The 129269-nt window shown below is 51.5% G+C and overlaps 3 protein-coding genes, 1 non-coding gene and 2 pseudogenes across 10 annotated transcripts in view; 4 read left to right on the forward strand and 2 right to left on the reverse strand.

The window, feature by feature from the left end:
* The first annotated feature begins 729 nt into the window (after positions 1–729).
* On the forward strand, positions 730–1696 carry LOC116535517 (annotated as a pseudogene). Its single transcript, XR_004262235.1, has one exon. The product of XR_004262235.1 is annotated as a 39S ribosomal protein L48, mitochondrial pseudogene (transcript).
* Positions 1697–16475: 14779 nt separating this feature from the next.
* LOC116535497 lies at positions 16476–28665 on the forward strand (annotated as a pseudogene).
* An 11731-nt stretch (positions 28666–40396) lies between these two features.
* RSPH14 (radial spoke head 14 homolog) lies at positions 40397–120841 on the reverse strand. The gene is made up of 7 exons (XM_032256610.1): positions 120693–120841; positions 119296–119546; positions 117628–117730; positions 112573–112691; positions 44405–44633; positions 42438–42574; positions 40397–40700 (listed from the first exon to the last, which is right to left on the reverse strand). Exons 2-7 carry the CDS (start codon positions 119492–119494, stop codon positions 40444–40446), a joined length of 1044 nt encoding a protein of 347 aa, XP_032112501.1. The 5' UTR covers positions 119495–119546; positions 120693–120841; the 3' UTR covers positions 40397–40443.
* GNAZ (G protein subunit alpha z) lies at positions 51058–104386 on the forward strand. Its single transcript, XM_032256609.1, has 3 exons — positions 51058–51291; positions 74867–76039; positions 102456–104386. Exons 2-3 carry the CDS (start codon positions 75317–75319, stop codon positions 102798–102800), a joined length of 1068 nt encoding a protein of 355 aa, XP_032112500.1. The 5' UTR covers positions 51058–51291; positions 74867–75316; the 3' UTR covers positions 102801–104386.
* LOC116535678 lies at positions 115148–115212 on the reverse strand. Its single transcript, XR_004262321.1, has one exon. It is a non-coding gene; the product is annotated as a U7 small nuclear RNA (small nuclear RNA).
* A 2114-nt stretch (positions 120842–122955) lies between the features above and the next one.
* RAB36 (RAB36, member RAS oncogene family) overlaps positions 122956–129269 on the forward strand; it is an 18595-nt gene continuing 12281 nt past the window's right edge. The window contains exons 1-5 of one of the 6 annotated variants that reach the window (XM_032256615.1): positions 123115–123190; positions 123365–123511; positions 123591–123662; positions 124273–124353; positions 127984–128075. In XM_032256615.1, the coding sequence (XP_032112506.1) occupies positions 124285–124353; positions 127984–128075 (161 nt within the window). In that variant the 5' untranslated portion in view covers positions 123115–123190; positions 123365–123511; positions 123591–123662; positions 124273–124284. Of the gene's footprint in view, positions 123191–123364; positions 123512–123590; positions 123663–124272; positions 124354–127983; positions 128076–129269 lie in introns of all 6 variants that reach the window. The other 5 variants (XM_032256616.1, XM_032256614.1, XM_032256612.1 and 2 more) reach the window with 5 other exon arrangements.

Here is a 129269-nt window from a genome sequence, read left to right on the forward strand (position 1 = left end):
CTTGACCACCTTGGGCACATGTTCTCAGGACCCTGGGGCTGTGTCACAGGTCATTAGTCACTCATACTTGGCTCAGAATAAATATCTTCAAATATTTTACAGAATCTGACTATTTTCATCAACAATAATTGGCATCCAACTTTGGGCCTCAGAGTCCCCAAAACAGTTGCCCAAAATCTGAAGCTAAGGTACCAGCAGCGGCCCACTGAAATATTGACTTAATGGAATTGCAAAAAGGTTTTAGTTTTAAAATTCCATAATCTCTTTCTTTTTAAAATTTCCAAGTTGATATCTGAAAAGTTCAACTTCTCCTGTACCTGTGCTGCTTCAATTCTTTCTTTCTTTAGAAGGCCTGGGATGGTAACTCTCCTTTAACTTTTGTCAGCTTCCGTGTTTGTGCCCCTGTAACTTTCTTTATTAATAGTCTAAAGAAAGGGGAGGATTTTTGAAAACAGGCAAATCTCATAGGATCTGCCACTGTCTGTGTGTCTGCTATGTCTACATGTTTATATTTGTCATGTGGAAGTGACATTTTGCTACCAAACAATGTAAAAGAGCTCTAGTCAATTGGCTTAAAGAGGCTGGGCATGGTGGCTGAGGCCTGTAATCCCAGCTCTTTGGGAGGCCAAGGCAGATGGATCACTTGAGGTCAGGAGTTCAAGACCAGCCTGGCCAACATGGTGAAATCCCATCTCTACTTAAACTACAAAAATCGGCTGCACTTGGTCAAGGCCGTTCTGTTAGTGTTTCCAGACGCCCAGGGAACGCGGCTGCGGGGGCGGATCTTCGGTTTGCACAGCTAGAGGCTGCACAGCAGCAAAGGATGGGCGGAACCTTGGAAAAGATGCTGTGCCTGAGGAACAATACCATTTTAAAGCAAGCCTTTTCTCTCTTAAGGTTTAGAACTTCAGGAGAGAAGCCCATCTATTCTGTAGGTGGCATTCTGCTAAGTACTAGTCAGCCCTACAAGACAAAACCCACCCATGGCATTGGAAAGTACAAGCACCTGATTAAAGCAGAAGAGCCCAAGAAGAAGAGGGGAAAAGTGGAAGTGAGACCCATTAATTTGGGGACAGATTATGAATATGGGGTTTTAAACATTCATCTGACTGCATATGACATGACCCAGGCAGAAGGTTATGCCCAGCATGTTCACAACCTCTGCAACTCTTTCTCCATTAAAGTCGAAGAAAGTTATGCGATACCAACCAAAACCTTAGAAGTGTTGCAGTTGCAGCACCAAGGCAGCAAAATGTTCCTGGACTCAGTGCTTACCATCCATGAGCGAGTGGTTCAGATCAGCGGTTTGAGTGCTACATTTGCAGAGATTTTCTTGGAAATAATCCAAAGCAATCTTCCTGAAGGAGTCAGATTGTTAGTGAAGGAGCACACTGAAGAAGACTTCAAGGGAAGATTCAAAGCTCGACCAGAACTGGAAGAACTATTGGCTAAGTTGAACTAGCTACTGTAGACCCTTTCATGCCAGCACTGGTCATATTGAGTGCCAAGGAGAAGAGCTTACTGGGTGGTCAGAGTTCATCAGGAGACCTGACCTTTAGATTTCATAAGTACCCATTCCCATAGCCAGTAATGCCCACACTCCTCTGTGGCATGGCTGTACTTGCCATTTGTTACCACTTACCTATGAGCTAACTCTTGTTATCCTCCATCTAATAAAAATCTGCTACTGATGTGTGAAAAAAAAAAAATCAGCCTGGTGTGGTGGCACATGTCTGCAGTCCCAGCTACTCAGGAGGCTGGGGCAAGGGAATCACTTGAACCTGAGAGGCAGAGGTTGCAGTGAGCCAAGATCATGCCACTGTACTCCAGCCTGAGCAACAGAGTGAGACTCCATCTAAAAAAAAAAAAAAAATTGGCTTAAAGAAAAGTAAGTGCTTATCAGACTAATAGAAGGTAGCTCAGATGCCTTACATGACTTTAGTAATCTTTGGTAAGATTAACTTGCTAAATTTAATCTCAAAATTGTCTCCAGTTCTTAAGAAACTTAAAGTCATATTATGTTAAATTAAGTAATCCTAGGTTTTCCACTAGGAATTTGGATTACTAAGAATTAGAATAGTTGAAGAGTAAGATGTGTTTTTGGTAAGGATATAAAAACATGAGGATATGGTTTTGCTAAAGAAAATGTATTTTTTTTTCTAGTTTAGAGACCATTTAAGGGTTGCTTTAAAATAAAAGAAAAAAATTTTTGTTGTTGTTGAGATGGAGCCTTGCTCTGTTGCCCAGAAGGCTGGAGTGCAGTGGCACGATCTCAGCTCACCGCAACCTCCACCTCCCGGGTTCAAGCGATTCTCCTGCCTCAGCCTCCCGAGTAGCTGGGATTCCAGGTGCACACCACCACATCTGACTAATTTTTGTATTCTTAGTAGACGTGGGGTTTCACCATGTTTGCCAAGCTGGTCTTGAACTCCTAACCTCTACCCACCTCTGCCTCCCAAAGTGCTGGGATTACAGGCTTGAGCTACCATGCACGGCCTAAAATAAAGACAAACTTATATAGATAAAACTAAATAGATACAGAGAAAAATAAATGAAAGGGTAAAGTATGGGAAAACTTTGACTTCTGGGTGGCCATGTGGTCACCCATCTTAAGGAGCTACAGCTGCGCTGCATTCAGTTACTAAAGGTAGAAGTTTCCAGTAGAATGTAACGATGGGTCATGCTCCCAGGAAGTTGGTTCGCTGGGAAATACAAGGAAATGTAAACAACATAAACATAAGAAATTACAAATAATAACCACAAAATAAGTGGCAGAATTTTAAAAAATAAAAATAAAGAAAATGCAAACTAATAAGGAAAAAGTACAATATTTAATCCCTTGGTTATTGTTATCTGCAATAGCTAAGATGAAAATAAAAGAGAGTGCGGGGTTGGGCCTTAAGACTGAACTAAGCTCAGACGTGGGCCTGTCTTAGCTCAGGCCACTAGCCTCAAAGTGAAAAGGGAAAGGTTCCCTTTTCCCCCCACACTCCTTCAGTGCCCCATTGCTCAAACCTCTGGAGGAGCATACAGATGGGCAGGCTGTGGGGCTCCCAGCCCACAGCAGTATCTAGGGGTGAATGTTTACAGCTGAAGCCCCAGTGGGCATGTGTTACAGGGTGCTCTTTTAGTTTGATGCCTATAGGCGGCTTGTGTTAACCAGCTCAACTAGACCCTCTACCTTGTTGCAAGGACAGAGGGCTTTCTGTATCCTGGGTTCTTCCCTTGGTGCACCAGAAGAATCGGATCACATGTGGGCTTGGCGAATGAGTGCAAAGTTTTATTGAGTGGAAGTAGCTCTCCACCGATGCGGGAGCCAGAAGGGAGATGGTTTTCCCCTGCTGCCACTCAGCAGCCCCAGCTCTCCTCCAACTGCTCTGGCTAAACTCCTCATTGTTCTGCTGGTCCATGGCCTACCAGCATGCCAGCACCTGCCAATGTGCTCTTCTGCCAGCCTGCTCCCTCCATGTCCTCTTGCCATCCAGCCGCTTGTGTCTTCTGCTGATGTGCTCTTCTCAATGTCTGGCTGCCTGTGTATGTGCCTGCTACAGTCTTGGGTTTTTATAGGCCCAGGATGCGGGCATGGCAGGCCAGGTGGTCTTGGGAAATGCAACATTTGTGTGCAAAGGCAGGAGTGCCTGTCCTCACCTAGGTCTGTGGGGGTTGGGTCCTAGCCAGGGACCACACCCTCCCCTACCCAGCACTTCCTTTCCCCACTTCCATACCATTTAAAGGGACCACGCTCTTCCCTTCGAAGCACCCCCTTTATCAAAAGTTACCCACAGATGGAAACATGAAGCCAGGGTGACAAAAGGTACCTCTGAGATATGTAATCACCAAGAAGGTAGTCAATGTAGGGGAAGAGCAAAACCAAATAACCACTAAAACAAGATACAGCATAAAGAAATTATTCCGTTTGGCAGATTGGTATCATCAGCTTCCTGAGAAACCTTTGCTAAAATGGACTGTAAGAATAACGACTTTAAGGTCAGTATCTTTAATTTTAAATGCTACAGAATGGAAGAGCAGCTCTGGGTTGATGCAGGACCCACAGCTCACTATTAAGCAATTGCTACTGAGTATATGTGATCCAAATGCCCAGGAGGTTATTCCTGAGCAAACGGCCAGCCTAGTGAACTGGATAAATGCCAAGGTAAGATCTGTTTATCCTGAAAAGGGCACTTCCTAACTCTCCCTATAAAATACCAAGTGGAGCACCACAGAGGAAACAGCTGATATGCTTCCTATACAAGCCATCTGGGACTGGTTTTATGATGACCAGGTTACTAACCCACTGAATATGGCTGTTACCCAGGTCATGGTAAATGCTGTCATTAAGGGAGTCCCTTCTACATGGACACCCCAGGTTGTAACCAGAAAGGGGTCCCAATCTAGACCCCAAGAGAGGGTTCTTAGGCCTCACACAAGGAAGAACTTGGGGCAAGTATATAAAGTGAAAGCAAGTTTATTAAGAAAGTAAAGAAACAAAAAAATGTCTACTCCATCATAGGCAGAGCAGCAGCATTAGCTGCTCAACTAATTATACTTATAGTTATGTTGGAAACAGATGCTCAGTGCCCCAAAGAAATATTAGCACTGAGTCAAAGGGTTTTTCAGCAATGCAATTTCTACTTCCTGGACTGCAGGAAGGGTACCCTCGCTAGCCATTTTGCCATGAGAGTACAATGACAAAGGAAAGCAGACGTATTTATTTCTTATACATTTGGGGTCGTCCTTACTGCTGTATCTGATCTCCGTTGGCTGGAGCTAGACCTCACAATCTAAACTAAAACCCAATTGGATAATAACTTAAAACTTTTCTAAAAAGGTAAAAGCATGGAGAGCTGGAACATGCCTGTGAGCACATCCAGCACAGACATCTTGGTTAAAGTTCAAGGACATAGAATGTACTATGTGCCTGTAAGCATGGCATGTTTAACAGCTACATAGAATAGGGCTTAACAGATTTATTAGCATACTTATGATTTATTCTTTAACAAAAAAGGAAACTTTAAAGAGGAACTTTTTTACTTCCCACAGTTATTTCTCAATTATATAAATAAAAGATGGATTATTCGTGAGTTTTCTGGGAAAGGGGTAAGCAATTCCTGGAACTGAGGGTTCCTTGCACTTTTAGACCATATAGAGTATCTTCCTGATGTTGCCATGGCATTTGTAAACAGTCGTGGCACTGGTGGGAGTATCTTTTAGCATTCTAATGTATTATAATTAGCATATAATGAGCAGTGAGGATAATCAGAGGTCACTTTTGTCTCCATCTTGGTTTTGGTGGGATTTGGTTGGCTTCTTTGCCACAACCTGTTTTATTAGCAAGGTCTTTGTGACCTGTATTTTGTGCTGACCTCCCATTTCATCCTATGACTTAGAATGCCTTAATCTTCTGGCTATGCAGCCCAGTAGGTCTCAGACTTTTTATTTATTTATTTATTTATTTATTTATTTATTTATTTTGAGCTGGAGTCCTGCTTGAGGCCGTAGTGCAATGGTGCAATCTCGGCTCACTGCAACCTCCACCTCCCAGGTTCAAGCAAGTCTCCCTGCCTCAGCCTCCCAAGTAGCTGGGATTACAGGTTCCCACCACCACACCCAGCTAATTTTTGTATTTTTTAGTAGAGACAAGGTTTTGCTGTCTTGGCCAGGCTGGTCTTGAACTCCTCACCTCAAGTGATCCACCCATCTCAGCCTCCTCAATTGCTGGAATTATAGGCGTGAGCCACTGCACCTGTTTGGTCTCAGCCTTATTTTACCCAGCCCCTATACAAGATGGAGTTGCTCTGGTTCAAATGCCTGACAAGGTGACATTACTTCTGCAGAACAAATTTGCTCTTCTTCATGGGTCTTGCAGATGCTAATAATACATTAGAGTTAAAAGAAAAATAGGGAAGGAAAATGGGAGTCGAAAGACTCATCCAAAAAGGGTAGAAATCTTTAGATGGTTACTAAGAAATGAAATAAATAGGCCAGGAGCAGTGGCTCATGCCTGAAATCCCAGCACTTTGGGAGGCTGAGGCAGGTGGATCACGAGGTCTGGAGATCGAGACTGTCCTGGCTAACACAGTGAAATCCTGTCTCTACTAAAAACACAAAAAATTAGCCAGGCATGGTGGCATGTGCCTGTAGTCCCAGCTAGTCAGGAGGCTGAGGGAGGAAAATCACTTGAACCCGGGATGCAGAGGTTGCAGTGAGCAAGACTGCACCACTGTACTCCAGCCTGGGCAACAGGGCGAGACTCCGTTTCAACAACAACAAAAAATTAGAAATAAGATGAAAACTGAAGGGGTTAAAACAAAGGTCTTTACAGCACTATCAAAGGTTGTAACAGCTTTGATAGTGGCTACTACAGCTTGACTATAATAGTCCTCCAAAGACAAACCAGGTTATAATTCCCTTCCTGATGTTTTTAGTTGATGCCCTAATGGAATCGGTTTCTTTTTCTGTTCTGACACACAAATTCTCTTCTGATTGTCAAATTATTGACTAAAGGGAGCCCCAGCTGGTCCCCAACATTAAAGCGCCCCATACCCAGTTTTTAGTTTTCTGCTTTCTGCATTTGCTCCAGATTGGAGAAATTTAAGAAAAATCAAAAGACACAGTTATAATGAGAGAGCTGACATTGCCTGGGGCAATGTTGAGGCAAATTAAGATAATGATTGACAAAAGGGCCTGAGTCCCTTCACCCAACCCCCGGCTGGAAACCCAAATTCTCTGTCGCCAGGGCAGATAAAATGGTCTGAGATAGAGAAGAAAAGTTCCCAGAACAAGAACATATAAATGTTGATAACATTATGAAATTTGAGATGTTTAAACATCATTTATGTAAAGTAGTTGTGACTCCTTTGCCTAAATGTCTTACGGAAATTGGTATTGTATTTGACTGGAGGATGTTTCCCCTACCTAGTACTAAAAATGTATAAATATATAAATCTGCCCTTTGAGAAATTTAATTGGACATGCTAAATGGGAACGAGTAGGATTTTCTGAGTCCATAGAATCCAGGGAAGAAGCTGGAGTGCTGGCCAGGGCCTATCCTCCACTTCATAGTCCTTTGTGGAGTATTTACCGGGGCTTATGGCAAAAGCCTGTGAGCACCTCCCAAAGACAACTACTGGGATTTGGACTGGAGAATTTCTACTTGAGGGGCATTTACTGCCTTGCTGCAAAATGTTACCTGAAGTTATCCCTGTACTAATGGAAATAATGGTGCCCAAAAGAGTTCCGTGAGATAACAGAAATGGTTTATGTAAGATCTTGCTTCCTGGAAAATGCAAGGAGAAGATATCTGCAAGCAGGGAGCCTCTTTTCTCCTTAGGATGAACACTGCATGAGAAGCTGCTAGATGCTACAGTGCTCAATAAATACCTCTTCCTTGACTGACAAAGAACTGCTTAGTTTGGGTATGGCAGTTCCTAGGTGAACAATTGACATCCTATCTGGAAGGCTGCTACTCTGATTGTAAAGTATACTTTCATGAACAGAATTTGCCTTTCTTGCTACCTGATTTCCCCTAAATTCAGTAACTATTCATGAGTATTCTTACTTTATGGCAATATAGTTATTTGCATAAGTCCAGTTAATAGGAGACATTGGTTATTTTACCAAGGCTTTGACTAACTAATATATTTTTAGGAGTTCCAGCAAAGCCAACTTGAAAAGAGCCTAGGTGGCCAATCAATTCTTGCTGAATTTTATGCAAATAATTAGGCCAATATAAGCCTAAAACTTACCTTACACACAAATTGGCCTTACTATGATTTCTCTTTAGTGGAAAAGAGGGTTAGAGAGAGAAAAATTATGTTTCAAAAGGAAAACTATTCACATACCTGTTACCAGATTCCAGCCCTGACCTTTGTTTCTGAGTGCAGATTAAATCATGAATTATTTCTTGGCTATAAGAGTGCTCTAAAGACAAACAAGGTTATGATTTTCCTTATGATGTTTTTAGTTGGCATTCTAATGGAATAGGCTTATTTTTCTGTTCTGACACACAAATTCTTTTTTGATGGTCAAATTATTGTTATTTAGTTCACATGGCTTTGCCTCTTCTGAGAAAGCCAGAATTATGGCATTCTGAAGGCTAGAGACAACTTGACAAAGCCTGTGAATTTCTCTCATTTGAAATCCCACTGGGCTGGATGTGTTTTTCATTGCCAATGCTCTGCTGCTAAAACTATAAAAGCACCCTTCCTCTAGTAGGCCCAGGGACAGTTTTGGAAAAGGTGTATGTGTGTGAGCTTGTAAGGGCTGGCTGGTTTTCAGGGACAGAATTAGTTCAGACCCTCCAAATCAAGAGTGGGCACACACTATCCCACACAAGAGGGGATACCTAACCAGCTGGTGAAATAAGAGACTTTGCCTCCTGGGTTATCATGTGGCATCTTTTAATCCATCCCAACCATAAAGAATTTTTTGCTTTCTGTAGAATTAAAAGAAAAAAATTACTGAGAGGATATAAAGATAGCTAAGTGACAAAGTCTCCTGGGTATAATACTTCTAGTTATAAGATTTATACAAATAGATGTATAAAAATTTTATCAGCCACTTAGGACTATAAACCCAAAAGTATCTGAAACAGGTCTCAATCAATTTACAAGTTTATTTGGCCAAGGTTAAGGACGTGTGCCTGAGAAACAGGTCTGTGTCTCTTTCCAAAGATGATTTTGAGAGCTTCAATATTTTTAAAGGAGAAAGGACAGATGTTGGAGAAAGAGGAAGACATTTTTTAAAGGTGTGGGTAGGTAACAAGCAAACAACTGTATTCTGAGTATTTGATCAATCATTCACATGTGAGAGAAGGGTAGAGGAATAGTTACCTGTGCATTCATCTAGCTCAGTGAATCTGCATTCTTACATAAGACAAAATAAACAAGGCAGAGGAAACAATAAGATATGCATTTGTCTCAGGTGAGTAGACGATGATTTTGAGTTCTGTCATTTGTCCCCTACCTATCAATAAGCTATCAATTTACATTGTCAGGGTGAAATTCAACAGAATTATTAAAGATCTTGGGGCCCACAAGGAATTTCCCAGGAGCAGATTGTGAGGATGTAACTTTTTAAAACTTTGTAGCTCTCTTATTTAGGAATTAAATGGGGGGCAGTTTGCTTGACACAATTTCAGCTTGACTTTTTCCTTTGGCTTAGTGACTTGGGGGTCCTGATTTAGTTTCCTTTCACAGAATAAACTACTAAAAAGACAGCAAAAAGCATCGCTGCACAACGAAAATCTCTAAATTCCTTGGTTTAAAAGGTTTTAACAATGCCTATGTTTTGTATAGCTAATTGCTACAAGTCTGTAACTGAAACCAAGATCATAGTAGCTCAATGCATAGAAGTTACAGATAAGTCAATTTTGTAATTTTGCCTTTGGCTTTTTGTTTGATGGCTTTTATTGCTTAAAGAATTTTAAGGGTTGATGAATGCCTGTCTCCACCTTTATTCCTGTCTGGCCTAGAACATTTAAATTGGCTATGTCTTTTAGCTCTAAGTCTCTTGGCTGTAGGAGTCCCACTTAGGGGCAGGATGGACCCTAGAATGGCGGAATAGCAGCCACACCACCCCCAGCAATGCTGGGGGACAAAATAAAAGTTTGGTGGCTTGGTGTTGCCTCTGGCAAATCTTGGCCAAAAGGAGGAGAATGTAAACAAAATAAAATTCTAAGCCCCCAACTGACTAATGGACATCCCTCTTAACCAAGAGCATTCCAAAGTAAACCTGAAAAATTAGTTCAGGCCATGGTGGGAAGTGGGGGTCAGACATGCTCCACTATACCCTCCTCCTTTTGGAATTTGGGCATAACTGGCCATCATTAACATTACAACAGAGATCTTAAAACTGACAATACAGACTTCCTATAACAATAAGACACCAAATTCCTGGCTGACTCTAGTATAGCATCACATGACAGATGGCAGGCCGTAAAATAAAGTATTTTAGCCCCAAACATGCTCCTTTGACATATTTTGAAATGGCCCTGCAGAGCTGTCTCTTCTGGGGGAAACCTACATTCTGTAGAGAATCCCCTTCCCTTGCCAGGCCTTTCCTCCAACCCACAAGAATTAACTAACAGTCTGGCACCCTTCAGGTCTGATAAGAGCTCTGAAGTCTTCATCTGCATGATAAAACCTTGGTCATCACAATCCCTTATTTTAACCCAGATATTCCTTTCTATTGATTCTAGGTCTTTAAGTAATAACTCTTTTAACCAATTGCCAATCAGGAAATCTTTAAATCCACCTATGACCTGGAATCCCCTCCACCTTCCCTGCTTTGAGTTGTCCCACCTTTTTGGACTAAACCAATGTACATCTTACTGTATAAGACCAAGCTGCGGCCCAACCACCTTGGCACACGTTCTCAGGATCTCCTAGGACTCTGTCACGAGCCATTGGTCACTTATATTTGGCTCAGAATTAATCTTTTCAAATACTTTACAGAGTTTGACCCTTTTCATCAACATCATGTTTTGCAAGAGAGTCACTGAGCAGGTGAGTGTTGTCACAGCCACCTTATGGACCAGGGTGAGAGGCTGCCCTCACACTGTAGTTGTATTTGCAAGTGTTGCCCTAGAAGGGTCTATTTCGCCTCATGGGTTTATACCCTGGCATCATTTGCTTTCTGAGACATGATTTTCTCCAGGCCAGGGTTGGTCCAAGCTCTTATTTGTTTTCCTCCCTTTGTAGTGTAATCCACTTTTAGCCATGCCATAGATTATGCAAAATTGCAAATGGTTCTCTTACACTTATTTAGCTGCAGAAAAATATTATTCTGTGGCCTTTGTGCATGGATGTGTCATGCTTAGAGATTTCATGCCCACAGGGGGATGCGTAGCACCAGGCTCCTTCCACCTTCCCTGCAGTGAGGAAGTAATTATTTAACCATCTCTTTCAGCCACACTTAACACCAAAGATCCCAACTAATGGCTCGATATTTTATCAATAAGACTGCAGGTGTAGCTTGTCAGACATTTTGTTTCTTTTTATTTTTGAGTCCTGTATTAAATCTTATTTCCCCTAACAGCAAAGCATAGCTGGGCATTGAAAAAGCACAGCACCGGAGGCTCTATGACCTGGTCCTGCCTGCCTCTCTGGCCTCACCCTCTGCATGCACAGCCCTAGGTCCCAGCCACTCCAAACAGCTCATAGTGCTGATTGCTGAATAGTCCTATACCTTCTCTGGCCTTTCTTCATTTGCAGAGACTATTTTCTTTGCCAGAAATATCTTTTTACTCCTCCACCTGGCTGGTGCTTCCACCCTTGTGTTCAGTCCTCTAAACCAAGCTGCCACTGCCCCCTGCTCCACCCAGCTCAGCAGGACTCAGCTTAGCACTATGCACGTGGAAGGAGAGCACTAGGCTGCAGGGATACCAGAGCTGTCTCTCTTTTCTCTCTGTGGGAAGGGCATGAGCAAGAGGGCAGGTGGTCATGGGACTCTGCCTCCCACCTGGGATGCCAACCTCAGGGTATTGGAACCTATCACCATAGAAAACTGGAGGATCCAGTCAGTGGCTCTCCTGCTACCCATGGTCTGAAGTTGCAGGCACATTACACATACTTTCCTGGATTAGAGAACTCTCCAGGCCATCTCTTCTGCCCTGCCTCAGAGAGCATGCTAATCTGGCTTCTGCTCAACTCCAGCAATGGTTCCTGTGGATGGATCCTCTGCCTAGCAACCAGATTTACCAATGGATAGGTGGCAGGGCAGAATGGAAAGAAACCAAAGATGGCTCCCAGATAATTTTTTACCTTGAGCAACCAGAGAGATGATGGTGCCATGCAGACAGATGAGGAAGACTGGGTTATTTTGGACACATTTAGAACTCAAGCTAGTTGGGGGAGCAAGGATGAAGATGGTTTGTCTCATCACCCATCTTCCTCCCAGGTGACCCCAGTGGGCTCCTTCTTTGGTAGGGTGCCTTCTGGGGGGCTGACTTGGGGGATGGTGATTGGCTTCTTTCGATTGAGAGTCAAGCAGGCCTACGGACCCTCGAGCTGCATGGAGAACAGCAAGAGCCCTTTGCTCATCTGCAGCTTACAGCACTGCCCCTACTTCATCTTGATGCTGCTCCTGGTCAGTCTCAGCACGCTAGGGACCTCCTTACTCACAGACCCAATTCCTGATAAACAAGTAACTGCTGCCAGGTAGGGTGCTTTGGGATGGACCCTGCAGTCCAAATGAGTCAATAGGGGAATTCCTGCTGGGAGCGGTAGCTCACACCTGTAATCCCAACACTTTGGGAGGCTGAGGTGGGAGGAGCACCTGAGGTCAGGAGTTTGAGACCAGTCTGACCAACATGGAGAAACCCTGTCTCTACTGAAAATACAAAATTAGCCAGGCATGGTGGCGTCTGCCTGTAATCCCAGCTACTCAGGAGGCTGAGGCAGGAGAATCACTTGAACTCAGGAGGCGAAGGTTTCAGTGAGCTGAGATAGCCTCATTGCACTCCAGCCTGGGCAACAAGAGCAAAATCTATCTAAAAAAAAAAAAAAATAGAATAGGGGAATTCCTGCATTCTGTTTGGAAAGGGGAGGGCTGGGGGTGGCACTGGGGTGAATTAGAAATAGGTGGGTAACCCTGGAAGGGCCCAGCTTAATGAAACAAAGCTGAACTCACCAAACACTCTGCAGTGATCTGTCAATTAGGTATTCATTTACACAGAGAAGTCTGTCTTTTAAAATGCAAATTTCCCTTGGCAGTATTAAGTTCACCAACGTCTGTGTGAATTAATGCAATCAGGACAATCCTAGCTGCCACCCACCAAGGGGAATTAAGCCAATGGCAAGGGGGAGGGGTGGTGTTGCTGGCAGCTGCCTAAGCCTTCTCTTCACAAGCCATTTCCTACCTCCCAGGAGGCAGGTGTCAGTCACCCCTGTTTTGAGTATTTATTACAAAGCCTGGGTTCAGAGAAATTAAGAAATTTGTCCAAGGTAACAAAACTACTAAGTGGCAGGCCTGGGCCCCAACCTGGCTCTAGAACTCATGCTGGCTGCACCAGCTTGTTACAGGTAGTTAGATAAGCGTGAACAAGGCGAGAGAGGGCTCTCCCCCTACCCGCTAGAAATGTCAGGTGATGGTTCAGCAGTTATCACATTGCCTCTCTAAAAATGACAATGCAGCAGCACCAGGGAGAGGCCATTTCTGATGCTCCACACCTGTTAACATCAAAATGTTAATTGAATGCAGGCACCAGGGAGAAGCAACATCCTGGGCATGCATGTTAAGAGACAAAAATGGTGAAGTATGGTCTTCTATGGGCAGAAAGCAAGCCTCAGATGGGCCCACATATAACTTCCTAAACACACTGCGCATGCTCAATTCCAAAGGGTAAGGAAAGCACTGGGCATGCGGAAAGCCCACCCTATGGGAAGAATTATGGGAAAGAGGCGAGCTTACAAAAGTCCTAGGATCATGGTTAAATGGGGCAGTTGATCTTCTCTCTTTCACATTCACATGTCCCCTTGGGTCTCTTCCAAGCACATCTTCCTTTCTTTCCCATTCTAAGGCCTTTTAAAATAAACTTCCACTCCTGCTCTGGAACTCGCCTCAGTCTCTTTTTCTGCTTTATGCCCCTCAATCAAATTCTTTCTTCTGAGAAGGCAAAGACTGAAATTGCTACTGTGGAAAGTAGAAAAGTTCCTTTTTAAAGTTTCCTTTCTTGTTAAAGAATAAGTGTGCTAATAACTTTAAGCCCTATCCTATGTAGCTGTTAGACATGCCATGTTTACAGGCACATGGTACATTATATGTCCTTGTACTTTCACCAAGATAATCGTGTTGGACATGTTCACAGGCATGTCCCAGCTCTCCATCGCTTTTACCAGTTGAGAAAAGTTTTAAGTTGTTAGCCAATCAAGTTTTAGTTTAGATTGTGAGGTCTGGCTCCAGCCAAGGAGATCAGACACAGCAGTAAGGATGACCCCAAAAGCGTAAGGGATAAAATTGTGTGTTTTCCTTTGTTTATTGTACTCTTATGGCATGATGGCTTGTGAGGGTACCCCTTCCTGCAGTCCAGAAAGTAAAAATTCCATTGCTGAAAGATCCTTTGTCTCAGTGCTAATTTTTCTTTGCAGCACCAAGCATCTATTTCTAACACTATGAACCCATATGTATAGGCCACCAGTCACTTAGGGCAACTCAGATCTCTTCCACCGGTAACAAAGTCACCTACTTTAACAACTTACCAGGACAGGGACTTGGCCCCAACAGAAAGCAGCAGGATGGAGGGTGCTGAGGGTTCAGCAAGTTTGGGGAGGAGCACAGAAGGAACTGGGAAGAAGACATGTACCTTTCTGCCAACTTTACCTGGGGTCTGAATGAGAACTGGCACTTGGAAGACTGCAAGCCTCAGGGTCTCCCGGCTCCATCGTGGGGATTTCCTCTCTGGCCACCCCACTTTTTCTGCTCAGCATTTTCCATTTGGTTTATTCCTCTCTTGCACACACAGCCTGTCTGGAAGAGGGACAAAGCACATGGGGAGAGGAGCCGGCTGCTCACACCCCATGTGATTGCCACCTGCATCAGTGACACACATGGGAGACTTCCCTGCTCCTGGCACTTATAAGAGATGGGGGTGGCTGACTCTCTTGTTCCTGTTGCTTAGGGTCTCCGTCCGTTGTGTCTGCATTATTTTCTGCTGTTCTCCTACTCTCAACTTCTTGATGTTGCTCACTTCTTGCTTAGCCACACATTTTTTGAGTGTTTCCCACCTGTCTGGCCCCAGAGAACACAAAGAAAGTAGCTGTTGAAATGGAAGGGGAGAGGAAGGTAAAAATGAGTGTTTATGGGTCGGTGACAACGTGCCGTGCCCTGGTCCACTATGCATGGCACCTCCGCTCACCACTGTGAGGGAAGGATGACTCTGTCCCCGACTTACACAAGCTCAGAAGCCCACAGGCACTGTGCAGCCCTCGGCCCCAGCTCTGCCAGTGACCTCATCCACAGGAAGCTGATTGTGTCCTTGGGAAGGCAAAATGTGCACATATGGCATCACCAGGAAGCAATTAAAGGCTAAGCTGAGTCTCTGTCAACAACCCAGCAGAATTTGAGTCCCAGCATCCTAGTCTGAGAGGTGGGGCTCAGGCTGGGGAGGCAGCACAGCCCAGCAGGGTTCTTAAACATCCCTGCTGTGGTTTAGCAGGAGAGAGTGTGGGGCAGAGCTTCAGATATCCTCTGCTGAGGCTGGGGTAACAGGTTCCAATGTATCTACTCTCCTACCTAACCCTTAAAACAAAACAAAACCACAACAATCAGCTGGGTTTTGTTACTTCTCTAAGTTCCCAGATATGTTTTTAGGAAGAGGGGAAAATAAACTACCAGAAGGGAAATAGAGTGCCCCCCTCAGGATCTGCAAAGGTGCAGTTGAACTCTGCCCTAGGCCCAGGTGCCGGCTCTCCTGCACTGAGCTAGCACTGTCTCCGATGTCCTCAGAGGGCTCTAGAATGAAAGCAGCTCTGGGGCTGCCCTGTCCTGCACATCCACATGACAGATTTTCCCCTAGAACCACCATCAGAAGTAGACCCCAGCGTGATGCGCGGTTGCTCCCCATATGAAGAGGTTCACATTCCTGCATCCTCAGACTGGGAAAGAGCCCTGAGCTCATTGCCTCCAACCCCCACCTCGCAGCTGAGGGACACTGAGCCCCAGACCAGTGTGTCATCCCTTGCGAAGATCACACACCACAGGGTACCAGAGCCAGAACAAACTCCAGGGTCCTGATTCCTACACTTTCCCATCCGTATTCTGTCTTTTGTTGGAGTCTAGACCCTGGTGACCAGCTATGGGCCAAGGCACTTTGTGGCCCTCGTGGCAGGGTCCCAGCTGGTGATGCACCCCTCCCCTTCCTCCATGGCTCCACCAGCTCTGTTGGAGTTTATGCAACAGCCAAGAGGAAATGGTAGGCCGGGACACAGAGACACAAAGGAGTAGAATCCCCATTCCCCCAGCACAGCCAGGTGAGAGGAGGTTCCAAAGCCCTGGGGGTTCCTGTGTGCAGTACTCAGCAATGCTTGGCCCCATGCTCTGCATCCACAGAAATGTCCTTCCAGGCAGAGGCCGGGCCATTCATTTTTCCTGAGACACCTCATGGGGTTGTTTGGGGCAGGTGGAGGTGACCGCACCCGTGGGAGAGCCAGGTGGAGCCATCTGGGCTGGCGGGACAGGCATGAGAGAGAACAGAAGATACACTGGTAGACCCTGGAGGTGCGTGTAAGGGAAACACAAGGGTTTCAAGGACCACTCCATGTGATGTGGAAGAGACAGCGCAGGGGCAGAAAAGCAGAAGTACTTTTGTTTCCTGGAAATGTTTTAGAGATGGGGAGGTGGTGAGGATCCACCGAGGGAAATGCTGATGGCTGAAGAAAGATGAGGCCTGACGACTGGTGGTGAGGTTCCTACACAAGGAAACCACGTCGTGCCCCACCAGAGCAACCTGGTGGTGTGCTGCCGGGGAGGGTGCGGGAATGGGGTCACAGAGCCTGTGCAGGGGCTCCTCAGAACGGGCACAGCTGATCTGTAAGGACCTGTCCAACACCAGTGAGGGTATGAGGGGCAGGGTTGGAGGAATGCAGCACCACATAGGTGGGGAAGTAGGTCTCGGGGAGAGTTAGGTTTCAGTCCAAGAAAGAAGACAGAGAATGTTCCAGGGAGAGGCTGCCCTGGGGTCTCCTGAGGGCTCAAAGGAAAGGTCCCAGAAGATGGGGTCAGAAAAGGAGTATTCAGGGCCATGGGGGTAGGGTGACCTGAGCTTCCTGCAGCCCCTGACGCAAACAGGGATAAAGGGCATAATGAGATTAGTCCTGAATCTGAGGCAGAGAGTGGTAAGGAGGCTGTGAGTTTGGGGGAGGGAGGGAATGGCCTGGCTGGGAGAAGGCTGGGTTCTAGGTTCCCTACAGTCCTGCCAAGGAAGGTCAGAGTCCAGAGAGCCAATGACTCCTTCCTGACACTTGCATAGAGAGGTGTACACCCAGCGAGGCGGGTGCTCTGTAGACTGCTGCTATGCAGGGGAGCAGCTTCTCCTGGGCATAGGACCCCAGGTACCTGCAAGATGCAGGGCTCCAGGCTGCCTTAGATGCCTGCTGATGGCTCTCCTCTGAGGGGCTGTAAACTGGCTCACTGGGTACCCACAGTGCACAAGGCACTTGTTCCCAGTATGATGTACCAGGAACTGCCAGAACTATGTGATAGGCATAATTCCTACCGCCATTTTAGAGCTAGGGAAACAGAGGCACTGAGCAGTTAATCAATTTGCCCCAGGTTCCATAGATAAACAGACAGTGTAGAGCTAGGGTCTCAACACAGGCAGGCTCCCTGCACAGTGTGGGCTCCAAGCCACTGGCTGTCCTGCTGCCACCATCCAGCCTTGGAGATTTTTTTTAAAAAAACCCTTAGCCAAATTAAATTTAACAGAGCTTAATTGAGCAAAGAATGATTTGTGAATCAGGCAGGCTCCTGAGCCAGATTAGGTTCAGAGAAAACTCCAGTGCAGCCACATGATGGAAGAAGATTTATGGGCAGAGAAAGGAAAGTGGCACAGAAACAGCTGGATTGGGTACAGCCCAGCATTTGCCTTATTTCAACATGGTTTGAAGAGCTGGCCCCCTTTGATGGGCCCACACTCAGTGATCCGCACAAGAGTAGGTTACAGTCTGTTTACACCCCCATTTAACTTATACCTCACTATGTACAGAGAACCTACTAGGACAAACGTAAAATATGTTAAGAGGAAGCTTTAGGCTAAATTTGATGTAACGGTTCTCCCCTTTTGGTCATGTTCTCAATTTTGATAGACTGACCAAAACTTTAGTCATTGATGTCACTATCACCATACACTTATTTGGATTCAAAATCTACGAAAATAGCAGAACACTGGATTTTGTAAGGTGAGAATAAGGGAATAAGGACATCAGGTTATTTTTTTTGTAAGGGTTAGAGGATACCTCCTTATGCTGGAATGTCCAGTTTACAGAAGAAAAACAAAATCTGGTCTGTTCTAGGATACATTTGTATCCCTAAAGTCTTAGTTTGATTATGTCACTTTTACCATAAGAGACTCCATTTTGGTTTGATCTGGTCTGTTGGGGTTAGTAGAGAAGCTCAGTCCAAAACAATGGCCTTTCATTATTTTGGTTAAGAATTCCTTCCTTTTGGTCAGATTCTTACATAGGTGAGAGAGTCACCAAAACTTAGGGCCTTATCACCACTCTCAGTTACCATCATTTTGGATTTCCAGTCTCAATGCATCATGCATAGGTTACAGTGTCCTCATGGTCACACATGTATTTGAGCTCGTCATTCCAGTTGGAAAGAGACCATTTGAAATTTTAGAGATGGCTGCAAGCAAACATTTTAAACTTTTGAGAGAATATAGCATACCAGGGAGACTACTATTATGACTATCAAGAGGATAATACACAGAGTTTGGAGTATACTCCTTATCCGGGTCCCCATAAACCAAACCACCTAAAATCAAATAGATCAAAGAATAAGCTAGGTAGAATCTACGCACATTAAACAAGCAGTCTGTTCATTAATCTCCTACAACTAAATCTCTATAATACCTGATTTATTTCTCCACAGGCAACAAGAAGTGCCAGCAACTGCAGAGATAATTCTCTGTTTAACCAGTAAATAATCTAGACAAATTCTGTTATTTAGCATCACTTTCACAGAGAATTTATTTATTTATTTAGACAGAGTCTTGCTCTGTCATCCAGACTGGAGTGCAGTGGTGTGATCTCAGCTCACTGCAACCGCCACCTCCCAGGTTCAAGCGATTCTCCTGCCTCAGCCTCCTGAATACCTGGGATTACAGGCACATGCCACCATGCCCATATGATTTTTTGTATTTTTTAGAAGAGGCAGGGTTTCACTACGTTGGCCAGGCTGGTCTCAAACTCCTGACCTCAGGTGGTCTGCCCGTCTCAGCCTCCCAAAGTGCTGGGATTATGGGGATGAGCCACTGCACCTGGCCTTCAAAAGAGAATTTAAGCCTGCTGTATAACCATAGCTTTTACAGTAGAATCTGCTATAGAGTCTATCACTGGGGATACATTTCTTTTTTTTTTTTTTTTTTTTTTTTTGAGATGGAGTTTCACTCTGTTGCCCAGGCTGGAGTGCAATGACACAATCTTAGCTCACTGCAACCTCCACCTCCTGGGTTCAAGAGATTCTCCTGCCTCAGCCTCCTGAGTAGCTGGGATTACAGGTGCACACCACCATACCCAACTAATTTTTTGTATTTTCAGTAGAGATGGAGTTTCACCATGTTGGCCAGGTTGGTCTTGAACTCCTGGCCTCAAGTGATCCACCTGCCTTGGAGCTCCCACAGTGTCACCATGGGTACATTTCTAATCATTGCCTCATTTACTCCAAACCATGAAAAAAGATACTCTTCATATAGAATTTTCTCTCATTTCTTCACCTAGAAGAATGAAGGATCATGGCAATGTTCCCTTTAGCATGTGATTCATTAATAGGTTAAGAGGAGTGACTCAGTGTTCTGTTTCTGCCTGCTTATGAGGCAACAAATGTGCCATTAAAATTTTTCACCTATATTGACCTTTTATCTTCCATCTATCAAGGCATAAGTTTGTCCATGTATAAGGCTGGTTGTAAAATTCTTCATTTAAAAGTATACCTTATGAGAGTACACAAAAGACCCCCTTTTTACTTCTATTGTTCACTGAGGCATAAGCAAGGAAAAAATAGAAAGATGAGAGTCTCATGCTAGCAGAGAAGTCTTGATTCATGATCTTGGAAAAAAAGCTGTCCATATCAAGGATGCCGTCTGCTTCTGGGGAGAAACTTCCCTGGTTAGCTTTACCTTAGGGTTTCCAATGGACGTACGGTTCCAAAAGTGTGGAGAGGACCCTTATGAGTTGTGAGATTTAAAAACCCAAGATTAAAAGTCTGGAAGTTTTGCTGCAGTGTGGATGGCAAGTGTAGTCTTTCTTTGATTTTCTCAGCAGATTCAATCTTCTCGTTCTAGGTTGTGAAGGTGTTGACTGTCCTCAGTCAGCGGACCATGAAAAGCTTTCTTTATCTGAACATACACTTTGGCATAATGACCTACTGTTATATCAGCCCTCTTGCATGCATGGGAAAGTTTTTAATACAACCAGAAAACATGCATAGGAAATTACAATGGAATACAATCCCTCTATAAACATTTAAATGACCCTCTAGGTAGCAAAAATGTACCTGAAGTTTTATCTTTCCAGGAATTTGGTTTGACACACCAAATATTGGTCATAAACTATTTTAGCAATTTAGAACAGTCACCACACACACACATATATATTTAATTTGAATCATTTTATCTCTTTCATAAGTCATGGAATGCAAAGCTTTTAATAACAAAAGCTTTAAGGACTCAGGAAAGATAAGATGGGCATCCAGGTTCTCCATGAGTCCACACTTAACATTGGACTTATGTCCTCTTTTATACTGGCTGTTTCTCCAATTTAGGTGCATAGCATTGATAACTGATAGGTATCATAGGTAATTTGATCAGGACCATGGAGTTCATTCGAACTGCATATCTAAACAATTCACTGATTTAGCATGAAAATCTGGCGAAGTAACTTCTTGGTATTCAATATTTTTCCTGCTGTGTAGCAGTTTTATAAACCAGTCAGTCTCTTTACTAAGAGTTCCAGGAATTCTTACCCAGTCCAGATGATTTGATCTTGAAGTTATTAGAAGCCTGTATTCAAGAGTGTTTGTCAGGGTCCTTTTCATCCTTTCATTAACCTCCTTAAAGACACCATACTCTAAGATTTTTGCCTGTTTGTGAAGTTTTCAGAAACTGCATCAGAATTAAGCAAGTAACTGTGGAAATAACTTTAAACGGTCACAGTTAAAGAGACAATTTACAAGGAAATTTGGCTATTTCTGTGGTTTATAATAATTTAATATGATAACCATAATTATGACTGATAGCATAAAATATATTAGAATTTTAGAAATGCCATATAATTTTAGAATATATATTAATAACGTAGTCACTAAACTATAACTTGTAGAAGGTTGAACGTTACTTCTTATTTGACAATGCCTCCCATATAATTTGACAAGTCAAATAATTCTGTGTGTTTTCTTTTGGGTGATTCAGGGGCCTTTTGTACCATCCCAAAGATAGAGGTAAAAAGTACTTAATTTGGAAGGTGAAATTTGATTTTGGGAAGCCTATAAAATATGTCAAAGATTTAAAACATGTAACCCAATAGGATCACAGGCTATCATAAAATAATAGTCAATTATTTAGCCAAAGTAATGATTAAAAGATTTTTTTAAATGTAAAACCTATACCCTTCAATAGAGGGGACTCAGTTTCCCAAACAATCAACAGACCTGAGAAAGACACGATGAGACAGAATCTGTCCCTTCTCTCTTTTTTTCCTTTTTGCCGTTTACTTAAAGATGAACATAAAGATTTTACTGGGTCTTATTAATACTATACAATATTTTTGTTCAACAGAGAAAGCCAAATTATAGTGTACTATCAATACTAAAGGTAATTTTAATAAAATCTGATCAATAAATTTATCAAATCTGTCATCTTTTAACTACACGAGATTTTCACACGACTTTTATGTTTTACATTTTCTCCCCAACTTTCTATGTTTATCTACTTTTATCTATTTTTTACTCCTTCAATTTGAAACCCTTAGTAACTTCAAACTAAACATTTTTAACAAACATATTTTTGTACCTTTATAACTTTCTTATCAAGGCATATCTTACTTTTGTTTAGATACTCTTCGTGTAGAATTTTTCTCTCATATCTAGTAGTTCTAATTACATATTCTAACTATAATTTTAACTCTTAGTAACCCTAATTTCTAGTGAAAACCGCAGAAAGTAATTTTAAACTGTTTTATAGTAGTATTTGTAGAAAAAAATTATAATTTTTTAAGAAAGATGGTTCTTCAAATTACTATTTATTAACAGATCTAAGTATGTTTGGCTTTTCTATACCATGTTAATAAAAAATGTCAAGGTATATAGACTTAAATTCATGTTTAATAATTTATATTTCAGTATTTTAAGTTATAAATGACTCGGACATTTTGTGATTATCTGTTACTTTAGCATAACATGACTTTTTTTTAATTACCAAAGAGAATTTTGAAACTATAACACAAGTACCCTCCCTAATTGTTGTAGGACTCTTAGTTCAGCTAAAGACGGGGGTCCTTGTCACATGGCCACAAAAAATTAGGCTCACAGATAATTTGAAGGGTGAGGAGGGCAGGGTTTATTGAATGAAAAGGAAAAAAGAGAAACAGGGATTCTCCACAAAGCCAGAGTTCTGCTGGTGTGCTTCCCACCTCACAAATTGAATCCCAGGAAGAGGAGGGGCCAGTCTCCTCCCCACTGAAAATGGCACGAACTTCTGTGGCACTCATAATGTCTTCCTCAAGTCATCTGGGGTCTCAAGTAACCATGTGGTACCCAGGAGGACTATGAAGGTCAGGACCTGTCTGAGTACTAAATTTATATACCAGGTGTAGAGGCCAGGACAGAAGACAGCTGCCTAGAGGACCCAACTATGCCTAGAGGATCCAACCCCTCCCAAAAATAGCCAGTAGGCAAGTAGGGAAAGCAGAGAAGAAGGGTCATATTTGGCATGATTCTGACTTGTAGCTGCTGGTCTCGGAACTGAGAAGGTGTCTCCAGACCTCATCATGGCCACCTGTTCACACCCCCAAATCCAAAGGCTCTAAACCAAAAAAAATGTAAGTTCACAGTCAAATCAAGCAGGTATCTAATTATATTAAATATTATCACATACACATAACACGTATAGACATACAAACACACAGAAGCAGATTTTATGACTTCCATAAAGGATTTTTATTTGCCAGCTTTCAAATAGTTTTCTGTTCCCTCATTCAGACTATCAGTCTTCCAGTTATCTGTTTCACTGCCCTAAGTAATTGTTAACCAGGCAACAAATTTGCATTTCTAAAGGTACAACTCTTATGTGAAACAAAAAAAAATTATATTTCATAAGCACAGAGCTAAGATTTTAGGCATAAATATTGTATCACTATTTGTCCAAGCCAAGGGAAAAAATGGTACATACGTGAAAGTTGATCAAGATAAAGTGGCCAGAAAAGGACCTTAAGCAAAGGCAAGACTTAATATGTAAATTTAAAACAATGGTAAGAGTTTCTAATGTACACAGGCAGACTGCCTTACAAATGGAGCTTTCCTTTATTGATGTAAACTTCTTTTACGAAAGGCTTTTAAGATTGCCACTTCAATTCCAGAAAGGTATATTTTAGTTCAGTTGGTGTTCTTTTTAACTTAGCTACCGTTTCTTAGCTAAAATTACTAAGTTCAGGGTGGAGCTTCTTCAGGAATAGGGCAAAGAGAGCATTCTCTATGCCTGGTCTTAGCATGAATACATCTGAAAAAGAAGCAAGGCTATTTTAACTGAGGAACACTTTATCTAGGAGAGCTTTCATTTCACCTTTGGGGCAGGATAGTAACTAAGCCAAAAGGTTAGCAGATTTAATTTTTCTTATCAATTAGTAACTTAGCTTTTTATGTGCCTTTTATAAAGTCTTTAAATAAAAATACTGAAATCTTTTTAGAAGCTTTGCATATCAACGGACACCCCTAGATGACACTAATTTGGGAGGCTTCATTTTCAAATGAACTTCCTCAAGTGCAGTGCTGTTCATTTAGAACATTTCACTGTAACTTTAAATTATCTTTAGTATGTTTTTGCCATTTCTGTACGCCTTTGCTGCTTCTAGGGCCTAATATTGATATACATGTTAACTGGAAGGTACTCAGTTCTTTAGAAATTAAGGACCCCATTTTTACCTCAAATATTGACTTTGGCTCTCAGAATCCTTCAAGCAACTCTGCCAGTGATCTGTTTCCATACTTAAGTGTACAAGAAAAAAGAAACAAAGGGAGTAGAAAACACAAAAATTCCTGTGAATTTCCAAAAGCCAAAGTTTACACCCCCTGCAATATTGCCATCTGCTACTAGTTTCTTTCTGACCCAGGCAGACAAAAGAGGCCCCTAACTGTATCCAAGCCAGTTAATTATCAGATACAATCCATTTGTAGACCCAATTCAGTTTCTGTCAGAACTTCCAAACCCGGTATCGATCAAAAATGTGCTCAAACAAACTCAGAGAGCTCAAAATACAAATCTGTGGAACTTCAGAATCTGAGGGAGAGCTTACCAAGATCCCCAGTTGTTGTGAGAGAGCAATGGAAACAATAGGCCCAATGGGTACTTGCTTGCTCACTTGGTACTTCTGGGGATTACTAGAAGTTCTATCTCAGATCCCACTTCTGACACCATCTGTTAAAAAGAAACCCTTAGCCAAATTAAATTTAACAGAGTTTATGGTTTTTTCCCCAAGGATCAATGCAGACAGGAGACAGGACTAGATACCAGCTTTCATTCAAATGGACAAGAGCAATGTTTGGAGTCTCACATCATAAACTTTTGCTCCAGAACTACTGCAGGAATAATTCAGGAAACCAAGAGAACCCACAAACCCCCAGAAAGAAGTCAATTGCTCCTGCAGGACCCAGGAGACATCCCTATTACTGTGACTGCCCAAACTGTGGGAGTGAGAAAGGGAGATTATCTGCCCCTGCACACACATGGTCACTGGGGAACCTGAAGGTCTAGATCACAGGAGAAGATTCTGATAATACCTGGAGTAGAGTCAATTTAGGGAGTCGAGTGGGGCATGGTGGCTCACGCCTATAATCCCAGCACTTTGGGAGGCCGAGGCAGGTGGATCACAAGGTCAAGAGGTTGAGACCATCCTGGTCAACATGGTGAAACCCCTTCTCTACTAAAAATACAAAAATTAGCTGGGTGGCGCACACCTGTAGTCCCAGCTACTCGGGAGGCTGAGGCAGGGTAATTGCTTGCACCTCGGTGGCAGAGGTTGCAGTGAGCCGAGATCGCGCCATTGCACTCCAGCCTGGGTAACAAGAACGAAACTCTGTCTCAAAAAAATAAAATAAAATAAAATAAAATAGAGAGCTGAGTGAAATACAGGGGTAAGGGGGGCAGCAGGAAAAGCCCTGTGGGCTCTCTGGGTTCCCAGGGAAGCAATCTCTGACTTTTCTCACAGGGCTACCTGGGGAGGGCTGCCAGAGGAACTGGGAAAAGGGCACGGGGAGAAGGAAACCTCCAGCTGAACTTTGTAGTAATTCCAACCAAACAAGAAGTCTCCTGGCCAGAACTCAGGAGAGAGCATGAATCCAGTGTGCAGGCTCCACAGGCAGGGAAGCATGAAAGCCTTACCTGCCTTCGCAGCTGGGAGGCTGGTAGCCTGGGGCAAGTTCTCGGCCCTGTTCATAGACTGCCTGGAAACAGACTTAGTGCTGTTGTAGGGTAGGGCATGGTAGGAGTGAGACCAGTCTTCTGAGTTTCATGGGAGCTGGATAAGGCCTGTGACTTCCAGCTTTCCCCTACTTCCCTGACAGCCTGCACGACACAGCAGAGGCAGCCATAATTCTCCTAGGAACATAACTCCATCGACCTGGGAACCTCACCCCTATCCCCCACAGCAGCCACAGCAAGACCTGCCCAAGGACAGTCTGAGCTCACACATGCCTAGTCCTGCCCCCACCTGATGGTCCTTCCCTACCCACCCTGCTAGCTGAAAACAAAGGGCATATACTCTTTGAGTTCTAAGGCCCCACCCACCACCTGATCCTCCCCATACTACCACAGCTGATGCTCTCTTAAAAGCGCCACCTCCCAGTAATAGGCCAACCAGCACAAAAATAGTGCATTCAATAACCAAAACTAAGGACCCTCACAGAGTCCATCTCATCCACTGCCACCTCCACCAGAGCAGGTGCTGGTATCAACAATGAGAGACCCACAGATGCTTCACATCACAGAACTCTACACAGACAACCCCCAGTACTAGACTGGAGCTTGGTAGGCCTGTTGGGTGGCTAGATCCTGAAGAGAGACAAGAATCACTACTGTGCAGCTCTCAGGAAGTCACATCCACAGGAAAAGAGGGAGAGTACTACGTCAAGGGAACACTGTGGGACAAAAAACTGAACAACAGCCTTGAGCCCTAGACCTTCCCTCTGACACAGCCTACCCAAATGTGAAGGAATCAGAAAACAAACTCTGGTAATATGACAAAACAAGTTCTTTAACACCCCCAAAAAAATCACACTACCTCACAAGTACTAGATCCAAATCAAGAAGAAATCCCCAGTCTACCTGAAAAAGGTATCAGTGAAACTAAGCTTCACAAATGAAGAAAAGACAGTCTTTTTCAGACAAACAAATGCTGAGAGAATTTGCCACTACCAAGCCAGTACTACAAGAACTGCTAAAAGGAGCTCTAAATCTTGAAACAAATCCTGGGAACACATCAAAATAAAACCCATTTAAAGCATAAGTCTCATAGGACCTACAAAACAAAAATACAAATAAAAAACCAAAAACAAACAAACAAAAACCAAGGTATGCAGGCAACAAATAGCATGATGAATGGAATAGTACCTCACATCTCAATATTAATGTTGGATTTAAATGGCCTAAATGCTCCACTTAAAAGACACAGAATCACAGAATGGGTAAGAATTCACAAACTATCTGTGGCTTTCAAGAGGCTCACCTAACACGTAAGGATTCATATAAACTTAAGGTAAAGGGGTGGAAAAAGACAGTCCATGCAAATGGACACCAAAAGCAAGCAGGAGTAGCTATTCTCATCTCAGACAAAACAAACTTTACTTTTTTTATTTATTTTACCTTAAGTTCTGGGGTACATGTGCAGATTGTGCAGGTTTGTTACATAGGTATACACGTACCATGGTGGTGGTTTGCTACATCTATCACCCCATCATCTACATTAGGTATTTCTCCTAATGCTATCCTTCCCCAAAACCCCCATGCCCTGCTATTACTCCCCTAGCCCCCCACCCTCCCAGGCCCTGGTGTGTGATGTTCCCCTCCCTGTGTCTGTGTGTTCTCATTGTTCAACACCCATTTACGAGTGAGAACATGTGGTGTTTGGTTTTCTGTTCTGTATCAGTTTGCTGAGAATGATGGTTTCCAGTTTCATCCATGTCCCTGCAAAGGACATGGATTCATCCTTTTTTATGGCTGCATAGTATCCAGTCTATCATTAAGGGGCATTTGGGTTGGTTCCAAGTCTTTGCTATTGTAAACAGTGCCACAATAAACATACGTGTGCATGTGTCTTTATAATAAAATGATTTATAATCCTATGGGTATATACCCAGTAATGGTATTGCTGGGTCAAATGGTATTTCTATTTCTAGATCCTTCAGGAATCACCACACTGTCTTCCACAATGGTTGAATTAATTTACACTCACACCAACAATGTAAAAGCATTCCTATTTCTCCACATTCTCTCCAGCATCTGTTGTCTCCTGATTTTTTAATGATCGCCATTCTAACTGGCGTGAGGTGGTATCTCAATGTGGTTTTGATTTGCATTTCTCTAATGACCAGTGATGATGAGCTTTTTTTCATATGTTCAAAACAAACTTTAAAGCAACAGCAGTTTAAAAAGACAAAGAGAGGCTGCGTGGTGTCGGCTTGTGGGTCTCAGAGACCCGAAAATTAAGAGCATTTTTACGCCCCAGGGGCCACTCGTGGCGGCTCTACGGCCATCACCATACCACAGAACGAATATATTGAATTACCTCATAAACGCTATGGATACCGTTTGGATTACCATGAGAAAAAGAGAAAGAAGGAAAGTTGAGAGGCTCATGAACGTTCGAAGGTGGCAAAGAAAATGATTGGTCTGAAAGCTAAGCTTTACCACAAACACGCAACGCTGAGAAAATACAAATGAAAAAGACTATCAAGATGCATGAAAAGAGAAACACCAAACAAAAGAATGATGAGAAGACTCCACAGGGAGAAGTACCTGCCTATCTGCTGGACAGAGTAGGACAATCTCGAGCTAAAGTACTTCCCAATATGATTAAACAGAAATGAAAAGAGAAGGCGGGAAAATGGGAAGTCCCTCTGCCTAAAGTCCGTGCCCAGGGAGAAACAGAAGTATTAAAAGTTATTCAAACAGGAAAGAGAAAGACGAAGGCATGGAAGAGGATGGTTACTAAAGTATGCTTTGTTGGAGATGGCTTTATAAGAAAACCACCTAAATATGAAAGATTCATAAAGCCAATGGGCTTGAGTTTCAAGAAAGCCCATGTGACACATCCTGAACTGAAAGCCAGCTTTTGCCTACCAATACTTGGTGTAAAGAAGATCCCTCATCCCCATTGTATACAACTTTGGGTGTTATTACCAAAGGTACTGTCATTGAGGTAAATGTGAGCGAATTGGGCCTTGTGACGCAAGGAGGCAAAGTTATTTGGGGAAAGTATGCCCAGGTTACGAACAATCCTGAAAATGATGGATGCATAAATGCAATCTTACTGGTTTGACAGCAATTTAATATATAATTAGAGGACCACACACCAATTGGAAAAACTGCCATTACTGTACTGTTTCTGAATACTACCAAACAGCCATACGTGTCTGCAATCAAGAGATTTATTGTAAACATTAAAATGGTCCCGTTGTATAAATGGTCTTTATTTTGAAATCTACTTAGACCCCCATGTTAATAAAACTGATTGAAAAAAATCAAATATGCAAATATTCTACTTCATCAATATCTGCATTTATGAGTGGGTATTCAGCAATACAGATTTCGCATTTCCTGGAGAACCACCAGTGTCAGTTGAAAATGCCTTTCAAAAAGGTTAATGCACCCTTAATTATGTGTGAACATTTAACTGAAGTATCTTCCACTTCACTAATCGTAAAAAAAAATGTAGCAATACATGATGTTAAGTTTATAGTGTTTACACTGAAAGTATGTGAGAAGACACACTAAAAGTTCAGAACTCTCAGAGAAATCTTTTCACCTGTGAAATCCTTAATTTCTGAGTACTGCTGGCAAAGGTCTAGTGAATTCATATTCTAAACCTTTGTCTCATTTACCATGTTATGTATCTACTTGGCACTATTTTCTACTTGAATCATGAAAATAAAAAAAATATTAAAATCTTTGTTCTTTCTTAGCATTTTCCGTATTCTAAAGAATATATTTATACTTTCAGAATGGTATTAACAATTAGTTTAAGTAACTCCAGCGAACTTTTAAAAGGAAAAGAAGACTGCACTGATTGTCTGAGGAGAAATTTATTTGCAGTTACTTAGATGATGTAAAAAGGTAAGGTTTTAGGGTTGTAACTTAGTGAAAGCACTGTTGTGATATGTTGTGGCTGTAAATTACATTAATTTATAATCACCAAAAAAAAAAAAAGACAAAGACATTATATAATGATAAAAGGCCTTGTTCAACAGGAAAATATCACATATATATGCACCTAACACTGGAACTCCCAAATTTGTGAAACAATTACTACTAGACCTAAGAAATGAGACAGACAGCAACACAATAATAGTGGGAGATTTCAGTACTCCACTAACAGCACTAGAAAGTTCATCAAGACAGAAAATCAACAAAGAAACAATGGATTTAAACTATACTCTGGAACAAATGGACTTAACAGATTACAGAACATTTTACCCAACAACTGCAGAATATACATACTATTCATCAGCACATAAAACTTTCTTCAAGATAAACCATATGATAGGCAGCAAAACAAGCGTCAATAGAGTTAAGAAAATTGAAATTATATCAAGCACTCTCTCAGACCACAGTGGAATAAAACTGGAAATCAACTCCAAAAGGAACCTTCAAAACCATGCAAATACATGGAAATTAAATAACCTGCCCTTGAATGATCATTGGGCCAGCAATGAAACCAATGTGGAAATTAAAAAATTCTTTGAACTAAGTGACAACAGTGAACAACCTATCAAAACATCCAGGATACAGCAAAGGCAGTGCTAAGAGGAAAGTTCATAGCCCTAAATGCCTATATCAAAAAATCTGAAAGAGAACAAACAAGACAGTCTAAGCTCATACCACAAGGAACTAGAGAAACAAGAACAAACCAAACCCAAACCCAGCAGAAGAAAGGAAATAGCCAAGATCAGAGCAGAACTAAATAAAATTGAAACAAAAATATACAAAAGATAAATTAAACAAAAATCTGGTTCTTAGAAAAGATAAATAAAATTGATAGACCATTAGCAAGATTAACCAAAAAAGAAGAGAGAATATCCAAATAAGCTCAATTAGAAATGAAATGGGAGATATTACAACTGATACCACAGAAATACGAAAAGTCATTCAAAGCTAGTATGAACACCTTTACATGCATAAGCTAGAAAACCTAGAGGAGATGGATAAATTTATGGAATGACACAACCCTCCTAGCTTAAATCAGGAAGAATTAGATAGCATGAGCAGACCAGTAACAACTGGCAAGACTGAAATGGTAACAAAAAAAGTTACCAACCAAAAAAAGTCTAGGACCAGATGAATTCACAGTTGAATTTTATTAGACATTCAAAGAAGAATTGGTACCATCCTATTGACACTATTCCACAAGATAGATAAAGAGGGAATCCTCCCTAAATCATTCTATGAAGCCACTATCACCCTAATAACAAAACCAGGAAAGAACGTAACAAAAAAAGAAAACTACAGGCCAACATCCCTGATGAACATAGATGCAAAAATCCTTAACAAAATACTAGCTGACTGAATCCAACAGCATATCAAAAAGATAATCCACCATGACCAAGTGGGCTTCATACCAGGGATGCAGGGATGGTTTAACAGACACAAGTCAATAAATGTGACCACATAAACAGAATTAAAAACAAAAATCACATGGTCACCTCAATAGATGCAGAAAAAGCATTGAACAAAATCTAGTATCCCTTTGTGATTAAAACTCAGCAAAATCGGCATGCAAGGGACATACCTCAATGTAATAAAAGCCATCTATTACAAACCCACAGCCAGCATAATACTGAATGGGGTTGAAAACATTCCCTCTGAGAACTGGAACAAGACAAGGATGCCCACTCTCACCATGTCTCTTCAATATAGTACTGGAAGTCCTAGCCAGAGCAATCAGGCAAGAGAAAGAAATAAAGGGCATCCAAATCAGTACAGAGGAAGTGAAACTGTCACTGTTTGCTGATGATATGACTGCATACCTAGAAAACCTAAAGACTCCTCCAAAAAGCTCCTAGAACTGAAAAAAAGAATTCAGCAAAGTTTCTGATACAAAATTAATGTGCACAAATCAGCAACTCACCTATACACCAACAGTGACCAAGCTGAGAATCAAATCAAGAACTGAACCCATTTTACAACAACTGAAAAAAATTAAATACTTAGGAATATACCTAACCAAGGACATGAAAGACCTCTACAAGGAAAACTACAAAACACTGCTGAAAGAAATCACAGAAAACACAAATAAATGGAAACACATTCTATACTCATGGATGGGTAGAATCAATATTGTGATAATGACCATACTGCCAAAAGCAATCTACAAATTCAATGAAATTCCCACCAAAATACCACCATCATTCTTCACAGAACTAGAAAAAACAATCCTAAGACTCATATGAAACCAACAAAGAGCCCACATAGCCAAAGCAAGACTAAGCAAAAAAAAAAAACAAATCTTGAGGCATCACATTACCTAATTCCAAACTATACTATAAGGTCATAGTCACCAAAACTGCATAGCAGTGGTATAAAAGTCTGCACATAGACTAATACAACATAATAGAGAACCCAGAAATAAATCCACATACTTAACAGTCAACTGATCTTTAACAAAGCAAACAAATACATAAAGTGGGGAAAGGACACCCTATTCAACAAATGGTGCTGGGATAATTGGCAAGCCACATGTAGGAGAATGAAACTAGATCCTCATCTCTCACCTTATACAAAGATCAACTCAAGATGGATCAAGGACTTAAATCTAAGACCTGCAGCTATAAAAATTCTAGAAGATAAAATTAGAAAATCCCTTCTAGACTTTGGCTTAGGCAAGGATTTCACAACCAAGAACCCAAAAGCAAATGCAATAAAAACAAAGATAAAAACCTGGCACTTAATTAAACTAAAGCGCTTTTGTCTGGCAAAAGAACGGTCAGCAGACTAAACAGACAACTCAGAGTGGAAGAAAATCTTCACAATCCCGACAAAGAACCAGTATCCAGAATCTACAACAAACTCAAACAAATTAGCAAGAAAAAGCAAATAATCCCATCAAAAAGTGAGCTAAGAACATGAATAGAAAATTCTCAAAAGAAGATATACAAATGGCCAAGAAACATATGAAAAATGTGCTCAACATCATTAATGATCAGGGAAATGCAAATCAAAACCACAATGCAATACCATCTTATTCCTGCAAGAATGTCCACAATCAAAAAATCAAAAAATAATAGAAGTTGTTGTGGATGTGGTGAACAGGGAACACTTCTACACTGCTGGTGGGAATGTAAACTAGTACAACCACTATGGAAAACAGTGTGGTGATTCCTTATAGAACTAAAAGTAAAGCTACCATTTGATCCAGCAATCCCACTACTGAGTATGTATCCAAAGGAAAATCAACCACTATACGAAAAAGGTACTTGCACATGCATGTTTACAGCAGCAAAATTCGCAACTGCAAAAATGTATAACCAACACAAATGCCCAACAATCAATGAGTGGATAAACTGTGGGACATATATACAATGGAATACTACTCAGCCATAAAACGGAATGAATTAATGGCATTCACAGCAACATGGGTGAAACTGTAGGCTATTATTCTAAGTGAAGTAACTCAGGAATGGAAAGCCAAAATTGTATGTTCTCACTCATAAGTGGGAGCTAAGCTATCAGGATACAAAGGCATAAGAATGACACAATGGACTTTGGGGACTCTGGAGGAAAGAAAGGGTGGCAAGGGGATGAGGGATAAAAGACCACAAATTGAGGGTAGTATATACTGTTCAGGCGATGGGTGCACCAAAATCTCCCAAATCACCACTAAAGAACTTACTCATGTAACCAAACACCATCTGTTCCCCAGGAACCTATGGAAATTAAAAAATTAAAAATGAATTTAAGACACAAATTAAATGTAACAGTTTAATTGAGCAAAGAACAATTCATGAATCGGGCAGCCTCCTGAGCCAGAATAGGCTGAGAGACTCCAGTACAACCACATGGTGGAAGAAGACTTACGGACAGAAAAAAGAAAGTGGCATACAAAAAACAAAAGTGCGGTAAAGAAATGGCCAGGTTGTGTACAGCCTAGCATTTGCCTTATTTGAACATGGTTTGAACAACTGGTCCCCTTTAATTGGCCAAAACTCAGCGATTGGCACAAGAGTAGGTTACAGTCTGTTTACACCTCCATTTAGGTTATAGTTCATCATGTACAGAGAAACTTTTAGGACAACCTTAAAATATGTAAGGAGGCAACTTTAGGTTAAACTTTATTTAACTGTGGTTTGGGATGGCATTTGTGCCTTTGGACTGTAGGGTTGAATGACCAGCTGCTTTTTCCAGACTGGCTCCCAGACCTCTTAGGTCTCAGAAGCTGATAATGATATAATTAATGGGCATTTGAAAATAGAGGCAAGGGTGTGGTGCTCAGAACTTCTCAGTCCCAGCATAGGCTGTGTTCCTGGCCCTTCCCTTGTAACAGCGGCTCCTCTGTCCCTGGCCGATGAGTCCCCTCATTTCTGCTTCCTCCTCAGCCTCTGCTGAGGGGTGGCAACCCAGGAGACACTGGCATGGAGGCTGCCCAGAGGGATGACATCAGAAGACATCACAGTGCACACTGCTGGAAGCCTGCTCTGACTGAAAACAGGGTCATCCTGTCATCCAAGAGGGAACTAGTCCCAGGAGCTGACCATGGTGCTAAGCCAAGTGAGCAGGCCCCAAAGGACAAGCCAGCATGTGCTGCATGGACATCTGGGTGATGTTCAAGCCCCTCAGTTAGGTGTTTCCCCTCGTTTGGCCTAGAGAAGTGAATGGCAACCCTCTCGTGATTCCTAGGCTCTCCTGGACAGCATCAAGTGTGCCTTCGAGGGCCCCAGGACAGCCTTACTGTGGGTCAAGCAGTGAAGCTGAGAGTTGCCTCAAGAAGGCACTCCCCAAGAGGTTGCCAAAGAGAATGGTATCTATTTTCATGACACAAAGGGAAGGCTTCTTCTGTCCTCCAAAGAGCAGTGATGGGGACATGCTCAGAGGATCAGTGACCATATGCCCTAGACCTATAGGGACAGAGAAGGGTGATCAATTACTGCAGCATCCCAGAAAGGGCCATGGTCTTGTACCACCACCTCCACCAGCCAGTTGAAGGAATCTGGGTGTGCTGAGGTCAGTTCTTTCATATTAGGAGCAAGCCCATGGGTCTTCACACGACCCATGGAGGCTGAGATGTCAGTCCCTACAAAGGCTTCCCTCCTGTGCCGTGGCCTGCCCACCTCCTGACCTTTGCCTATTCCCTCTGTTCTAGATGTAGGCAAGGAGACCAAGAGCTGCATCTGGGTGATCTGGGACATGTTCTATGGGCTGAAGACAGGAGGGCCCCAAAGTGGCCCTAGCAAAGGCAACTGAGGAGGTAGAGCATGTTGACATGTTGTAAGGTGCATGGATGCTAGCCCTGGAAGAGGCAGCTGAGAAGTAGAGGCTGCTGAGAAGACGGAAGGTACAGAGCGGGGCAACATGTCAGAGAACCCCTAGTGGAGGAGAGTTATGAGCATCTCCAAGATCAACCTGATCATGCTCAAGGTCCTCGGCCTCATCTACTTTGCCTGAAGCAGCTGGGCTGGGGCCGTCCAGGAGGAGGCAGAGCTGCTGCTTCTCCAGGCTCCCTCATCATGACCAGGGACAAAGTGTTTCCTACTGGGAGACCTACGGGCCTAGGGCCAAAGATTACATTAATAACAGTGCTCCCTTGGTATCATGCATTAAGGGCTACCAGCCACAGTGCACACATGCCATGCGGCAGGACAGAGCAAAGTCCATTCGCCATTACAGAAAGTATGCAAATGAGAACATCTGTTCCTTTACAAAATGAGTCATTTTCTCCAAATGGCTCCACTGCATAAACACTTTCACTTTAAATTTAATTTTGGCTTTTCATCTCTATATATATTTGGAATTTTTGCTTGTGTTTACTTCACTCTCACCAATTCTTTCATGTACCCAACTTCCATTGCTCAGTTCTCTCTTTATTTTCCAAGGTATGGCCCAGCTGGCCAAGATGTCAAGTTGTGAAGCCCCACCCAACGCCTGCAGGGAAAGCTCACCTATAGGTGCTGCCCAGCACTGATGACCACACAGGCCATGGGGCAACAGGTGCCAGGGATGGAAGCTTTGGCCCCTGCCTGAACCTCAGTGGGACTGAGGTAGGCTCTGCCACCACAGGACAGGCCTCCCACCACTCAGCTCTGTTTAGCTTTTGCTGTGCTGCATCCCTTGTGGACAGGTTAAGAGGAAACTCCCTCCAGGCCAGCTCTCCCCAGTCACACTCACAGCCTGCCTGGCATTGGGACATTATAGGGAGTTGGGCCCATAGGTTAGATCTAGTTGAGCTATCAGACAAAGGCCACTCCTGAGCTGTGCTTCCATAGGGTTTCCCTAAACCTCTCCTTCACCTTTCTTCTTCCCAGTCCAAAATAAATGATTTGTGTCTTTAGGAAAAGTTCCAGGTTGCTTGAAGTTATTTCATCATGAGAATCACACTCGGAATGTATATTCACATGACCTGCCCTCATCCTTTCTCTAATCCTTCAGCTGACATTTTTGAGTGACTAATATGTGCCAGCCACCATGTTGAGCTCCAAACAAACAACCTTGAACAAAGCACATGGGAACTTCTCGCCAAAGTGTATGATATATGGTGGAAAACAAGCAATCACATCAATAGCCAGCATTTCATGTGTACTGCTATTTTCAGGCCCAGGGTAAGTGCACTCTCATATTCAAGCCACAGAACCACCCTTGTGGAGGATAAGAATTAGACGTATTTCACAGAGTTGTAAACTGAGACTTGGCAAGGGAACCTAGCAAACAGGAGGGGCACAAGGCCTACAACAGCCCTATCTGACACTCAGTTCACACACTGGCCCATCATGCAGTGTGTGCACTGCAAGAGTGCCCAGCAGAAAGCTCCATCTAGCCTCAAAGTCAGGTAAAGGGAGGATCAGTTGGCTGGATAACAGAAGGGAAATGTGTGAAAAGACATGAGGCAAGAGTACAAGGCATGTTTGAGGATGCTGAAATATGGCATGTGCATGGAGAACAGTGGAATGGAGACAGTTAGAGGCCTGACCAGCAGGCCTTATATGCTTTGGGGACCTATGTCCCTGGAAGCATAGGCAAGGAAGTGATAGGATCAGATTTGCTTCCTGCTGCTGGGAAGATAAAAGTAAGACAGGAACATCCACTACGACACTGCTAGAGCAAAGCAGGCAAGTTGGTGGCAGAAAGGTAAAGAGATGGAGACCTTTGGAGGGAGGGCCGGGGGTGACTCTCTGGCTGGAGCAGGTGAATGAAGGGGGAACTAATTCCAGAGACAGGATACACTGGAGAAAGTACAGATATGGGGAAAAGACAAACTCGTTTCCAACATGCAGAGTTTGAGCTGCATGAAGATGTTTATTGCCATCTTGACAATATTAAGTCTTCTAATCCATGAACATGGGATGTCTTTCCATATATTTAAGTCTTTAACATTTTTCAACACTGTTTTATTTTCAGTGCACAAATTTTGCACTCCTTTTGCTAAATTTATTACTGAGTATTTTATTCTTGATGTAATTGTAAATGAAACTGTTTTCTCAATTTTGTTTTTGGATGGTTTATAGCTAGTATATGTATTTTTTATTTTTATTTTTTATTTTTTTTATTTATTTTTTTTTGAGACGGAGTTTCGCTCTTGTTACCCAGGCTGGAGTGCAATGGCGCGATCTCGGCTCACCACAACCTCCGCCTCCTGGGTTCAAGCAATTCTCCTGCCTCAGCCTCCTGAGTAGCTGGGACTACAGGCGTGCGCCACCATGCCCAGCTAATTTTTGTATTTTTAGTAGAGACGGGGTTTCACCATGTTGACCAGGATGGTCTTGATCTCTTGACCTCGTGATCCACCCGCCTCGGCCTCCCAAAGTGCTGGGATTACAAGCGTGAGCCACCGTGCCCGGCCATGTATTTTTTAAATAAATTTTTTTGTATATTGTATATTGATACAATTAATATACATTTTTGTACATTGATCTTGTACCCTGCAACCATGTTGAACTTGTTCATTAGTTCTAATAATTTTTAAGTGCACTTCCTTGGGAGTTTTCTTATACAAAATCAGGTAATTAATTTTTGTATACAGATCTTGTATCATGCAACCATGTTGAACTTGTTCATTAGTTACAATCATTTTTAAGTGTACTTCCTTAGGAGTTTTCTTATACAAAATTATGTAATTAATTTTGTATATTGATCTTGTATCCTGCAACCATGTTGAACTTGTTCATTAGTTCTAATCATTTTTAAGTGTACTTCCTTGGGAATTTTCACATACAAAATCATGTAATTTGTGAATAGAGAGAGTTTGCCCTTACTTCTTTCCAAGCTGTATGCTCTTAATTTTTTTTTTTTCTAACTGCCTAACTAGAACCTCCAGTACAATGCTGAATAGAGGTGTCTTGTTTTTGATATTGTGGGAGAACAATCAGGTTTTGCTATGAATATAATGTCAGCTGAATTTTTGCAGGTGTTCTTTACCATGTTGAGGAAACTACCCTTTATTCCTAGTTTACTGAGAGTTTGTTTTTCATCATGAATAGGTGTTAAACTTTGTGGAATGCTTTTTTTTGCCTCTATTAAGATGACCACGTGAATTTTGTCCTTTATTCTATCTATATGTTATATTATGTTGATTGATTTTCATATGCTAAACCAACCTTGCATTCCTGGGGTAAATCCCGGTTGGTCGTGTTGTATAGTAAATGCTTTTTATATATTGCTGGATTTGTTTTACTAATATTTTGTTGTGTTTTTGTCTCTATAATCATAACAAACATTGGTCTGCAGTTTTCTTTTCTTGTGATATCTTTAAGTGGTTTTTGTTTGGCTGGAGTGCAGTGGTATGACCTCAGGTCACTGAAGCCTTGACCTCCCATGCTCAGGTGATTCTTCTGCCTCAGCCTCCCAAGTAGCTGGGACTACAGGTACGCACCTCTACACCAGGCTAATTTTTGTATTTTTGTCGAGACACTGGGATGACAGGCATGAGCCACCATGCCCAATTGATATCTTTGGTTTTGGTATCAGGGTATTACACTCATAGAATGAATTCGGAGATATTCCCTTTTCTATTTTTTGTAACAGTTTGTGAAAGATTGGTATTAATTTTTGCCGGGAGACATTTAAGGTAGATATTAAGTTGGACATAAGAATCCAGAACTCAGGAAAGAGGCTGTGGCTGGAGACCCAGATCTGGGGGAGATGGGGGAGAGAGAGTAAGCCTAGCCCAGAAGAGAACCTGGTAGAGGAGCCTCAAAGCCAGGCGGATGAGATTGTGCAGGGTAAGTGGGAGAAGAGAGGGCCTAGAACAGAGGCATGAGAAGCATCAGCACCACTGGGCATGTAAAGAAAGAAGGTTCTACAGAGGAGACCAAGAACACAGGATCTTGTGGCAGGGATTTTGGTGATCTTAGCCAGAGCCTGTGGTAGGGGTAGAGCCAGCCTGCTGTGTGTTAAGGCAGGACTGGGACCTGAGGAAATGGAGCCTCTCAGGCCTCTGTTTTTTGAAGGAGAAAAGGTTTCCTTTTAGGGGGCCTTTTTAAAAGTTTTAGTTTGAGACAGAGTCTCACTCTGTCACCCAGGCTGGAGCACAGTGGCATGATCTTAGCTTACTGCAACGTCTGTCTCCTGGGTTCAAGTGATTCTCATGCCTCAGTCTCCCAAGTAGCTGGGAACACAGGCATGCACCACCACATCCAGCTAATTTTTGTATTTTTTGTAGAGATGGGGTTTTGTCACGTTGGCCAAGCTGGTCTTGAACTCCTGGCCTCGAGTGATCTGCCCACCTCAGCCTCCCAAAGTGCTGGGATTACAGGAACGAGCCACTGCACCCAGCCCTTTTAGAAGCGCCTTTTTTGAGAATGGGGATGAACCTGAAACCCCAGCTGGGCCCAGCTTCCACAACAAGAGGCCCTACTTGGATTCATCCTGTGATTCCAGGGACAATAAATTTCTCTGTGTTTCTTCTGGTAAAGTGAGGGCCCCTGGGGCTCATTGAAAGGACTGTAAGAAGGGGTTCCCTTTGAGATTCTGGTTTTGCTGTAAGGTTTATTCTGGGAGGAGTGGGCACATCACAGGAAATATGACTGTCAAGGGGTGATATGAATGAGGGAAACCTTCGAGACAGGGAGCCTCAGAAAGCTCCTGGGGAAAGAGTAAGGCTCTAGCTCAACCCCAGAAAAAAGAGACCAACCCGGAAGCTGAGTTTTGCTACAGCAGCTCCTCCAACAGAGGCCAGGACAGCCTGCTTCTCTCCACAAATGAGGAGAACCATTGCCTCACCAGACCATGCATAGAGGAGTAGGGGGAGATTAAGGAGCTTCTCCTGGTCATTCCCCAGCTTCAGCCCTGCGCCCCAGAGCCCCTGCAGCTGGGCTCCTCCCTTCTCCTCCTCTCAGCCCACCTTTCTGTCCTTGCCTAAGCCCCCAGCCTCCTTGTCACCTTCACTGCAGGGAAGAGCACAGATGAAGGCATAGGCAGAAGGCTCACCAGAGGGCTGCCCTGAGGGCCACATACACCCAAGGGAGAGGGGATCTGGGTGGCATGGGCTTCAGGCCAGCCTGGAGGCTGCTTGGGTGACCTTGCTTTGGAGAAGAATGCAGCTGTTTGGGGTAAGATCTTAACGAGAAAACCAGAACCTACCCCTGTCCTGAGCACTCATTCCTGAGGGAGCCTCTTATGACTGAGTCACCCTTTCCATGAAGAACCTGCATCGGGTTTCTCCTATCACCTTCCTTCCCATCACCCAGGGCGGGGAAGGGGCAGACCTGGCTGAGCAGGGCCACACCCAGCCACATCCCAGGGGTCAGTTACTCCATCTTTGGAAACCTGGGTGATGGCTGGTGCATCTGGGTTCCCTCCTTCCCCCAGCCGAAGTCCCCGCCCCGAGCCTTGTCCCTGGAGGGCTCAGCCCTGCTCTCTACCTTCTCGGGGGACTCTCGGCCCCAGCAGAAAGCACAACTCCAAGGCCACCTGCCACCCGTCCCCAGCACTGAGTTCAGCCTGTGCCACCCAGGACCCAGTGCTTCTGGGCCTGGCATTTCCCCTTTGGCAAGAGAGTGAGAGAAGATGTGACTGTGCTCCAGGAACAGAAAGTGCCATTTGGATACCAGATAAAGAGAATGAGTGCATTTATTCACACACAGAGGCAGATGAGGGGCTCAGGGTTTGAACTCGATGACACTGACAGCAATCCGGGCCGCCCGCTGTAAGGCTTCGGCCATGTGAGGCTTTTCATGAGGCTCCACCTCCATGGCACGGAAGGTGGGCACGTGCACCTGCAGGACCTTGCGGCCCTCGGGAGCCTCCGCCAGCATGGTGAGGGCCTTGGTGGCATTCAGGCGCGCTACGGTCATGGGGGAGTGCAGCAGCTCCAGAAGCGGGCCAATGGCTTCTGCCTCCAGGGCCGCATACTTCCCTGCAGACCACCAACACAGGGCATTCCTAACAGCCCAAGGGGCCCTCTTCTCACCCTGTCTCACCCTATCATTCTCCTGACGCTCCTCCTTGTGCAGTCTCAAGGGATTTATGCCTGGTTTATGCCCCACCAACATGCTCTCACCCTCATGGCTCTTGCACCCTCACTGAGTCCAGCCTGGGCCTGGCCCCTTCATCTCCTGCCTTTCCAGCCCCAACTGGCTCCTCTCCATCCATCCTTGTTCCTGCCCAGGAGTTCAAATGCAGCCTGGGCAACATAATGAGATTTCATCTCTGCAAAAATTTAAAAATTAGCCGGATGTGGTGACAGGTGCCTATAGTCTCAGCTACTCAGGAGGTTGAGGTGGGAGGATCATTAGAGCCTGGGAGTTGGAGGCTACAGTGATCATGACATTGCACTCCAACCTGAGTGACACAATGAGACTCTGACTCTTAAAAAAAGGAAACCCAATAGTTCATTTATGTTGCCAATATTTCTTATATACCTACTCTGCACAAAACACACATGGTTCCCTGGAGATGCCCTCCACAGCCCTTCACTGCCCCTTCCTGCTGTCCTTGCCGGCCCTACCCTCCTGCAGTGCCCAGCAGACTCTCCCCTTTGCTGGTGGAACCTCTCAGCCTGGGCTCTGCCAACTCCCATTGTCCTTGGGGTTGATCCCAAGCCCTTCCCAGAGGAGGCCTGTCCCGTGTGTGTGCCCCACCCATGCTGAACTTCTCCTCCACATCCTTCATCACTGCCTCCCAGGGCCTGACATATGGCAGGGGCTCCGGGACCCTTAGCTGGAGTGCCAGCTTGGGAATAAATGGCCTCGCCCCCCTGGGTCCCAGCATTTTGTGTCTTGAGCCCCGTGGCCCTCCAAGCACTCCTGCAGGAAGGCTGGACCAAGAAGGACACTGGGCTGAGGCTGCCCCAAGATAAACATGCATGGGGGGCCCCCACTACCATGCAGTCAGCATCCTGACTACACCAGTAAAAGAAGGGACTGCAGACTCCAAGAAGGCCCCAACCTCTCCCCATCTGCATGCCTCAAGCAGCATTAGGGTCAGGTGTGGGAGGCTGATTGCAAATCCAAGCCCAGATGATCCTTCATGGAACTCAAAGGAAGCACAGGGCCCCAAGCTGGTGGGTGCGTGGGGGCCAGAAGGAAAGTCAGATGCTTTCAGGGGTCCTGGGAGTGCCATGCCCCAGACTGCCAGGTGTGGAATAGTCCAGGGTTCTTCCGTTAGCCCAGGGTTGTGTGACTCAGAGGAAAGCCTGACTGGCTGAGAGTCCCTCGGGGAGATAATTCTGTATTTGCCCCTTCCCCCAGTTTAAGAAGAATAATTATGATGAATAAACACCATAGAGTCAAAGCCTCCAGATTTGCTTAGGCCTCAGGATAACAGAATCATGAATGGCAAACTAATCAACCCCTGAATCACAGCTCACAAGGGGCCTGGGTAGGAGGTGGGAATTCCAGGCCCAGGGAACAGACTGGTGTGAAGGCACAGAGGTCCGACTGTGAGTGACTGATTAGGGGCCACTGTGCTGAGGAGAAGAGGGAGGGCTGAGCCTTGGACCAAACCTTGAAAGGACATCAGTGATAGGCCAAGGGGAGGGTTTTTTGCAAAGTGTAGGGCTTGGGGGACAATACCCAGCCCCGAGCACAGAAAGTTCATTATGGCTGCTGGCCTGTTGGAGTCTCCTTCCCTGCGGCACCCCCCACCACCTCACCTTCAGTGATCACCGTGGCGAACATCAAGGCCCCAGCAGCGTTAGACCTCACATGCTCCACCGGGTCTTTCAGTAAATGCACCAGGATGGGGATGACGTCAAACTGACACACCTGTTTCTTGCCCACACGAGATATGCTGGATCAGAGAGGGAACAGAGGGGCTCTGCTTGGAAGGAAGAAGCGGGGCACGGCCCAGGAGTGCCCCAGGGAGACACAGAAGAATTGTGTTGGGAATACCCCAGGTGGTCATGGTGGGGATGCTGGAGTGCAGAGGAGCACTGGTGTGAAGGCCAGGGGTGACAAGGCCTCATTCTGAGCCAGCACACAGAAAAGAAACAGGGCATGTTCTCCGTGGCCCCAAATGGGGAAGAGCAAGACCCAGGGGCGTCAACCACAGGGAGACTCATGTTGACTCTGCCTAAAAGCCAGAGCTGCCAGTGATGGGCCAAGCTGCCCCCAACAGCAGTGACTGCTGGGCACTAGGCAACTGCAGCTGAGGACTCAGACCAGGTGACCTTTAGGCCACTTACTCTGGATTAAATGCAGTTGTAGAAAGGAGGGTGATGGACTCCCCAAAACATTCCTGTGAGGGGGTCAATTCTGTCCCCTAAAGAGGAAGGGCTCCCTGGGCTAGGAAACACTATTCATAATCCCCGCAGGAGTGTCACAGTGCAAAGACCCGTGTCACTTAATCAACCTTTCCCAAATGTAGCCACCAAAGAACACTCATTTTTGTAGAACTCTTAATGACCTCAAAGACACAGGTGTTCCCTGGGAACACAGATTGGGAAATGGGGTTGGCCAGCCATGAGCTGTGACGTTGGGAGGCTGTGGAGCTTTCAGGACAGTGGGCCTCAACCCTGATGCCCATGATCAAAGATGCAGAGTCCTGGGCCCCACATGCAGGGATTCCCTGATTCATTCACACAGCCAAGCTGGGTTTCTCCAGCTCAGTGCTCTTTTGGGCCAGATAATTCTCAACCGGGTGCCAAAGCTCCCCCACTGCAAACCCTGGTCTAGAGCAGCAAACAGAGGAAAGCCCTGTCCTCAGGAGCTCCCCTTAGGGATGACACACAAAGTAACAGCAGGGATGGTGGTCACAGTGGACAAAGAAGGACGGGGATGGCGGGGAGGTTGCAGTTTCAGACAGAGAGCTTTCTCCTGGAAAGCTACTCTCTTGGTTCCACAGAAAGGGGACCTCTGAGCAGACCTAAGAATGATGGGGCTGGGATGGAGCCTGGGAATCTGCATTTTCACAGACCTCCTGGGGGTCAGGGTGAGGGCCACACTTGCAGAAATAATGGCCTGGGCCTCTAGAGAGACTCTCAGAAGAAGAGTAGCCAGGATTTAGGGAAGGCAAGAGGCCGCCACTAAAGAGACATAGTCACAGCTAAGGCAGGGACTCTGGCAATCAGTGGCCAGCCCGTCGTCATGAAGAGGGGCCCAGTGTGGGAACACATACTGCACCCCGCCCCTGCAGCTTTGAGGCTTTGTGTTCAGTTTACAGGCCAGGAGGTGGACCATGATACTGTGTGACCTGGGGTGAGAGACAAGACCCTGCCTCCGTTCCCTCACCTGTGAAGGGAGACATCGCCTCCCTGGAGGATTGCCTAAATGTGAGGTTTGCAGACAATGCCTGGCACAAAGGAGCCACTCAGAGACCACTGGGTGTCATGATCATCACCAGTGCTTCTCCTGTCCTGCCCTTCCTCATGGGGAGGGAGTGCCCAATCATCTGGCTTTGTCTAGGCTGAGAGGTTTCCTGGGACACAGGACCCTCCCAGGTCAACAGGATGGTAGTCACCCTAGGGGGGAAGGTCATCCTCCCTCCCAGCTCCTTCCTGCCCCCAGCCACAAGCAGGCAAGAGGAAGCAGGCCCAGGGTGGCCACCCTTGAGCCCTGGAGCAGCCCAGCTCCAGTGCTTTTTCCCAGCCTTGGCAGAAACCCAGCTTAGGCCAGGCCTCACCTGACATTAAGGAGCGCACGGGCAGCCTTGCTTCGGATGTTCTCATTGGTGCTGATGAGCTTCTGCTTCAGGATGGGCACCACGTTGCTGTTCAGCGCCTCGGTGGCATCTTCCCGCAGGCAGAGGACCAGAGTGTCTAGGATGAGCTCCTGGAACTCCTCCTCCGCTTCCCCCTGCAGCTTCCGTACCAGCGGGAAGATCAGACCTTTGCTGATGATCTCTTCAGCCCCTACAGGACAGGAAAGGATGCTGAGGGTAGGCCAGCCATCTACCTACCCATGCCAGTTGGCCTACAGGGCTCAGGGAGGGTCTTGCAGAGCCAGTGAGTGGGTTTGACAAAAGGACTTGCAAGTGACACACACACACGCACGCACGCACGCACGCACGCACGCGCCCCGCCTGGCCAGGGGTCAGGTGGCTGCATTGACAGCCACATCAGGGCCTGAGGGTGGAGGCGCAGAGGATCCAGGAAGGCCAGTCTTTGGTCACCAGTGTCTCAGGGGGCATCCCCCAGGGCAGGCACACAGCGGCCCAAGAGGCAGCAGGCACCCCTCAGAGAGCCGGCAGCTCACTCCTGTGGGGCCCAGGCAAACCAGGAGACCTCCACTCTTCCCTCCCCCTGCCCCAGAGTTGGGGAGCCAGCCAAGCACCCCCTTCCCATCCACCAAAATATTTCGAAGCTGCTGGAGACCCCACACTAGTCTGACTGGACCTTGAGACGAGCTTGAGTTCGACTCTGAGACGGACACCTAGAGTGTCTCACACACAAAAAGGAGCTGTGCCCCAAGTAAAGGTGTTGGGAAGCCAGGGGCTCTGGCCAAGGAGTCTTGAAGGGACCTGGGGCTCTGTGGGAAGGGGGCTCCACATGTCACAGCTGGGGTGCAGGTACTGGAAGAAGCACAGTAAGGCAGGACTCCCCCATAAACAAGCCCCACCTGACTCCTCCCTTCCCTCCTGAGAAATGTCAGCAAGCGGCTGCCTAGAGAACCCAGAACCCAGCCACAAGTGGCATCCCAAGGAGCCCAGGACAGTGGGCAGAACAGCCCTCCTGAGTCTCTGAGATAAGGAGCACAGAGAATGTGTGCAGAGTGCCCTTCCCTACAGCACATGGCTGCCCTCACCACTGCCCTACAGCCGGGCCTCTCCCCAGACTCCCTGCAGCCCACTGCCCACTGCAAAGCCACCTACAGGCTCTAGGAAGGTGGCCACCAGCAGACACCTCTTTCTTCCACCCTCCCCAGCTAAACCCTCCAATTTACATTTACTCTAGAGAGAGAAATAAACAGGTTAATTAGCCTAAAGGTCTCTAAGTGCCAATTAGTACCAGGGACTTCCTCTTTGAAGACATCACCCCAGTCTTCTTCCCTCACTCCCTGAGGACATCAAACGGCAGGTGCCCAGGGTGATGGTGTAGAGAGGCGGAGCAGGGTGCTGAGTGGCTCTTACTACCCCCATGTCTCATAATGTCCAGCAGCTCCCAGTGCCTCATCCCCCAGGTCCCCTGGTGTCCGGTGGCTCCCAGTGCCCCTGGCCAGCTTCTCACTGGGGTGTCAGATGGAGCAGCTAGCTCTGCCTCATTTGTTCCCTGGGCTCCGATTCCCCAGGAAAAGCGGGTTCCTGTTACTTCTAGTGTGTTGGGCTTTTTTATTTAACACACACAGATTTCAAAAAAAGCCTAGGTCTTATTCTAAACATATCCTTTCCAAGCTGTGTGACTGTGGATGAGTTACTTAACCTCTCTGAGCCTAGTTTGCTTATCACTTAAATGAGCCTACCTGGCAGGGGGTTATGGATGAAAATGTGTTCCACATGCCATGGATTTCCTCATCCATATAAGGGTCTGTCCCTGTGTGCCCAGAACATGTGGGCCTAGGGTGGCAAGAATCTCCTGAATTTCACCAACACTGAGTCCCAGCTACAAGCAAGGGCCTGCAGGGGGTTGAGGGGTGGGATACAAGACAAATGCTGCAGTTCGAACCCCGCAAAGCCTGTCAGTGCAGAGCCCCCACCGCCTCTCCTAGGGGTCGGATCCTTTCTCTCGCTCAGCTTCCTGCTTTGCCCAGGCCACATACCCGGCCTCCTGCTCCCACTCTGCTTCCCCCTCAGGTTCTGCCCTTGGTCTCCCTACCCATTCCCGGCTATGAAGCCAACTAGTGGTGACCTGGACCGCCCTCTTCCAGCTCACAGCAGGGAGGTGACAATTTGACCTTCTCCGAATTTTGCTGGCAGATGGATGGTCAAGGTTCTGGGACGGGGACACCTGAGCAAAGACCTGGGGGTGAGGAAGTTGTTAATTTTCAAATCAGGGCTAGACTGTGGCCTCATTTGCAACTATCTGAGCTTCCCAGGAAATCCCTGGGACAGGTGTCGCTGCTGGAGCTGCTGGCTGAGTGGGGGGCACAGCTGGGGGAGGGATAGAGAGCTGAGGTCAGAAAAGTCAACATTCAAGGTGATCACCTCCATTGCCCACCTCTCCTTGATGAGGAAAGTGAGGGCCAGAGAGGCAACTTGAATACCCAAGGTCACACAGCAGATGGTGGCAAAGCCAAGCAGGGCCCTCAGCTCCTTGGGTTTTCTCAGTCATTTGTCTTGGACTTCTGCTCCTAGAAATGCTCAGCATGGGGACTGGGGTTCGTTTCGAGACAGAGGGAGAAGATTAAAAATAAAACGCGTGCCGGGTGTGCCTTTCTGCTCGTTCACTTTGCTTCTTTTCAGCTAAAAGAAGAGTCTCGGGCCTGGCTATTTATAACTAACCCAGATCTGCGATGGTTTGCTCAAATGGGGGTGGGGCACGCAGACCCCAGGGAAACAATCTGGGAAACCCACCCAATTGGGCGGCAGCCTGAGAGTTAGCTGGGGGTGGGGGTAGTTGCGGGGGTGGTAGAACAGGTGGGGCACAGAAAACCAGCCAGGATGGGGTGGCACCAGAGCAGGCCAGGCTCTGGGCCATCCATGGTTTAGAGACAAGCAACACATGCCCACCCCACCCCCGGGAAGTGGGAAAACTAGTGGAAGAGTCAGCTGGGGACAGGTCATTATAGAACAGGTTGACATGCGTGTAGACCAGGAATTCCAAGGTCCTAGGGGCTCTGGAGGTGCACAAACAGAGGCCCCAGGGAAGCTGGGTCTCATGGAGGTGGAGGAGAGTCCAGAACAGCAGGGGAACAAAGGTGTGTGTTTGGGCTGGCCTGGCTGATATGTAGGAGTTCAGTGCTTGATGAGTCAAAGAGATCTATTGCGATTAAGGGGTCACGAATGCCTACGGCATGGAGCTCCAGTGATGGGGGTTGGGTCATTTGCTTTGTGGCAGGCTGTGGGGGTGGGTGCTGGCACTGATACCATATTGAGGGGCCACTCCTCAGCCAGCTGTGCTTGCTGGGTTGGGGAAGTGCTGAGTGGGCTGTCACCATGGCCCCCTTCCTCTGGCTACTACAAAGCCCCAGCTGTTGTCTCCCAGCCAATGGGGGCTCAGGACGGTATCTGCACCCAGGTGCTGGTCACAGCCACACCCTTCCTTTCCTGCCAGGGGACTGCACATCCACATATGGCATCTGGGGCCCGCCTTGCCACAGGTGACCCACCTGTCCAGCTTCAGCCTTTCGTGTCCCTGTGCCCTGAACTCATGGCCCACTGATGCCCACTGGGCCTGCCTTTGCTCCAAGGGGTGCTTCTCTGTTCTCAGCTTTCTCGGCTTCCCAGTAGCTGCGAGCATGATTAACAGCTTCTTCCTTCTCTTCCTGTGGCTCTGCTGCTCTCCATTCTGTGGTTCCTGATCACCTCTCCAACTGCTCCTCCATCTTCTTGGTAAGCATCACCTCTTCCTCCAGTGGTCCCCGCCCTCTCCCCTTCTCTCATCTCCCTGGGCCCTGATAATGCCCCGCCACTGTCTCCCAACATGCTCTTGGTCTCCCTGCCGTCTCACAGCCACAGTGGACCCTACACTGAACTTGGCCTCACAGACTGACTTCTGTGCTCACTCCCATTTCCTATGGACTAACTGATGTTTTTGTTATTTGATTATAGGACAACTCACATTGTCTGTGGGAGCATGCCTACTGTAAATAGAAAAAAAAACTTCTCTTCTTTCTCAAATTTAAAACACTAAAGTTAAAACTCTCTAGTGGTTCTTAGGCCAACATCCCCAATCTACTGTCCCTAGCTGGCATCTGTGCATGGGCACTGGCACCAGCCACACTGGTCTTCTCTGGTTTCTTTTTTTTTTGAGACCGAGTCTTGCTCTGTCGCCAAGCTGGAGTGCAGTGGCGCAATTTCGGCTCACTGCAACCTCCACATCCTGGGTTCAAGCAATTCTTCAGCCTCAGCCTCCCAAGTAGCTGGGACCACAGGCATGTGCCACCATGCCCAGCTACTTTTTGTATTTTTAGTAGAGACGGGGTTTCACCATGTTGGCCAGGATGGTCTCGATCTCTTGACCTCGTGATCCGCCCACCTTGGCCTCCCAAAGTGCTGGGATTACAGGCGTGCGCCACCACGCCTGGCCCTTTTCTGGGTTCTTCCTGGCCTCACGCTCCTTCACGTCCTGCACCCTCCCTGCCTTGGAACTCACTTCTCTCCCACCCTATGTCACTGGCCATTTCCACTCCTACTATGGCCTCATTCCAAGTATCTCTTCCTTTGGGAAGCTGGCCCAATGCCCAATGCTCCCCCACTCCACATGCCCCCAGAGCCCCAGTGGGTCTCCTCAGATAGCCTCACATGACTGTAATGACCAATCCTTGTTTCTCTTCTGCCCCTGCGCTACAGGCAGAGAGTCTGCCAGAAAAGGGGCAGTCTGAATCCTAGAACTGTGTCTACAACATACCCTGGTGAAGGAGGCTATCTGTGACTGCCGTGTGAATACAATACTGGTTTGATGCCAGGTGAGATGCCCCTCTCTTACTTTGAGGTGGTCACCAGGGTCAAGTGAGGGAGGTAGCAGCCAGCCCCAGTGGACCTCTCCACAGGCTAGCCCCTATGCCTGGACCACTGGAAAAGGGCTATCCCACTCTTGCATGTGGGCTTACCCCTGCAAACAACTCAGCTCTGACCCCCTGACTGCAGTGGAAGCAGCCTCTGGCTAACCTAAGACATGCTAATGTGTATTTCCTATGTGCGTTAACCCTCAGAATCATCCTCTGACTGCAGTCTGTTGCATCCCCTTTTGACAGAAGACGAAACGGAGGCTCAGGCAGGTAGCACAGCTGCTGGTCTCTGTGTGGTCCTCCTGGGGAGACGTCCAGCCTGACACAGCCTGGTGATGCGGAGGGCAAGCACAAAGAGAAGCCCCTAAGCCATGGGCTGAATTCCCTTGGTCCTCGCTGGCCACCTCCAGCGAGCGCTAGGTTTGCCTCCATGATGCAAATATATGTCCTGCTCCTGAAAGTTTAGGCAGCACCTTCACAGGTGGTCCACAACACTGCGGGTACGTAATGCAATGTTTCCTCACAGCAGAGGAAACATTCCCAGAGAGGTTATGGAATGATGCTGAGATGCCACAGTGTCCAGCTCGCAAAGCCAGGCACATGCCCCTGCCTCTCCCCTACAGAGCTGGGATGGAGGGACCACTCTATCGACCTCTGCTGTGGTCAGTTCCAGGGCTTCTGCTCAAAGAATGGCATGATCCACATAAACTGACCACAAAGGTGTAAGGTGATAAGGAAGGTGTTAGCTGGGAAGGCATCTGCACTTTGCCAGGGATGCTCTAGGATACACAAAGCTTCAGGTTACAAAGAGGAAGGCAGAGAGCAGCGTTCATGTCTTGGCCCTCTGGCTTCAGAGTCTTTTAAGCATGGAACTGAGGGGCTCCTGGCCCTGAGGTCCACAGATAGGCTCTGAAATTGAAAGAAGAATTTTGCAGCCTGGGTTCAGCTGCATTTTGCTGAGGGTCTGATGCGTTCTACGAGCTTCCCAAAGGCGCCAATGGCCTTAACTGAACTGGCTCCCTCCCGCTTGTCTGGGCTGGGGGCCAGCTCCTGGGCCCTTCTCCCTCCCTTCCCTCCCAAGGCCACCTTTCCGTGGGCTAGGCTTGCCAGGGACGCCAAAGAGCCCCTGCACGCTGTAGGGGGAGAGAAGCAGAGATGACTGACGCCCCCTCCCATCGCTGCACAAACCTCACCGGTGTAAATCTTTAGGGTTTGCATAGGCCTTTCGCGCGTTCGGGGAAGGAGCGACAATCCAGGGAAGCAGGTGCCACTAGCTCCACTTTACAAACAGAAAGGCTGGGAGAGGTCAGTCAGCTGCCCAAGGACGCAGAGCTCACAAGAGGCCGAGCTGGGTTTGAACCCGAGGAGAGAGAAGGTGAGCCGGGACTGGCTGCGGTAAAAGAGGTCAGGGCCAAGGCTGCCCTCAGTCTGAGGTGGCACCGCTGGCTCGGCTACCAGGCCTCAGGGCAGCGGAGTCTCTGGGACGCCGGCGCGGGGAGCGCGTGCGGGATTGCGGCGCGCGCGGAGCCGCGACCCCGCCCCCGTCCATCCCCATTGGGCTGCTGGCCCGTCCGTCAGCCGCCTTTGCCCAATGGACAGAGGGCCAGCGCTCGTGGCGGGGCGGAGGGGCCCGGCGCGTGGTGCCCGGCGGGCGCGCGGCACCCCCGGCCCGCGGTTGGCCTAGCAACGGGCTGCGCTCGCGACTCCGCCCCCTGCCGGCGGCGGCGCGGCGCGGGGCGGGCGGACCCGCGGGCGGGCGGCGGGCTGCGGGCGGCGCGGGAGGGCGGGCGGAGGGAGCCAGGCCGGCCGGAGCGTGTGCGCCGCCCGCGGTCCGGTCACGTCCCCGCGTGGGCGCCGCCGCCCGCGTCGTACGGAACGAGGGCGCCTCGGCCCCGCGCTCGCCGCCCCGCCCCGCCCCGCCCTGCCCTGAGCAGCTCGGCAGATGCTAGGTGCCGCGGCCCGGAGGTGAGTGAGCTGACTCGCGGCCGGGCGCGCGCCGCAGAGCCTCAGGGGTCGGGGGCACGGCCGGGGCGTCCACCTCGCCCCTACTCGGGACTTCTCCCAGGCCTTTGTGCCCCGGATCCGCCGGGGCGCAGCGTCAGGGATGCCCGGCAGGGATGGGGGACAGCAAGGGCGGGGACGTCTGCGAGGTGGGCAGGGGGCGGCCTCCGGTCGGGCAGGTGCTGGGAGAGGGTGGCGCCGCCAAGCCGAGGACCCCGCGGGAGGGGGCAGCTGCGGGCCCGGGAGGGTGGACAGAGGGCGCCGGGGATGCTGCGCGGGGCCGCCGGGCGCCCCCGAGCAGCGGCTGGTGCGGAGCCCGGGCGGGCCGGGCGACCTGCGGGAGCGGCGCTGAGGCGGGTCTCCCTAGGGGGGATCAGGGAGGGGCGGCCGGAGCCGACGCAGGGCCTTGCCCTAAACCTAGGCAAGGGCCCCAGAGGCCTGGGCCCGAGGACCGGGGCCCGGAGACAGACGGCTCGCAGTTCTCGGTCACTGCTCTTGCAGCGAGCAGGTTCCTCAGGCATTTAGAGCAAGAGATGAGTATCGACTCACTGCTATTGTAATGTGTTCCTGGCTCAATATTTTTTCCCTTAAAAGGCGGTGGGGGTGTTTGGGGGAGGGGAGTGAGGGCCTCAGGGCTGGCGCTCCATATCCTGCGGGCGATCCGAGGGGCTCTGCCTTTAGGGCGGTGCTGAGCCTTTCTGAGTGATGATGGCAGGATTCGGCCTAGGCCGAGAATTAGGGCTCCTGTTACTGAGACAAGAGGATGATGCCAAGCAAGACCAGCGTTCCCCGGAGTCCGTGTTGGGGTTGAGGGACCCACCTGGTAGAAAGGACTGTGTTGCTTGGGGCGACAGCTGAGCCCCCGACCGGCTCCTTTCTGCCCAAGTGATTTCACTGCCCTGGGGATTGAGCTTTCTGGAGAAGGCTCCTTGGCCAAATTCAATTAAACAAATATTTACTGAGTGCTCACTCCCCCAGGGCCTGGTGCTGGGGTGTACCGGGTGGGAGTGAACTGGGTCTGCCCTCCCAGGACTCATTCCCCACCCCATAGGGGAAGACATCTCCACTCGGTCAAACCCAACCTTAGTGCAGGTACAGAGAGGTGCCCTGGGCTGGGGATCAGGCAAGCCTGTGGGCAATATGACATTTGAACTGGAGCTTGAAGGACATGGGCACAGCTAGGGTGGACATTGAGGGCAGAGAGGAGAAAGGGTCGAGGCACTTGGGCAGTTATATCTGATGGGAGCACTGGACATGCCTGGGGAGGAGTAGGAGGTATGGCGGGAAAGTCTGGTGGGGGCTGCATGGGGCTAAGGGAGCTGGGAAGTAGAATGACCCCACTGCTTGCTAGCTGTGGCTGTGGTGGAGACCACAGCTTCCTCATCTGTAAAAGTGAAGCAGTTCCATGACCCCATGAGCTGGGGTGAGCCTGGGGAAAAGCTAGCTTTAAAGACTGGGGAAGGATCCTTGAAGCCTGGGACTGCACTTCCAGGCACTTCTCCCTTGGGCACAGCCAGGGCATTGGGTAGCCACCCGGAGTTGCCTGTTTCTGGGGATGATGCTTAGCTGGTGCCTCTGTGCCTCTGGGCTGTGGACGTCTGAAAGCAGTAATCGCAGCAGCCTGGGAGCATCCATCTAGGGGGTACAGTGGGGGTGTGGATGGCCTGGCAGTGCTTGGATATAATATGCACCTTGAGCAAGCCTCATTCTTTAGGAATGAGGAGATGCTGGCATCTGGTTTAAAAGTCTTCCTGTGTGTTCCTCTAACAGACGTTGATTTTCTGAGACAGGAGGTGAATAAGACATAATTTCTCCCCCTCAGAAGCTGGTGTCACTTTCTGCCCTCGGTCTGCTCCCTCATTTCTGGGGATGTTTTTGCTCTCCCTCTGAAGGGGCTGCTCGTTACTCATCTTTGTAGTGTGCCTACCCTCCCTGCCGAACACACATTTGGCTTTGGCCAAGGCCCAGGTTGGTGCAGCGAGAACAGGGCCTGCCCTCATGGGGTGTGCGGTCTGTGCTGAGCAGGGTGAGCTGCTGTGCTCTGTGCCTGTCAGCTGGACTGTTGCAGGGGCCTGGCATGGGACTGTGAGTTTGGGACACAGGGAATGGATTCCTCCCTCTGTCCCCAGCCTCTCAGGCCTTTTGTTTCCTAGAGTCTCAGGAGGAAAAGTGCTTCAGTCTGGACCTCAGGAGCTTCTAGGACAGTTCTAGGAATTTGCAGGTAACTGGATGGACTTGACAAGGCTGCCCAGTACCCCTGCAGAGAGGCCGGTGGGACAGGAATGCTGAATATAGCAATTTAGGAATGCTGAATTTAGTCATCTTGTGTGTGAACACACGTGTGCGGCCTCTTTCCTGGAGGCAACGAAGGCAGCCCTGTGCTATCTGTCCCACACTTGCCTCAGAAGACTTAAGTTGGTGTGTGGCGGCAAAGGCGCTCTCGCTGCTGCTCACCATGGCCCATGTGCAGGAGCACTGGAGGAGGCAGGTCAGCATGCTGCTCTCCCGAGCTCTCCAGGAAGGAAACCTGGGGTAGCCAAGCTTCTGAGCACCTGTGAGCACTGTGCTTGGCTGGAAGGAGCACAAAGCAAAATGGACAGAGGCGTCCGCGCAGATGCCAAGGGTCAGCCCCAGGCAAAAACCCAGAGCAGAGGCTGTGCTGCTGCCTGGGCAGAATGGGGAGTGACATGGGAGCACCCAGACTCTTGTGGTCCCATGGTGGTGAGGTGCGAATTCCAGTCCAGGCGGCAGAAGACCTGGGGTCAGGCCCTGGCCCCAACACCCTAGGTCCAGCCCTTTTTTCTCTGAGCCTCATTGTCCTCATCCATACCCAAAGCCAAGAGTGCCCTGCCCTGTCCCCACACTAGGCCCCAGCCCCACCCCATGCATTTGGCTCCTTCGTGCGAACACCAGCAAGGGAGGCTTTTCACAGGAGTGAACCAGCAGGGACCGCTTGACAGATCCTGGAGCACGTAGGAGACATGAGCCCTCTGGACTGAGCCCGAGGAGCAGAACTTCACACGATTCATCCATTCATTTGTTCAGCCAACATTTACCAGTGCCTGCTGCATGCCAGGCACTGTGTCAAGTGCAGGGGTACAGCAGGGACATGGCATCCACTCACAGCACTCACACCAGACGGGCAGGGACTGACAGTAACACGTGTGTAACTGAGTGCCACACTGGAGAACACTAAAGCAGAAGGTGGAGGGCAAGGGATGGGGGTGGGGAGGGCGGACGCAGTGCGTTGGAGAAGTGCTGGGTGAGTGGTGTGGCTGAGCAGGGGAGGGACAGCAGGTGCAAAGGCACTGAGCAGACACTCCCTGGCCCCTGGAGGCCCTACCAGAGTGGCTGGCACCCAGTGTAGGGGCGTGGGTGGGGTCTCAGGGCCAGGTCCTGCCGGACTCAGCAGGCTCCAAGGAGACAGGAAGACCTTGGCAGGGTTGGAGCAGAGAAGAGACTGGAGCTAATTTACACCTTGAAAAGATCTCTCTGCTGAGGTGGGAGAATAGGCTAAGATGGGGCAAGACTGGGGGCTATCAGGGCCCATTGCAACATTCTGGGCAGAGAGGCTACTGACTCAGGGGTGGGACCTCAGGAGGCCCTGAGAAATGCAGGTGGGAGATTTGTTTTTAAAAGCTGCACCTTTTAAAGGACAGCTGCAGCTTTGGTCTGAGCCAGTAGAAGGACAGAGCTGGTATTGGCTGAGAAGCAAGATGCAGAAAGACCCATTCTTGAGAGGTGGGGAATTAGGAGGTGGCTCTGAGACCTAGGGAGCCATCGATGGGCACATGTGGCCAGAGGGAGAGTGAGGCTGGAGGTGGCAACCTGGAGCCCTTGGCACTGAGGTGTGTGGGAGGCCAGGGACCACGTGAGGTCACTTAGGGTTCAAGGGTAGATAGGATCAGAAGAGGCCGAGCTGGGCCCCAGGGCCTCCACTGTGGGGAGGATGAGTTGAGAAGCATCCAGAAAGAGAGACTAAGGATTGGCAAGCAAGTAAGGTGGAAGCACAGTCACAGTGGTGGCTCGGGGGGCTGGAAAAGGGTGGGTCTCAGAGGGCAGGTTCCCTGTGTCAAGCAGGCAGGGCATGCCCAGGGACTGAGCAATGCAGGCACAACTGGCCACATGATTTTTGGGGCCCCCTGTTTGAAAATGATTAAGGGCCTGACATGATGGCCCACACCTGTAATCCTACATTCTGGGAGACTGAGGTAGGAGGATCACTTGAAGCCAGGAGTTTGAGACCAGCCTGAGCAACATAGTAAGACCCTGTCTCTACAAAAGTAAAACTAAAATTATGCAGTTTGAAACAGTGACAGCAGAACATTAAAACCATATGGATGCCCAAGTGAGTGCCCAGGAAGCTGGCTGGTCACGGGGACCTAGAGGATAATACTGGGGCTGTGGTGGCCCCTGTGGAGATGGAAGGCCTGGAGGGTGGGCTGCAACCTGCCCGCTGCCCACTCCCCACAACATTTCTCCTCCCTTGCCGGAATGGGCGGCTGTGTTGCGTTGGGTTCTCAGGGCCACTGGAGTCAGTCAGGCTCGGCCTGTGAGTTTCACCTTGGCCCCTTGGCCCAGGGAGCCCAAAGTGACTGTGTTGCTTCTTGCCTCTTGGTCTGTGAACCCTCAGCAGCCCCTGGCCCCTGACCCCTGGCGCCGTGGGCAAGAGGCAGCAGGAGGCACACCTCGAGGTTGAGGTCCAGATGGTCCCATCGGCAGGCCCTGGACCAGCACGGCCACAGCTTCACACAGCAGTGGCTTCTTTGCATTCATCTCTTTTCCAAAGGAACCTGCCACATCACAGAGTTTTGAGTTATTTGCTTCTAAATTAAGGTATAACTCTCTTTTAGAGACGTCCCTGGAGAATCCATCAAAAAGTGCTAAGAAGCAAGACTGTTAAAAGCCACAGTGCAGGGAGGGGCCTTACAAATAGTGTCAAGCCCGGGGGTGTTCCTTCTAGCAGCCTCCAACCAGAAACACACCCTGTCCCCAAGGGCTCAACCAGCCTTCTCGTGGCCATGGGGGCCGCGGTCAGAGCAAGCCTTTCAGGAGAACCCTGGCCCCTGGGATGGAGAGCTGCCAGGACAGGGATCCCTGAACCCCTTCCTGAGGTCTGCCTTGTGAGTCATGGAGGACAAGGTCCTCTGAGGTGTGGACAGTAGGCCTCATGTGCCCAGTGCCTTAGTAGGTCTAGACAGCCCCACGTCAGGGCAGCATGGCCCTTTCACCCTGGTTGGTCATAGGAAGGGTGGCTGAGGAGGACCAGCAGGGCAGGCTGTACTGGGGGCTGACATGGCAATGAGGGCTGGCTCTTGGGCTGTGGCCCCTGCTCCAGACAGGGCTGGTGGGGCCTCTAACTAGGACAGCACCATGTTCCTGACCACGTTTCCTGTGCCCCTTCCTGCTGCTATTTTTTCCCCCTTAGCACTCACCACAGCATGACCTGCTCCCTGTTTGATTCATTCGTCATGTGTGTTTATGTATGCTCCACGAGGGCAGGGACGTTGCTGAGTCACCATTGAGAACCGGCGCCCAGGGAATCACTGTGGAGGGAGTGGGCATTTGCAGACAGGCACACCTGAGTGGCCCTGTCCAGCCCCTTTTGCCCTGGGGCTGGTCTGTACGCTCTCATGCTGCAGAACTCCTGCTCCAGCTCAACCCTCTGCTCCTAAGAGGTTGTGCTTTTGGGTCCCCAGAGATGTGTCTTTGGGCCTCAGGTCTGGCCACCAAACAAAAATGACCCTCAGGTGAATGCTACCAGCTGGGCCCCGTCAGGCCCAACTGTGGGTCATTCTCAAGCCAGAGGCAGGTGGACAGATGCCTTGGGCTGATGTCAGGCCCTCAGTGATGCGTTGTGACTCTGTAGGGCCTTGGTCAGACACAGGGATTCACGGGTGATGACCTGCAGAGGCATGTCTGTAGAAAACTGTCCTAAGGGGGTGAGCCAAGACCCTGATGATGTAAAGGAACAAGGTGATGGTACAGTGGCCTTTCCAGGTGGCCCCGATGCCCCAAGGTCAGGGAGTAGCCTCTCAGGCCAGCAGAGGAAGTCAGGGCAAGGGACGGCACCAGGCCTGGGTGGAAGTCCAACTCTGCCTGTGATGGTGACCCTGTGAATGCTTTCCACTCTCTGGGCCTTGGTTTCCTTGCCTTTGAGCTGGAAGCTCTGGGCTGGGTCAAGGGTACAGATAGTTTCCTTTCTTATCTCAACTCTGAAGTGGCTGCCTAAAGCACACTGTGCTAAAGAGGATTCTAAGGCTGTGCTGCAGCCCAGAGGGAAAGAGCCATGGCTGATTAGTGATGTCTGCAGCAGGCACGGGAGGCAGGATTTAGACGAGCTTGCCAGTGACTGGCGAACCTCACCACTGTGTCCCCCTCCTAACTAGCAGCTTTAACCCACCCTGTCTCTCCTTACATACACTTTCCTTAGGGACACCAGTGTTGACCCCTTATTGGGAAGGACTGGCCTCCCTCTTCCTGAGTCCCATGAGCAGCGCAGGTCATTGTTTGCTGACTGTTTCTTCTCTCATTTGATGCTCAACTCCCTGCAGTGACCTCAGGATCCAACCCCATGCTTGGTCCATGGCAACCTCTTTCTGTACACTGAATGAATGACTGAGTAAGTGAATGAGTGGCGGAGAGTCAACCGCTCTACAAGGCCAGGAGCCTTCTCTTGGGTGTACACCTGGTGCTGATCTGTTCCAGCAGGGAGCCCCTAAAAGCCTTCCTGGAATTGGGAGGCTGGATGACCACGGAAACAAGGTGCTAAACTGTGTGGTTTCAGCTCCAGGTGTTGCAAGAGTAGGGTCAGCAAGGGAGGAGGGGGCAAGGTGACCAAGGAGGGCTAAGGCATGTGTCCCAGGCTGTGTGTCTGTGGGGCCCAGCTGTCCTGTCTGACGTTGGCTATGGAACAGCTTACCAGGCTTCCCCAGGGGTGAAGATGGGAAAACCTTCCAAGCTGCCAAGAGGGGCCTTCTGAAGACCCTGGCACACCCTGACCCCCATGAACTGGTGCTACCCCACCTCTGCTCTTCTTGTACCCCCACACTAGTGTGACTGTAGCCCTACTCCTAACTGTGGCTAGGCCAGGGGAGGAGCAACTCCACCATAAGGGCTTGGCGCCTCCTCCTGCCTAACTCTGCATGGCATGTCCTCTCCACTCTGGCCTTAGCTGCCCCAGCTGCATGTGGCCTCAGGCCAGCCCCACCCACCCCTCTTGCTTCCTGTGGGGTAGCTACCAGGACCCCTGCTGGTGAAGGCGGGTACGGGTGGCCCGTCCCCGAGCTGGGCTTTCCTCCAGCGTGGTCACCCCCTCACCCGCTCCGTTACCTCTGATATGCTGTGCAAACATATTTCTCGATAAAATGCTGGGAAGAAAAATAATTAGAGTGTTGCCTCCATTATCCAATTTCTGATTAATCAAACTCTCTTTGTCCTCGGCCAAAATCTATTCATTTCCCTTAAACACTGGGCCAGTGCCAGGCATTGATTTCCTCTATGATAACGCCACGCATGCAAGCACAGACGTGCCCAGACTGGCCCCACCCCATGGCTGGAACTCAGAGGCACTGGTGAGGCTGCCCTTGTCCCCCCAACACTGCCCACCTCCCCAGGGATCCTCCTGACCACACTGACAACCCCGTCTCTGCTGTGGCTCCCAGAGTGCTTGACCTCAGTCTCCAGTGTGTTCGTCTTGCCACACTGGCTATTCTGGGGCTCTCCCTCCTCCCAGGATGGCGTGGAGTGGATAGAAGAGGTGTGGAGGGTGTGGCCACTGCAGTCCTCAGGGACCACAGTGGATGGCTGCAGCCCCAGGCTCTGGGTGGGCCAGGGTTTGGAGAATTATCCCTATCACTGGCACAGGAGGAAAGCGGAGGGTGAGGGCCAGGTCTTCTAAGAGGGCTGAGGGACCATGCAGTGGATGTGTGGGGTGGGAGCACACTTGCAGGGGCAGCAACAGAAGCCCAGCCCCAAATGGCTTACAAGATGAGGGGACATTCTGGCTCCTGGGCCTGAAGGCTCAATAGTGGGACAGCATCAGGATCGGCCAAGTCCAGGTGGGAGGGGGCTGTACATGTACCCATGTCCACCCAGGGAAGGCCACGGGCTTTTCCAGAAGACCTCCCAGAAGTCCCTGACTATCCCCTCCATGAGCCATGTTGACAGATCTCTCACTCAGTCACTACAAGGGACTGAGATTGATTTATTGGCACCTGCTTGCTGCCAGGTCCATGTATCCCAGGCACATGGGACACATCAGTGAACGAACAGACCAACAGCCCCTGCCCCATGGCACAGTGGGAAAGAGGGGCTCGATAAACACTCTAAGTAAGTTATACAATATGCTAAAAAGGGACCGTGATTAGGGCAAGGCAGCACATGTGGTGTGGCTGTGTGAGAGTATGGGGGTCATTTTCCATTGTAAACAGGATGGGCAGGGAGGCCTCCCAAGGAGGGGACATCTGAGCTATTGGATGAGGAGGGGGCGTGGACGGCCACTTGGCTTTCTGGACAAAGAGCTTTCTAGAGAAAGGAACAGCCAGTGCAGAGGCCCTGAGTTAAGAGTGAGGGATAGCGCTGGAGAGGCAGCTAAAGGCAGCATGGCAGGGCGGTGGGGGAGAGCATGAGGGTGGGAGTCAGAGAGGCCGGGCATTGCCAAGCCCTGGTCCCCTGGCGGGACTTTGACTTGGGGTCTGCCCTGTGGTTGGCAAGCATGAGAAGGTGTCAAGCACAAGTGAGACACACACTGCCACGTTTTTACAAGGATCCCCCAGCTATTGGTGAAGCTCAGGGTAGAGGGGGCTGGGGACAGACAGCAAGACCAAAGAAGTCTTACTGCTACAAAACAAATGAGAGGCTGGGGCTGTCTGGAGGGAGTGAGTGCTGGAATTCTGGACAGAGTCAATGCAATTGAGGGTTCCCCTGAAGCCAGCTGGGCCTAGCCACAACCTGAAGTGCCAGCCTCGGTTCTGAAGGAAAGGGACCCAGGGAAGGCATGCTGGCCATGTAGTGGTCATGATGCCCCTAAGTCCCCTGTATAGGAGATGGGGTGGTGGGATGCCACACATTGAGGCAGGGGGCAGGAGGCTGCAGGGCCTCAGAGACCCAGAAGGTGAAATCGGATTCTCCACTCAAGTGAGGGGTCTGGTGGAGTCAGCAGTTTCCTTCCCTGGGGAAACGGGGGGGTACTGCTGTCTCCAAGGCAGCAACCTCTTAGATTTGGCTCTTAATAAAGGCCCCCACTCTTCTCTGCTGTCATAGCCACCCTCCCCTCCATAGGCAGAACCTTTGCATGTTTGTTTATTTATTTACTCCTGGCCCAGAGAAATATCTGGCTTGATTTCCTCCTGAGTCAGTGTTCCTCAGGTGACACTATCACCCCTTGTCTGGTCAGCTATGGTGGCTGTGGGCCAAAAGGCAGGACAGGTGGCTGAGCGTGTCAAGAGCCAGGATGGCACAGGGTTACATAGAAGGGCCTCCCTGGTCATCTCATTTCCCCTTCCTTTAGCAGAAGGACACTGGGAGGCCCAGCCAGGGCGGAGCCTGGGGTTGTCTGCAGGGTGGGGACACTGAACACTAACCCCAGTCCTTCCTCCCGTCTGCTTAGACTATGGCTTCAGGATAGGCAGAGAGCTTTGAGGAGGCAAAGAAAGGAGGGCCTGCTTCTAAGGGGAGACTCACTGCAGATCTGCAGGTGCCAGGCTCACAGCTGGGTTGTGGCTGGGCCCAGCCGACCTCAGGGGAACCCTCATTTGCCTTGACTCTGTTCAGGTTGTGAGGAGAGTGTGGGTAAGCCAACCTAGTGGCCTGGGCCAACCAGTGGTTGGTTACTGTGGAGTGCTTGCAAAGGGCCCACAAACACAGAGTCACATGTCCCCAAGCCACGAATCAGTGATGTCTTGCATGTGCACGTGCTATCATTTTTCAGACATTGCAAAAGCTATTGTGATAAATGCAGAGTCATTTACAAGCCTTGCAGAAATCTTGGCATACAAAACCCTTTTTACCTCTGTCATCAGCACTCACTGGATTAATGGGTGCTCTCCCTTCTCACTGTAAAGCATGCTGGCCTGTGTCAGTGCAGGGTGGGCCCTCCAGGGAGTGGGCATTCTCTAGAACCCCCTTGCCCTTCCGCATGCATCCCTTTGAGTCTGTTGTGATTGTCCAAAACCTGTTTTTGCCGGTTACACTCATTGTAATCACAGCCTGGAATACTGTGTCACCTGATGGGCTGTGACTGTATGGAGGGCTTCTGTGGAAATTAAAGTGGATGCTTTGTAAAGCCTCAATGAAAGTCATGGATAGGTTTGGTGTGGGCAAGACAATTACGAGTTTGGGGACAGGGAGTCATAACAGCCTCAAGTTCAGATTCCAGTTACTTTGCCACCTCACTTGTGTTGGAAAAAGTAAACGAGGTGTCATGCAAGGTGTGCTATGATTCAAGCAAGAAGTAGCATCACCCCAGAACCTGCCACAGTACTTCAGGAAGAGTTTGTCTGTAAAAGTTGAGAGACATATGAATGTATGTTTATCTGAGTTAAGTGAAAATAAACTACGTGTGTCATTTTTTAGGACTCCCTGCTTTAATTCATTTTTCATTAGATCAACTAGCCAGCAGTCTCAGGTTTGATTGCAACTTTTGGCCATCAACAGTTATTAGAAATATATAGGCCAGGTGCGGTGGCTCACACTTATAATCCCAACACTTTGGGAAGGCGAGGCAGGTGTATTACTTGAGGTCAGGAATTTGAGACCAGACTGGCCAATATGGTGAAACCCTGTCCCTACTAAAAATACAAAAATTAGCCAGGCGTAGTGGTGGACACCTGTAATCCCAGTTACTTGGGAGACTGAGGCAAGAGAATCACTTGAATCCAGCAGATGGAAGTTGCAGTAAGCCAAGATCGCGCCTCTGCACTCCAGCCTGGGTGACAGAGCGAGACTCTGTCTCAAAAAAAAACACCCAGAAATATATGTGTAATAATGTTGGAATCTGCAGGTTGGTCTTTTTCGTTGTGTCTGTTTATTTTTGTTTTGCATGGGGAGGATTATTCCATAATACTTGGAAAGGCTGTAAACCAGGAGTCTACAACAGAGCCAAGGCCATAGGGGCTGAGTGTGGGGAGGGGGCTGCTTGATGACACTGCAGAGCTCCCATGGCAGGCCAGCCTGGAAGCCCTTCTTTCCCCAGGAGTAGGATTCACAAGGCCCTTGGAGCCCCAGCTCACCCAAGTGGGAGAATCCAGGACAACCTGCAGGGAAGTGTGGGGTTTTCTAGTACAAGGGGACATGGGGAGTGGGCCCGAGGACTAGGAAATGCTGGTTTCACAGAGCCGAGGCTAGCTGGGCTCTCAGCCTGGGGTGTGCAGAGTCCACACTGTCTTCCCCCAACCTTCCCCCCAGAAGCTCCCATTTTAATTCAGCAAGGTATGAAGTGGTCAACATCATGTTAAGGTGGGGCATGAGCTGGGTGGGATGGGAGAGGCAGGCGGGAGACTGGGAGACAGGAGGCTTCAGGGAAGGTGAGAGACTGAGAGAGGAGGGTGGGCAGAAGCTTCAGGAAGAGGACTCTTCACACAGCCAGAAGGAATTGGAAACCACACCAGAGGAGGGGTCCTTAGGGGCTAGCCTAAGGAGAGAGGCAGGTGTGATGTACGTTTGAGAAATATTTGTGGAAAGCAGTAGCAAGAAGCCTGTGGGAGGCCTGGGGTATTGGGGGTGGTGAGGGAAGGTAGACCCAGGTGGAGGGGTCCCAGGGGAATCCAGTAGAGCTGGGCCACAGAGTCCCAGGAAAATCACAGGCTCCCAAAGCAGGCCATGGAACAGCAGCGATCTCAGGTCCTAAGGCCTGTGGACTGCAGAGTGACCCCTTTGCAGGCTGCTGGGAAAGGTCATTTTAGGTAACACTCAAAAGGGAGTGCTGGGGAAGCTTCCGAGCTCTGTACAAATATTTTTTGGTGTTCCTCCATCTACCCATCCATCTGTTCTGCGAATCTTTCACAGAGCACCTGCTTCGGGGGAAGCAGAGCTGGTGCCTGGGGGAGGGAGGGCAGAGCAGGAGCCCAGACCAACCTGCAGTGGGGACCTTGGGGAAACCACACACAAGCCATTGGAGGCGAAGGTGGGAGGAGGGGGTGTGGCCAGGTGTGGCCAGGGAAAGCGCCTGCAGGAGGAGCTGGCAGCCCTGAGGCCGAGAAGGGGCTGGTTTGTGGGGCATCCCTTCCATTTCTTCCCCAAAGGAGGTCCAGTCCCACTGCCGAACCACCGCCACACCACAGCTGTTCAAGTCATGTGGTCCAGGTGGCAGGCCCAGACTGAGGCCACTGGGGCTCCAGGGATCCTGATGCTGCCATAGTCAGGGGTCCTCATGGGGAAGGAGGTTCTTCCTGAGCTTCACAGGGGTGTGTTTTCAGCTAGGTGGGGTGGAACAGGGCACTGTGGGCGTGGTGGGTGGGAGATGCAGCCAGAGAGGCAGGAACCTTGGTTCTTGTGAAGCTAACAAGGAGGGAAGGATGGGCTAGGCAGGCCGTCTCTCCCCAGAGGACAGCCACTGGGAGGGTAGCTTGTCCCTGCCCCATGTCCAGTGTCACTGGCATTAAGGCAAGTTGGGGTTTTTATCTCCTCCGGAAGATGTGGCTTTTTAGTCCAAAAATACAGGCAGTCCCCAACTTAGGATGGTTTGACCTACAGTTTTTTGACTTATGGTGCAAAAGCAATAAACATGGAGTAGAAGCCTTACTTTGAGTACTCATACAACCATTCTGTTTTTCCCTGTCAGTTCAGTATTCAGTAAATTCTGTAAGATATGGGTTAGATTCTTTTGTCTAACTGCAGGCTAATATAAGTATTCTGAGCACATTTAAGGTAGGCTAGGCTAAGCTATGAGGTTCAACAGGTTGGTGGGAGTCGATGCATTTTCACCTTATGATGACTTTATCAGGACATAACCCCCTCAAGGAGCATCTGTAGGTGTTGTATCAAAAGCCGTAAACTAGGCCGGGCGCGGTGGCTCACGCCTATAATCCCAGCACTTTGGAAGGCCGAGGCGGGTGGATCACGAGGTCAAGAGATCGAGACCATCCTGGTCAACACGGTGAAACCCCGTCTCTACTAAAAATACAAAACATTAGCTGGGCATGGTGGCACGTGCCTGTAATCCCAGCTACTCAGGAGGCTGAGGCAGGAGAATTGCCTGAACCCAGGAGGCGGAGGTTGCGGTGAGCCGAGATCGTGCCATTGCACTCCAGCCTGGGTAACAAGAGCAAAACTCCATCTCAAAAGAAAAAAAAAAAAAAAAAAGCCGTAAACTATCAGGCCTTACTGCAGACAGCCATGCTGGCCAGGATGAAGCAGCATGGGGAAGCCCTGGTGTCCTGGGTATAAGTATATCCATGCTCATTTTTGTGTTCATCCCCGCCTGGACCTGAGCACCTGCACTTTGTGGCCCTGCCTTGAACGATGCTGCAATGCAGCCTGAGAACCACAGCCCCACCCTTCACCACCCCAAGGCCCAGTGGGAAGCTGGACAGGAAGCTATTCAGTGGGGATGCCACAGACAGTGTCATGCTGTGAAGGCAGGGAAGGCAGGTCCCTGGTCTCCCAGATGAGTGTGGGCGCGGACACCAACCCCGGCTCACTTGCCACAGGACACGCTGTCTGCGGTTTTGTGGTCACCCTACCATCGCATGTCCAGGTGGTATCGCATGTCCAGGTGCTGTTGCACACTGGAGGGTGTGATGTAGAAGTGCTGCTCCAGGAGGTCGTACCAACCCCCATCCTGTCCTGGGTCCCCTGGGGCCACCTGCCCCTAGGTGGGGAGCCTCATCTAGAGCGCTTGAATTTTCTGGGAGCAGCTCTCAGGCTGGGAACCCTTACCTCAGAGAGGTGGACATGGTTTCCAAGCAGCTTCTCCCCAAGCTAAGTCCATCTGCTGCATCTGAGGGGTGAGCTCTGGGAATCACCCGCCCCTTGGTGTCCTCAGCGATTCCTCACTGCTGCCATTCTACATTTTTCTCTGTGCCCACTTCTCCATGGTGCTGAGCTTTATCTGAAATGGCCTGGCTGCCTTTCATGCTCACCATCTCCCCAGCTAGAATATGAGCTCCTTGGCACATAGACTCAACTTGTTCCCCACCATGTCCCCCTGTCCCTGAGCTGGGCCACACACAGCAGAGCTCAATTCCGGGAGAGCAAAGTATTGATCGGGGCGGGTTGAGTGACTGATCGGTTGCCCATACAGATCTGAGAGTGGAGGGCCTCAGGCCTGGGCACATGTGCTGGCTGATTTAGAAGCAACGGGAAAAGCAGTGGAGGATGCTCTGCTGAGCAGGCAAGTGGGACTGAGCCGGGGAGAGGGTGACTCACTTTGCTGAGATGAGAAATGGGCTCTGGCCTGAGGACAAGTGGTTTGGTGTTTACACCACAGCCCAAACAGCCCCCATCCGTTCACCACCAGCACCAGCACCTCCGTCCTGGTTGTCCCAGCAGAGAGGACGTCTGGCCCCGGTTCCCCATGCACCCCACCTGTGTCCCCAGGAGGCGGTGGGGACAGAGCAGGGGGCTGCGACACCACCAAATCCTAGGAGGTGGCCTAAAGCCATAGCTGTAGGTGGCACTAACTCTTCCCAGAGGAAGGTAATCCTTTTTTATTTCTCTCAGTCCTTCTCCTTCAAGGAGAAAATACCAGTTTGGTGCCAACGTGGCTCTCGCACCCTCCAGCAGGTGCGAATCCCCACTGTTTCAGCAACAGCCAGCACCCTTGCCTGGTCCCTTGGCAGGGTCCCCCCACTGGCTATGGGCAGAAGTGGTTCCTCTACTCTGTTTTGTATTTAGATTACTTCTGTCTGGTGAGTGACCCTGGCTTTCCACTGAAAGTAGGACTAAGAAGTTGTTTTGAAGTACATTTTTTAAAGTAAAAAAGGTAGTCAATTTAAAGAAAAATATTGAATAAAAACAGCAAGTGATACCCAGGTGTGGCCAGGTTAGGCAGACTGCAGTTCTGTGGTGCTTGGGGGTTGGAGGGCTTGGTGGGAGCTAAGGCCTGCGGACTCCCAGCCAGGCCACCCTGAGGAAATTACCTCCATCTTTGCACTTTGGTTTCTACAGCCATAAAGCCGAGGCCACCTCCCAGCCCTGCTTTTACTGTGAGATGACATGTGTAAGTAAAGCAGCCCAGCAGTGGCAGCAGATGGGTGGCATGGAGGTGCAGCTGTCTCCTGTGCATCTCCAACCACGGCCTTTGGGCCTAGGTTCCCTGGGTGCCTTCCTCTCCTCCCAGTGGCCTCAGTGGCCCAAGGAGGGGCACTATAGATGAGTAAAGCACAGCAGAGCCACGGCTGGGACCTAGCATCCCCTCCCAAGCCCCACCATGCCCAGCTTCCCTGAGACAGACCCTCCCCGGGGCCCAGCCCGCAGTTGCCCCTGACTGCCCATGAAGATGTGTGGAAATGGTTCTGTGAAGAGTCTGTGGGGACACTGGACCATGACCAGACCACTGGAGAGAGGGGAGCACAGTCATGGGGCTGCAGCATCTGCGGAGCCCACTTCCCATTGAGTGGGGGCCAGGTTGACAGGAGGGAAGGAAGTTGGACAGAAGAGCTGGGCACCACAGAGGCCACCTAGCTCCTCAGCGACCACAGAGAGCTGCCACTGAGGAGACCCCCGCAGGTCCAGGCCAGCCTGGGAAACTCACGAGGGGACGCATGGCTTGGGCAGGACAGGGAGTGTGCAGCTTGTCAGCTGAAAGCAAACGCAGCTCAGATAAGCCAGGCGTAAAAGAGCAATGGAAAGTGCTTCCTCATTCAGCCAGGAGGAAACCTGGTAATCTGCAGTGGCCACAGGCACAGGCTTTTCCAGACCTTGGTTTCTAAAATAGCATCATGGTGGGAGGTAATGTGGGGAAGCAGGCTTCAGAGTTGGGGGCAGCACCCACTCTTTAAGAGATGATAGGATGAGCATGGTGTCTCACACCTGTAACTCCAACACTTTGGGAGGCTGAGACAGGAGGATTGCTTGAGCCCAGGAGCTTGAGACCAGGCTGAACAACATAATGAGACCCTGTTTCTACAAAAAATAAAAAATTAGCTGGGCATGGTGTCATGTGCCTGTAGTCCCGTCTAATTGAGAGGCTGAGGTGGGAGGATCACTTGAGCCTGGGGGGTTGAGGCTGCAGTGAACCGTGATGGTGCACTGCAGCTGGGTGACAGAGTGAGACTCTGAAGATAGAAATGCCACAGTCAAGCTCGTAACCACCCAAGGGGTTCACCTTGCCCGCTGCCTCGACAGTGCCAATGCATCAAGACAGGAATTGCAATAGAGAAAGAGTAATTCATGAAGAGCCGGCTGTGCAGGAGACCGGAGTTTTATTATTACTCAAATCAGTCTCCTAGAGCATTCAGGGAGCAGAGTTTTTAAGGATAACTTGGTGGGTAGAGAGAAGCCAGTGAGCCAGGAGTGCTGATTGGTCAAGGAAGAAATAGGGAGTCGGAGCTGTCTTCTTGTGCCCAGTCAGCTCCTGGGTGGAGGTACACATCAGATGGGCCAGTTTATCGATCTGGGTGGGGCCAGCTGATCCATCAAGTACAGGGTCTGCAAAATACCTCAAGCACTAATCTTAGGAGCAGTTTAGGGAGGGTCAGAATCTGGTAACCTTTAGTTGCATGACTCCTAAACCGTAATTTCTAATCTTACGGCTAATGTTAGTCCTACAAAGGCAATCTAGTCCCCAGGCAAGAAGGACGTCTGCTTTGGGAAAGGACTGTTACCGTCTTTGTTTAAACTATAAATGAAGTTTCTCCCAAAGTTAGTTCAACCTATGCCCAGGAATGAACAAGGATTGCTTGGAGGTTAGACTCAAGATGGAGTCAGTTAAGTTAGATCTCTTTCACTATCTCAGTCATAATTTTGCAAAGGCAGTTTCAAGCCTGGCCCACAGGTTCTCACACTCACACAGCAATTTGAGTGATCTGAATTGTATGAACCATCTGCATGCCCAAGATATGGGTTCAGGGTACCCCAGTCCATCTCCTCCTTCTGGTCCCTGCATGCTCTGAGCTGTGGGCTGGCTTGGGGCTGGAGCCTTCCCCACTCTGCCGCACATCCTTGCGTGAGGAAGGGCTGTGGTCACAGGCATTGGTGAGCATGGAGATCTGTCACTGCGCTGGCCTCCTCCCTCCCACCCCCAGGTCACTACAGACCAGCCACTGGGTGCCAAGGTGGAGCTGGCAGGTACAGGGGCCGCTGCTGCCAGGACAGAAGGTGTCTCAGCAAACGGGTGGGGTGGGTGTGAGGCAGTGCTGAGTCATAGCCCTGCTTGGGGCATGCTGGGCAGCTCAGCCTCCATGGGGGACTCCAGGACAGGGCAAGTGGCAGGTAGGCGCAGGCAGCCCCAGAGTCAGCTCTAGTGGGGTGGAAAGGCCCAGTTGGTCTAAAGTGGGTTCCATGACTCCTGCTGCCACCCCAAGCCTGGGATAGTGAACACCACTGGTCCCCACGCTGAGGCTGGGGAGGACTGGGAGTCCATCGGGCACTGGGGCTGTCTGTGCCCTTGTTCTGCCTTGCTGGTCCTGTGGCCTGGGCTGCCTGCTACCTCTTGGGGTCCTAGTTCCTGTTACCAGCAGAGGTGGCCATCTAAGTGGCCTCTATTGAGCCTCAGGCAAGACTGCCGGGCCTCTCCCCCAGTCACAGCCTGGGTACAGTTCCATCTCCTCAGCAAGCCTAAACTACTTCTCTGGGTGCAGGGTCTGTGTGTTGAACCGTCACTTTATCTTGGCTCACCCTTTCCCGTGGCCCAGGCCCTGCATGGGGCAGGCTTTCCTGGGAGGTGAGGAGGGAGGGAGGCAGGTAAGTTAGGGACCTAGAGAGTGAGGGGCTGGGCTGCTGTCTCTGAGGAAGTGGGGCACAATGATGAGGGAGCCTGTCTATAAGCTGATAAGTCTTCCCACCCCTGGCTTAGCCGGCTTGGGCAGTGACACCTTTGATGACCTTGGCTGTGGGCTGTCTTCTGCCTCGGCGGGGGGGACAGACTCCGTGCTGTGCTGGCTGTTGTGGAAGGGGCCTCAAGTGAGGCTTTGGGGAGAGCCTGGAGGTTAGGGCAGGGCAGGCTGGCTCCCATGGCCTGGGTGCAGGTGTGGGTGCTATGTTACCTGAGCTCTGTGCCCAGCAGCGGGCTGAGCCTCCAGGGATTGCGCCTGGGGAGGGAGGTGGCTCCTAGAGTGGAGGGCATCCAAGATGCAAAGGTCCTAAGAAAGGGAGCACTTTCCCACCATGACTATGTCTCCACCTTGGCTCAGGGCTGTCACTCCACATCTGTTACAGAAACAGACTTGAGAGGGCCGCATCTGGAAGAAGGGTCATGAGGGCAGGCCGGGCCTGCTGGGTGGTGGGTAGGAAGGGAGAGTCTTGAAGGGAAGTCCATGCTTGGGCCGAAGAGTCTATCCTGAAACCACAGGACAGACTGTCCTGAAACCATCTCAGCAGAGGCTTCCTGAGTGGGCTCAGGGTTTGGGACTGTACCTTAGCAACCTTTGGGTAGGTGAGTCAGGGACCAGGATGGAGCTCTTTTTCAGAGCCTAAGGCCAAGAGGAGCTAGTTTCCTGAGGCTGCTGGGGAAGAGGCAGGCAGCTGCAGACTCTGGCCTGAGCACAGCCTACCAGGGCTTCTTGGCCTCTGGGTACCTGCATGTCGGATCTAGTGCCTGGCCCTGTGTCATACTAAGTCCTAAGCAACCTTCCAGTGAATTTGACACACTCTTCATGCCACAAACACCACACATCTGCTGGGGCAGGGGCTGGGGGCTGGATGCTAGCTGGTGTTCACTGATACAGTCCACTCATCTGAACAGAGCCCTGGCCATAGGCACAGCAGGGTCCTGTACCACAGGGACAGCTGACAGCCCCCCTTTCCCAGTACCTGCCACTTTCCCCTGCTCTCCAAGAGCAGCCTGTGCTTCAGCCTGCTGGCTGGACCCTGGAGTTCCCTGATCGTCTCCCTGCTCCACTCAGCCACCACTTCATCACCAGGCACTGTGCACTGTGCAGCTCACACATCTTGCAGAGTTCATCACTGCATCCATGTCCCCCAGCCCTCACCTACATCGCTCCCCTTTTATCACCTGGATGTTTGCATCCAGGAGTCTCCTCTGGTCTGGCTTCAGCCCAGCAGCCAGAGGGATGCTGGTCACACAGGGCAGATCACGGTACTCCTCACCCAAACCCAGGCTGGCTCCTGACTCACAGTGACTTCCTACCCTCTTGGCACCAGCCACACGGCCTCCTTCCTGTCCCTCAGACTGGTCAGACATGTTCCCACTTCAGGGCCTTTGCACCGGTGGTTCCCTCATTCCTCATGCCTGCTTGCCTCCCTCCTTTACCACCCATACTTGCCTCTCACCTGTCAGGAGGCCAGCCCCACCCACCTTTGCAGACTTGGAGCCCGCATGTGCCACCCCCAACCCTGGCCACCTGGAGCTCCATTTCCACTGTAGCGCTGGGCATCTTCTGTCATTCGCTGTTTATCTGCAGTCTATAGTCAGACTCCTGCCCTCCTACCTGAGCAAAAATAGGTAATGGATCTTCATCTGCCTCAGTCAGCAGCTCCAGCCCAAGTGCCAGGCTCAAAGCCATAGTTCAGCAAGTAAGTGTGGGATGCTGGAGAGCCCCTGACCCATCTTCCCTCTGCCCCAGTCACTTTAGCCTAGCTCCACACCACAGCTGGTTCCTCCTCTCCAGGGCATCTCTGCTCCCAGGATGCCACATGCAACCATATGCAGATGCTCACAGGCACCAGCACACGTGCAGCTGCATACACGCACAGCCACATGCAGACAGGGGCATGGACCTGTACACACCCACAGATGTATACATGGGCCTGCTCACAGACACATACATGTAGCTGTGTGTGCATATGAACAGACACATGCACACACTGGCATACAAGCAACCAGACACGATGCATCCGTGCACGTGCGCACTTACAGACACACAGGGAACTATGCATTCACGCACACACACCGTAATGGACCTGCACACAGGCACCACTTACTGCCACAAACATGCAGATACACACATGGCTTAAAACCTTTCAGTGACTTCCCTCTTCAGTGAAGACCAAAGGCTCAGCTGGACTTCTGGTGAGCCCTGCCCCTTCCAAGGTCTTGCCTGGTACCTCTCTCCTCTCCCTTGGTCCAGCCACTCTGACCTTCCTTCAGTTCCCCTGTCACCCATGTTTTGTCTTGCCCATCCCTAACACACACCCCCACACACCACAGGACCTTAGAGCATGTTACTCCTTTGCCTGGCACACTCTTTCCCTGGCCCATCCCGTTGGTATTTCTAGCCATGCCCAGGAGCACTGTGGTGGCGGATCTTGGGTGTTGGGTAACCCATGAGTAGTTTCTGGGCCAGGGAACAATGTGGTTATCCATTCTTGGCCTTTGTCTCTGGGCTAGCCATCATCAGGTTCCATCCTGGGACTCGGGGAGTCCTAGCATGTCTGGTAAAGCCCAGGTTAGACTCAGAGAGGGCTGGCTAGAGCCTTGTGTAAGAGCCAAGAAGCCAAGCCTCAGAATTAGTGGGACTGTCATAAGGTCCCATTTGGACCACAGCCAGGCTCCCATTCCAAGACCTCCTTGCATCTATGTACAGCCCTGTCCCGTGCATGGTGCCCCTGCAGGGGACACTCACACCCCCAAACATGACAGAGCCCCACAGAGCTGCAGGGAGGATTCTGGGCAGGGCCTTCTGCTTGTTTGGTTCAGGCAATCTGAAAGATGAAGGTCCTCAAGCAGGGGACCTGCCCTTGGTTGTGACTGTTTGTCACTGCCCCATGCAGACGACAGACTTGACCCTGACACACGTGGTTACTACCTGGCCTCAATGTCCCCTTTTCATCCCTCATTGCCCTGTCGTTGCTGGTGCACACTGATCAAAGACTGCACGGGCTGCCTTTGGCTCCAGGCTTCCAGACAACAGCAGTTCAGGGCCCAGGCTGCCAGCCTAGTGTCCCCAACCTGCTTTTCCTGATTTTCCAGCCTTGGAGCCATGGAGTGCATACATTCCAAAGCACAAATCATACATCCTTGGACAGAGCAGCTTCTCTGCCCACCACTGGGACAGAAGGCCAGGGGGGTGTCTGGCCATACCTTAGATCTTCAAATGCTATATTGAGAAGAACAGTCTTGACAACAGAGGACATCTCCTGCCTTCTGAAAGGAGCATGTGGGCTTCCTGCTGGAATGACGGCGCTGGCAGGGAGGACCCTAGGTGCCCAGAAAGTGGGCTGAGGGCTTTGGACACCTTTCCACACCTGAGGGACTGTCAGGTTGTCAGCAGGGACAAGGGAGCAGCCACAGGGTCCCCATCCTCCATGCACTGATGGTTTGTGTGCATATTACACATTATTATGTGTCATCTTTAAGCAGGTGTTCTGCCCACTGTGTGCCGGAGTAGGAGGGTCATTTCAAGGCTTCCATTCTCAGATGTAATTTTCAGCCTCGTTGGGATTGGGCTGAGTGACTGTTCAATCACTGCCCTCTTGGCAGAGACTTTTCTAGGACATTCCCTGGTGCACCTCTCATCAGTGGCTGTCCGGTGAAGCAGGAAAGTTCCTCAGCGTCTCCAGTGATTCCTTCCCTCCCTCCTTCCATCCACCAAACAGTGCTTACTGAACGCCCACTGTGCACCAGGCACTGCTTTGTTCCCAGTGGGAAGCGAGGCCACAACGGACCCTCCTTGCCCATACTCTGGCTTGGGGTGGAGGCGACGGCAGGACACAAGATCATGTAGGTCACACGTTAGCTGAGGGCTGCTATGGAGGAGGATGGGGGCAAGGTGATGCTCACAGTGACAAGCACAGAGGGGCAGTGACTGCTCCTGGCTGTCGTTCTCTGAGCACCAGGCTTATGCTAGACGCTTTACTTGTCACAGATACCTGTGGCCAGTGAGGGACAGGCTCTAAGATGGGAGTGAGTCCCCAGAAGCCATACAACCTGGGAGAGGCAAGCAAGGCATGAAGGATGAGACCACCGTGAGAGTGGTGGGGCAATGTCAGGGTTTGACCAAGGGAGAGAGGCAGCATTAGAGCCTCTGGCTGTCAGAGGCTGGTGGGGATAGGGAGCAGGTATGAAAGGCCACTGCCACTACCAGGAGAGACCAGAACCTCTGCCCAGGGAGAGGACAGCCCACCAGGGGCCTGCTTCAGAGCAGGATCATCAGGACTAGTGGTCAAGGTTTATGAGGGGCAAGGGACAGTGAGGGGCATGAATGGCAGCTAGGAGGATCAAGTGCCATTTGCTGAGGGTTTGACAGGTTGAGTTTCAGATGCTGGTCACACCCAGGAGTTGGGGGTGGGGCCTTAGATGTTGGGGTCTGTCTGCCTCAGGCCACCAGGGGCCTGTCATGGAGTTGATGGGTGGCATTAGAGGAGTGAATTCTGTCTATGGCAGGATGGGAGGCTGTGTGGGTCTTTAGACAGGGACAGAGGTCAGGGGAAGGAGCAAGAGGGGTGCCTGTGAGCTGGGTGAGGCTAAGCATCACCCTGGGCCCACAGCCAGGGGCAGAAGCGTGAGCTTTGGGCTGCCCCTTGTGTGGTGAGGCCTGGCCCAAGCACCCGGCAAAGTCACAGAAGCATCCTAGGGTGTGCCCCTCCCTGCTGGCAGGAAAGGTGGGTGAGGACACGGAGGCCCTGAATCTCGGGGTTGATGAAAGATTCTGCCTGGGACTGTGGGGCCTCTAGGCTACCCTGCCTTGCCCTGGTCTCAGTAATTACAACTACCCTTAGGAGCTACTGTGACATCTCCTGCTCTCCCAGGTGGATTTCACCACAGTGCCACATGCAGGTCCCAGCTCCCTGGTCTCAGCCCAAGCCCCCCTCTACCTCCTTCTGCGAGAGTGAAGCCACCCCTGCCCACTCTGCTTGGGCACTTCATGGTGCTCCTGCAGCCTGCTGCCTCCACCTTGCTCTGGTCCCTGCCCATCTGCTGGCTCCTGGGCTGGCCCAGCAGAGTATTCTCTAGGGAAGGCAGGGGCCAGGCCTCCCTTCTGGTGCTTGTCCTCTCTGTGATCAGCAGTGACCCAGCTTCTGCAGGGTGGTGAGAGTCAGGGAGGCACTCAGTTATCCTAGGGCTGGGCCAAGGCCTGGACACTCGTGTGAAGCAGGGCAAGGCTGAGCTCCATCAGTGCTCTCTGGGAGGAGGGCCCCACGGGCATCACAGCAGGGCGACCTTATTGAATCCTAACTGGATGTGGCAGAAGTGAGTCCAGCATGGGGGCTGGGTGGGCAGAGGCCTCACACACACCCTCCTCTACCTCATGCACCTGGCTTCAGATAGACGGGCCAGGCAGCAGCAGGCATATGTGTATACCGTGGTGTGGACACACCCTGCAGCGCCCCATGGAGGAGAGGGGGTTGGATGGATTGTTCCCAGCTCCTTTTCTGAGGCCAGTCTCTGCTACTCTGTTTTCAGAAGAGCTCCCTTTCCCTGTCCAGCCTGAGGTGGGGCTGCGGGGAGGAGGCTCACGCTTTTCTCTGTGTTTGGCAGGTGAAGGGCTGGATGCACAGTGGGAGCCAGAGGCGGGGGGCTGCAGGGAGCACACCAGCGACCAGCCCTCCAACTCTCCAGCCACTCAGCAGCATCGCCACAGCAACCGGCAACCAGACGGCAGCAGCCGAGGCAGACACAAGCGGACGGCTTCCCACCGTCGGCCGAGGACAGGGAATGACTACGGCAAATCAGGCCACTTTGCTGACTAGGGAGGTGGAGTGTCACTAGTGGGGAGGGGCGGCCACCGCCCGCTGAACGGAGCGCCATGCCGGCTGGAGAAGAGGCGCTGGGGCAGGGGCTGCAGTGTGGCTCGGCCTCACCCCCCTGCTGGTACTGAGCATCTCCAGGGCAGCTGGGCTCTCATCTGCCTGGTCTCAGCATCCCCTGTGGCAAGAGGGAGAGGCACCCTGTCCTGTGCTCCTTGTCTGGGCCCGCTGCTGCCAGACCATGGGATGTCGGCAAAGCTCAGAGGAAAAAGAAGCAGCCCGGCGGTCCCGGAGAATTGACCGCCACCTGCGCTCGGAGAGCCAGCGGCAGCGCCGCGAGATCAAGCTGCTCCTGCTGGGCACTAGCAACTCAGGCAAGAGCACCATTGTCAAACAGATGAAGATCATCCACAGCGGTGGCTTCAACCTGGAGGCCTGCAAGGAGTATAAGCCTCTCATCATCTACAACGCCATCGACTCGCTGACCCGCATCATCCGGGCCCTGGCTGCCCTCAGGATCGACTTCCACAACCCCGACCGCGCCTACGACGCTGTGCAACTCTTCGCACTCACAGGCCCCGCCGAGAGCAAGGGCGAGATCACACCCGAGCTGCTGGGCGTCATGCGGAGGCTCTGGGCAGACCCAGGCGCACAGGCCTGCTTCAGCCGCTCCAGCGAGTACCACCTGGAGGACAACGCGGCCTACTACCTGAACGACCTGGAGCGCATCGCCGCAGCTGACTACATCCCCACTGTCGAGGACATCCTACGCTCCCGGGACATGACCACGGGCATCGTGGAGAACAAGTTCACCTTCAAGGAGCTCACCTTCAAGATGGTGGATGTAGGTGGGCAGAGGTCAGAGCGCAAAAAGTGGATCCACTGCTTCGAGGGCGTCACGGCCATTATCTTCTGCGTGGAGCTCAGTGGCTATGACCTGAAACTCTACGAGGATAACCAGACAGTAAGTAGGGCCTGGGGTTTTCCTCTGCTTGTTCCTGCTGTCATGGGTTCCCAGAAGCAAGAGGATTTGCAGGGTCTGGCAGAGTCTGCAGCCAGAAAGGGAACCAGGCACAGGCCCAGCCCTGCTGCACGATAACTGAGGCGGCTCCAGCAAGGTGGGCGAAGAGGGAACAGTGTGTGGAGTGCAGGTGTCAGGTCCCATGCCTGAAGTATCAGGTGTGCAGGCCGCAGGGAAAGAGAGTATGAGGCTCTGCCAAGCATCCGGGGTCAGTCCATCTGATAGTTTGGCAAATCCATGAAGCTCCTGCCAGCACCAGTCTCCTTTTAGCATGTAGGTCCGGGAACAACAGCCACTCCTACAACCCCATCTTGAGCCTGACAGTCTGCCAGAGATGGGGTTAAGAGCTGTTTAGAAGGTAGAATCCCAGGTCCTGGTGGAGAGGGGATGACGTAGAAGCAGGTATTGGGATTCTTTCATAGTGGCATGGGTGCAGCCCAAGGGGGACTTGGGCCAAGTGCCAGGCAGTGGGGGCTTGAGAGTGGAGTTGCTAGAGAGGGTGGGGAGCTGGGCAGAGCAGGGGGGCAGTGTGCACAGGCCCAACCAAGACAAGGGGGTCCAGCACATGAGGAGGGGCCACAGCCAGGAGTGTCAGTGGTGGAGGCCATGGCAGACAATGGAGGGGCTGTCTTGCTCAGCAGGACGCCCTGAGCACAGATTTCAAGTCTGCCCTTGAGAGAGAGCGAGGCCTTTGACCCTGGGGATGGGGGAGTGGGGGCAAACAAGGAGTCGTGAAGTGGTGGGTACCCTGGAGCTGGCTGGGGGAGGGTGATACTGGGAGAAGAGGGCCCAGCCTCCCCACTTGGGAGCACTGGCCTCCGAGGTCACTCCTTCCTGCACCCAGTCCTAAGGCAAGCTTCAGAGGTCTTTGGGTTCATCCTAGAGCAACAATGGTTCTGGCTTTGGACCTGTGCCCCAGCCAGGGAACCTGGAGAGCTCCATGCTGTGGCCACAGTGCTAGGAGCCTAAGTGTCCTAGCAGAGAGGCTCTTTGGCTTTCATCAGGCAGCTAGGGAGGGAGACTTGCCTCCCTCCCCTTCTCACATCAGAGGTCTCCCTGCAACTGTGCCTAGGTGTTGATGGTGCGTCTGGGGGGAACAGATGATGGGCGGGCTGCAGGCAGGTGTATGCACAGGCGGCTGTATCCACCCTGCTCCCAGTGTGTATATCTGTATGATCTCCAGGGTTCTGGCCCCTTACCCTGTGGCTGCCCTCAGTTCTGCCCCATGTGTGATTCTGGTCAAAGGGGACATCCCAGCAGATGAGTGAGGTCAGGCTCCCTTGATGAGGCATGGCTGTAGGCAGAGGGCCTGGGGCTGACAAGCTGCAAGGCAAAGTGAGGTGCTCAGGATGGACCCCTGGGACGGTGCCATGGTGGGTCTGCCGGCCACCCTGCAGCTGCCGGTCACGTGGGCTTGCACCACTAGCCCTTTAAACTTCTGCCCACTTCTGCTGTGTACTGAGGCTGCTGAGATCTCATTGCTGTGAGGCCTTCCTGACTTGGATCTGGTGGCTCCTTCATCTATCAACTCAGTGGCAGGTGTGGCAAATTCCCCAGGCACCAGGCCTGGCTCCCAGATGCATCCTTTAACAGGCCGTGCCCACAAGTGTGCTGAACCCAGGAGGCAGGATACCTGGGCCTTGAGTTGGCTCCATGTTTCATGGATGGCTTTGGCTGTCACCTTTGCGTTCTGAACTTGTCTGTGAGGAGATGGCCCTCACAGATGGGCCCAAAGCTAGGCCTTTGCCTTCCCACAGCCCTCTCGGCTCTGCCTGGCCCGTGCCTACCACCTTGCTGCCTCTCTCTCCTGTCCTCCTGCTCCAGCCGTGGTCAGCTTGTTTTGCTCCAGCAATACTGCTCTGTCCAGCCTTAAGCTTATAACCATCCTGATCCCTGCCTCTCATCCCCCTGCCCTTATCCTTTAGGTCTCATCTCAAGTGACACCTCCTGGGAGGCCTTTTCTGACCTAGCCTGGCAGCTGCACCCCCCTCCATCAAGTGATGTGTGAGCAAGCTCCTCAGGGCAGGCCCTGGAAGTGCCGGGTGGCCCCTGTGGGGCCTCACATCTCTAGCCTTCCCTCTTCTGGGCCTGTCCCTGGGGAGAGCCATGGTGAGCGGCCATGGGCAGGGACAGCAGCCACTGGTCTGGCCTCAGGGATCTCTCTGAGGTTCCAGTTATTCAGGGTGTTTTCTGAAGAGAGGGGCTAGCAGCCAGGCTGGCACACCCACCACCATCACCCTGGTTTCTGCAGGCCTGGGGAAGTGGCTGTGCACCAGAAAAGGAAATTCTTGATGAGAAACCCAAGCGAGGCTGGAAATTCACTGGATTCCAAATGATTCTGACCTTTCTTGCTCTACCAGTAATATCTGGAAATGGAGAAAAAACAGGCTGCTGAGGAAAGACAATCCCCTCCCGCGATGCCTCCCGCTGGCTGGGCTGGCCCAGAGGTGGGCTGGCCCCCAGGGTGGTGCCAGCAGTGAGGACAGCTCTCCTCCAGCCAGGCGAGGGTCAGGGCAGGGCTGACACAGCGGCTAGCACAGGGCTGCCACTCTCTGCCGTCTCCTTTTGGAATGTGCTGAATTGTCCTCCCTGGGCCCTGTCAAAGGCAAGGCAGCCAAGAACAGGCCATGCTCATTTTCACAAAAGCCGAATGAACCTTGGGGCCCAGTGCCAGGGCTCTGGACACAGCTCCTCATAGCTTTCCTTCCATGCTTAGCTCCCAAGGCCTCATCTTCCTGATGCTGGCAGTGCCTCCCCGCCCCCATGCCTGGCGAAGGAGCCACAGCCCCCCGGCCCACCCGCTGGCTTCTGCGTCAGCACGTTGCCAAGGAGAACGTCAGCATCTCTGGGCTCCCGGGTGTGAGGGCTGCAGTGAGTGCAGGGCACCACCTCAGAGCAGGGAAGGCAGATTTCGGGGTGCCTGTAAAGCATAGCAGTGAGCCATACAGGGAGCCACGCCCCCTCCGTGGCCATGGTTCCACCCTCATCCAGAGGAATTGGCGGACCCTTGCTCTGACCAGGGCCGAGACTTGCAGGCCAATGCCCCAGCGCCCCCAACCCCACCACCCAGCTGGGGCTTCCTCAGGCAGCACGGGAGGCCTGAACACAGCCCAGCAACGCAAGGGGGTTTTTCCGGTGCACCTGTCCCCTGAATGATCTTGTGGGATAGCAGCACCTGTTATTTTTGTCACAGTTCGAGGCACTGAGGCTCAAGCACACGGCTGGCACTGACAGGCCCCCACCCGCCAAGTCCACAAAGACAGCTCCTGAGAGGCCATGTGTCACAGGACCCATCATGGTCCCCTCATTTGGCCAGGGCCGTGGCAGAGGTTCTGCCCCTCCTCTTTAGTACATTCACACAAGGGTCAGTCAACAAAGATGGTCACTCTGCTGCCCAAAGGAAAGGCAAAGTGGAGAAGCTGGCACCTACTAGCCATGCGGAGGGACAGACACAGGTGGCTATGACCAGCAGAGCCCAGGTCTTCACTCAGCCCCACTGGAGGTCCCTGGGTTGAGGGGTAGGTGGGCACTTGCTGCCCAACCTCTGCCCTTGCAGATCAGCTAATGGACTCTGCCGGCTGCCTAATGGTGTGGGATCCTTCAGAAGGCACAGATTAAAAGTCTGGTTGTAAAGTGTCAAATGTCCTCATGTGGAAACCCACAGGGAGCTGACTGCCTATTTCCCGATGGAGCTGTCAGCATTCCCAGCCCTGTGGCGAATCTGCTATGTGCCTATGATGGGCCTGCTGTGTGGGCACAAGGCTCAGGTGGGGGCCAGATATGAGGTGAGCCCAACTCTCCCAGCAGCACAGGGAACTAGGGGACAAGGAGGAGGCAGTCACACCAGCGCAGCCACAGCTTCAATTCTGTAAACTTCATGCTGCCAGGGATACCTGCCCTGTGTTTCTAGAGCTGACTGGCAGCTGTTCCCAGCACTGGCCCCATTGTGCTTTCATCTAGGACTCATGGTGGTCACTTGGGCCCCACAGGCAGGCTGGGTCACAGCAAGGTGCACCGTGGGAGTCCTGGTGTCTCTGCCACTTATCTGAGAGACAGCCGGTCAACATGTTATCAGTGAGGGTACCCAGCGGACAAGGGATGTAAGAACATGCCTTTTGTGAGGCAAGTTCTGCAAGTGCTTCAGCAGCCAGCCTCCAGGCGTGTGGCCTCTGCCCAGCCCTGGATAATGGTCCCCTGTCCTGTGGCCGTTGGCTTCCTGCAGAACCCCTCCCTACTCCAGGACAGGTCAGCAGCCCCAGCGCACCATGAGGGTAGGTCCACACCCACCCCCATAGCCTGTGCTATGAGCAGAGGGCCTGGCACACAGTGGGTGCTCTGCAGACTTTATGGAGCAGGCAGGAGACAGTAGGCTTGGGAAGAGCTGGGCCCTGGCTTCTGGGTGCAGAGCAGCTGGGGCCCTCGGCCCTTCCCAAGGAGACCCGGTGGGTGCTGGTCCATAACAGGAGTGTGCTCAGTGCCCTGAGGAGCGGCTGCCAAGGCCGTCCTGTGAACACAGCATGTTCCTGCCACCCTAGCACTATGAATTATCATTTAGCCCAAAAAAGGAGCTCGTTTTAGTGCCTTTAAAAATGGAGTTTTAACGTTAGTGCCGTAAAATGATGTGTTGTGGGTGAAACAAGGTATTTTCCATAAGACAGGCTTGCACCTATTGTTGACAGATCTGGTTATATTTGTCCAAAGAGGGAATTACAAATGGGCAATAGCCAGATACCCTCTCCCCACCATACGAGGATTTAGAGTTAGAAGGGACTTTACATATCCTTTAGTGTTCTTAACCAGCCAGCTTTGCAGATGGGGAAACAGAGGCTCAGAGAGGTTCCATCACACACTCCAGGGCTGAAACTCTGACTCTCAGGGAGGATCCTAGCACTGGCCCCTGGGAATTCCAGCAGCCTCCTCTTCCCCCTACTGGTCCCACATCCTGTGGGTGCTGGGGTGCTCCAGGAAGGGCCTTGGGGGTAGACTGGGTTCCACCCTGGGGCTGCTGTATAGCCAGCCTCCCCTCAGGAGAGTGGAGGGCAGTGACACCTGGGCTCGGGAGAGGTGAGTGGCTGTACAGGTTGGTACTCCCCTCCTCCCCTTGTCTCCTGGCCCAGTCAGTGGCAGGACCTTAGGGAGCCCTAGCAGAACATGGCCTCACTCTGCCTCTTGTCCCTGACCTGGTCAAGGGCATAGCTCTAAGCCAGAAGGCCTGCCGCCCTTTTCCCAACACACACGGGTCTCCCAAGCAGCTCCTTCTGATCTTGCAATGTGCTGGCCACATGCAGTTTGTCTGCATCGTCCTCAAGTTATCATGACTCTGGAATAGCAGAGACCTCCTGACCAGAGCCAGAGGCAGGGCTGGACTGGCACACTGGGCTCCCAAGGACCGGACGGCCCCTGTGGCAGTGCACCTTGAGAGGCTCCACAGAGGTGGGAGACAGAGAAGACCAAGCCCACAGCAGTGCCCTGATGGCACCTCCCCATGGCAGGCATGGAATTGGGAGCAGGGCTCAGCTGGCCACACGATCTCCCCAGCCAGCATCCCCCTCTAAGGTTGTCCTGGTTTCCTCTCTATGGCTTGTTATCCTTCCCAGCACTGGAATGATGGGGCCAGCCTCAAGAGGGCCAGGCACACACCCATAGCTGGACCACCGATGGCCTAGAGGCCCCGCCAACACTTGTGAACAGCTCTCGCCATCCCCTCAGCACTGACTCTCCCCATCCAAGTTCCCTTGCCTCATTGCCCGGCAGTCTTCTTAGCCTTAACAGGGGCTGTGGCCACCTCAGTAGGCTTTGAGCTGCTCTGAGCCTGTGGCCAGTGCTGAGTGAACGATGGGTATCTGTTCAACGAGGGTCCTGGGCTTTATGCGTGACCTCATGGGGTGCTGGCTTAGGCCCAAGATGGGAGAGGGATGAGCAGGGAGGGGTGGAGAAGGCAGCAGGTCCTGGCACCTATCTGAGGCCCTTGCTAGCACTTCAGTCCTTGGGTTAGCTCCTTCCTTCCTCTGCTCCCAGGGAGGATGCAGCCACGAGGCCCCTGTCAACAGCAGGTCCTGTCACACTGGGAGCTTCCAAGGGTGGGGCCATTTCTTAGCCAGCCTTGTGCAGTGGCTCCTTGCCCTGGGGAGGTCCTTGGTCAGAGGTCAGCTGCAAGGCAGAAGGAGGCAGGGCCCTGGGCTTTAGCCTCATCTGCTTGGGCTGCCCCCACACCTGCTCTGCTTACATGGCCTTTTCCTTTGGCCCCCAACTCATCCTTGTAAACCTGGTGGCTCTGTGGTTCAGTGCATCAGCATCCCTCCAAGATGGTTACCTCCTGTTGTCTCACTAGAGGCCGTTCCCAGGGCACAAGCTGTCACTGAACACGGCAGGGCAGCAGCCAGGACACCAGCCCCATAACTCCATCTCTTCCACCATGATGACATTGCCAGGTGCCTTGGTAGAACCTACATGGGATGTCCCTGATGTTCCTCAGATCTCTCAGGAAAGTGATTCTGCCACAACAGGTGGTCAGCCAGCCTGGGCTCTGCCGGGGCCTCCTTTATGGGCAGGTAGGGGTCAGTCTCTTGCCCTAGTGCTGATAAGCCTGGAGGGAGGAGGGAGGAGAGCAAGTGAGCTCTCGGCACCGTGCAGGGAAGGGCTGCCCCCTGCAGAGGAGAGTGCTGAGACCCAGGGCTAGTGGTGGCAGAGCCTCCCTCTGTGCATGCCAGGGCAGTGAGGGGCTGGAGCTGGCCCATACTGGCTCATGAGAGGTAATTTTTCAGTTTCTAAGATGTTTGTGAGGTGTTTGACATCAAATTTGTGGTTTCACATCAGCCAGGTGGGATTAGTAATAGCCCAAGGAATTGGCAAATGCTACAAAACAGTTTTTTTCCTCCCCAGCCCCGCCTGCATGCCAGTTGTTAGACCTTTACCAGGACACCACAGCCAATGACTCCCAAGCCTGGCAGGGAGTCTCCAGCCAGTCTCAGTCACTGGTGTATAGCCAGATTGATCTGCTGCTGCCATCTTACTGAAGAGCCGGACAGTGTCCTTGCCTCTCATTCCCCCTCTCGGCTTCCCCAGTGACTCACAGCTCTGACCCTGTGGCCACATGGTTTGTGTCTGTTCATGTTTACCCCACTGGAGAAAGGGAATTTGCCAGAGCAGCAACTCACTTGTCCTGCCCTCCTTCCCGCTCTTCCTCAGTAGATTTAGGAGAACCCTAGTCCACAGAGAGCAACCTTGGATTGGCTAACATGAGACCACCTGCTCAAGCTGGGGGTCATCCAATGTTCTCCATCTGAGAGAGAACAAGCCCTGTGACATCCATGCAGGAAGCAGTCCTTGTACACCTAGCATGTGTGGGCCCTGGGCCTGACAAACTCAGTCTACTGACAGAAGCAGTCCTATCCCTTCCTCCCCCGAGGTCAGCTGGGGATGGCATCAAGCAGCCCCTGGAGGACCTGTGTAGTCAGGGCCGGCCTCAGGCTGGCTTCCCCGGTACCCACTAATGCTGGCCGCATGCTCACTGTGATTGGCCCTGAGCCTGCCCTAAGAAATAGTTGTCCGGGTCCAGAGAAGCCAGGGGGCCTCCTCGTCTCCAAAGACCAACTTTGCAGGAGAGAAGGGGGCCTGTACATTGGGAGCAGGGCCTGGGCAGATTGGGATGAACGTGGGCATGGTGATCTGATCTGGACCTTGCAGAATTCAATCAAGGCTGTGGGGAGCAGTGAGGACAGCCGACAAAGGCAGGACTGAGGGGCCTGTGGGGGGTGGCATGGGGAGCATAGTGCCCTGCGGCAGGGGCGATGGAGGACCAAGCGGCGTAAGGTCCAAGTGGGCGGGGCAAGATCCCAAGTGCAATGTCCAATCCCCAGTGTGGCCCCAGGTGGGTGTTGCTGCCTGAGCGCCCTGTGATGACAGAGCCAGGGTTTAGCCCCAGGTCCGTGTCCCTCCCTGCTCTGCCTCGTGATCAGGCTGGAGGCTCACGATGATTCCCTCTCTGTTCTAAGACCTTCAGGGCAGAGCTGCTTCCCACCGCACATCCCCTCAACCTGCATCCGCTAGGCCTGCCCAGGCCAACGGGTAATTAATTTCCTGAGCGCATTAGCTCTGCTCGATACACACACATGAGAACAGCTCTGGGTTTTAAGACATAGATTATTATTGTTTCAAAGGATTTGTATAATCCAAGAACTGAAAAACAATTTTCCATTATCTAGAACAGACTCCAAGGTGGAGGCTGAGAGTGCTGGGGGCCTTGCTGACTTGGGGAGTTCCCAGGAACCAGTATAGATGGGGGATCTGCCACTCAGGGGAGTCCCGTCACCAGCCGTGAATAACACAAGAGCACAGTAAGGACAGGGTCTGGCAGCAAGGCTCTGGGCTGAGGACAGGGAGCGGCAGCGAGGCTCTGGGCTGAGGACGGGGTCTGGCAGCAAGGCTCTGTGCCAACCAGATGCATAGCCCTCTTCACCTGAGGCTCCACAGGTTCAGTCTAGTTTCTGGAGGGACTGGAATGCCAGCTAGGGGGCATGGCCCTGGGCATCTCAGGGGGGACACCCAGTGTTGGCCAGGTCAGAGTGAAAGGTGCCTCTTCTCCCTACACATGGCTTCCGTCTGGACAAGCTCAGGCCAGCCTAGGAGCCTGGCTGCAGCTCGCCCTAATCCCTGCTTCATCACATCTCGTGGTGGACATGTCCTCAGCTCATGTACTTTCTCTAATTTCATTAATAATGAAACCAGAATCAGCTGGGGGCCCTGGGCCTTGTGTCCTAAGGTCCCCAGCTCAGGTGGGCCAGGGCCAGGGCCACAGCCTCGCACACCTTTTCCTGGCCTATGGCAACCACAGGAGAAGCACAGCAGCATCCTGACCAAGGGGCCCCGGAGCCTCCAGGGCAGCTCGGCCCAGCGGGAGGAGCGACTATGGGCAAGTCCCTGCCCCACAGGGCCACCCAGCTCAAGCAGTAACAACCCAAATATGTTTTTTTAAAGGATGAATATTTTTGAAAAACATCTTTTTGGCCTCAGGCAGAGGTTCCCCACTGGGATCTCTCCCCCTCCTCCTAGTTTCTCACGTCCCTCCCAGGAAACAGCCTGAGCCTGCTGCAGAAAGGCTCACAAGCCCTGGCGCCTACAGGTATGGGTCTGAGGCTACAGTGCCAGTGGCCAGGAGAGCAGAGTGCATCCACCTGGCCGAACAAAGCAAAGGCGAACCAGGCAAGGGTGTCAGGCTTGGGTTCCTGGGCATCCTCTGGAGCTGAAACTAGGAGGGGTTTCTCACACTGTGGCTTCTTCCCATGGTGATGGCATGCAAGCCCCTGGCCAGGCCTGTGTCTGTGTTGACAGCTTCCAGTCTACAACACACCTGTGTCTGGCTATTTGTTAATTTCCCTTCAGCGACTGACACTGGCTGGTGGGAAGGAAGGGGGCCAGTTTACTTAAAAGCAGCAAGATTTAACACAAAAACAAATAGGAAACAGTTATCAGCTGAAACAGAAATGGATGGGGCCTTTGGAAGAAGCCAGTCCTCCCAGTTGGACAGGAGAGTATATAGGGTCAAGGTGAGAGCAGGTGGGAACCAGGTGCTGAGGGTGCCATGGCCTCCCTTGCTGGGTCGGTGTGAAACCAGGGAGCAGGACAAAGGAGCTCCAGGCCCTTTCAGAGCAAGTGCTGCCAACATCTTGGAATTTTCTTTCCCAGGACTAGGAGTCTTTGAGCATTGTTACATCACCAGCTCTGGTCATGTGATACCTGCCACATATCACACTTACCCTAAGGCTCTGACTCCTCAGCAACTTTGGCCAACACCTGTGGGAATATGGAGGGTCCCATTTAGACCTAAGACCCTGCAAGTCACTGATGGTTTAGATCTGGCGAGAACAAAAAGGCAAAACAGAGTGACATGAGGATGAGGCGGGTGGTGCATTGGGCCTGTGCTAGGGAACAGCACCCACCCACCTGCAGGGCTGGACAGGGGCGCCAACATCCTGGAAGCTGCACATAGACTTCTGGGAGAGCCCTGCCCACTGGCTGAAGCCCAGCTGAGGCATGAGAAAGTGCTCTGGGTACAGCACCGTCTCCAACTCACACTGGGCCCTGGCACTATGGGTGGGGCACTGGCCTGACTGTGGCCATGTAGACTGCCCAGGTGGAGGTTGGCCCAGCAGCACAGCTCCAAGGCTCCCATCCCTCCCCTGGCTATTGAGGAGTTAAGGCAGTTCTGGAAGTACTCTGAACCTCAGGCTGTGGGATAGCATGTGTGTGCTGGCTGACAGCAGAATCATGGAAAGGGAAGGGCCGGAGATGTGAGCAGTTGTCAGAGCCTGGCCCAGGGTGTGCTGCTGCACAGCGTGCACAACCTCTAAGCCTCCCAGGCTGAAGGGGATCCCCACCACACAGACGAGGAAACTCAGGTTTCAGTAAAAATTGTCCCTGTGGCAAAGCGGGGGGCCTTCTGACCTGGAGGTCCCGCCGCTGCCCAGAAGAATGGGCTGGGCTGGGCTGTGAAGCAGCCCTGTGCTGGGGAACACTGGCCACCCACCTTGCCATTACTGTGGGTCACCCCACCCCCTCATGCTGCACACATAGGAAAACCAGGGAGGGCAGACAAGACTGCCCAGGCAAGGTGGCAAGGCTGAACTGCAGGAGGTTGGGAGCAGCTCATTCCACTGTTTCTGGCAGGTTCAGAGCCAGGGCTTTTCAGGCCATTAGAGTCTGAGCTAGGGCTTTAGCGGCAGCCTGTTATCTTGTTTAAACAGCCCTTGCTGTTTGAAGTGGCAAGCTTGGCTGGTGCTGTTACTATGAGCATTACAATTGTCACCGGGCATAGTTGCAGGGAGGAGGGGGCCGCCGGCAAGCCGCGGCTCTGACTTCTGGACTCGGCCGGAACACACCCCTGCCCTGGCCACCACCTCAGAGAAGCCCCATCTGTCACTGGCCTGGGACCTACAGGCCTGAGTACTCTCTAAAATGGGCCCCTCCCAAGCTGCCCGTGCCCTCCTGAGCAGCCCTGTGGGGGTGGGCAGGGGCGATGGCCTTTCTCATCCCTGGAGAAAAGTTGTGGGCCTCATGAAAACCCAGGGCCTGAGAGCATCTGAGGGCAGGAGCTGTGGCCACCCTAGGTTGTCAGTCTTCCTGTGCCACTCAATGGTCTCCACTTCAGCCAGGTGAGTCCTGGAGGTGGAGGTTGGTGTAACAGCACCTGGGGGCCTCTGTCTGCAGGTGGCAGCAGCTGGGGTGTGGGGAGCAGGAGCTGGGGCAGGGGCAGGGCCCCCAGCACAGTGTTCCAGCAAGAAGCACAAGAACCCACCAAGGGAACACAACAGTGGCATATGTCCTGGGGCCTCTGCACGCAGAAGCCCAGGGGTTTGGCCACAGGGTGCAAAAATAAAACCCACAGTTTCATTACCCAGAATATAGGATCAGATAGTTCCTGATTGTTTTAAAGCCAAAAGAGCACCTACTTCTCAAATGCCTTTTCAGTCTGTTCTGCCAGATTGACCCATTGACTGACGAAGCTGCAGTGAGGAAGGATACAGACCAGCTGTCACTGGAGGGCCAGCCCAGGGCAGGGAGTCCCAGCCCCAGGCCCTTCAGAGCCTACTATGAGTGCCTGTCACCCACCCCTGCCACACCCTAGGCATCCCCAGAAGCAGTGAGGCTGACTGTGAGCCCTGTGTTCCCCACCCTGACCCAGCCCATCTGTGGGCCAGGAGCAGGTACACCTGTGCAGAAGAGTGGGGCCAGGGGCACACAGGGCTGGAGAGCAGCCAAGCAATCCCAACCCCTGCCCTGATACACAGCTGCCACGCCAAACACCTGCAGCACGCGCCATCTGGCCCTGCCTGCCATCCACCCCACCCTGGGCAGAGCTGGGGAGAGCAGTCCCCAAGCAGACAGCACTGTGCTCATAGGCAGACCATGGGCAATGAGAACAGGGGCCAATGGTGCTAAAAGCTGTGCAGTGAATTAAAAGGGTTGGGGTTGTGACTAGGGGTTACTTCAGGTGAAAGAGTCTAGTAGCTGACCAGCCACACAAACCCAGAAGAGCAGCCAGTGCAGGACAGCACAGCAAAGGCCTCAAGGCAAGGGGAATAGGAGCGGGAGTCAGGAGGTAAGCCGGGAGGGGCCTGGATCACACAGCCTGCCTTGGAAGGCACTGGAGAGTTTACACAGGAAGCAGCCCCAGAGCAGAAGCAGGTAGACAGATCCTGAGGAGGCATGACTGGTGAAATGGGAAGGAGAATGTCCAGGACGTACCCTCATGGGGCAGAACTCAGAGCCACAGCCCAAACTGGGCCCTCTGCATGCTCTGTACCAGGACTCCAGCTTCCTGCCTGGTAGGAGGTGTCATGGCCTGGGGCCCTTCTCCCTGGCAGGAGTCAGCTCCACTTGCCCCAACTGCCTACTGGAGAGGTAGTATCCCTCTTTGGGGACCCAGTACCCCAACATCAGGATTTCACAGTGCTCTTCTCACCCCTCGGGGCAGGAGAGTGCTCTGCACGCCGCAGGAGTTCAGGAATTGTCTGGGAGTGACCAGCGGTCCAGAGGAAAGGTGCTAGGAAGACATGGAGGCTGCCAGGGAGGCCGGGCCTGAAGCTCAGCTCCATATCTGGTGTGTCATCGTAGGAAGAGCAGTGTCTTCATGAGGCCTGGGCAGTGCCTGGGTGGGAGACAGTGGGCACCAGCCTCCTTGGAAGGCCTGTTGACCACGTTTCTCTTGTGACTCACTTCACTGTCACCCAGAATAACTGCTGTCTCATGGCTGCCAGGACCCAAGCCTCGGGGTAAGGTAGAGTTCAAGGAGAACCAAGGCAGCCCAAGTGGGCCTGGCAGCAGAGCCTAGGGCAGCCCCACCAGACCCATAGAGCTGGCCTTGCTGACACCCAGAGGCCAGGGTGGGCCTGCCCTCCCAAGCCCCAAGCTCTGCTCACACCATCAGGATTGCACTCTGCCTTGCTAAGGGATCAGTTGCTGCTCCTCTCATGCCTTTTTTGGGGGTCCTCAATCTGAAGCGAGCCTGGGAGAAAGGGAGTTGGGCAGAAGAGGGGCAGATGCTGAGCCAGGTGGAGGTCCCAAGACCAAGGGGACCGACCCCAGAGCACGGGTTCCCAGGGCCTGCATTTGGGAAGCCCATGGCTGGGCCAGGAGACACAAGAATGAGGCAGTGGAGTTGAGAGCCGTGGAGTGGCAGGGAGTGAGTGCCAGGAGCTGAGGTGTTCACGCTGGAACAGAGCCCTCTGTCTCCCCAGCATCTCAGGTGCTCACAGAACCACAGAGGCAGCAGGGCACTGAAGGCCAGGCTTGAGGAGTGGATACAGCTGCCCCAGCCCTGGAAGCTGTGGGAGTGGTGGCTGCCCCGCGAGAGAAGGCTCAGAGCACTGGCAGGCCTTCTGCCCCTGGAAGGCAGGACCCAGCAGTTAAGCAGGCACCAGCCCCCCCCGGCCCACCCATCCCAGGTCCTGAGCCTGGTTGTCAGCACCATGTGCCCTGTGCTGTCCCTGCAGACTGGCTCCAGGGGCAGGCAGGAGCTCACTGAGTCATTAGCCCTCGTTAATCTAATTCTCCAATCTGTCAAGGTAGCATTGAGGTTTGCAGGAGGAAGAGGGAAGAGCTAACCAGATTGGACTGGAAGTGACCCTGGTCATCCAGCTTTGTCCCCAGACACCTCCCCATTTCCTGAGGCCAGTAGCAGCAGGAGGATGACCAGGCCTGACAGACGGTTCGGGCTGTCTGGTACTCTCCTTGGGGAAAGGGTAGTGGGCCAGGCAGAGGGGCCAGGTAACCCCTCTGAGACCCACTTTTTCCACATCTAGAATGCAAATGTTTCCAGCCTCATGAGCCCAGGAGCACCTCACAGCCACTTCTCAGAGAGGAACAGAACTGGAGGGCATCACGGCAGCCCCCACACAAGAGGAAGTCTAGGCTGACAAGGCCACAGGGTGACAAGGGCGAGCCACGTTCTGGAGCCCTCCCTCCAGTGCCCCTTTAGTAACGAGGATGCCTCCTCTCCTACCAGAAGGCCCACCCCACCCATGGTGCCCCAGCCAGGAAGAGGTCACCAGAGGTCCGCCCCTTTCCCCTGCCCACTGCCCTGTCTCTCAGGGCACAGCAAGCCACATCGTAGAAAAGACAGAGTGAGAACAGGGTACCTTCACTCCCAGAGACCCTTCTCCCACCACCTGAGCAGATGGGCAGTGAACAATGTTCATCTGGCCAGCCAGGCTGTGTGCCCCTGTGGGGGACACGTGCCGCAGCTCAAGGGTCAGCAGCTTCCTCCGCCACTGTTCTGTGCTGTGGTGTGAGACTCTGAGGGTGAAGGTGTCCGCCCTGGTTGTCATGGAAACAGCAGTGCATCTACAGAGAGTTCATGCTAAGCTCAGCAGAGGGAGGGAGCAGCTGGCCTGGGAGTCAGCTATTGCCATTGACTCCTGAGGGCTTAGTGTTGGGAAGGACCCAAGGGCCCACCACGCTCCTGAGGCCGCAAGCACACGGCGCAACTCAGGCCTCTCTGCCCACCAACTTTCTTTGGGCAGCTGCACCATGGCCATGTCTGTCCTCTTGTCCATTTGGGGCCAGTGGCAATTCCATCTAGGTACTGGGTGAACCAAGCATAGGGGCACTGCCTCAGAGCCACTTCGAATGAGGGGACAGGATAGCATCAGGCTTCCAGCAGGGGATTGTCAGTCACTGGAGAGGCCTATGAGCATAAGCAGAGATGACTCATGCCTCCTCCACCTGCTCTCAGGCTGATCCTCTGCCAGGGAGTGGCCTCACTGTCTGCCTGGTTTTTGTTTGTCTGCCCCTCTGTCTCCCACTCCCATCACCCGTCATGCATCCTAAGCTCCTTGAGGACAGGGAAGGTGGAAAGCGGCAGAGCCAGAGACGCTCTCCTGTGACATGGCTGGCTGTCCACTGAGCAGGGGGTGTGGCCACAAAGCTCCAAGCCCAGGCCAGGGAAGAGAGGCAAGTGCACTGGACTCGGTTCCACCTAGCAGCAAAGAGAGGCCCATCTGCATAGGATGTGTTGGGGCCTGGAAACGGAGACATCAAGACAGGCTTCTCTGAGGTCAGTGGTGATGTCAGTGAGGTGAGGCTCAGGCCAGTGCCAGCTGCACCAGAGACACCAAAGCACTCCAGGGTCCCCCAAGGTTACTTTAGTAGAACCAAATGACCATCTTGGACAAACAGCTTATTTACTGAGGCAGGAGCTGTGGCCCGGAGGAGGAAGTGGCATGCCCAGGGTCTCACTGCAGTTTGGTGATAGATTCCAGAATACAGGATAGCCAGCCCCTTCCTCAGGGAGCCAGCAGGGCCATGGGCAAGCAGCCGGGCTCCACAGGGCACCCAGGTGCCTAATAGAAGCCCCTTTGGACTTAACTCTGTTTGTGACAGCCCTGGTCCCTGACAGTCCTCAGATCCCAGGGCAGTGGACAGTGGGCTGTCTGAAACCCAAGTGTTCCTTGTTTCGAAACCAAAGGCATCTGATCACAGAGCATGTCCCTAGAAGCATGTCCTGAGAAGCCAGAGCCCGGTGCCCAGGTTCCCATCCTTAGACTAGTCCTCCTTCCCTTGCAGCCTTAGTCTCATCCACAGCAAGACTGGACCCTTGGGAGTAACCAGGAAAGGACAAGCACTGCTCCTGGCATTCATGCAGGGACCAGGAGGTCCTGAACACAGGCACCCTCAAGCCTCCTGCCTTCACCCCGCAGCCCAAAGGAGGGCTCTCTGAACCCCCAGGTCTCACTTATCTCCCACCACCAAGAAAGAGGCTTCCAGCTGCATTTCTGGTTTCTCATGGGGCCCTTCTGCTTCCCCAACTGCCACAGCCTCAGGCCCTGCCTGGGAGTCTCTAGAGGAAGCAGAAGAGGCATCCTTCACCCACCCTGCCCCCAAGCATACCAGGCTCTAGGACCTAGTGCTCACCAGGCCGTTCGCTCTTTGCCTCCCAAGACCCTGGGAGGTCCAGGGACCTAGTCATTGGCAATGCCTTCAGCCAGATACATGGTTGAAGAGGTGTAGGGAGTATGCCAGGGTGCAGCGAGGAGGCTGGATGACCACAACCAGGAGTACAACATCCCTGAGGACAGCAGGTCTGCAGCCAGGGCAGGAGGGCAAGATGGGCACCTAGCAGGAGGCTGGGCTGAGCTCCTGGTGGAGCCAGGGTGGGACTGTGGCAGGAAGACTCCCTTCTCCAGCAAGGACAGGGCCACGTCCTGACAAACGGAGCATCAAACACCAGGGCGGAATAGCAAGTGCTCAAGATGAGCACAGCGCAGCTGCAACCTGCAGACCGGCTGCTGTGGGGGACCTGGCCGGGGGTGTCTAGAGATGGCCACCAAGGCTAGATCCAAAGCACAGGAAGACCCTTTGTGGGGATAGGGACCTGACTGCAGGGAGCAAGAAGGTGGCGGATGTGGACCCATTAGGAAGGGAGGGGCCTGAGCTGGGGGCCCCACAGCTCCAGCTGAACGGAGCTGCCCTGTGCTGTGCTGTGCCACGGAACACCAACCAAGAGACCAGGAGCAGGGAGTGTTCTGATAAGAACACCCGGCTTTCAGGTCTCATGTGGCCCACCTTTTACCAGAAGAAGGGGTCCTGCTGAGCATAGCAGTCCCCTCTGCCTGAGATCTCACAGGACTCACCTCTAGGCTAGCACCCTGGCCCTGCGGCTGACCCTGGCTGGGAAGACACGTGTTAGACAGCTGCCTGGACTCTGCCCTGCTGTGGCAGCAGCTCCCCTGGAAAGAGCCAAGTGTTCTGACGTTAGCTAGCGCCACCTGGCCCTGTGCCCAGGCGAGGTCCTGCTGGTCCCAGCATCCTTCTCTCCCACAGACCGTACCCCAGCTCCCACCCCAGCACTCTGGCCAGCACTGCCTCCCTGTGTCACAGTCCTGTCAGCCCCTCACACACTGGCTCCCAGCTGCTGCCACCCACCTTGAGCTGCCTCCGATAGCCTCCTGCCTGTACCCCTTTGGCCTGAGGGTAGATGTGGGCCAAGAACTTGCACCTGCAAGCTCCCTCAAGAGGGAAGTGAACTCGGGAATTCCTGATGAGGATTCCAGGACTGGCTGGGGAAGCACGGGGCTGCAAGCATATAAGCTATTAACTTTGCGGCTGACACCATCCTTGGAGTGGTTTTCCTCTGGTGTCTTCACTGTTCCACAGCTGCAGATGCATCTAACACAGGTGGTGAGTGCAGGGACACCAACACCACAGATTCCTCCACCCCGTGCACCTGCTGGGACCTCAGCGCATGGTCTGATGGTGGGGCCCACTCGCCCTCTCCCCACTAGAGAAGTCTGGGAATGCCTGTGCTCCAGACCACCTCAGCAGCACTCAGAATGACGCAGGCAGGCTGCAGAGGCTCCTGCCCACCAGGCCCAGCACACGGGGCTCTGGGAAATGGAGACGGGAAGTCAGTGCCAGCCGAGGGCAGGCATCACCACCGACGCAGGCACGTTGGTCGCTGTGTCAGCAGTGCCCCATGTCCTTCCAACCACACTGTGCCCAGCAGACAGGCAGCCCCACTGAGGTGTCCCCAAGCTTCCACCACAAAGGGAGGACCAGAAGGGTCTAAGGCTTGGCTGGTACTTTGTGAAGGGTAGTAGCGTGAAGCCCATCTTCATATGAAACCTCTGCCTCTCAGTCAGGGCGCTGCCCTCCGAGCCTGGTACTCAGTGGCCCTGGCTGGCCAGGCCTGGTTGCTCAGCTGCAGGCTGGGTGGCCGCGGGGCTGGCCTGTCCATGGTGAATGAAGTGCATTCATGTCCACAACCCAGCCCCACAGCTCTGCTCCCAGCCTGAAAAGCTAAATTCATGATTTGGATGAACAGTCCCGGCTTTTCTACAGTCGGGCTGACTTGAGCTTTTCAGTCTGGAACAGAACTGAGGACTTGTTCTACAGATGAGGAAACTGAGGCCCAGGGTGGGACAGTCTGGGCCTGGACCCACCCCTTCCAGCAACAAGTCTGCATCTGCACGCCTCTGGGCCTCTGCGGGCCCCTCCTAGCCCCTTCCCTTAAGGCCCATTCCAAACGTCCTCCTCTGTATCAGCCCTCACCCGCTGCGTTCCTATGGTGTGTCACCTGTCGGAGTCGCAGCTGGCCGGCACTGTCTGCGGCAGTGCCAGCTGTGTAGTCACCTGTGCCTGGGTGTGGGGGCTAAGCTGTCTGTGTGTGTCCTACATCAGCCCTCAGCCCCCTCAAGAGGGAAGTATGCTTACATAGTGTGTGTGTGTGCATGTGTGGGTGTATGTTGGAGGGGGACAGGTTCAGAACAGCTGGCAGAGCCGGAGTTTGGGCCTGTGTGTGTGTGTGTGTGTGTTGGGAGGGGCACAGGTTCAGAACAGCTGGCAGTGGGGTGGGGGTGTGTGTGTGTGTGTGTGTGTGTGTGTGTGTGTGTGTGTGTTGGGAGGGGCACAGGTTCAGGGCAGCTGGCCGAGCAGGAGCACTGGCCACTCCACCAGCTCCAGCATTTCATCCTGCCTGTCCCCAGCCACCTTGCTGAGAGCAAGGCTGTCTGCTCGCCTCCATCCCTTACACAGGAGCACTTGGAGAGCCTCTGCCCAGGGAGGCAAGGAAGAGAAGGCACTGGGGGCTGCCATGAAGGGATCTCAGAAGTTGGCAGGGCTGAGGGTTCCAGGTCACCTGTATTCCAGGGATCATGCTGGTTCCAGGAAGAGCTGAAACTTTAATGTCACCTGCACTTTATGTGAGGTTTGAGGCCCCTGGTTGGTCCGGCTGGCCTTGCCCTGTACTGTGGCCACTGCAAACGGCCTGGGGTCCTATAGATTAAGGACCTGGTCGAAAGTGAGTGGGCAAGACCAAATGGGTCAGTACAGAGCCTTCCCCAGCCATATCACACTGCCACCACCCCCCTATTCCCCAACGTGGCACAGGCCGGGAGCCCTCACCTGGCTGAAGTGTGTGACAAGCCTCTGAGCTAGTAGTGTATGTTCAGCCTGAGTAGGTGTTTGCATGTGACTGCCCCCAAACCACTGTGATCTTGGGCTGCTTTTGGGCTGCATGGATTCAGGTTAGGGAGGTACGAGTCCCGCCATCTCTGGGGTATGTGCAGGAGTCGGGGTTTGGGAAGAGGTTGGACTGGACCAGTGTCCCAGAGGGTTGTCTGCCTGCTGGGAGCTGACATGGGAATCTGGGAGTGCACCTGGCTTCCTGGAGGAGTGCCCAGAGAGGAGCAAGGAACAGGCCCAGAACACACCCCCTCCTACAACAGGAAGGTGGGGTGACCCGGCAGGGTGGCCTCCCGCACCTCAGTGACCTCTAAGGCAGAAGGTGCGTGAAGCAGGCATGAGGCCCTGAACACTGCTGACCACTCCCACAAATGGGGGGCCCCACCTGAGGTTGGGGGCCCCAAGGCCACTGGGGTCTCACGGCAAATGACAAAAACAGTCAAACTGTCATGCCTGCCAGCCTCTGTCATGTGCTCACCATGTACCCAGGACTGCGTCTATGTTTTTGTTCGCCTGGGTAAGCCTTGCTTTGTGAAGCTGCCATGACCTCCGTCTCCTCACTGAGGGACACAGGGCAACAGACTGCCAAGGGGTGATGCACTAGCATGGGGCAGGGCCACATGAGGGGCTGAGGGGCCTTCTGGGGGCCACTGGCCTGCTCGAGGCACGGTGAATTATGGGAACGAGGCATAACTTGGAGGTGCGGCTGGGGGTGCTAAGGGAGAAAGACCACCTGGGTCATGAAGGGCCGGGCTGCCCGGCTGAGGGGTCCAGAAGCGCAGAGAGGATGATGCAGGCCTGTGGTGAGGCAGCTGGGGACATTCGGAGCACAGGAGGGAGAGCGCTTCAGAGCAGGCCCATGCCCCCTCACCCATCCCTGTCCCCAGGTGGTCACTGAGCCACCACCTGCAGGACCTTGGTCTCAGAAGGACACGTGTGGTGGCCTGTGAGGCAGGAACAAGAAGGATGCCCCACACTGGACTAAGGGAGCCACAAGCCCAGCACAGGGCAGAGTGCAATACTCAGCACTGGGTATCTGTCAAGGCAGGGTGGAGTGGACTGGGCTTCAGAATGTCAGAGGCCCTGGCTGAGCTTCTCGCCTTCCCACCGCCAGCCCAGGCACTTGTCCCACACAGCTGCCTCAGATGTCATTAGCTGGAAAGCCATGGGTGCCTGACAGGGGGAAGTGGCAGGGCATGGGGAGGGGTTTCGGCTGTCACAAAGGGATGCTAGCTCCAAAAACAGGACCCCAGCCCAGAGTCATCTTAAAATGCAAATACACTGCACCTGGGAGGGGTTCAGGCCCCGGGCTAAGCTGAGGAAGCCTGAAGGATGCCTCTGTTCCCTCTCCCACCACAGGCCAGGCCCATGAGCTCTCAGACCAGTAAGAGGCTGACGCTGGAATACACGCACACCTGCTGGGGGACCTGTGTGCCTCAGCTCCAAAGTGCAGGAGCCAGACTCCAGTGTTCATGTCAGGTCCCATCCAGCAGGGATGCAGGAAGACAAAGACAGCCCTCCTGTGACCCAGCATGAGGGCCAGACCTGTTACCCAGAAACGTCAGTAACTGGAAGAGCTCAGCCCGGGACCTGGGGCTGATCTGTGTCCCACAAGCAGAGGGACCTGTGCAGAGGGACCTAGGCAAGGAGACTGGCCTAATGGGGAGTGAGAGAGGGACCAAGCCAGAGGTGCGGACACAGTATGTTTTAAGTAAAGTCCAGGTGGCTGCGGGCAGGTGGAAACGTGTCCACCATTCATTGCATCGGCCATTGCATCTCTGGGCTAAGGGGCCACAGGAGCCTCCCAAAGAGCCAGGCTGACCTGGGTGGGCCCTGTGGCCAGCACAGAGGTGTTGCTGGCTGAACCCCTGTCTGCAGAGTCATGGCCTCTCCCCGTCCATCCCGTTGAGCTAGCCCTGCATTTGGGTAGCCTTCCCTCAGTTGCCTCATGTCGAGGGAAGGCAGGTCTTCGCATGAGACCTAGCAGGTGAGAGGACATCCCAGTGTCAAGGCAAAGCACAGTGGGTGTGGCACCAACAGGGCCCACTGGGGCGGCAGTGGTAGCCACAGGGCAAAGCCCAGCAGCTCTGGGCTCTTCTCATGTCAGCACCCTCGTACCTTCTCACAAGTCCCAGCACTAGCAGATGAGGAGACTGAGGCCCAGAGGAGAGAAATGACTTGTACAGGGTGCAGCATGCACCAGCAGTGAGGAAACCCCAGACCCTGTGTTCATGGCTGGGGACGTCTGCTCCTTTGTGTCACCAAGAGAACCTTGGTGGAGAATCAGGAGTGAGGGGCCTCAGCCCCCAACTAAACGGGCACAGGTTCCTTTCTGCTCCTTACCTTGCCCTGGCTGCTGGCCTGGGAATGTCCTCCCAGGTGCTGGACCTGGTCCGTCAGCAGCCTGGCAGCCATGTTCAGGGTAGATATCCCAGGCCAGCAAGCTGGAAGCCCTTTAGGGATGGGCTGTCAGGTCCCCTGCTGTGGTGAGAAAGCCATGACCTGGAGCAGAGTCCTTTCCACAATCATAAGTCTATTGGGACCTATCTGAGCAGGAGCTCTCTTCTCACAAATGGCCAGGAAATGACTTCCACACCACCCCGGGGACTGTATCCAGCTGCCTGGTGGCCAACACGCCTTGTTACAAATCACCTCACTGTTCCCTGACACCAAGCAGTGAGATTCCCAGCATTGCACAAGCTTCTCACGGGAACTGTCTGCTCCGTGTTATTTACATAAATAAATGAGCAGACAAACCCCGGCCTCCTAGAAGGTGCCATCTCGCTGGTAAGCAGGCCCTGGAGAGACCAGGATGAGCACTGGAACCCTGGGCTGGCATCACAGCGATGAATGGTGGGTGTGTTTCTACCCCCTCCCTGCACCCACTGCTGCTTTGGCAGCTAGAGAGGTGAAGGTAGGGAGGGCTTCTCACCAGAAGAGGATACTGTGGCAGTTGGAAAACACCAGGCTGTCGGCTGCAAGTCAGCCTCTCTCAAGGCCTTGAGCCCCATGTGGGAAGTGGGGAGCCCTCCCCCTTGCCATGGGATCATGGTTGGCAGAGGCGGCAGCTCTGAATCCAGGGTCTGTCAGGCTAATTGGGGAAGTTACTGCAGGGCAAGGGGCGATGCCCTAGCGTAGAGCAGGGCCACGTGACTCCAAATCTGCATCTGGCTTTGCCCCAGTGGCCCAGGAGACACAGGTGGGCTGTGCCAGGATGATACCCTGTCACACCAGGGAAGGCAAAACCCCACGCAGGCCAGGAAGGAGAATGGAGCCATATCTACCAAGGGTAGGAGGAGCCAGGGGAGCCCACAAAGGCCAGATGGGTGGAGGAGGCACAGGCCAGTCATGTGTTACAGGGTGAGCAGAGCATGGACAGGTCGGAGGGCTGCAAGGCCAGGCCCTGAAGGCCAGCAGGCAGCATGCTGGGGCTTCATCCCTTCCATATGCACACTGGAGTCAGTATCCAGAGCTATACCCTAAAATAGACAGCTCTGATTTCAATGATTGTGATTTGAGTGTCAGGATGCTGCCTTGCCCACCTGTCTGCGCTCCGGGCTGCAAGAGTACTGGCACCACTGTGATGCAGGCTCCCAAGGCCACTGGGCAAGCACTGGGGGCCAGGCTGGGTAACAGGCCAGAGGAGAAAACTGGGCTTCTGGCCCGGCACTACCTTTCCCTACCACTTCCTCTGCAGTTGATCTTTCAGACCCAAATATGAGTCTCTCCTCTGGGTGTGGTCTCTCATCAACTTCGGCTTGTCAGGGTCCTAACTTTGTAACCGTCTGTGGTTCTTCAGCCTTCCCCTGTGTCTTGTCCCCCATCTCTGAGATCTGCAGGCCTCTGGTCTAGGGACAAACCCAGGCTGCAGCTCCTGCCTCACTTGCTGGTCCATCAGCACCACACTGTCCCATGCTAGGCCCCCTGACCTTCTTTATAACCTTCCCATTCTATAAAAATTCCAGGATGGGCACCCTCCCATCTCCTAAGCTTCACCTCTAGTAGGGTGGAGCCATGTGCAGCAAAGGCTCAGCCTGCATCAGGGACACTGAGATAGAGCGAGGCGGCAAGCTCAGCTGCTTCCCACGCTCTGAAGCTTCCTGTCTGTGCCCGGAAGTGAGGCACGTGGTTGGTGCCTCCTGCAGGCTTTCCTAACTCCTGCCAGGCAGGGTGCAGGGAACCAGGCATCTACACAGAGATTTTGTTATTATTTGAGGTCCATTATCTCCTGGGTGCCCACTAAATATTGGCCAATGTGGTTCCCATGGTTTGTCTCAAGGAATAGAGGAAACCAGGAAGCCTAAGCTTGAAAGGTCTGCAAAGCAAGGGAGCCCTGGGCATGAGCACGGGACTGAGCTGAGGACGGGTCCCACACTCAGGAGATGCCTGTCTGTCCTGAGGAGGCTGGTGAGAGTGTACTGTGAGGCACTGTGCCCACCTCCAGCTGCCTTATGAGATTAAGTACTTGAGTTTCCATGACCTCTAAGTCAGGAACATGAGGCTCAAAGAGGTGTCTAGGGTCCCCAAGGTCCACTGAGAGGCATCGGCAGGGAAGCAGTTCGGACAGCATCAAAGGGGCTCCTGGTGCATTGGGATAGCTAGACTCACCCCAGGACTCATGAGGGCCACAGTCAGGAGTGCTTCATGGTGTTGAGCAAGAGGAGTGGCTGGGCTGGCCTTGAAGAGAGGGGTCCACGTGGTCTATTAGCCCCTCCCAATGCTGCCAGCTGAGCTCTTCCCACACATAGGTGCCCTGCAGAGGACCAGTCTGGTTTAGATCTGAGGCTTCAGATGGCCGGTGCACGTGCACTCTTTCCACGGTGGTGAGGCAGACCTCCTGCTCCTCCTCTTCCCTAGATTCCACTGCTTGCCCAGGAGGTGCTGGGCTAAGCTGGATATAAGAACCTCCTCAGCCATCATCCCCAAGTGACCCATCAGGGCTCAGAGAGGCAAACCCAGGCCTAGCCCCAACTCTGTGCTTGTCCACTCACCCTTGAACCCCCCAGGTCCATACCCTGCTAGTGGCCAGATCATGCCCTTCTCAACCCCGGAGGAAGCCCCCTACCCCAAAAGGACCCTGCCATCCCTGCCTGGCTGCGGTTCCCGCAGCCCCAGGGCTCCCACCTTGAGCTCCATCCCCTGGCATGAGTGCCGATGTGGACTCAGGCTGTCCTCAGCAAGTGTTTGTTCAATGAATTAATGAATACGTGTTAATGGCCATGTCTGTTATTAAACTGATGCGAAATTTGAGGTCAGAAGCACAGCCCCCAGTTATAGCATCATTTCTATGAGAAGTGACAGCTCCATTACCACAGTCCTCTACGATGTGGCTTCCAGGAATCCATTAGAGCTAATTACTCCCTCAGCAGAATGTGACATTCCTAGACCACCACTTATCTCACATTTGGGAATGTGCAGCCAGGTTCACTGCGGAGGTGCTGGCTCCTCCCCGCGCTGCTGAGGATGAGATCTTGTATGTTGCTTATCTCTGCAGAAAAGTCAGCAGCACCCATCCCCAGACCTGAGGCTGCTCACTCTTCAGGGCTCCGGTTATTCCTAAGTTCATTCTAAAGAAAGAGCAAGATTGGTTTGGAAAAACAGTCTTCCAGGTGGAGTGCAGGGTTCCAGTGTAATGACAGGTATCTCTGGGTGTCCTTCCTTTCTCCACACAGATGCTGCCAGAGCCATTCCTCAGAGAACCCAGGGGCTCTGGAGAGCAGGGTTTCTGTGCAGCATTCTGGATACCCCGACCTTCGGGCAGCCTCCTTTGGGTCCACCCTGCAGGAGCAGCCAGCCAAAATGCCTGGCTGTGGGGCTTGGAGCACATATCCTGCTTCTTCAAGACTCAGTTTCTTCATCTGTAAAACAGGAGTGGGAAGATGTGAGAACAGGCTGGCAGCTCACATCCAGCTGTGGTTACCAGCATCATTGTCACTGTAGTCATTAGTGATGCTGTTGCTTTATACCTGAGTCATTCCCACCAGCTGCAGTTACCACTTGCATTACCATGGTCACTGTAATGTAGTCTAGTCAGAAAAGTTTGTTTGTTGGTTTTGTGGGGGTTTTTTTTTGAGATGGAGGCTCACTGTGTCACTCAGGCTAGAGTGCAGTGGCATGATCTTGGCTCACTGCAACCTCTGCCTCCCAGGTACAAGCAATTTTCCTGCCTCAGCCTCCCAAGGGGCTGGGACTACAGGTGACCACCACCATGCCCAGCTTTTTTTTTTTTTTTTTTTTTAAGTAGAGACAGGGTTTCACCATGTTGGCCAGGCTGGTCTTGAACTCCTGATCTTGTGATCCACCCGCTTCAGCCTCCCAAAGTGCTGAGATTATAAGCATGAGCCACCATACCTGGCCAGAAAAGTTCTTAAATCCAAAGCATCAGATCTAAGCCAGACTGGTTCCAGGCTTTGGATACTTTGCTCATTCAGTTTATCTCAGAAGCAGGGGCAGCTTTGGCCAACAGCAATTCCAGGTAGTTACTCCTTTTAGAAGTTAGAATTTGTTCATTTTGTGGGGAAGTGGTGAACTGGGGAGTCAGACAAAAAAGCATCATGCTTCTTAAAAGCCCAGACTCCTGACTATAACACGTGGAAGGTTCTCAGAAGAGAACTGAGGAGCGGCTGGGCACCGCTCTCCACTGTGGTTGCTGCCAATTCCTGGGCCACCAAATTCCTGTCCTCTGCATGTACCGAGAGCTCTGTCCAGGATGCCAGGGTCCTGCCTGGGCAGAGAGGCGGCACCAGATGCCCCGCAGCAGCTGGTGGGAGTGCCCACAGCTGGAGGGTGGAGAAGCCTCATCCCAGGCTGGTGTTTGGAGACTCTTGAGAAGTGGAGACTTTGGTTACAGAAGCGAAGGCTGCTCCCTCACAGACTTCCTGGTATCCAGTGGTACCACACAGAAGGATTGGAGTTTTGAAGGATGGAGCCAGAACCCAGATAGGACACAAGGTTGCGTATGTCTGCACTGAGGCAGCTGTAATGTGACGAAGGCTCCTGTAGCAGATGGGCTTCCATGTGTGAGTGTGGGGCAGCCTGCAGATGGGAAAACTGTGGGATCCTCGGAGCTGGAGGTGCCCAGGGGTTTAGGAGGCTGTGCTTGGCACAGCTGTAGCCCCAAAGCTATATGTTGAGGTCACTCGCACCCAGAGGAGAGACCCAAAAGGGGCAAGAGAACATCTTCCAAGTACGTGCCACAGGCAAGGAAGGTGGTGCCAGCTATTTCTGTGGGAGGTGGGTGAGGACATTTAGGCTGGGCCTCCCCAGCAGATGGAGGTGCCATTGCAGGGACCAGCCTTGGGCTGGAGACCCTGGCAAGGGCTTCCTCCGGCAGGGCTGCAGGTCTAGGGTCTGCCTCTGCCTGCTGCGGGCCTGATGAACGCCAGTACTTTCCTTTCCCCAGAGTCGGATGGCAGAGAGCCTGCGCCTCTTTGACTCCATCTGCAACAACAACTGGTTTATCAACACCTCACTCATCCTCTTCCTGAACAAGAAGGACCTGCTGGCAGAGAAGATCCGCCGCATCCCGCTCACCATCTGCTTCCCCGAGTACAAGGGCCAGAACACGTACGAGGAGGCCGCCGTCTACATCCAGCGGCAGTTCGAAGACCTGAACCGCAACAAGGAGACCAAGGAGATCTACTCCCACTTCACTTGCGCCACCGACACCAGTAACATCCAGTTCGTCTTTGATGCGGTGACAGACGTCATCATACAGAACAATCTCAAGTACATTGGCCTTTGCTGAGGAGCCGGGCCCAGGCCCGCCCACCTGTGGTGAAACCCACGGGGTGTCATGCCCCAACGCGTGCTAGAGAGGCCCAACCCAGGGGCAGAAAACAGGGGCCTAAAGAATGTCCCCCGCCCCTTGGCCTCTGCCTCCTTGGCCCCACATTTCTGCAAACATAAATATATATGGATAGATTGCTAGGTAGATAGACACACACACATGCACACACACACACAAACACATCTGGAGATGGCAAAATTCTCTAAAATGTCAAGGTCTCTTGAAGACTTAGAAGCTGTCACAAGGTCACTATGAGCTCATCCTGCCCCTTCACTTTGCCTTCTGGAGTTGGCCCCACTCCACTTGGGGGTCTGCATTGGATTGTTGGGGATAGGCAGCAGGACTGAAACCAGGTTTGGCCAGGTGCACCCCTGTCACCTGGAGGAGGTCCAGCTCACTGCCCGAGCTCTGGCCTAGGGACCTTGCCACTGACCAAGAGGGAGGACCAGGGCAGGGTCTGTGCACCTTCCCTGCTGGCCTGCACTCAGCTGCTCTGCACCACTTTCCTTCTGGACCCGGGACCTTAGGAGCCAGGTGACAGCACTAACCAGACCTCCAGCCACTCACAACTCTTTTTAAACAGCTTCAAATATGCAGCAAAAACCAACACAATAAAACGAGTGGCACGATTTATTTCAAACTAGGCCGGCTGGGATTCCAGCTTTTCTTCTACTAGTCTGATGTTTTATAAATCAAAACCTGGTTTTCCCTCTCTGACATTCTTTTTTTTTTTTCTGGCCAAATCTTGTGGTGTTTCGCAGAAAAAAAATCCAGAAAATTTCAAACACGGTTGAGTATTCTTTTTTAAATGCAGATTTTCAAAAGATATTTTTTTTTCAGGTGGTCTTTTTTGTGTCTGGCTTGCTGAGTGTAAAAGTTGTTATCTGGACGATTCTGTCTCTTTGCTCCAAAGAAGTTTTGGAGTGAGTGGCAGTCCTGCGCCAGCCTCACGGGACACGTGTTGTACATAAGCCTCTGCAGTGTCCTCTCGTTAATGGTGCGGTTTTCTGCTTTGTTTTTATTTAAGAAAATAAATGCGACGTATTTAAAGAAGGTTCTTTCACCTGGAAGCAAATGAACAATAGCTAAGTGTCTTGGTATTTAAAGAGTAAATTATCTGTGGCTTTGCTGAGTGAAGGAAGGGAGCAAAAGGTGGCGCCCCTGGTCCTGGCATGCCCGCGCCTGAGACTGGCTGGGAACGCTCTGACTCCTGTGAAGGCACAGCCAGCGTTGTGGCCTGAGGGAGGCCCTGCTGGGACCCTAATCTGGGCCTTCTGGTCCTAGGGCCTGTGGGCAATCGCCTTGAAAGGACCTTCGCCGAGGGCTGCGTGTAAATGGGAACTCCACCATGGAGAGGAGAGGGCCGCCGGAGCCGGTACCAGCTCTCCCTCCCTCTCTCTGTGCAGTAGCTGTGTGTCCAAGGTCAGTGTGTGGAATCACGGCCAAGGACTTGAAGAGATGTATGCAGGAAAGAGAAGCTGGTGATTGGATGAGAGTCAAAGGTTGTCTACTTTAAGAAAATAAAATACCCTGAATGGAGCACAGCGTCGTCCCAGTGTGCTATGTGTGTGGCTGACCTGAGGCTAAACTTGGTGTCATACGGAGGTTCCATATTCCTCTCCCACCCCTATACCTCCACACATTTAGGTAGAATCATTTTGCAATGAATATCAAGAATAAACATCACGAGAGGAACGAAACTCAAAGGAGAAATTGCCAGGTCCATGCAGTCCTGGTGTGGAGGTTTGGGGGTGATGACTCCTGCCCCTCCCGCTGCCCCCAAGATCCCACCCGACACTGACCCAGACCGTGCCATCCCCTGGACCCCTCCCACCGTGCGGACACCTCAGTCAAGCTCAGAGTCCTCTTACAGAGTGGAAGAGGTGCTCTGAGGGCCTGGAGCGTGCCTGTGCCCCCAGCAGTGTAGGGCACGCCTTGCAGGGTGTTGGGGAGGCGGGGTCCCTGAGCATGCAGTGCTCACTGACTGGCTTGTGTGGTTAGAGTATATAGTAGAAAAGTGCTGATGAGAAGCCAGTGGAATGTATTCACCAAGGACCTGCTGCGAACCAGACACAGAGCCGGGCTCCTTACAAATGATTTTATGGAACACCCCACCTGGGCAGGTTTCCAGAGGTGCCCATTTTACAGATGAGAAAAGGTGCCTGAGGTCAGGGAGCAGCCAGGCCAGGACTCACCAGGCCCGGGAGCTGTCCTGCTCACCCCTGGAGGAGCAGAGACACTGATCTTTCCTGCTGCTGGGGTCCTCGCCTGGCTCTGCACCTGCACAGGACAGGAGGCTGCAGGGAGCAGCACAGAACCAGTGCGCAGCCTCCTCCTCAAAGAAGGACCTCAACCAAAGTGGGGGGTCGGCACACACATACACACACACACACACACACACACCCATGCACACAGGCACGTGCACACACGCACAGATACACACGCAGCCCTGGTGCTGTCACCGCCCCATCCCCACTCCTGAGCCCACGCAGGGACTCCCTTCACACCTTCCTACGTCACCAAACAGCAAGAACCCAAAGGGGCTTCTGTTTCCAAAGAAATAACGTGTGACTTACAATCATTGAGGCTTATTTTGTGCTTTTAATGCCAACTGTGAAAAGAGCAGTAATTTCACCGTGAGCATCTTTAATCTAAAAATACACGGCTAAAGGGAGAAAGGGATTGAGCCTCCCTTCCTCATGTGTGCAAGGATCAGAGGAGGCCTTCCCCGGAGGGTGCTTTCTCCTGGTTCCTAGAACCCAGTCAGGAGTCTCCAGTTCCCCTGCAGGCTGCAGAGGAGCCCTGGGCGCGGTCAGGCTCTCTGGCTCCGTCTTCCCCGCAGTTCACCTGCACTGGTCCTCCTGAGCCTGCCTCGTCCCGCTCTTGCTCCCAACGGTCCCTTTGCCTGACATGTCCTTCCCCATCCTCACAGCTCAAAGTCACCTGGGCAGCTTCTTGGAAGTCACCTCCTTCCCCACATTCCACCTGCCAGGGCTCCAGGGTCCAGTGGGAAGGGGTGCTGGAAACTCCATTGAGCAGACCTACCTCGTTCCTCCAAACAGTGCCCCGCAGGGAAGGCGCATGCCGAGCAGGGAGGGTCCAAGAGAGTCTTAGCCAAAGAGAAGTAAGCACCAGGATTCACCAAAGGAGCTGGTGAGAGGAGGCCAGAGCAGGCAGCAGGGTGCCTGGGCCGGCCCTGCCCACTACAGGTGATAACTCCACCTTGTCCTCCATGCAGCCCCAGCCTCCTTTCCCAGGACCCACCATCATAGGGCTCCCTGTGGGATATTGCCATCCTCGCCTGCAGCCCGTGTGGTCACCCTCATGGTGCAATGGGTCAACAACAGTGGTCACGATAATCCTAGCTCTCCTCAGTGACTCCTCACTGTGGGGCACACTCCTGGGAGGTCAAGATGCTTGATTCCATTCTACAGAAGTGGAAGCAGAGACCCTGAGAGGCGATAACTTATCAGCATCACACGCTGTGTGACAAGTGACCCCACCAGGCCAGGACCCGAGGGGCTTTAGTCTGTCCACATTCCCCAGGCCCACACAGCAGCCACAGGCCCTGAGGTACCCTACTTCCAGCATCAGTCATCCAGAACAGATGGGTCCATCTGGCTCAGGGGACAGTGCCAGGACAGGCTGCACTGCACCATGAGGACTCGGGGCAACACTGAGGCTAGACCTCGCCCTGGACACTCATCTCACCCAGAAGACTCGACAAAGGTAGGAGGCCTGGCAGGCCGGGAACCAAGTGGCCAGAGTGTCCCTATCGGTGACCATCATTCCTGCGAAGTCCAGGAATGGGGCACAACTACCCACCAAAGACTATCAGGCTGAGGGTGTGCCTGGGGTCCTGCTGCACACTGCCCTGAGGGCAGGCAAGGCAGGAAAGGGCCTGCTCCTGTAGCTGGCCTCCACCCCTCACCCTGTGGCATCAAGGACAGGAGAAGGAGGGAGATGCTCTGGGCCCATCAAAGGAAGCTGGGTGTCCACGGGTGGCTGCTGAGGAGGGACAGGGTGCATAGGGTACAGTGGTGGCCCGCCCGAGGCCACCAGCCTCGGATGAGGCGCATCACACACTGCAGCAGGACCACCTACTTTGCTTCTCTAGCAGCCCCCGTGCCTGGGGTTCAGATGAGACTGGGTGCATTCTGGGTGGTATGGCTGTAGACCGCCCCCAGATTTCTCCTTAGCCTAGATGCTATGACTCCAGGGATGTCCCCTGCAACCCCAAATGACTTGGATCAAACTGCATCCAGACATCCCCCGCTCAGGCACCCTCCCTTTTCCAAGCCCAGTTCCACTCCTTTCTGAGGCCAAGGAGCCAATTTCCACAGGCAGGGCCCAGGTGCATCCTTGCTGCCTCCCTCCTCCTCCCAGGCCAGTGCTCTCCCAGCTCCTGGGCTGGGAGGGTCATCCATCTCCACCCCCAGGCTGCACACGTGCAGAGTCAGGGTCAGAGCAGTCCCCACCATGCTGCTGGTAAAGCTGGCCTGGTGTCTCAGAGCCTGGCACAGGAGAGGGTGACTGGAGGCAGGGCCAGAGCAGACTCACAGGTGTGCCCAGTCAAGACCCATGGGCTGGTAAAGGGATACTTCCAGGGGACCCTGAGCTGTTCAACTGTACCCCAAAATCTGGTTAGAGAATTGTCAATTTCAGCCACAGAGTTCTCCCTCCCACAAAATGAAAACCTGTTTTCCCATGGGGTTAGAGAGGCTGGGGAGCAGAAGCAGACCCTGTGTGTCAGGGCCCAGGTGGCGGGGATCCTGGGCTGGCAGCCTGTCTGTGGCATCTGCCTCTACAATTCTAGTTTCTCCTCTCCTGACATCGCACCACCGAGGGGCATGAGAAGCCAGCCTGGAAGGAAAGGACAGGAATGTGGAGCCACCGCTATGTGTGGCTGAGCACCGCAGCTTGAACCCAAGGCCCCAGCAGGGCCAGGCCCACCTGGGACGATCCTCGGTCCTTGGGTGCCCCCTCCTGGTTACTCTGGGAAATCACACAAGCCAGACCTGGACAGAGCAAGGACTGAGGGCCAGAGCAAGGTCTCTCCCACAGACATCCATGACACAGCGGAAGAAACTAAGGCACAGTGGCCAGAACAGACCAGGGGCCCAACACATATCGTCAAACGAATGAATGAACAAGCAGGTGAGTGAACTGTAGCAAGAAGACAACCAACAAATGATCCTTTAAAGTTTGACCAGAAAAAACCTACTAAACAACCAATATTTGTTGAAAGCTAGCCACATGCCAGGCGCTCTGCCAGGTGCAGGGGGTGCCATGGTGCAAACGGCCTTCCGTTGTGGCCACTGATAGGAAACCACACCAATAGCCACCAGCATGGGCTGGGAGCCAGCTAAGCCCTGCTCAGACACTGTCCCAGCTAAGCCACACCGGTGATGACATTCACGCTCCCACAGGTGATGCTATTGCCCAAGGCCACAGGCTGGTAAGAGTAGAGCCACTGAAACAGATGCCCTCCCCTCTCCCGGGCCCCCATCCAGAGGCCCATGAAAGACACCACCTGGGAGACAGTCACAACTGGCTAATCCAGAGGCCATGGCACTCAGTTTACCCCAGAATGGATCTCCTGGGCACCCACCACATTGCCTCCTTCCCTTCCTCCCTCTGCCCATTGTCCAGCTGTCCCCTGCACAGCTGGTGTCCTAGGCCTCCCTTCTGGGCACTTCACAGATCATGAGCAGCACCCAGCAAACCCTGCACTGAAGTCTGAGGCCCACCACCCGGACCCCCAGAGAGGATTTTATTCCTGAGCTTGTCAGTACCACAGCCCCCTACTCCTAATGGTGCACCCAATGTTTGTGGACTACAGAAAAAGCCAAGGGGAGGAGATGGGGAAAAGCAAACTCGTACATTTTAGAAGAAAATATGGCAGAATATCTTCATGAGTCAGGGTAAAGAAAGATTCTCTTACAAGGCACTCAAAAAAAAAAAAAAGCACAGAGGAAAAAACTGATGAAATTTACTGCATTATTCAAATGAAAAACTGCTGGGGCCGGGCACAGTGGCTCACGCCTGTAATCCCAGCACTTTGGGAGGCCGAGGCAGGCAGATCATGAGGTCAGGAGTTCAAAACCAGCCTGGCCAACATGGCAAAACCCCGTCTCTACTAAAAATACAAAAATTAGCCAGGCATGGTGGTGCATGCCTGTAATCCCAGCTACTTGGGAGGCTAAGGCAGGAGAATCACTTGAACCTCGGAGGTGGAGGTTGCAGTGAGCCGAGATCCTGCCACTGCATTCCAGCCCAGGTGACAAAGTGAGACTCTGTCTCAGAAAAAAAGAAAAACTGCTGGACAGTGACTCAACAAAGGCACAGTGAGAAGCCAAGCAGTCTGGGAAATGATATTTGCAATGTAAGTAACCAACAAAGGGTTGGAATCCAGGATAAATGACATACTCCTTCAAATCAATAATAAATGGAAAAACAACCCAGCGACAGAATGAACACAGGCTCTCCAGAGGCATTGGGCAGGAGAGGAATCTGAGGAGGTGTCGGGCAGAGGGAAGATGTTGACTCTCACCAGGACAGGGATCACAGTGAAACACCACAGCACATCCATCAGGCCGGAATGTGCCTGGGTTCTCTGGAGGCCAGAGTGGGGGCTGAGGCAAATGCAATACCCAACAAAGCTGAAGGCAAACACATTCTCCCTAACCCAGTGATGCCCTCCCTGGCAGAGGCCCAAGGGGACTCTCCTTCCAGGGTACCAGGAAGCTCTGAGCAGGAATGGCCATGGCACAGTCCTTCTGCAGTATAGGAGTACAAACAACCAACAGGCCTGCCAGCCTGGGATGGGCAAGTGTATCGTGATACATTCAAACACCAGAACGGTGTACAGTGATGGAAATGAATGAAATACAGCCAGTGGCGCGACATGGATACATCTCAAAATTTCCATAAATCTCTAATGTTATTTAGGTTTTTTAAGGTTTTGGAAGTAGCAGAGGGATACATACAGCAAGATCCACTTACATAGTTTTAAAACATGCAAATCAAGATTATATATAGTCCGTCTGTAATTTTATCTGTGGTAAAATATAAAGATATTCATTTTGGGGACATAGTCGCCAAGTTACTGGTGGCTCAAGGAAAGGCAGGAGGAAGAGCGCTCTGGATTGGGGAGGTTCACAGGGTGCTTGGACTATGCCTATGATTTCTTCAAATAAAAATTTCCAGCAAGTAGAAAACATGGATGTAGAATGTAAGGGTCTGGCAAAGCTGGCTGGGGGTATAGTGTTCCTTATCGCCATCTCTGTGCTTCTCTGAATGCTTTAAATAGGTCACAATCGTCATAAGAGGTCTGGTTGAGACCAGCAAGTCCCCTCTCCCCACACTCCAAAAATGAGGGGACAAGACCCTCACTTATTCCTCAGGTTCCTTCATGGTGAGCACAGGGCATTCATTTAGCTCAACCCAGCACTGGTCCCCCATGGATCACCCCAACACCCCAGGGGCTCTCAGCCCCAGGGCACGCATGACAATCATTCAAGGTGCATTTTCAAAAATACGTATGCAGGGCCCCGCCCCCAGAGACTGATCCTGGTGGCCTAGGAGAGGACCAGGGGCATGGTGGTGTTTTTAAAAAACCACAGGCCTAGCGTGCTCAACTCCCAGCGCGGCTCAGTGGCCAAACAACAATCCTAAACCCTCACGTGCTCTGCGCTGCTGGGCCCGCCTATCTGCAGCTGATCCCGTAGTTATTTCTCCGAGCCTTCGTCCAGGGAATGCTCACACCTGGCCTTGAACATTTACACCACATCCTTTGTCAGGATGCTGTGCTATACACGAGGCCAGCGTTTCCACTTCATCCGCTTTTCTGGCCTCTGAGGCAGGTCCTTTAGACCTCAGAAATAGCCTGTCCAGGGCGCACAGGGAAGGGCAGAGGGAACCCAGGTTCACCTGACTCCTGGGCTACAACATCTGTTTGTCCACCTGAGCTAAGGTATCCCCTTCAAGACCTCCTGTCATGGCCCTTGAAAGGATTCCCTCATTTAAAAATACTCATTGCATCACGCGACCGGGCAGATATCTATCTGCCTTAAATCTTAACTCTCTAGCTGCGTTGTTGGGTCGCTGTTACCCCAGACTCTCCATCTAATCAGCAGGGGCGGTGGGCCAGGAACTGCAGGCAACATTGCCTCTAGGGCGGGCCTTCTTTATTCCTTAAACATGTGCTATGGTATTTCACACAAGAAAATATTTACAGGGCATCCCCTTTTACTCATCAGGGAAATATAAATTAAAACCAAAATAAGATGCTACTACACACCCACCAAAATAGCTAACATAAAAAGACAGAAAAAAATCTATGATTGAGGATGTAAAGCACCTGGAACTCTCATATACTGCTCGTGGGAGTAGAGATTGGTACTAATATTTTATTTATTTTGTAGGGACAGGATCTTGCTATGTTGCCCACGCTGGAATGCAGCGGTTATTCACGGACGCAGTCTCATTACTGATCAGCACAGGAGCTTTGACCTGCTCTGTTTGTGAGCTGGGCTGCTTCACCCCTCCTTAGGCAACCTGGTGGTCCCCCCATCTTAGGAGGCCACCATATTGATGCCAAACTTAGTGCAGACACCCAACTGGCATAGGGCACTACAGCCTAGAACTCAAGCAATCCACCTGCTTCAGCCTCTTGTGTGGCTGGGACCAGGCATGTGCCAGGTATAAATATTCCAGAAAACGATTGGGTAGTACCTTCTAAAAGCTAAACATAAACTTACCGGGGCCAGCCATTCTCCTCCCAGGTATGTTTCAAAATAAATGCATATACGTGCCCGTCAAAAGACATTTACAAGAGTATTTATAGCCACTCTATTCTTGGTAGCCGTAAGCTAGAAACAGTTCAGATGTACGTCAGCAATGGAATGGGGAAGTAAGCCATAGTATACTCACATAGTGTAAATCCCACACTCCAGCATAAACCAGCGAAAAACAGTCAGACATACCACATGGAAGTCTCGGCAATAAAACATCAAGCAAAAGTAGCTACAAGGAAGATATTACAAGCTGTATGTTTCCATTTATGTAAAGTTGTCAAAGAGGCATAATCTGTGGACTTAGAAATTGAAGATACTGTTTGCCCTTGTGTGACGGTGGTACCCAGTATGGGCATATGGGAAGCTTCTGGAGAGGTGGTAATACTCTACCTATCTTCTTTGGGGTAGCAGTTACATGACATGTTCACTCAGAACCATTTAATCAAATGTTCGTTTAGGACACGTGCTTTTGTTTTGTTTTGTCTTGAGATGGAGTCTCGCTCTGTCTCTCAGGCTGGAGTGCAGTGGCGCAATTTTGGCTCACTGCAACCTCTGCCTCCTGCAACCTCCGCCTCCTGCAACCTCCGCCTCCTGAAGCAATTCTCCTGCCTCAGCCTCCCAAGTAGCTGGGATTATAGGTGACCTCCACCACACCCAGCTAATTTTCGTAGTTTTAGTAGAGACGGCGTTTCACCATATTGGTCAGGCTGGTGTTGAACTCCTGACCTCACGATCTGCCCGCCTCAGCCTCCCAAAGTGCTGGGATTACAGCTGTGAGCCACCATGTCTGGCCAGACATGTGCTTTTCTAATATGTATGTTGTGATTTAATAAACACTTGACGATCTACAGCCTGGTACATATGTGACCTGAAAAGGAGACCAAGAGACAACCTGAGTGTCCAGCCGATGTGTATGCAGGACGCGAGCCTACCTCTAGGCACCTGGACCAGCTGCATGTATGCCTTGTACAGGTTCCTCCGGCAGACTGGGCTAGGGTCATTCAGCAGGAAGGACAGGGCAAGGACGATGTTGTGCTCCAGAAAGGCGAATCTAGGGAAGGGAGGGTGGAGAGAGACATAAGTGAGACCATGGCCTGAGAGGGTCAAATATGAAAAGTCAGGTTCCCTGCTGGAGTCTGATCCATGCTATCTGGGGGAGACCACATTCCTGACTCACACCTAATCCCAGTGCTTTGGGAGACTGAGCTGGGAGAATCACTTGGGTCAAGAGTTCCAGACCAGCCTGGCAACATGGTGAGACCCAGTCCCTACCTAAAATTTTAAAAGCCAGGCATGGTGGTGTGTGCCTGTGGTCCCAGCTGCTCGGTAAGCTAAGGTGGGTGAATCGTTTGAACCTCAGAGTTCGAGGCTGCAGTGAACTATAATCATGCCACTAAGCTCCAGCATGGATGACAGAGCTGAGTCTTGTCTCTTAAAAACTAAAAAGACTCTAGAAGGGTTGTGCATACAGATTATTTCATTAATGTCTTTGAGTTCTTGCTTTACTTTAAAGAAACCAAAGCTGCAAATCAGATGATGTTATGAGTACAGTTTAAGCAAAAAAATATGATGAGAAACACCAACCAGTGGTCTCATATCCAAGAAAAGGCCTGGGCCCCACATGGGGATGGGTGAATGCCTTAACCTTTGCATTTGGGGTTAAAATGAACCATTTAAAGAGAACCATTTCTTCAGTTCCTTGTTTTGTAATCATTTCTTTTTGATTAACCGACTGCTGGACCTGAGTGCACCTGAAAGAGGCCTTCTGAGGTCACATCTCTCAGGCTGGGTTCAGGAAGTAATGCGATGCATGCGGTAGCCCCTTAGCCAAGTGCCCACAGGAAGTGCCCAGCCAGTTGTGCTACTGCAGCACTGGTCACAATTTCACTTATGGTGTGTTTTGAATTGTTCTCAAAGAAGAAAGTCACTGTGGGACACGCAAGCTGCAGGGGTCTTCCCTGACTGCGGAGGCCTCCTTGGTCAGTGCCTATAACCCACTCCATGTTTCTTATGCTTTGAAAGTCAGCTGTGGCCGGGCGTGGTGGTTCACACCTGTTATCCCAGCACTTTGGGAGGCCGAGGCAGGTAGATCACAAGGTCAGGAGATCAACACCATCCTGGCCAACAAGGGGAAGCCCCATCTCTACTAAAAATACAAAAATGAGCTGGGCGTGGTGGCATACACCTGTATTCCCAGGTACTCAGGAGGCTGGGGCAGGGGAATAGCTTGAACCCGGGTGGCAGAGGTTGCAGTGAGCCCAGATAGTGCCACTGCACTCCAGCCTGGAGACAGAGCGAGACTCTGTCTCACAAAAAAACAAACAAAAAAAGTCGGTTGTGTTTGCCTGTGTGCCTCCTACCTGGGAAGTTCAGGTCTGCTACTTAGAGCTTATGGGGCTCTGACAGCTGTTGGCACTGGTTATAAGATCACCACTGACCTCAGGGGAAATTTAGAAGTTGGCCACATTTCTGAGAATGCTGAAGGAGTGCACGGGCCAGGTCATATCAGGTCCTTGTCAGGGATGGTCACTTCACCACGTTCCTGCCTCGCTAATGTGGACAAAGACAGGACCCTTGGCTTAGGCACTCCAGCCAGTCTGCCTTCCTACTATTCTTTATAAGTAGGTTGGTGCAAAAGTAATTGCGTTCTTGGCTGTGACTTTTAATCCCAAAACCGCAATTACTTTTGCACTAACCTAATAATTGCTCAGGCTTCAAGGTCCTGTCCTCTTAGCATCTGTCCCCTCTCACTGGGGGTTACTACTTAATGTCCAGAAAAGTGGGGAAAAAAGAACAGCAGGGCCGGGCATGGTGGCTCACGCCTGTAATCCAAGCACTTTGGAGGCCAAGGCGGGCGGATCACCTGAGGTCAGGAGTTCAAGACCAGCCTGACCAACATGGTGAAACCCGTCTTTTAAAAAAAAAAGAACAGCAGGAAAGGTAACTTGCCTCCTCTGTGCCCCTGACCTTTGAAAGCACCTTGCCTGGGTCATCTGAGGTCTGCAGAGTAAGGCTGGAATCAGGAGTGTTGCCCAGGTCACAGAGCAGGAAAGAGTGGGCCCCTTGAGAGGCCGGGATTTGTGCCCCCACTTCACTGGTCTGTCCGCAGTACCGGCCTGCCCTTCTTGGTACAAAGCATGTGAATTAAGGTGCTAGCCTTGGCACCACCTCCACACACACACGGTTCACACAGGGCCAGGGCTGCACACAGGATCAGCCACCAAGGCAACGAGAGCTTGGGGACTAGCAGGGCTGAGTGACTTTGGGTTTTGTGAGGTGTCCTGGCACTCCTGAAATGATCTGGAGCCTCTCTGAATGGGTGCCTGTTTACACCACACAGGCCCCAGGGCAGTCAGCACTTTGCCTCCCTTCTTGTCTTTTCTTCCTTCTAGGCCTGTGCACACTGGGCAGTGGCCTCCTTTATCCAGAAGACCTGGGGCAGGGCTTGGGGGTGTTTGTGATGTGGGGTTCTGTTTTTGTTTTTTGTTGTTTTTAGTGGGAGGCTGGTGGGGAAAGCTTCCAGTGAAAACAAGAAAACCTGCCAGACACATTCGAAAAGAGCTGTAGCATTGAGATTTTGTGTTTTGTTTGTTTTGTTTTGTTTGTTTGTTTGTTTTGAGACAGAGTCTTGCTGTGTCACCAGGCTTGAGTGCAGTGGCGCAATCCTGGCTCACTGCAACTTCCACCTCCTGGGTTCAAGCAATTCTTCCGCCTCAGCCTCCCGAGTAGCTGGGACCACAGGCGCATGCCACCATGCCTGGCTAATTTTTATATTTTTAGTAGAGACGGCGTTTCACCATGTTGGCCAGGATGGTCTCGATCTCTTGACCTCGTGATCCACCCACACTGGCCTCACAAAGTGCTGGGATTACAGGCATGAGCCACCGCGCCTGGCCGCGATTTTGTTTTTAATACAAAGTAAACCTAGTGATCACTGGACGAGTGAGCCAAGAAGCACCTCCAGCCATCCCCACCCTGTTGCCCCAGCACCTAAGTAAAATGTTATATGAAATACTTTAAAATGTGAATCAGGCCGGGCGCGGTGGCTCAAGCCTGTAATCCCAGCACTGTGGGAGGCCGAGGCGGGTGGATCACAAGGTCAAGAGATTGAGACCAGCCTGGTCAACACGGTGAAACCCCGTCTCTACTAAAAAACCAAAAAATTAGCTGGGCATGGTGGTACATGCCTGTAATCCCAGCTACTCAGGAGGCTGAGGCAGGAGAATTGCCTGAACCCGGGAGGCGGAGGTTGCGGTGAGCTGAGATCGCGCCATTGCACTCCAGCCTGGGTAACAAGAGCGAAACTCCGTCTCAAAAAAAAGAAAAAAAAAAAAAATGTGAATCTGTGCTTACACAGGAAAAGGACACTTCCAGGTGCCAGAAACCAAGAACCTGGCCGTCATGAACAGGAAGTGAGGCCACCAGCCCAGACCAGATATGCACTTTGAGGCTGTTGTTTTAATACCCTCACAGGGACAGGAGCCAAAGCCACAGTCCCCGTGGGGATCTGGGTTGGAGAACTGGTCTCTCTGTAAAAAGCTAAGAAATGTCAAAATTGGGCCGGGTGCGGTGGCTCAAGCCCGTAATCCCAGCACTTTGGGAGGCCAAAGCGAGCAGATCACCTGAGGTCGGGAGTTCGAGACCAGCCTGACCAACATGGAGAAACTCTGTCTCTACTAAAAATACAAAAATTAGCCAGGTGTGGTGGCGCATGCCTGTAATCCCAGCTACTTGGGAGGCTGAGGCAAGAGAATCACTTGAACCCGAGAGGCAGAGGTTGCAGTGAGCCAAGATTGTGCCATTGCACTCCAGCCTGGGCAACAAGAGCGAAACTCCATCTCAAAAAAAAAAAAAGAAAGAAAGAAAGAAAAAGAAATGGCAAAATTGTTGCAGAGGTAGGATCTGAACTTTCTTCCCACCTTGAAAGTGGGAAGCCTGGCTGGGTGCGGTGGCTCATGTCTGTAATCCCAGCACTTTGGGAGGCCGAGGCAGGCAGATCATTTGAGCCCACGAGTTCGAAACCAGATTGGCCAACATGATAAAACCCTGTGTCTACTAAAAATACAAACATTAGCCAAGCATGATAGCGCATGCCTGTAGTTCCAGCTACTCAGTAGGCTAAGGCACAAGAATTGCTTGAGCCTCAAGGGGCAGACGCTACAGTAAGCTGAGATCATGCAACTGCACTCCAGCCTGGGCAACACAGCAAGAGGCAGTCTCAAAGTAAGAAAAAGGAGGAGAGAGAGAGAAAGAGAGAGAGACAGAGAGAGAGAGACAGAGAGAGAGAGAGAGAGAGAGAAAGAAAGAAGGAAAGAAAAGGAAAGAAGGAAGGAAGGAAAGAAGGTAGGGAGGGAGGGAGGGAGGCAGGAAGGATGGGAGTAAGGGAAGAAGGGAGGGAGGGAGGAAGGAAGGGAAGAAGCAGCTCAGAGCTCAAAACATAAAAATCAGTCTAGGGCCGGGCGCGGTGGCTCAAGCCTGTAATCCCAGCACTTTGGGAGGCCGAGGCGGGTGGATCACGAGGTCAAGAGATCAAGACCATCCTGGTCAACATGGTGAAACCCCGTCTCTACTAAAAATACAAAAAATCAGCTGGGCATGGTGGCGCATGCCTGTAATCCCAGCTACTCAGGAGGCTGAGGCAGGAGAATTGCCTGAACCCAGGAGGCGGAGGCTGCGGTGAGCCGAGACCGCGCCATTGCACTCCAGCCTGGGTAACGAGAGCGAAACTCCGTCTCAAAAAAAAAAAAAAAAAAATCAGTCTCAACAGAGGGCCCATTAGATCCCCAAAGAGGCAACCAAAACCACCCCACAAAGAGTCTCGCTCTGGCTAAATTGAAGTCCCTCCAGAAACTGGTGCTGCAGACAAAACTCCAGAGCGCTCTAGGTGGCTCAAGGGAATCCACCCAGACGCACGTGCAGGATCTGAACTACCCAGGAGAGAAGTGCGGCTTGCAAGTGTCACACTGGTTTCCAGAACAGCGTCCCACCTGCCCACGCTGTGGCTCGCCACGATGTGGAGCACCTCGGTGGTCTTTATCCGCACCATGCTGTTTCTATCCTTCAGCAAAGCTTTCAAGTTCTCCATGCAACCTACAACAAACAAACAGACCCTTGAATGTTTGCCAGTCTCAGAAACCAACTAACCCAGAAGTCAACAAGTGGGCCAGTTGGGACAGGAAGGTACCAGAGGTTCCTCTGATTTGGGGACCTGGGGAATCATGTGGGTTATGCAGCATTTCAGAGTTACTGAAGAGGCTCATACCCAGGGACTGTCCCATCCAACCCTCCTAGTGATTCTCCCTGCACACTTCCTACCAGTGCCTTCTCACAAAGTCTGCCATGGGGATAAGAAAGTGGCCTTTGCCATTTATTTGAACCCAAGAGAGACATGGGGTCAAATTATAAACCTGTCTCAAACTAGTCACATGACCTTGAGTGGGTTACACTTAGGGATGCCAGATTTGGCAAATAAAAATGCAGCTTTAACCGGGTGCGGTGGCTCACGCCTGCAATCCCAGCACTTTGGGAGGCTGCAGCGGGCGGATCACTTGAGGTCAGGAGTTTGAGGCCAGCCTGACGAACACGATGAAACCCTGTCTCTACTAAAAATACAAAAATTAGCCTGGCATGGTGGCAGGCGCCTGTAATCCCAGCTACTCGAGAGGCTAAGGCAGGAGAATTGCTTGAACCCAAGAGGCGGAGGTTTCGGTGAGCCGAGATTGTGCCATTGCACTCCAGCCTGGATGACAGAGAGAGATTCCATCTCAAAAAAATAATAAATAAATAAAAACCCAGCTTTATTTGTTTATTGGGCAACCCTAGACTCATAACCCTTCTCTGAAGTGTGCTTTTCTTATTTGTTGCTTGCGAATGGACCCTCCTTTGTAGGCGGCTACTCTGAGGAATAAGATAGTCCAGGCTGGGTGTGGTAGCTCATGCCTATAACCCCAGAACTTTGGAGGCTGACCTGAAAGGATCATTTGAGGCCAGGAGTTCAAGAACAGCCTGGGCAACATAGCAATGTCTTGTTTATTAAAAAAAAAAAAAAAAAATGCAAGGCTGGGCGCAGTGGCTCAAGCCTGTAATCCCAGCACTTTGGGAGGCCGAGGCGGGTGGATCACGAGGTCAAGAGATCGAGACCAGCCTGGTCAACGTGGTGAAACCCCGTCTCTACTAAAAATACAAAAACATTAGCTGGGCATGGTGGTGCGTGCCTGTAATCCCAGCTACTCAGGAGGCTGAGGCAGGAGAATTGCCTGAACCCGGGAGGCGGAGGTTGCAGTGAGCCGAGATCGCGCCATTGCACTCCAGCCTGGGTAACAAGAGTGAAACTCCGTCTCAAAAAAAAAAAAAAAAGTTTTTTAGGTAGTCAGGCATGGTGGTACATGCCTGTAGTCCTAGTTACTCAGGAAGGATTTCTTGAACCCAAGATTGCAAGGTTACAGTGAGCTATGATTCTGCCACTGCCTGGGAGATGGCAAGACCCTGCCCCTATAAATAACTATTTTTTAAAAAGAACCTAGGCACTGCACCTGAGGTGGAACTGGCCTGGAGTCAGGCTCAAACAATAGCAACCCTGATTACTGAAGTTCTACCAAGTGTCCAAAGCCATGCTAGAACCGCAGTCACGGTCACCCGTGCTGTGTCATGCTCACCTATGTTCATGGCCTTGTAGATATGCTCGGGGTCATGCATGAGGTCACACAGGGCCATGAGGGCTTTCTGCCTCGTCTGGAGGTCCTCTGACTGCAGCTCCTCATTCAGCTTAGGTAGTGCCCGATGGCCATAGGCAGTGGTAACTTGGGCGGCATTGATGTTAGTGGAAAGTTCCATGGAGTTTCCAGATTGGGCCATCTTTCCCCAACTATAGAGGCCTCTCCAAACAAAGCTCTGCGGAAACCACTCACTAAAAGAACCCAAAAAGCTGTTATGATTTCAAAGCAACTTCTCGTTTGATCCTCCAGACTCCGAGGGCAGGCAGATGGGTATTTTTACTTTCATTTTACAGATGAGCAAACTGAGGCTGAGAGCAATGAAGAGGTTTGCTTAAAGTCCCAGGGAAGGCAAGCAACAGCCCAAATTGCAGACTCCAGAGCTCTCCCACACAATAGTGCTTCACAGAAGAAACCACTGACACTTTCATCTGGATCTTCAGTCAAAGGCACCAAAGGACAAAACAAATCCAACAGGCAAACCCCAAGATGATCACTGTGTTTCATGCTTATCTTGTTCCAGTAATAAGTAGTTTAAACTCAATAAGAAGGGGGCTTGTATTATCCACATTTTACAAATGAGGAAGCCGAGGTTCTGGCCAAGGAGCTTACTGGAGGCCATGAAACTGGTAAGAGTAGGAGTCAGTGTTCAAATCTGGGTCTAGTCCATTCACTGCGAGGAACCCATATTCAGATGTTTCTGACACATCCATGAAAAATAATTAATGCTAAAAGGTGATTTATTTTTATTACACACACACACCCAGTTTTAGCAACTATTTAAGTAGTGTGGATTAGTAGTTAAGAACTGACTCCAGACTCAAGCCATGGGTGACCCTTGGCAAGCCACTTCATCTATGTGTGTCTTTCTGCAGCTTCAAAGGGGAGATGATAACAGCACCTCCTTCCCTCCCTCCCACAGTTGTTATGTTAACTAATACACACGAGCCCGGCACACCAGGGCTTCAGATGCATTGGCTGTGGTTTTTATCATGGTTGATTTCATGATTAGTCGAATGGACAGACAGGCCCCAGCCCTGTAGGAATCTCCTCCGGTGAAAGGTAAGCCAGATGCTCACGCAGGACACCAGATGCAAACGGTAGGGGTGGGGGCCGGGCTGGGAGGAACGTGGCCATATTTGAGTTGAGCTGCCCTCGCAGGAACGGTGGGCGCTGGAGACAGGGGCCTGCCTTCCTCTAAGGGGCATGGGCTGGAAGCGTCCGGCCGGAGACGAAACAGTGTGACTTTGAGTATGGGGACACGGGCCACTTGTGAATGGGACTGGGTGGGTCACTGGGCCCCCTGTACCCGGGGCCCTAGCCCACCGCCGCCGCCTCACCTGCTTCCGCAGCCGTTTCTGCTTGCAATAGCGCGCGCCCGCGGCCAACCTGTTCAGTTGCCAGGCGACTTCGTTGCCAGGCGACTCTGGCAGCGTCTGCCGCGCCGCTTTCTACGTACTCAGCGCCCACCGCGCAGGCGCAGACAACCCAAGGCTGCCGCAGGCTGCCAAGTGGGAACAATAATTTACAGAGTTACCGTGGGGACCAAGGGCAGCTCAGCTTTGTTCAAGGTACAAAAGGGAAAGGAAGTGACTTACTTACGCCCTTCTCTGTGCTGGGTACTTTGCATGCTTCACTCTGGTAAAGATCCCCATGCGCATGTAAAACTGGTAACATTTGTGTGCGTTTCTCTTGCTAATCTGCCTGTTGTTAATTTGGTTTCTAGATCCAGGCAAAGAGCCCACTTAGGAGCTAAAGGAGGGTTGAGGCCAGGTGGAGTGGCTCACGCCTGTAATCCCAACACTTTGGGAGGCCAAGGTGAGCAAATCACATGAGTCCAGGAGTTCAAAACCAGCCTGGCCAACATGGTGAAACCCAGTCTCTGCTAAGAAAATAAAAAAATAAATAAATAAAAAGAAAGAAAAAACACTTAAAAATTAGCCAAGCGTGGTTGGTGAGCACCTGTGGTCCCCGCTTCCAGCTACTCAGGCGGCTGAGGCATGAGAATCCCTTGAGCAGGGAAGCGGAGATTACAGTGAGCCGAGATCCCGCCACTGCACTCCAGCCTTAGCGACAAAGCACAAAGCAAGACTCCATCTCAAAAACAAAAGAGCTAAGGAGGATTGAGGGTGATCTCTGTCTCCTGCCACATCCCCAAATCCCAATTAGTAATTGATCCCACAATATTTAATCTTCCCTTCTAAATCCATTGGCACACTCCCTTCCCCTGATTCTCTATTTACATCTCTGCCTCTCCCAGCAGACTCCAATTTTCCTGAGGGTGGACACCATGTCAGTTCTGTTTCCTTGTCTCCCCAGTGCTAGGTATATACCTGGAAGCTTTCAGTACGTGTAGGACAAATGAATGGTTAATAGACTGGAGTCAAGCTTTACAATATAAAAGCACTTTCACCATCTCATGTGGATCCCTTGAAGTAGGTAGTTGTGTTCATTTTATAATTGAGTAAACTGAGGTGTGGAAGATGGAACAACTCACCTAAGTTCACCCCCTAAGCCTCAACCGTAGCAGTGAAACTCACTAAATGGGTCGGGCGCGGTGGCTCACGCCTGTAATCCCAGCACTTTGGGAGGCCGAGGGGTGGATCACGAGGTCAGGAGATTGAGACCATCCTGGTCAACACGGTGAAACTACCAAAACTACAAAAAATTAGCTGGGCATAGTGGCGCGTGCCTGTAATCCCAGCTACTCAGGAGGCTGAGGCAGGAGAATTGCCTGAACCCAGGAGGCGGAGGTTGCGGTGAGCCGAGATCGCGCCATTGCACTCCAGCCTGGGTAAGAAGAGCGAAACTCCGTCTCAAAAAAAAAAAAAAAAAGGAAGAAACTCACTAAATGACATTAAACAAAGCCAGGTGTGGAGGCCCTCGCCTGTAGTCCCAAGGACTGGGGAGGCTGAGGAGGGAGGATTCCTTGAGCCCTGGAGTTCGAGTCCAGCCTGGGCAACAAGCAAGAAGACTCCGTCTCCTAAGAAAAAAAAAAAAAAAAAATCAAACATCAGCCTCCAGCACACTTAGCTTTGAATTGAAGATGACTGACTTAAATCTATGTACCAAGGATTCCACATTGTGATGCAGAAAAGTTAAGGAGCTGAATTAAGTAGGTTCTCAAAGCTGAACTCTGGACTTCTCCAAAGCTGGTTCCACGGTTTTAGAAGGGCCTCGGGAGGCCATCTAGCCCAGAACAGCTCACTTTCCAAACCGAGACTAGCTCAGAGGAAATCACTGACTCAGGGCAGCTTTTTATTAAGGAAATTAATTTTGTACTGTGATCTCTAGAAGCCAGGCATATGATATTCAGACAACAATGGATTCAGAATTACGCAGACTAGGGTCAGTAGATGGTAGGTACGTCCATCAGTGGTGCTTGATTCCAATTGAACATCAGTACTACATCAGGAGTTCTGCCGTGACTGCACCACCTCTCCCAGCCGAGGTGATCGCCAGAAGCGAAGGCAGTCTCTCCATGGTCAGCCCCACCCACAGCCCAGGCTTCGACCCTGGGCCTCCATGGCCCCGCCTACCGCCCGCCTATCCAGCACCGCCATTGTTGTCTTGGTGATCTCCGGCGCTCCAGGGTGTTCGAGAGTCTCTCCGCTGCCAGCCCCGCCCAGACTCCGGGCAGGCTCTCGTTGCTATGGTGATCGCCGGCGCAAGCCGGATGCTTGGACGCGCTGCTGCCAGTCAAACGCAGACCCCGCCCCCGACGTCTGCGATTTGTGTAGCCCGCCTGTCCCGCGTGGCTCTCGTTGCCATGGTGATTGCCGCCGCTGGCTCAGGTGGACCAGGCCGCGCGGAGCCCCAGCCTTCGCAGCCACCATCCGTGAGTCCGCTCGCCTACTCTGTCCCGCCCTCCCGGCTGCCCACCCCCGTACTGGCACATCCGGGAGGCCAGGGCCACAAGGGCACCGCGTCCGCGCTCACTTCCCACCCCTATAACTTGAAAGCGGCCTGCGGCCCCGGAGCGTCCTCATTTCCTGAGCGCACACTGGGTCAGGCCCACGCTGGTCAGGGAGAAGAGCCGGGTCAGATGCGGGAGGTTAGCTGGACTCCACCAAGGCCACCCCAGCTGGGAGAGGGACCCAGACAGAAAAAGGAGACAGAGGGCTGTTGAGGAGGCTCGAGGAGTCAGAGGCCTGGTAAGGTGAGGGCTTTCAGGGAAAAGGCCTAGTTGGCTGAAACTTAAGGCCCCCAGGCCCACCTAGAGCCTTCATCCTTTGCAGACTAGGAGTAGGAGACCCCTCCCCACTCTACTTCCACTGCCTGAGCTGTGCGATGCCTCACAGCCCAGTAAGGTAAGCTCAGAGGGGGGACTCCTCCTTGGTAGACACCTGTCAAGGGGGGACCCAGGTCTTCTGACTCCCAGGCAGGGTGGGGCAGGCCTGGTTCCCCCATACCATGCTGCCTGCTATATGCAGATTGAGAGAAATGGCCTCTGTTCCAGCCTAGGTGACAGAGCAAGACTGTGTCTCTAAAAAAAGGAAAAAAGAAATGGAATGGCTGGATCTCAGAGAGATCTGATTTTATTTATTATTCTTGAGACAAGGTCTTACTCTATCACCCAGGCTGGAGTGCAGAGGCAACTTCATGGTTCGCTGCAGCCTTGACCTCCCAGGCTCAAGCGTTCCTCTCACCTTCCTCCCAAGTAGCTAGGACTGCAGGCACAGGCCACCATGCTCTTTTTTTTTTTTTAGAGAGAGGGAGATTTCACTTTGTTGCCCAGTCTAGTCTCAAACTCTTGGGCCCAAGTGATCCTCCCACCTTGGCCTCCCAAAGTGCTGGGATTACAGGCATGAGCCACTGCACCCAGACTGCATCTGATGAAAAGTTAGGTGGAAACTCATGGGTGAGTCCCCAGGCATTTGCACGGCTCCTTAACTCTCTTTCTCCTGGTTGGGTCCACAGGACTCTGGAAGAATGAAGTCCTCCCTTACACCTTTGGGGCCGCCCGTGAGCCGCGACCGTGTCATCGCCAGCTTCCCTAAGGTAGAGAAGCATTATGTCTGCAGTGCTCTCCTGCTGCTGCAGCCACATCGGCTCTCCCCACTCTACACTCGTGCCTAGAAGTAAAGCAGGTGAATTGAGGAGGTCCGTCCAGTGCCAGATTTACCCTGAGAAGTTGGGAGACTAGCCACTGACTGCCCAAGGCGGGGCAGCAGTGGGGCCTGGAGGTTATAAGGGCTAGGACTTTGCAGCCAGACAGTCCTTGATGTGTGTCCTTAATTCTGATCCTGTCATTAAGCTGTGTGACTGTGGGCAAAGTACTCATACTCTCAGAGCCACTGTTACATGGAGGTAATTCTTTTCATATTGGGTGCCTGGCTCATGGTGTGCGGGAGCTCCCTTACAGTCGTGGTTGCTGTTCTCATTACCACTGTTGTTACCAAAACGGCATTGCAGTTCCCTGACGCCAAATCCAGGGCTCTCTCCCCTTGCCATTCTGTCTCTATTTTCTGCTGCAAACTCACAGCTCTCTTCTGTCTGTATTAAAATCCAATGTTAATTGCAGCAGGGAATACAAATTAAGTACAACCTCCATATTTACCAGTATGGCAGATGACCTGCCCTCTGAGATCCAGCCATTCCATTTCTTTTTTTCCTTTTTTTAGAGACAGGGTCTTGCTCTGTCACCCAGGCTGGAGTGCAGTGGTATAATCATAGCTCACTCCTCAAACTCCTGGGCTGAAGCAATCCTCCCACCTCACCTCCTGAGTAGCTAGGACCACAGGCTTGTGCTACCATGCCTGACTAATTTTTAAATTTTTTTGTGGAGACGAAGTCTTGCTATGTTGCCCAGGGTCTTGAACCCCTGGCCTCAAACAATCCTCCCACCCAGGCTTCTAAAAGCACTGGGATTATAGGTGTGAGCCACCACAACCAGCCTTGCCATTCCATTTCTAGGAATTACTTGGCAGATGTTCTGGCCTGGGTTTACATTGTGCACAAGGATAGGCGTCGCAGAAGGTTGTAAGAATAGGAGGTCAGATATGACGTAAATATCCTCAAAGAGGAGACTGGTTAAACAAGTAATGCTACTTCCTGGCACAGACGTGAGGAAGAATGAGGCAACCTCTTCAGGGGCTGACACGCAGTGACAGTCAAAGGTTAAGTAAAAATGCAGGGCATGGCTGGGTGCAGTGGCTCACGCCTCTAATCCCAGCACTTTGGGAAGCCAAGGCAGGCGGATCACCTGAGGTCAGAAGTTTGAGACCAGCCTGGCCAACATGGTGAAACCCTGTTTCTACTAAAAATACAAAAATTTAGCCAGGCATGGTGGTGTGCACCTGTAATCCCAGCTACTCAGGAGGCTGAGGCAGGAGAATTGCTTGAACCTGGGAGGCAGAGGTTGCAGTGAGCCAAGATCATGCCATGGCACTCCAGCCTGGGCAACAAGAGTGAAACTTTAAAAAGAAAAAAAAAAAAGCAGGGCATGTGGCAGCATGCAGTAGAGCGTGTGCTGCACATTCCCATGTGTGTGAAAACAAGGAGAGGGAGAAATGTCTGTTTGTTTACACATGCAGCAAATATTTCTAGAAAGATATATAAGCCCCTACTCTCAGTGGCTGCCTCTGTGTGGCTTAGGATAAGCGTGGAGGGAGAGACCCTCTCCATGGAATGGCCTTTTGCATCTTGGATTCTGTGGCCAGGCTGGTGAGGAGGAGGTGACTACAGGTCCTGCGTATTTGAAGTATGTGGCCATTCCTCCTTCCCCTTCTCTACCTTCCTCCCTAAGTCCGTTCTTCGCACACCCATAGAGAAAGCCTTTGTGTCTCAGACCCGAGGACAATTCCTCATGGGTTTTCCATCTCAACAGAGGCTCAGGTAATCGTTTCCTCTGCGGAGCTTGACAGTGGTGACTAGGGATGACAGAGACTGGTGTCTTATGAGTCTAAAGGAAGGAAAGTGTGATGGGCACAAAACAGTCCAGGTACCATGAGATGAGGAACCCCATTGTCAGAGAGGCTGTGAGGATCACAGAGTTAAGGAGGGTTGCCTGACATCACACAGCTGCGCCTGGTACCTCTGGGATTTGACCTGGCCAGGTCTGGCTCCAGAGCTCCCTAACCCAGGGAGGCAACCAGGGTAATCTGTCCTGGTTTCACAGGTGACATTCTCCCCTCCTGCCCATTCAGGGATCAAGGCCACATTCAAAGCTGGCCAAGTTTATCCTGCACCCCAGGGCCATACCTGAGAAATTCAGTCAGGTTGGGCAGGGTCCTCAGACTGTTTGCCAGGCAAGTCCTGCCCTCTACTCCATGTGCCTCAGTTTCCCTGTCTCTGACATCAGCTCACACTTCCTACTCTGCAGCCTTCATTACCATAGTCTTCCAGTCATCCTCTAATGACCATTGTGTCCAGGCCAGTCCCCAGCTTAAAGGTGTCATGGAAGTTGACAGAAAGAAGCAGGCAGCTTGTTCATGGTAGCTGCGGCTCTCCTGCAGGAAAGCAGACTATCAGGCTGAGCTGTTCGCTGCGTCGTGCAGCTACTCCTCCAACGGCCACACGAAAAGGTGCTATTATGAGTACCCCCGTTTAACGTTTGAGGAAACTGGAGCTCAGTAAGTTTCTGTAACTTTGCTAATCTCCTTTCACCATCCTTGCTGCCTCTATCACAGCTGGAGCAGAGAGGGTGGAGCCTAAATCCACGCCCGAGATACTGGGGCTGGGGGAGGGAAGCTGTGGATCCAAGCAGTGTCCAGAGGGACAGAGCAGGCGGCTGTGGCTGTGCAGGGGTGGGGGCCAGCGGGTGGGACCATTGCCATACACAGATCACAGCAACGGCCTCAACAGTGTCCTGCTCCCCACATCCTTGCCACATTCTGTGTTTCGCCTGGCCAATCCAATGGCAAAAAATAATGGTCCTCTTTAGTTTGTTTAATCTCATTTTTTTCTAGTTACACAGCAGGTGAGGGTGGGTGGGGTGTGTGCAGTTTTTCCTGACCCTGAGGCCCATACTCTTAAACCATTGCTCAGGTCTGCATTCCAAGAAATGCAGATGACAGAAAGCGCCTTCTAGGACATTTTTCAGGCACATGTATGCATGTTTTTAAAACAAAATGTCATCAGAGATTCATAGAAGGTATGGATTAGAGACGGGGTCTCGCTCTGTCACCTAAGCTGGAGTGCAGTGGCATGATCATAGCTCACTGCAGCCTCCAACTCTTGAGCTGAAGCAATCCTCCCACCTTGGCCTCCTGAGTAGCTAGGACCACAGGCATGCAGTGCTGCACCTGGCTAATTGGATCTTGGATGATCTTGGCACCAAAAGCCTCTGCTCACCGCTCACCCCTCATTTTGCCCTGAGAGGGTCGAGGCCCAGAGCAGGCAGAGACCTGTCACATGCATGCAGCAAGGGGACCGCCGCCCCAGGTGAGACCCAGATCTCCAAGTCCCTGCCTGGGCTCCCCTCTTTGGACTCACAAGACCCTAGAGCCTAAAGGCTGAAGAAATAGAGGATAGGCATGACTGAGGGGTCAGGGTATGCTAATGAGGCTGCCAGCTGTGAGGCCTAAGAGGGAAGGCTGGGAAGATCCTCACCCCTCACTGCTTGGCTATGGGGATGGAGCTGCAGCTTTGCAGGATGATGTGTCTGTCTGTCTGTCTGTCTCTTTGCAGTGGTACACACCAGAAGCCTGTTTGCAGCTCAGGGAGCACTTCCATGGGCAGGTCAGCGCTGCCTGCCAACGCAGGAACACAGGGACTGTCGGGTGAGCCTGCAGGGCGTGGGATGAGGGAGCAGATGGCAGAAAGGAATGAGTGCATGAATGCACGTGTGAAAGAATAAATAAATGAAAACACAGAGTCGAGGCTGGTGTAGCGCTGTACAGGCCTGAAGATGGCTGGGGTTTTTATCTGGCTTCAGTTAACACACCTCTGCCATATGGAATAACCTTCCGTCTTCTAAGTCAAGCGGGTGATTTTTTGACCTGAGGTCTCAGCACAGGTCCTTTTCCTCTGTCTGGAATGTCTTTCCTAATCCCCTCACTTCCCCTTCCCCTTCTGGTCTCAGTGTAAGCATCAAGTCCTCTGGGAGCCTTCTCTGACCCCCCACTACCCTTGCCTCCAAGCCTGGGCTGGGGAGGGTACCCCTCCTGGGTGCTCTTGTGCCCCAAGAACTTATCTCACAGAATTGCAGGCTGCATTCCTCACTAGAATACCCCAAGAGGGTGAGGGCTGTGTCTGTCCTGTTCCTGCCACGGCAGCACCTGCCACCACCAGCACAGGGTTGTGAAATAGTCATTCCTTCTTTCCACAAACACGTACAGGGGCCTGCTTTTGCCCCTTATCCTCGGGAGCTCATAGTCTGCTCAGGGAGTTGGCTGAGCTCACAGGGGTCACACAGGTGTAATGAGGCTGCCAGAGAGTGCAGCTAGAGGTCCCCAAGCTGCACAGAGTGAGTGAGGCAGAGCTCAGATCAGAATGGCCAAAGCGGCCATGGTGGTGGGATGAGAGTAATGGCATCTGCTGGGGAATGCTGGTGTCACATCAGGTACTCCACACAGATGATCTCCCTGACCCCTGACAGCAGCACTGGAAGTGGGGAAACAGGATCAGAGGGTACCTGCTGTAAGACCTTGTCAATACCTTTACTCACCGGGCGCAGTGGCTCATGCCTGTAATCCCCGCACTTTGCAAGGCTGAGGTGGGCGGCTCACCTGAGGTCAGGAGTTCGAGACCAGCATGACCGACCTGGAGAAACACTGTCTCTTCTAAAAATACAAAATTAACCAGGTATGGTGGTCATGCCTGTAATCCCAGCTACTCAGGAGGCTGAGACAGGAGAATCACTTGAACCCAGGAGGTGGAGGTTGCAGTGAGCCAAGATGGTGACATTGCACTCCAGCCTGGGTGACAGAGAGAGACCTTATCTCAAAAAAAAGGGGGGGTGTTTAAGAGCAGCA

This window comes from Sapajus apella, unplaced genomic scaffold (genome assembly GCF_009761245.1).
Source record: "Sapajus apella isolate SASKATOON/1434 unplaced genomic scaffold, GSC_monkey_1.0 scaffold95, whole genome shotgun sequence".
NCBI lineage: Eukaryota > Metazoa > Chordata > Mammalia > Primates > Cebidae > Sapajus > Sapajus apella.

Excerpts from the sequence above, each read along its gene's own strand:
- GNAZ (XM_032256609.1), top strand. The coding sequence starts at position 75,317 with ATGGGATGTCGGCAAAGCTCAGAGGAAAAAGAAGCAGCCCGGCGGTCC. Across the intron at positions 76,040-102,455 it reads TCTACGAGGATAACCAGACA|AGTCGGATGGCAGAGAGCCT; the intron begins GTAAGTAGGGCC and ends TCCTTTCCCCAG.
- RSPH14 (XM_032256610.1), bottom strand. The coding sequence starts at position 119,494 with ATGGCCCAATCTGGAAACTCCATGGAACTTTCCACTAACATCAATGCC. Across the intron at positions 117,731-119,295 it reads CTACAAGGCCATGAACATAG|GTTGCATGGAGAACTTGAAA; the intron begins GTGAGCATGACA and ends TGTTTGTTGTAG. Across the intron at positions 42,575-44,404 it reads CGTGCGCTCCTTAATGTCAG|CATATCTCGTGTGGGCAAGA; the intron begins GTGAGGCCTGGC and ends TCTCTGATCCAG.